The following is a 144,179-nucleotide window of genomic DNA, read 5'->3' as shown; positions in this document are numbered from 1 at the left end:
AACAGTCATAACTGATACACAAACTGCACAACATATACACACTGAAACAGTCATAACTGATGCACAAACTGCACAACATACACACACACTGAAACAGTCATAACTGATGTACAAACTGCACAAGATACACACACTGAAACAGTCATAACTGATACACAAACTGCACAACATATACACACTGAAACAGTCATAACTGATGCACAAACTGCACAACATATACACACAATGAAACAGTCATAACTGATGCACAAACTGCACGACATACAAACACTGAAACAGTCATAACTGATGCACAAACTGCACAACATACACACAATGAAACAGTCATAACTGATGCACAAACTGCACGACATACAAACACTGAAACAGTCATAACTGATGCACAAACTGCACAACATACACACACTGAAACAGTCATAACTGATGCACAAACTGCACAACATACACACACTGAAACAGTCATAACTGATACACAAACTGCACAACATACACACACTGAAACAGTCATAACTGATGCACAAACACCACAACATACACACACTGAAACAGTCATAACTGATACACAAACTGCACAACATATACACACTGAAACAGTCATAACTGATGCACAAACTGCACAACATATACACACACTGAAACAGTCATAACTGATACACAAACTGCACAACATTTACACACTGCAACAGTCATAACTGATGCACAAACTGCACAACATATACACACACTGAAACAGTCATAACTGATGCACAAACTGCACAACATACACACACTGAAACAGTCATAACTGATGCACAGACTGCACAACATACACACACTGAAACAGTCATAACTGATGCACAAACTGCACAACATACACACACTGAAACAGTCATAACTGATGCACAAACTGCACAACATACACACACTGAAACAGTCATAACTGATGCACAAACTGCACAACACACACACACACACTGAAACAGTCATAACTGATGCAGAAACTGCACAACATACACACACACTGAAACAGTCATAACTGATGCACAAACTGCACAACATACATACACTGAAACAGTCATAACTGATGCACAAACTGCACAACGTACATACACACACTGAAACAGTCATAACTGATGCACAAACTGCACAACGTACATACACACACTGAAACAGTCATAACTGATGCACAAACTGCACAACATACACACACTGAAACAGTCATAACTGATGCACAAACTGCACAACATACACACACTGAAACAGTCATAACTGATGCACAAACTGCACAACATACACACACTGAAACAGTCATAACTGATGCACAAACTGCACAACATATACACACTGAAACAGTCATAACTGATGCACAAACTGCACAACATACACACACTGAAACAGTCATAACTGATGCACAAACTGCACAACATACACACACTGAAACAGTCATAACTGATGCACACACTGCTCAACATACAAACACTGAAACAGTCATAACTGATGCACAAACTGCACAACATACACACACTGAAACAGTCGTAACTGATACACAAACTGCACAACATATACACACTGAAACAGTCATAACTGATGCACAAACTGCACAACATATACACACTGAAACAGTCATAACTGATGCACAAACTGCACAACATACACACACTGAAACAGTCATAACTGATGCACAAACTGCACAACATATACACACTGAAACAGTCATAACTGATGCACAAACTGCACAACATATACACACTGAAACAGTCATAACTGATGCACAAACTGCACAACATACACACACACTGAAACAGTCATAACTGATGTACAAACTGCACAAGATACACACACTGAAACAGTCATAACTGATACACAAACTGCACAACATATACACACTGAAACAGTCATAACTGATGCACAAACTGCACAACATATACACACACTGAAACAGTCATAACTGATGCACAAACTGCACAACATACACACAATGAAACAGTCATAACTGATGCACAAACTGCACGACATACAAACACTGAAACAGTCATAACTGATGCACAAACTGCACAACATACACACACTGAAACAGTCATAACTGATGCACAAACTGCACAACATACACACACTGAAACAGTCATAACTGATACACAAACTGCACAACATACACACACTGAAACAGTCATAACTGATGCACAAACACCACAACATACACACACTGAAACAGTCATAACTGATACACAAACTGCACAACATACACATACTGAAACAGTCATAACTGATGCACAAACTGCACAACATATACACACACTGAAACAGTCATAACTGATGCACAAACTGCACAACATACACACAGAAACACTCATAACTGATGCACAAACTGCACAACATACACACACAGAAACAGTCATAACTGATGCACAAACTGCACAACATATACACACACTGAAACAGTCATAACTGATGTACAAACTGCACAAGATACACACACTGAAACAGTCATAACTGATACACAAACTGCACAACATATACACACTGAAACAGTCATAACTGATGCACAAACTGCACAACATACACACACACTGAAACAGTCATAACTGATGTACAAACTGCACAAGATACACACACTGAAACAGTCATAACTGATACACAAACTGCACAACATATACACACTGAAACAGTCATAACTGATGCACAAACTGCACAACATATACACACAATGAAACAGTCATAACTGATGCACAAACTGCACGACATACAAACACTGAAACAGTCATAACTGATGCACAAACTGCACAACATACACACAATGAAACAGTCATAACTGATGCACAAACTGCACGACATACAAACACTGAAACAGTCATAACTGATGCACAAACTGCACAACATACACACACTGAAACAGTCATAACTGATGCACAAACTGCACAACATACACACACTGAAACAGTCATAACTGATACACAAACTGCACAACATACACACACTGAAACAGTCATAACTGATGCACAAACACCACAACATACACACACTGAAACAGTCATAACTGATACACAAACTGCACAACATATACACACTGAAACAGTCATAACTGATGCACAAACTGCACAACATATACACACACTGAAACAGTCATAACTGATACACAAACTGCACAACATTTACACACTGCAACAGTCATAACTGATGCACAAACTGCACAACATATACACACACTGAAACAGTCATAACTGATGCACAAACTGCACAACATACACACACTGAAACAGTCATAACTGATGCACAGACTGCACAACATACACACACTGAAACAGTCATAACTGATGCACAAACTGCACAACATACACACACTGAAACAGTCATAACTGATGCACAAACTGCACAACATACACACACTGAAACAGTCATAACTGATGCACAAACTGCACAACACACACACACACACTGAAACAGTCATAACTGATGCAGAAACTGCACAACATACACACACACTGAAACAGTCATAACTGATGCACAAACTGCACAACATACATACACTGAAACAGTCATAACTGATGCACAAACTGCACAACGTACATACACACACTGAAACAGTCATAACTGATGCACAAACTGCACAACGTACATACACACACTGAAACAGTCATAACTGATGCACAAACTGCACAACATACACACACTGAAACAGTCATAACTGATGCACAAACTGCACAACATACACACACTGAAACAGTCATAACTGATGCACAAACTGCACAACATACACACACTGAAACAGTCATAACTGATGCACAAACTGCACAACATATACACACTGAAACAGTCATAACTGATGCACAAACTGCACAACATACACACACTGAAACAGTCATAACTGATGCACAAACTGCACAACATACACACACTGAAACAGTCATAACTGATGCACACACTGCTCAACATACAAACACTGAAACAGTCATAACTGATGCACAAACTGCACAACATACACACACTGAAACAGTCGTAACTGATACACAAACTGCACAACATATACACACTGAAACAGTCATAACTGATGCACAAACTGCACAACATATACACACTGAAACAGTCATAACTGATGCACAAACTGCACAACATACACACACTGAAACAGTCATAACTGATGCACAAACTGCACAACATATACACACTGAAACAGTCATAACTGATGCACAAACTGCACAACATATACACACTGAAACAGTCATAACTGATGCACAAACTGCACAACATACACACACACTGAAACAGTCATAACTGATGTACAAACTGCACAAGATACACACACTGAAACAGTCATAACTGATACACAAACTGCACAACATATACACACTGAAACAGTCATAACTGATGCACAAACTGCACAACATATACACACACTGAAACAGTCATAACTGATACACAAACTGCACAACATTTACACACTGAAACAGTCATAACTGATGCACAAACTGCACAACATATACACACACTGAAACAGTCATAACTGATGCACAAACTGCACAACATACACACACTGAAACAGTCATAACTGATGCACAGACTGCACAACATACACACACTGAAACAGTCATAACTGATGCACAAACTGCACAACATACACACACTGAAACAGTCATAACTGATGCACAAACTGCACAACATACACACACTGAAACAGTCATAACTGATGCACAAACTGCACAACACACACACACACACTGAAACAGTCATAACTGATGCACAAACTGCACAACATACACACACTGAAACAGTCATAACTGATGCACACACTGCACAACATACACACACTGAAACAGTCATAACTGATGCACACACTGCTCAACATACAAACACTGAAACAGTCATAACTGATGCACAAACTGCACAACATACACACACTGAAACAGTCGTAACTGATACACAAACTGCACAACATATACACACTGAAACAGTCATAACTGATGCACAAACTGCACAACATATACACACTGAAACAGTCATAACTGATGCACAAACTGCACAACATATACACACTGAAACAGTCATAACTGATGCACAAACTGCAGAACATACACACACTGAAACAGTCATAACTGATGCACAAACTGCACAACATATACACACTGAAACAGTCATAACTGATGCACAAACTGCACAACATATACACACTGAAACAGTCATAACTGATGTACAAACTGCACAACATATACACACTGAAACAGTCATAACTGATGCACAAACTGCTCAACATACAAACACTGAAACAGTCATAACTGATGTACAAACTGCACAACATATACACACTGAAACAGTCATAACTGATGCACAAACTGCACAACATACACATACTGAAACAGTCATAACTGATGCACAAACTGCACAACATATACACACACTGAAACAGTCATAACTGATGCACAAACTGCACAACATACACACAGAAACAGTCATAACTGATGCACAAACTGCACAACATACACACACAGAAACAGTCATAACTGATGCACAAACTGCACAACATATACACACACTGAAACAGTCATAACTGATGTACAAACTGCACAAGATACACACACTGAAACAGTCATAACTGATGTACAAACTGCACAAGATACACACACTGAAACAGTCATAACTGATACACAAACTGCACAACATATACACACTGAAACAGTCATAACTGATGCACAAACTGCACAACATATACACACAATGAAACAGTCATAACTGATGCACAAACTGCACGACATACAAACACTGAAACAGTCATAACTGATGCACAAACTGCACAACATACACACAATGAAACAGTCATAACTGATGCACAAACTGCACGACATACAAACACTGAAACAGTCATAACTGATGCACAAACTGCACAACATACACACACTGAAACAGTCATAACTGATGCACAAACTGCACAACATACACACACTGAAACAGTCATAACTGATGCACAAACTGCACAACATACATACACTGAAACAGTCATAACTGATGCACAAACTGCACAACGTACATACACACACTGAAACAGTCATAACTGATACACAAACTGCACAACATATACACACTGAAACAGTCATAACTGATGCACAAACTGCACAACATATACACACACTGAAACAGTCATAACTGATACACAAACTGCACAACATTTACACACTGAAACAGTCATAACTGATGCACAAACTGCACAACATATACACACACTGAAACAGTCATAACTGATGCACAAACTGCACAACATACACACACTGAAACAGTCATAACTGATGCACAGACTGCACAACATACACACACTGAAACAGTCATAACTGATGCACAAACTGCACAACATACACACACTGAAACAGTCATAACTGATGCACAAACTGCACAACATACACACACTGAAACAGTCATAACTGATGCACAAACTGCACAACACACACACACACACTGAAACAGTCATAACTGATGCAGAAACTGCACAACATACACACACACTGAAACAGTCATAACTGATGCACAAACTGCACAACATACATACACTGAAACAGTCATAACTGATGCACAAACTGCACAACGTACATACACACACTGAAACAGTCATAACTGATGCACAAACTGCACAACATACATACACTGAAACAGTCATAACTGATGCACAAACTGCACAACGTACATACACACACTGAAACAGTCATAACTGATGCACAAACTGCACAACGTACATACACACACTGAAACAGTCATAACTGATGCACAAACTGCACAACATATACACACTGAAACAGTCATAACTGATGCACAAACTGCACAACATATACACACTGAAACAGTCATAACTGATGCACAAACTGCACAACATACACACACACTGAAACAGTCATAACTGATGTACAAACTGCACAAGATACACACACTGAAACAGTCATAACTGATACACAAACTGCACAACATATACACACTGAAACAGTCATAACTGATGCACAAACTGCACAACATATACACACAATGAAACAGTCATAACTGATGCACAAACTGCACGACATACAAACACTGAAACAGTCATAACTGATGCACAAACTGCACAACATACACACAATGAAACAGTCATAACTGATGCACAAACTGCACGACATACAAACACTGAAACAGTCATAACTGATGCACAAACTGCACAACATATACACCCTGAAACAGTCATAACTGATGCACAAACTGCACAACATACACACACTGAAACAGTCATAACTGATGCACAAACTGCACAACATACACACACTGAAACAGTCATAACTGATGCACACACTGCTCAACATACAAACACTGAAACAGTCATAACTGATGCACAAACTGCACAACATACACACACTGAAACAGTCGTAACTGATACACAAACTGCACAACATATACACACTGAAACAGTCATAACTGATGCACAAACTGCACAACATATACACACTGAAACAGTCATAACTGATGCACAAACTGCACAACATACACACACTGAAACAGTCATAACTGATGCACAAACTGCACAACATATACACACTGAAACAGTCATAACTGATGCACAAACTGCACAACATATACACACTGAAACAGTCATAACTGATGCACAAACTGCACAACATACACACACACTGAAACAGTCATAACTGATGTACAAACTGCACAAGATACACACACTGAAACAGTCATAACTGATACACAAACTGCACAACATATACACACTGAAACAGTCATAACTGATGCACAAACTGCACAACATATACACACACTGAAACAGTCATAACTGATACACAAACTGCACAACATTTACACACTGAAACAGTCATAACTGATGCACAAACTGCACAACATATACACACACTGAAACAGTCATAACTGATGCACAAACTGCACAACATACACACACTGAAACAGTCATAACTGATGCACAGACTGCACAACATACACACACTGAAACAGTCATAACTGATGCACAAACTGCACAACATACACACACTGAAACAGTCATAACTGATGCACAAACTGCACAACATACACACACTGAAACAGTCATAACTGATGCACAAACTGCACAACACACACACACACACTGAAACAGTCATAACTGATGCACAAACTGCACAACATACACACACTGAAACAGTCATAACTGATGCACACACTGCACAACATACACACACTGAAACAGTCATAACTGATGCACACACTGCTCAACATACAAACACTGAAACAGTCATAACTGATGCACAAACTGCACAACATACACACACTGAAACAGTCGTAACTGATACACAAACTGCACAACATATACACACTGAAACAGTCATAACTGATGCACAAACTGCACAACATATACACACTGAAACAGTCATAACTGATGCACAAACTGCACAACATATACACACTGAAACAGTCATAACTGATGCACAAACTGCAGAACATACACACACTGAAACAGTCATAACTGATGCACAAACTGCACAACATATACACACTGAAACAGTCATAACTGATGCACAAACTGCACAACATATACACACTGAAACAGTCATAACTGATGTACAAACTGCACAACATATACACACTGAAACAGTCATAACTGATGCACAAACTGCTCAACATACAAACACTGAAACAGTCATAACTGATGTACAAACTGCACAACATATACACACTGAAACAGTCATAACTGATGCACAAACTGCACAACATACACATACTGAAACAGTCATAACTGATGCACAAACTGCACAACATATACACACACTGAAACAGTCATAACTGATGCACAAACTGCACAACATACACACAGAAACAGTCATAACTGATGCACAAACTGCACAACATACACACACAGAAACAGTCATAACTGATGCACAAACTGCACAACATATACACACACTGAAACAGTCATAACTGATGTACAAACTGCACAAGATACACACACTGAAACAGTCATAACTGATGTACAAACTGCACAAGATACACACACTGAAACAGTCATAACTGATACACAAACTGCACAACATATACACACTGAAACAGTCATAACTGATGCACAAACTGCACAACATATACACACAATGAAACAGTCATAACTGATGCACAAACTGCACGACATACAAACACTGAAACAGTCATAACTGATGCACAAACTGCACAACATACACACAATGAAACAGTCATAACTGATGCACAAACTGCACGACATACAAACACTGAAACAGTCATAACTGATGCACAAACTGCACAACATACACACACTGAAACAGTCATAACTGATGCACAAACTGCACAACATACACACACTGAAACAGTCATAACTGATGCACAAACTGCACAACATACATACACTGAAACAGTCATAACTGATGCACAAACTGCACAACGTACATACACACACTGAAACAGTCATAACTGATACACAAACTGCACAACATATACACACTGAAACAGTCATAACTGATGCACAAACTGCACAACATATACACACACTGAAACAGTCATAACTGATACACAAACTGCACAACATTTACACACTGAAACAGTCATAACTGATGCACAAACTGCACAACATATACACACACTGAAACAGTCATAACTGATGCACAAACTGCACAACATACACACACTGAAACAGTCATAACTGATGCACAGACTGCACAACATACACACACTGAAACAGTCATAACTGATGCACAAACTGCACAACATACACACACTGAAACAGTCATAACTGATGCACAAACTGCACAACATACACACACTGAAACAGTCATAACTGATGCACAAACTGCACAACACACACACACACACTGAAACAGTCATAACTGATGCAGAAACTGCACAACATACACACACACTGAAACAGTCATAACTGATGCACAAACTGCACAACATACATACACTGAAACAGTCATAACTGATGCACAAACTGCACAACGTACATACACACACTGAAACAGTCATAACTGATGCACAAACTGCACAACATACATACACTGAAACAGTCATAACTGATGCACAAACTGCACAACGTACATACACACACTGAAACAGTCATAACTGATGCACAAACTGCACAACGTACATACACACACTGAAACAGTCATAACTGATGCACAAACTGCACAACATATACACACTGAAACAGTCATAACTGATGCACAAACTGCACAACATATACACACTGAAACAGTCATAACTGATGCACAAACTGCACAACATACACACACACTGAAACAGTCATAACTGATGTACAAACTGCACAAGATACACACACTGAAACAGTCATAACTGATACACAAACTGCACAACATATACACACTGAAACAGTCATAACTGATGCACAAACTGCACAACATATACACACAATGAAACAGTCATAACTGATGCACAAACTGCACGACATACAAACACTGAAACAGTCATAACTGATGCACAAACTGCACAACATACACACAATGAAACAGTCATAACTGATGCACAAACTGCACGACATACAAACACTGAAACAGTCATAACTGATGCACAAACTGCACAACATATACACCCTGAAACAGTCATAACTGATGCACAAACTGCACAACATACACACACTGAAACAGTCATAACTGATACACAAACTGCACAACATACACACACTGAAACAGTCATAACTGATGCACAAACACCACAACATACACACACTGAAACAGTCATAACTGATACACAAACTGCACAACATATACACACTGAAACAGTCATAACTGATGCACAAACTGCACAACATATACACACACTGAAACAGTCATAACTGATACACAAACTGCACAACATTTACACACTGAAACAGTCATAACTGATGCACAAACTGCACAATATATACACACACTGAAACAGTCATAACTGATGCACAAACTGCACAACATACACACACTGAAACAGTCATAACTGATGCACAGACTGCACAACATACACACACTGAAACAGTCATAACTGATGCACAAACTGCACAACATACACACACTGAAACAGTCATAACTGATGCACAAACTGCACAACATACACACACTGAAACAGTCTTAACTGATGCACAAACTGCACAACACACACACACACACTGAAACAGTCATAACTGATGCACAAACTGCACAACATACACACACTGAAACAGTCATAACTGATGCACAAACTGCACAACATACACACACTGAAACAGTCATAACTGATGCACACACTGCTCAACATACAAACACTGAAACAGTCATAACTGATGCACAAACTGCACAACATACACACACTGAAACAGTCGTAACTGATACACAAACTGCACAACATATACACACTGAAACAGTCATAACTGATGCACAAACTGCACAACATATACACACTGAAACAGTCATAACTGATGCACAAACTGCACAACATATACACACTGAAACAGTCATAACTGATGCACAAACTGCAGAACATACACACACTGAAACAGTCATAACTGATGCACAAACTGCACAACATATACACACTGAAACAGTCATAACTGATGCACAAACTGCACAACATATACACACTGAAACAGTCATAACTGATGTACAAACTGCACAACATATACACACTGAAACAGTCATAACTGATGCACAAACTGCTCAACATACAAACACTGAAACAGTCATAACTGATGTACAAACTGCACAACATATACACACTGAAACAGTCATAACTGATGCACAAACTGCACAACATACACATACTGAAACAGTCATAACTGATGCACAAACTGCACAACATACACACACTGAAACAGTCATAACTGATGCACAAACTGCACAACATATACACACACTGAAACAGTCATAACTGATGCACAAACTGCACAACATACACACAGAAACAGTCATAACTGATGCACAAACTGCACAACATACACACACAGAAACAGTCATAACTGATGCACAAACTGCACAACATATACACACACTGAAACAGTCATAACTGATGTACAAACTGCACAAGATACACACACTGAAACAGTCATAACTGATACACAAACTGCACAACATATACACACTGAAACAGTCATAACTGATGCACAAACTGCACAACATACACACACACTGAAACAGTCATAACTGATGTACAAACTGCACAAGATACACACACTGAAACAGTCATAACTGATACACAAACTGCACAACATATACACACTGAAACAGTCATAACTGATGCACAAACTGCACAACATATACACACAATGAAACAGTCATAACTGATGCACAAACTGCACGACATACAAACACTGAAACAGTCATAACTGATGCAAAAACTGCACAACATACACACAATGAAACAGTCATAACTGATGCACAAACTGCACGACATACAAACACTGAAACAGTCATAACTGATGCACAAACTGCACAACATACACACACTGAAACAGTCATAACTGATGCACAAACTGCACAACATACACACACTGAAACAGTCATAACTGATACACAAACTGCACAACATACACACACTGAAACAGTCATAACTGATGCACAAACACCACAACATACACACACTGAAACAGTCATAACTGATACACAAACTGCACAACATATACACACTGAAACAGTCATAACTGATGCACAAACTGCACAACATATACACACACTGAAACAGTCATAACTGATACACAAACTGCACAACATTTACACACTGAAACAGTCATAACTGATGCACAAACTGCACAACATATACACACACTGAAACAGTCATAACTGATGCACAAACTGCACAACATACACACACTGAAACAGTCATAACTGATGCACAGACTGCACAACATACACACACTGAAACAGTCATAACTGATGCACAAACTGCACAACATATATACACACACTGAAACAGTCATAACTGATGCACAAACTGCACAACATACACACACTGAAACAGTCATAACTGATGCACAAACTGCACAACACACACACACACACACTGAAACAGTCATAACTGATGCAGAAACTGCACAACATACACACACACTGAAACAGTCATAACTGATGCACAAACTGCACAACATACATACACTGAAACAGTCATAACTGATGCACAAACTGCACAACGTACATACACACTGAAACAGTCATAACTGATGCACAAACTGCACAACGTACATACACACACTGAAACAGTCATAACTGATGCACAAACTGCACAACGTACATACACACTGAAACAGTCATAACTGATGCACAAACTGCACAACATACATACACACTGAAACAGTCATAACTGATGCACAAACTGCACAACATATACACACTGAAACAGTCATAACTGATGCACAAACTGCACAACATACAAACACTGAAACAGTCATAACTGATGCACAAACTGCACAACATATACACACTGAAATAGTCATAACTGATGCACAAACTGCACAACATATACACACTGAAACAGTCATAACTGATGTACAAACTGCACAACATATACACACTGAAACAGTCATAACTGATGCACAAACTGCACAACATACACACACTGAAACAGTCATAACTGATACACAAACTGCACAACATACACACACTGAAACAGTCATAACTGATGCACAAACTGCACAACATACAAACACTGAAACAGTCATAACTGATGCACAAACTGCACAACATATACACACTGAAACAGTCATAACTGATGCACAAACTGCACAACATACACACACTGAAACAGTCATAACTGATGCACAAACTGCACAACATATACACACACTGAAACAGTCATAACTGATGCACAAACTGCACAACATACATACACACTGAAACAGTCATAACTGATGCACAAACTGCACAACATACACACACTGAAACAGTCATAACTGATACACAAACTGCACAACATACACACACTGAAACAGTCATAACTGATGCACAAACTGCACAACATACACACACTGAAACAGTCATAACTGATGCACAAACTGCACAACATATATACACACACTGAAACAGTCATAACTGATGCACAAACTGCACAACATATACACACTGAAACAGTCATAACTGATGCACAAACTGCGCAACATATACACACTGAAACAGTCATAACTGATGTACAAACTGCACAACATACACACACTGAAACAGTCATAACTGATGCACAAACTGCACAACATACACACACACTGAAACAGTCATAACTGATGCACAAACTGCACAACATACACACACACTGAAACAGTCATAACTGATGCACAAACTGCACAACGTACATACACACACTGAAACAGTCATAACTGATGCACAAACTGCACAACGTACATACACACTGAAACAGTCATAACTGATGCACAAACTGCACAACATATACACACTGAAACAGTCATAACTGATGCACAAACTGCACAACATACAAACACTGAAACAATCATAACTGATGCACAAACTGCACAACATACACACAGACTGAAACAGTCATAACTGATGCACAAACTGCACAACATATACACACACTGATACAGTCATAACTGATGCACAAACTGCACAACATACACACACTGAAACAGTCATAACTGATGCACAAACTGCACAACATACACACACTGAAACAGTCATAACTGATGCACAAACTGCACAACATATACACACTGAAACAGTCATAACTGATGTACAAACTGCACAACATATACACACACTGAAACAGTCATAACTGATGCACAAACTGCACAACATACAAACACTGAAACAGTCATACCTGATGCACAAACTGCACAACATACACACTGAAACAGTCATAACTGATACACAAACTGCACAACATATACACACTGAAACAGTCATAACTGATGTACAAACTGCACAACATACAAACACTGAAACAGTCATAACTGATGTACAAACTGCACAACATACATACACACTGAAACAGTCATAACTGATGCACAAACTGCACAACATACACACACTGAAACAGTCATAACTGATACACAAACTGCACAACATATACACACTGAAACAGTCATAATTGATGCAGAAACTGCACAACATACACACACTGAAACAGTCGTAACTGATGCACAAACTGCACGACATACAAACACTGAAACAGTCATAACTGATGCACAAACTGCACAACATTTACTCACTGAAACAGTCATAACTGATGCACAAACTGCACAACATATACACACTGAAACAGTCATAACTGATGCACAAACTGCACAACATACAAACACTGAAACAGTCATAACTGATGCACAAACTGCACAACATATACACACTGAAACAGTCATAACTGATGCACAAACTGCACAACATACAAACACTGAAACAGTCATAACTGATGCACAAACTGCACAACATACACACACTGAAACAGTCATAACTGATACACAAACTGCACAACATACACACACACTGAAACAGTCATAACTGATGCACAAACTGCACAACATATACACACTGAAACAGTCATAACTGATACACAAACTGCACAACATACATACACTGAAACAGTCATAACTGATGCACAAACTGCACAACATACACACACTGAAACAGTCATAACTGATGCACAAACTGCACAACATATACACACTGAAACAGTCATAACTGATGCACAAACTGCACAACATACACACACTGAAACAGTCATAACTGATGCACAAACTGCACAACATACACACACTGAAACAGTCATAACTGATGCACACACTGCTCAACATACAAACACTGAAACAGTCATAACTGATGCACAAACTGCACAACTTACACACACTGAAACAGTCGTAACTGATACACAAACTGCACAACATATATACACACTGAAACAGTCATAACTGATGCACAAACTGCACAACATATACACACTGAAACAGTCATAACTGATGCACAAACTGCACAACATATACACACTGAAACAGTCATAACTGATGCACAAACTGCACAACATACACACACTGAAACAGTCATAACTGATGCACAAACTGCACAACATACACACACTGAAACAGTCATAACTGATACACAAACTGCACAACATATACACACTGAAACAGTCATAACTGATGCACAAACTGCACAACATATACACACTGAAACAGTCATAACTGATGTACAAACTGCACAACATATACACACTGAAACAGTCATAACTGATGCACAAACTGCTCAACATACAAACACTGAAACAGTCATAACTGATGTACAAACTGCACAACATATACACACTGAAACAGTCATAACTGATGCACAAACTGCACAACATACACACACTGAAACAGTCATAACTGATGCACAAACTGCACAACATATACACACACTGAAACAGTCATAACTGATGAACAAACTGCACAACATACACACAGAAACAGTCATAACTGATGCACAAACTGCACAACATACACACACAGAAACAGTCATAACTGATGCACAAACTGCACAACATATACACACACTGAAACAGTCATAACTGATGTACAAACTGCACAAGATACACACACTGAAACAGTCATAACTGATACACAAACTGCACAACATATACACACTGAAACAGTCATAACTGATGCACAAACTGCACAACATACACACACACTGAAACAGTCATAACTGATGTACAAACTGCACAAGATACACACACTGAAACAGTCATAACTGATACACAAACTGCACAAAATATACACACTGAAACAGTCATAACTGATGCACAAACTGCACAACATATACACACAATGAAACAGTCATAACTGATGCACAAACTGCACGACATACAAACACTGAAACAGTCATAACTGATGCACAAACTGCACAACATATACACACTGAAACAGTCATAACTGATGCACAAACTGCACAACATACAAACACTGAAACAGTCATAACTGATGCACAAACTGCACAACATACACACACTGAAACAGTCATAACTGATACACAAACTGCACAACATACACACACACTGAAACAGTCATAACTGATGCACAAACTGCACAACATATACACACTGAAACAGTCATAACTGATACACAAACTGCACAACATACATACACTGAAACAGTCATAACTGATGCACAAACTGCACAACATACACACACTGAAACAGTCATAACTGATGCACAAACTGCACAACATATACACACTGAAACAGTCATAACTGATGCACAAACTGCACAACATACACACACTGAAACAGTCATAACTGATGCACAAACTGCACAACATACACACACTGAAACAGTCATAACTGATGCACACACTGCTCAACATACAAACACTGAAACAGTCATAACTGATGCACAAACTGCACAACTTACACACACTGAAACAGTCGTAACTGATACACAAACTGCACAACATATATACACACTGAAACAGTCATAACTGATGCACAAACTGCACAACATATACACACTGAAACAGTCATAACTGATGCACAAACTGCACAACATATACACACTGAAACAGTCATAACTGATGCACAAACTGCACAACATACACACACTGAAACAGTCATAACTGATGCACAAACTGCACAACATACACACACTGAAACAGTCATAACTGATACACAAACTGCACAACATATACACACTGAAACAGTCATAACTGATGCACAAACTGCACAACATATACACACTGAAACAGTCATAACTGATGTACAAACTGCACAACATATACACACTGAAACAGTCATAACTGATGCACAAACTGCTCAACATACAAACACTGAAACAGTCATAACTGATGTACAAACTGCACAACATATACACACTGAAACAGTCATAACTGATGCACAAACTGCACAACATACACACACTGAAACAGTCATAACTGATGCACAAACTGCACAACATATACACACACTGAAACAGTCATAACTGATGAACAAACTGCACAACATACACACAGAAACAGTCATAACTGATGCACAAACTGCACAACATACACACACAGAAACAGTCATAACTGATGCACAAACTGCACAACATATACACACACTGAAACAGTCATAACTGATGTACAAACTGCACAAGATACACACACTGAAACAGTCATAACTGATACACAAACTGCACAACATATACACACTGAAACAGTCATAACTGATGCACAAACTGCACAACATACACACACACTGAAACAGTCATAACTGATGTACAAACTGCACAAGATACACACACTGAAACAGTCATAACTGATACACAAACTGCACAAAATATACACACTGAAACAGTCATAACTGATGCACAAACTGCACAACATATACACACAATGAAACAGTCATAACTGATGCACAAACTGCACGACATACAAACACTGAAACAGTCATAACTGATGCACAAACTGCACAACATACACACAATGAAACAGTCATAACTGATGCACAAACTGCACGACATACAAACACTGAAACAGTCATAACTGATGCACAAACTGCACAACATACACACACTGAAACAGTCATAACTGATGCACAAACTGCACAACATACACACACTGAAACAGTCATAACTGATACACAAACTGCACAACATATACACACTGAAACAGTCATAACTGATGCACAAACACCACAACATACACACACTGAAACAGTCATAACTGATACACAAACTGCACAACATATACACACTGAAACAGTCATAACTGATGCACAAACTGCACAACATATACACACACTGAAACAGTCATAACTGATACACAATCTGCACAACATTTACACACTGAAACAGTCATAACTGATGCACAAACTGCACAACATATACACACACTGAAACAGTCATAACTGATGCACAAACTGCACAACATACACACACTGAAACAGTCATAACTGATGCACAGACTGCACAACATACACACACTGAAACAGTCATAACTGATGCACAAACTGCACAACATACACACACTGAAACAGTCATAACTGATGCACAAACTGCACAACATACACACACTGAAACAGTCATAACTGATGCACAAACTGCACAACACACACACACACACACACACACTGAAACAGTCATAACTGATGCAGAAACTGCACAACATACACACACACTGAAACAGTCATAACTGATGCACAAACTTCACAACATACATACACTGAAACAGTCATAACTGATGCACAAACTGCACAACGTACATACACACTGAAACAGTCATAACTGATGCACAAACTGCACAACGTACATACACACACTGAAACAGTCATAACTGATGCACAAACTGCACAACGTACATACACACTGAAACAGTCATAACTGATGCACAAACTGCACAACATATACACACTGAAACAGTCATAACTGATGCACAAACTGCACAACATATACACACTGAAACAGTCATAACTGATGCACAAACTGCACAACATACACACACTGAAACAGTCATAACTGATGCACAAACTGCACAACATACACACACTGAAACAGTCATAACTGATGCACACACTGCTCAACATACAAACACTGAAACAGTCATAACTGATGCACAAACTGCACAACTTACACACACTGAAACAGTCGTAACTGATACACAAACTGCACAACATATACACACACTGAAACAGTCATAACTGATGTACAAACTGCACAACATATACACACTGAAACAGTCATAACTGATGCACAAACTGCACAACATATACACACAATGAAACAGTCATAACTGATGCACAAACTGCACGACATACAAACACTGAAACAGTCATAACTGATGCACAAACTGCACAACATACACACAATGAAACAGTCATAACTGATGCACAAACTGCACGACATACAAACACTGAAACAGTCATAACTGATGCACAAACTGCACAACATACACACACTGAAACAGTCATAACTGATGCACAAACTGCACAACATACACACACTGAAACAGTCATAACTGATACACAAACTGCACAACATATACACACTGAAACAGTCATAACTGATGCACAAACACCACAACATACACACACTGAAACAGTCATAACTGATGCACAAACTGCACAACATATACACACACTGAAACAGTCATAACTGATACACAAACTGCACAACATTTACACACTGAAACAGTCATAACTGATGCACAAACTGCACAACATATACACACTGAAACAGTCATAACTGATGCACAAACTGCACAACATACAAACACTGAAACAGTCATAACTGATGCACAAACTGCACAACATACACACACTGAAACAGTCATAACTGATACACAAACTGCACAACATACACACACACTGAAACAGTCATAACTGATGCACAAACTGCACAACATATACACACTGAAACAGTCATAACTGATACACAAACTGCACAACATACATACACTGAAACAGTCATAACTGATGCACAAACTGCACAACATACACACACTGAAACAGTCATAACTGATGCACAAACTGCACAACATATACACACTGAAACAGTCATAACTGATGCACAAACTGCACAACATACACACACTGAAACAGTCATAACTGATGCACAAACTGCACAACATACACACACTGAAACAGTCATAACTGATGCACACACTGCTCAACATACAAACACTGAAACAGTCATAACTGATGCACAAACTGCACAACTTACACACACTGAAACAGTCGTAACTGATACACAAACTGCACAACATATATACACACTGAAACAGTCATAACTGATGCACAAACTGCACAACATATACACACTGAAACAGTCATAACTGATGCACAAACTGCACAACATATACACACTGAAACAGTCATAACTGATGCACAAACTGCACAACATACACACACTGAAACAGTCATAACTGATGCACAAACTGCACAACATACACACACTGAAACAGTCATAACTGATACACAAACTGCACAACATATACACACTGAAACAGTCATAACTGATGCACAAACTGCACAACATATACACACTGAAACAGTCATAACTGATGTACAAACTGCACAACATATACACACTGAAACAGTCATAACTGATGCACAAACTGCTCAACATACAAACACTGAAACAGTCATAACTGATGTACAAACTGCACAACATATACACACTGAAACAGTCATAACTGATGCACAAACTGCACAACATACACACACTGAAACAGTCATAACTGATGCACAAACTGCACAACATATACACACACTGAAACAGTCATAACTGATGAACAAACTGCACAACATACACACAGAAACAGTCATAACTGATGCACAAACTGCACAACATACACACACAGAAACAGTCATAACTGATGCACAAACTGCACAACATATACACACACTGAAACAGTCATAACTGATGTACAAACTGCACAAGATACACACACTGAAACAGTCATAACTGATACACAAACTGCACAACATATACACACTGAAACAGTCATAACTGATGCACAAACTGCACAACATACACACACACTGAAACAGTCATAACTGATGTACAAACTGCACAAGATACACACACTGAAACAGTCATAACTGATACACAAACTGCACAAAATATACACACTGAAACAGTCATAACTGATGCACAAACTGCACAACATATACACACAATGAAACAGTCATAACTGATGCACAAACTGCACGACATACAAACACTGAAACAGTCATAACTGATGCACAAACTGCACAACATATACACACTGAAACAGTCATAACTGATGCACAAACTGCACAACATACAAACACTGAAACAGTCATAACTGATGCACAAACTGCACAACATACACACACTGAAACAGTCATAACTGATACACAAACTGCACAACATACACACACACTGAAACAGTCATAACTGATGCACAAACTGCACAACATATACACACTGAAACAGTCATAACTGATACACAAACTGCACAACATACATACACTGAAACAGTCATAACTGATGCACAAACTGCACAACATACACACACTGAAACAGTCATAACTGATGCACAAACTGCACAACATATACACACTGAAACAGTCATAACTGATGCACAAACTGCACAACATACACACACTGAAACAGTCATAACTGATGCACAAACTGCACAACATACACACACTGAAACAGTCATAACTGATGCACACACTGCTCAACATACAAACACTGAAACAGTCATAACTGATGCACAAACTGCACAACTTACACACACTGAAACAGTCGTAACTGATACACAAACTGCACAACATATATACACACTGAAACAGTCATAACTGATGCACAAACTGCACAACATATACACACTGAAACAGTCATAACTGATGCACAAACTGCACAACATATACACACTGAAACAGTCATAACTGATGCACAAACTGCACAACATACACACACTGAAACAGTCATAACTGATGCACAAACTGCACAACATACACACACTGAAACAGTCATAACTGATACACAAACTGCACAACATATACACACTGAAACAGTCATAACTGATGCACAAACTGCACAACATATACACACTGAAACAGTCATAACTGATGTACAAACTGCACAACATATACACACTGAAACAGTCATAACTGATGCACAAACTGCTCAACATACAAACACTGAAACAGTCATAACTGATGTACAAACTGCACAACATATACACACTGAAACAGTCATAACTGATGCACAAACTGCACAACATACACACACTGAAACAGTCATAACTGATGCACAAACTGCACAACATATACACACACTGAAACAGTCATAACTGATGAACAAACTGCACAACATACACACAGAAACAGTCATAACTGATGCACAAACTGCACAACATACACACACAGAAACAGTCATAACTGATGCACAAACTGCACAACATATACACACACTGAAACAGTCATAACTGATGTACAAACTGCACAAGATACACACACTGAAACAGTCATAACTGATACACAAACTGCACAACATATACACACTGAAACAGTCATAACTGATGCACAAACTGCACAACATACACACACACTGAAACAGTCATAACTGATGTACAAACTGCACAAGATACACACACTGAAACAGTCATAACTGATACACAAACTGCACAAAATATACACACTGAAACAGTCATAACTGATGCACAAACTGCACAACATATACACACAATGAAACAGTCATAACTGATGCACAAACTGCACGACATACAAACACTGAAACAGTCATAACTGATGCACAAACTGCACAACATACACACAATGAAACAGTCATAACTGATGCACAAACTGCACGACATACAAACACTGAAACAGTCATAACTGATGCACAAACTGCACAACATACACACACTGAAACAGTCATAACTGATGCACAAACTGCACAACATACACACACTGAAACAGTCATAACTGATACACAAACTGCACAACATATACACACTGAAACAGTCATAACTGATGCACAAACACCACAACATACACACACTGAAACAGTCATAACTGATACACAAACTGCACAACATATACACACTGAAACAGTCATAACTGATGCACAAACTGCACAACATATACACACACTGAAACAGTCATAACTGATACACAATCTGCACAACATTTACACACTGAAACAGTCATAACTGATGCACAAACTGCACAACATATACACACACTGAAACAGTCATAACTGATGCACAAACTGCACAACATACACACACTGAAACAGTCATAACTGATGCACAGACTGCACAACATACACACACTGAAACAGTCATAACTGATGCACAAACTGCACAACATACACACACTGAAACAGTCATAACTGATGCACAAACTGCACAACATACACACACTGAAACAGTCATAACTGATGCACAAACTGCACAACACACACACACACACACACACTGAAACAGTCATAACTGATGCAGAAACTGCACAACATACACACACACTGAAACAGTCATAACTGATGCACAAACTTCACAACATACATACACTGAAACAGTCATAACTGATGCACAAACTGCACAACGTACATACACACTGAAACAGTCATAACTGATGCACAAACTGCACAACGTACATACACACACTGAAACAGTCATAACTGATGCACAAACTGCACAACGTACATACACACTGAAACAGTCATAACTGATGCACAAACTGCACAACATATACACACTGAAACAGTCATAACTGATGCACAAACTGCACAACATATACACACTGAAACAGTCATAACTGATGCACAAACTGCACAACATACACACACTGAAACAGTCATAACTGATGCACAAACTGCACAACATACACACACTGAAACAGTCATAACTGATGCACACACTGCTCAACATACAAACACTGAAACAGTCATAACTGATGCACAAACTGCACAACTTACACACACTGAAACAGTCGTAACTGATACACAAACTGCACAACATATACACACACTGAAACAGTCATAACTGATGTACAAACTGCACAACATATACACACTGAAACAGTCATAACTGATGCACAAACTGCACAACATATACACACAATGAAAAAGTCATAACTGATGCACAAACTGCACGACATACAAACACTGAAACAGTCATAACTGATGCACAAACTGCACAACATACACACAATGAAACAGTCATAACTGATGCACAAACTGCACGACATACAAACACTGAAACAGTCATAACTGATGCACAAACTGCACAACATACACACACTGAAACAGTCATAACTGATGCACAAACTGCACAACATACACACACTGAAACAGTCATAACTGATACACAAACTGCACAACATATACACACTGAAACAGTCATAACTGATGCACAAACACCACAACATACACACACTGAAACAGTCATAACTGATACACAAACTGCACAACATATACACACTGAAACAGTCATAACTGATGCACAAACTGCACAACATATACACACACTGAAACAGTCATAACTGATACACAAACTGCACAACATTTACACACTGAAACAGTCATAACTGATGCACAAACTGCACAACATATACACACACTGAAACAGTCATAACTGATGCACAAACTGCACAACATATACACACACTGAAACAGTCATAACTGATGCACAGACTGCACAACATACACACACTGAAACAGTCATAACTGATGCACAATCTGCACAACATACACACACTGAAACAGTCATAACTGATGCACAAACTGCACAACATACACACACTGAAACAGTCATAACTGATGCACAAACTGCACAACACACACACACACACACACTGAAACAGTCATAACTGATGCAGAAACTGCACAACATACACACACACTGAAACAGTCATAACTGATGCACAAACTGCACAACATACATACACTGAAACAGTCATAACTGATGCACAAACTGCACAACGTACATACACACTGAAACAGTCATAACTGATGCACAAACTGCACAACGTACATACACACACTGAAACAGTCATAACTGATGCACAAACTGCACAACGTACATACACACTGAAACAGTCATAACTGATGCACAAACTGCACAACATATACACACTGAAACAGTCATAACTGATGCACAAACTGCACAACATATACACACTGAAACAGTCATAACTGATGCACAAACTGCACAACATACAAACACTGAAACAGTCATAACTGATGCACAAACTGCACAACATATACACACTGAAACAGTCATAACTGATGCACAAACTGCACAACATATACACACTGAAACAGTCATAACTGATGTACAAACTGCACAACATATACACACTGAAACAATCATAACTGATGCACAAACTGCACAACATATACACACTGAAACAGTCATAACTGATGCACAAACTGCACAACATATACACACTGAAACAGTCATAACTGATGCACAAACTGCACAACATATACACACTGAAACAGTCATAACTGATGCACAAACTGCACAACATACACACACTGAAACAGTCATAACTGATACACAAACTGCACAACATACACACACTGAAACAGTCATAACTGATGCACAAACTGCACAACATACAAACACTGAAACAGTCATAACTGATGCACAAACTGCACAACATATACACACTGAAACAGTCATAACTGATGCACAAACTGCACAACATATACACACACTGAAACAGTCATAACTGATGCACAAACTGCACAACATACACACACTGAAACAGTCATAACTGATGCACAGACTGCACAACATACACACACTGAAACAGTCATAACTGATGCACAAACTGCACAACATACACACACTGAAACAGTCATAACTGATGCACAAACTGCACAACATACACACACTGAAACAGTCATAACTGATGCACAAACTGCACAACACACACACACACACTGAAACAGTCATAACTGATGCAGAAACTGCACAACATACACACACACTGAAACAGTCATAACTGATGCACAAACTGCACAACATACATACACTGAAACAGTCATAACTGATGCACAAACTGCACAACGTACATACACACACTGAAACAGTCATAACTGATGCACAAACTGCACAACGTACATACACACACTGAAACAGTCATAACTGATGCACAAACTGCACAACATACACACACTGAAACAGTCATAACTGATGCACAAACTGCACAACATACACACACTGAAACAGTCATAACTGATGCACAAACTGCACAACATACACACACTGAAACAGTCATAACTGATGCACAAACTGCACAACATATACACACTGAAACAGTCATAACTGATGCACAAACTGCACAACATACACATACTGAAACAGTCATAACTGATGCACAAACTGCACAACATACACACACTGAAACAGTCATAACTGATGCACACACTGCTCAACATACAAACACTGAAACAGTCATAACTGATGCACAAACTGCACAACATACACACACTGAAACAGTCGTAACTGATGCACAAACTGCACAACATATACACACTGAAACAGTCATAACTGATGCACAAACTGCACAACATATACACACAATGAAACAGTCATAACTGATGCACAAACTGCACAACATACACACACTGAAACAGTCATAACTGATGCACAATCTGCACAACATACACACACTGAAACAGTCATAACTGATGCACAAACTGCACAACATACACACACTGAAACAGTCATAACTGATGCACAAACTGCACAACACACACACACACACACACTGAAACAGTCATAACTGATGCAGAAACTGCACAACATACACACACACTGAAACAGTCATAACTGATGCACAAACTGCACAACATACATACACTGAAACAGTCATAACTGATGCACAAACTGCACAACGTACATACACACTGAAACAGTCATAACTGATGCACAAACTGCACAACGTACATACACACACTGAAACAGTCATAACTGATGCACAAACTGCACAACGTACATACACACTGAAACAGTCATAACTGATGCACAAACTGCACAACATATACACACTGAAACAGTCATAACTGATGCACAAACTGCACAACATATACACACTGAAACAGTCATAACTGATGCACAAACTGCACAACATACAAACACTGAAACAGTCATAACTGATGCACAAACTGCACAACATATACACACTGAAACAGTCATAACTGATGCACAAACTGCACAACATATACACACTGAAACAGTCATAACTGATGTACAAACTGCACAACATATACACACTGAAACAATCATAACTGATGCACAAACTGCACAACATATACACACTGAAACAGTCATAACTGATGCACAAACTGCACAACATATACACACTGAAACAGTCATAACTGATGCACAAACTGCACAACATATACACACTGAAACAGTCATAACTGATGCACAAACTGCACAACATACACACACTGAAACAGTCATAACTGATACACAAACTGCACAACATACACACACTGAAACAGTCATAACTGATGCACAAACTGCACAACATACAAACACTGAAACAGTCATAACTGATGCACAAACTGCACAACATATACACACTGAAACAGTCATAACTGATGCACAAACTGCACAACATATACACACACTGAAACAGTCATAACTGATGCACAAACTGCACAACATACACACACTGAAACAGTCATAACTGATGCACAGACTGCACAACATACACACACTGAAACAGTCATAACTGATGCACAAACTGCACAACATACACACACTGAAACAGTCATAACTGATGCACAAACTGCACAACATACACACACTGAAACAGTCATAACTGATGCACAAACTGCACAACACACACACACACACTGAAACAGTCATAACTGATGCAGAAACTGCACAACATACACACACACTGAAACAGTCATAACTGATGCACAAACTGCACAACATACATACACTGAAACAGTCATAACTGATGCACAAACTGCACAACGTACATACACACACTGAAACAGTCATAACTGATGCACAAACTGCACAACGTACATACACACACTGAAACAGTCATAACTGATGCACAAACTGCACAACATACACACACTGAAACAGTCATAACTGATGCACAAACTGCACAACATACACACACTGAAACAGTCATAACTGATGCACAAACTGCACAACATACACACACTGAAACAGTCATAACTGATGCACAAACTGCACAACATATACACACTGAAACAGTCATAACTGATGCACAAACTGCACAACATACACATACTGAAACAGTCATAACTGATGCACAAACTGCACAACATACACACACTGAAACAGTCATAACTGATGCACACACTGCTCAACATACAAACACTGAAACAGTCATAACTGATGCACAAACTGCACAACATACACACACTGAAACAGTCGTAACTGATGCACAAACTGCACAACATATACACACTGAAACAGTCATAACTGATGCACAAACTGCACAACATACACACACTGAAACAGTCATAACTGATGCACAAACTGCACAACATATACACACTGAAACAGTCATAACTGATGCACAAACTGCACAACATATACACACTGAAACAGTCATAACTGATGCACAAACTGCACAACATACACACACACTGAAACAGTCATAACTGATGTACAAACTGCACAAGATACACACACTGAAACAGTCATAACTGATACACAAACTGCACAACATATACACACTGAAACAGTCATAACTGATGCACAAACTGCACAACATATACACACAATGAAACAGTCATAACTGATGCACAAACTGCACGACATACAAACACTGAAACAGTCATAACTGATGCACAAACTGCACAACATACACACAATGAAACAGTCATAACTGATGCACAAACTGCACGACATACAAACACTGAAACAGTCATAACTGATGCACAAACTGCACAACATATACACCCTGAAACAGTCATAACTGATGCACAAACTGCACAACATACACACACTGAAACAGTCATAACTGATACACAAACTGCACAACATACACACACTGAAACAGTCATAACTGATGCACAAACACCACAACATACACACACTGAAACAGTCATAACTGATACACAAACTGCACAACATATACACACTGAAACAGTCATAACTGATGCACAAACTGCACAACATATACACACACTGAAACAGTCATAACTGATACACAAACTGCACAACATTTACACACTGAAACAGTCATAACTGATGCACAAACTGCACAACATATACACACACTGAAACAGTCATAACTGATGCACAAACTGCACAACATACACACACTGAAACAGTCATAACTGATGCACAGACTGCACAACATACACACACTGAAACAGTCATAACTGATGCACAAACTGCACAACATACACACACTGAAACAGTCATAACTGATGCACAAACTGCACAACATACACACACTGAAACAGTCTTAACTGATGCACAAACTGCACAACACACACACACACACTGAAACAGTCATAACTGATGCACAAACTGCACAACATATACACACTGAAACAGTCATAACTGATGCACAAACTGCACAACATACACACACTGAAACAGTCATAACTGATGCACACACTGCTCAACATACAAACACTGAAACAGTCATAACTGATGCACAAACTGCACAACATACACACACTGAAACAGTCGTAACTGATACACAAACTGCACAACATATACACACTGAAACAGTCATAACTGATGCACAAACTGCACAGCATATACACACTGAAACAGTCATAACTGATGCACAAACTGCACAACATATACACACTGAAACAGTCATAACTGATGCACAAACTGCAGAACATACACACACTGAAACAGTCATAACTGATGCACAAACTGCACAACATATACACACTGAAACAGTCATAACTGATGCACAAACTGCACAACATATACACACTGAAACAGTCATAACTGATGTACAAACTGCACAACATATACACACTGAAACAGTCATAACTGATGCACAAACTGCTCAACATACAAACACTGAAACAGTCATAACTGATGTACAAACTGCACAACATATACACACTGAAACAGTCATAACTGATGCACAAACTGCACAACATACACATACTGAAACAGTTATAACTGATGCACAAACTGCACAACATACACACACTGAAACAGTCATAACTGATGCACAAACTGCACAACATATACACACACTGAAACAGTCATAACTGATGCACAAACTGCACAACATACACACAGAAACAGTCATAACTGATGCACAAACTGCACAACATACACACACAGAAACAGTCATAACTGATGCACAAACTGCACAACATATACACACACTGAAACAGTCATAACTGATGTACAAACTGCACAAGATACACACACTGAAACAGTCATAACTGATACACAAACTGCACAACATATACACACTGAAACAGTCATAACTGATGCACAAACTGCACAACATACACACACACTGAAACAGTCATAACTGATGTACAAACTGCACAAGATACACACACTGAAACAGTCATAACTGATACACAAACTGCACAACATATACACACTGAAACAGTCATAACTGATGCACAAACTGCACAACATATACACACAATGAAACAGTCATAACTGATGCACAAACTGCACGACATACAAACACTGAAACAGTCATAACTGATGCACAAACTGCACAACATACACACAATGAAACAGTCATAACTGATGCACAAACTGCACGACATACAAACACTGAAACAGTCATAACTGATGCACAAACTGCACAACATACACACACTGAAACAGTCATAACTGATGCACAAACTGCACAACATACACACACTGAAACAGTCATAACTGATACACAAACTGCACAACATACACACACTGAAACAGTCATAACTGATGCACAAACACCACAACATACACACACTGAAACAGTCATAACTGATACACAAACTGCACAACATATACACACTGAAACAGTCATAACTGATGCACAAACTGCACAACATATACACACACTGAAACAGTCATAACTGATACACAAACTGCACAACATTTACACACTGAAACAGTCATAACTGATGCACAAACTGCACAACATATACACACACTGAAACAGTCATAACTGATGCACAAACTGCACAACATACACACACTGAAACAGTCATAACTGATACACAAACTGCACAACATTTACACACTGAAACAGTCATAACTGATGCACAAACTGCACAACATATACACACACTGAAACAGTCATAACTGATGCACAAACTGCACAACATACACACACTGAAACAGTCATAACTGATGCACAGACTGCACAACATACACACACTGAAACAGTCATAACTGATGCACAAACTGCACAACATACACACACTGAAACAGTCATAACTGATGCACAAACTGCACAACATACACACACTGAAACAGTCTTAACTGATGCACAAACTGCACAACACACACACACACACTGAAACAGTCATAACTGATGCACAAACTGCACAACATACACACACTGAAACAGTCATAACTGATGCACAAACTGCACAACATACACACACTGAAACAGTCATAACTGATGCACACACTGCTCAACATACAAACACTGAAACAGTCATAACTGATGCACAAACTGCACAACATACACACACTGAAACAGTCGTAACTGATACACAAACTGCACAACATATACACACTGAAACAGTCATAACTGATGCACAAACTGCACAGCATATACACACTGAAACAGTCATAACTGATGCACAAACTGCACAACATATACACACTGAAACAGTCATAACTGATGCACAAACTGCAGAACATACACACACTGAAACAGTCATAACTGATGCACAAACTGCACAACATATACACACTGAAACAGTCATAACTGATGCACAAACTGCACAACATATACACACTGAAACAGTCATAACTGATGTACAAACTGCACAACATATACACACTGAAACAGTCATAACTGATGCACAAACTGCTCAACATACAAACACTGAAACAGTCATAACTGATGTACAAACTGCACAACATATACACACTGAAACAGTCATAACTGATGCACAAACTGCACAACATACACATACTGAAACAGTTATAACTGATGCACAAACTGCACAACATACACACACTGAAACAGTCATAACTGATGCACAAACTGCACAACATATACACACACTGAAACAGTCATAACTGATGCACAAACTGCACAACATACACACAGAAACAGTCATAACTGATGCACAAACTGCACAACATACACACACAGAAACAGTCATAACTGATGCACAAACTGCACAACATATACACACACTGAAACAGTCATAACTGATGTACAAACTGCACAAGATACACACACTGAAACAGTCATAACTGATACACAAACTGCACAACATATACACACTGAAACAGTCATAACTGATGCACAAACTGCACAACATACACACACACTGAAACAGTCATAACTGATGTACAAACTGCACAAGATACACACACTGAAACAGTCATAACTGATACACAAACTGCACAACATATACACACTGAAACAGTCATAACTGATGCACAAACTGCACAACATATACACACAATGAAACAGTCATAACTGATGCACAAACTGCACGACATACAAACACTGAAACAGTCATAACTGATGCACAAACTGCACAACATACACACAATGAAACAGTCATAACTGATGCACAAACTGCACGACATACAAACACTGAAACAGTCATAACTGATGCACAAACTGCACAACATACACACACTGAAACAGTCATAACTGATGCACAAACTGCACAACATACACACACTGAAACAGTCATAACTGATACACAAACTGCACAACATACACACACTGAAACAGTCATAACTGATGCACAAACACCACAACATACACACACTGAAACAGTCATAACTGATACACAAACTGCACAACATATACACACTGAAACAGTCATAACTGATGCACAAACTGCACAACATATACACACACTGAAACAGTCATAACTGATACACAAACTGCACAACATTTACACACTGAAACAGTCATAACTGATGCACAAACTGCACAACATATACACACACTGAAACAGTCATAACTGATGCACAAACTGCACAACATACACACACTGAAACAGTCATAACTGATGCACAGACTGCACAACATACACACACTGAAACAGTCATAACTGATGCACAAACTGCACAACATATATACACACACTGAAACAGTCATAACTGATGCACAAACTGCACAACATACACACACTGAAACAGTCATAACTGATGCACAAACTGCACAACACACACACACACACACTGAAACAGTCATAACTGATGCAGAAACTGCACAACATACACACACACTGAAACAGTCATAACTGATGCACAAACTGCACAACATACATACACTGAAACAGTCATAACTGATGCACAAACTGCACAACGTACATACACACTGAAACAGTCATAACTGATGCACAAACTGCACAACGTACATACACACACTGAAACAGTCATAACTGATGCACAAACTGCACAACGTACATACACACTGAAACAGTCATAACTGATGCACAAACTGCACAACATACATACACACTGAAACAGTCATAACTGATGCACAAACTGCACAACATATACACACTGAAACAGTCATAACTGATGCACAAACTGCACAACATACAAACACTGAAACAGTCATAACTGATGCACAAACTGCACAACATATACACACTGAAATAGTCATAACTGATGCACAAACTGCACAACATATACACACTGAAACAGTCATAACTGATGTACAAACTGCACAACATATACACACTGAAACAATCATAACTGATGCACAAACTGCACAACATATACACACTGAAACAGTCATAACTGATGCACAAACTGCACAACATATACACACTGAAACAGTCATAACTGATGCACAAACTGCACAACATACACACACTGAAACAGTCATAACTGATACACAAACTGCACAACATACACACACTGAAACAGTCATAACTGATGCACAAACTGCACAACATACAAACACTGAAACAGTCATAACTGATGCACAAACTGCACAACATATACACACTGAAACAGTCATAACTGATGCACAAACTGCACAACATACACACACTGAAACAGTCATAACTGATGCACAAACTGCACAACATATACACACACTGAAACAGTCATAACTGATGCACAAACTGCACAACATACATACACACTGAAACAGTCATAACTGATGCACAAACTGCACAACATACACACACTGAAACAGTCATAACTGATACACAAACTGCACAACATACACACACTGAAACAGTCATAACTGATGCACAAACTGCACAACATACACACACTGAAACAGTCATAACTGATGCACAAACTGCACAACATATATACACACACTGAAACAGTCATAACTGATGCACAAACTGCACAACATATACACACTGAAACAGTCATAACTGATGCACAAACTGCACAACATATACACACTGAAACAGTCATAACTGATGTACAAACTGCACAACATACACACACTGAAACAGTCATAACTGATGCACAAACTGCACAACATACACACACACTGAAACAGTCATAACTGATGCACAAACTGCACAACATACACACACACTGAAACAGTCATAACTGATGCACAAACTGCACAACGTACATACACACACTGAAACAGTCATAACTGATGCACAAACTGCACAACGTACATACACACTGAAACAGTCATAACTGATGCACAAACTGCACAACATATACACACTGAAACAGTCATAACTGATGCACAAACTGCACAACATACAAACACTGAAACAATCATAACTGATGCACAAACTGCACAACATACACACAGACTGAAACAGTCATAACTGATGCACAAACTGCACAACATATACACACACTGATACAGTCATAACTGATGCACAAACTGCACAACATACACCCACTGAAACAGTCATAACTGATGCACAAACTGCACAACATACACACACTGAAACAGTCATAACTGATGCACAAACTGCACAACATATACACACTGAAACAGTCATAACTGATGTACAAACTGCACAACATGTACACACACTGAAACAGTCATAACTGATGCACAAACTGCACAACATACAAACACTGAAACAGTCATACCTGATGCACAAACTGCACAACATACACACTGAAACAGTCATAACTGATACACAAACTGCACAACATATACACACTGAAACAGTCATAACTGATGTACAAACTGCACAACATACAAACACTGAAACAGTCATAACTGATGTACAAACTGCACAACATACATACACACTGAAACAGTCATAACTGATGCACAAACTGCACAACATACACACACTGAAACAGTCATAACTGATACACAAACTGCACAACATATACACACTGAAACAGTCATAATTGATGCACAAACTGCACAACATACACACACTGAAACAGTCGTAACTGATGCACAAACTGCACGACATACAAACACTGAAACAGTCATAACTGATGCACAAACTGCACAACATTTACACACTGAAACAGTCATAACTGATGCACAAACTGCACAACATATACACACTGAAACAGTCATAACTGATGCACAAACTGCACAACATACAAACACTGAAACAGTCATAACTGATGCACAAACTGCACAACATATACACACTGAAACAGTCATAACTGATGCACAAACTGCACAACATACAAACACTGAAACAGTCATAACTGATGCACAAACTGCACAACATACACACACTGAAACAGTCATAACTGATACACAAACTGCACAACATACACACACACTGAAACAGTCATAACTGATGCACAAACTGCACAACATATACACACTGAAACAGTCATAACTGATACACAAACTGCACAACATACATACACTGAAACAGTCATAACTGATGCACAAACTGCACAACATACACACACTGAAACAGTCATAACTGATGCACAAACTGCACAACATATACACACTGAAACAGTCATAACTGATGCACAAACTGCACAACATACACACACTGAAACAGTCATAACTGATGCACAAACTGCACAACATACACACACTGAAACAGTCATAACTGATGCACACACTGCTCAACATACAAACACTGAAACAGTCATAACTGATGCACAAACTGCACAACTTACACACACTGAAACAGTCGTAACTGATACACAAACTGCACAACATATATACACACTGAATCAGTCATAACTGATGCACAAACTGCACAACATATACACACTGAAACAGTCATAACTGATGCACAAACTGCACAACATATACACACTGAAACAGTCATAACTGATGCACAAACTGCACAACATACACACACTGAAACAGTCATAACTGATGCACAAACTGCACAACATATACACACTGAAACAGTCATAACTGATGCACAAACTGCTCAACATACAAACACTGAAACAGTCATAACTGATGTACAAACTGCACAACATATACACACTGAAACAGTCATAACTGATGCACAAACTGCACAACATACACACACTGAAACAGTCATAACTGATGCACAAACTGCACAACATATACACACACTGAAACAGTCATAACTGATGAACAAACTGCACAACATACACACAGAAACAGTCATAACTGATGCACAAACTGCACAACATACACACACAGAAACAGTCATAACTGATGCACAAACTGCACAACATATACACACACTGAAACAGTCATAACTGATGTACAAACTGCACAAGATACACACACTGAAACAGTCATAACTGATACACAAACTGCACAACATATACACACTGAAACAGTCATAACTGATGCACAAACTGCACAACATACACACACACTGAAACAGTCATAACTGATGTACAAACTGCACAAGATACACACACTGAAACAGTCATAACTGATACACAAACTGCACAAAATATACACACTGAAACAGTCATAACTGATGCACAAACTGCACAACATATACACACAATGAAACAGTCATAACTGATGCACAAACTGCACGACATACAAACACTGAAACAGTCATAACTGATGCACAAACTGCACAACATACACACAATGAAACAGTCATAACTGATGCACAAACTGCACGACATACAAACACTGAAACAGTCATAACTGATGCACAAACTGCACAACATACACACACTGAAACAGTCATAACTGATGCACAAACTGCACAACATACACACACTGAAACAGTCATAATTGATACACAAACTGCACAACATATACACACTGAAACAGTCATAACTGATGCACAAACACCACAACATACACACACTGAAACAGTCATAACTGATACACAAACTGCACAACATATACACACTGAAACAGTCATAACTGATGCACAAACTGCACAACATATACACACACTGAAACAGTCATAACTGATACACAATCTGCACAACATTTACACACTGAAACAGTCATAACTGATGCACAAACTGCACAACATATACACACACTGAAACAGTCATAACTGATGCACAAACTGCACAACATACACACACTGAAACAGTCATAACTGATGCACAGACTGCACAACATACACACACTGAAACAGTCATAACTGATGCACAAACTGCACAACATACACACACTGAAACAGTCATAACTGATGCACAAACTGCACAACATACACACACTGAAACAGTCATAACTGATGCACAAACTGCACAACACACACACACACACACACACTGAAACAGTCATAACTGATGCAGAAACTGCACAACATACACACACACTGAAACAGTCATAACTGATGCACAAACTTCACAACATACATACACTGAAACAGTCATAACTGATGCACAAACTGCACAACGTACATACACACTGAAACAGTCATAACTGATGCACAAACTGCACAACGTACATACACACACTGAAACAGTCATAACTGATGCACAAACTGCACAACGTACATACACACTGAAACAGTCATAACTGATGCACAAACTGCACAACATATACACACTGAAACAGTCATAACTGATGCACAAACTGCACAACATATACACACTGAAACAGTCATAACTGATGCACAAACTGCACAACATACACACACTGAAACAGTCATAACTGATGCACAAACTGCACAACATACACACACTGAAACAGTCATAACTGATGCACACACTGCTCAACATACAAACACTGAAACAGTCATAACTGATGCACAAACTGCACAACTTACACACACTGAAACAGTCGTAACTGATACACAAACTGCACAACATATACACACACTGAAACAGTCATAACTGATGTACAAACTGCACAACATATACACACTGAAACAGTCATAACTGATGCACAAACTGCACAACATATACACACAATGAAACAGTCATAACTGATGCACAAACTGCACGACATACAAACACTGAAACAGTCATAACTGATGCACAAACTGCACAACATACACACAATGAAACAGTCATAACTGATGCACAAACTGCACGACATACAAACACTGAAACAGTCATAACTGATGCACAAACTGCACAACATACACACACTGAAACAGTCATAACTGATGCACAAACTGCACAACATACACACACTGAAACAGTCATAACTGATACACAAACTGCACAACATATACACACTGAAACAGTCATAACTGATGCACAAACACCACAACATACACACACTGAAACAGTCATAACTGATACACAAACTGCACAACATATACACACTGAAACAGTCATAACTGATGCACAAACTGCACAACATATACACACACTGAAACAGTCATAACTGATACACAAACTGCACAACATTTACACACTGAAACAGTCATAACTGATGCACAAACTGCACAACATATACACACACTGAAACAGTCATAACTGATGCACAAACTGCACAACATATACACACACTGAAACAGTCATAACTGATGCACAGACTGCACAACATACACACACTGAAACAGTCATAACTGATGCACAAACTGCACAACATACACACACTGAAACAGTCATAACTGATGCACAAACTGCACAACATACACACACTGAAACAGTCATAACTGATGCACAAACTGCACAACACACACACACACACACACTGAAACAGTCATAACTGATGCAGAAACTGCACAACATACACACACACTGAAACAGTCATAACTGATGCACAAACTGCACAACATACATACACTGAAACAGTCATAACTGATGCACAAACTGCACAACGTACATACACACTGAAACAGTCATAACTGATGCACAAACTGCACAACGTACATACACACACTGAAACAGTCATAACTGATGCACAAACTGCACAACGTACATACACACTGAAACAGTCATAACTGATGCACAAACTGCACAACATATACACACTGAAACAGTCATAACTGATGCACAAACTGCACAACATATACACACTGAAACAGTCATAACTGATGCACAAACTGCACAACATACAAACACTGAAACAGTCATAACTGATGCACAAACTGCACAACATATACACACTGAAACAGTCATAACTGATGCACAAACTGCACAACATATACACACTGAAACAGTCATAACTGATGTACAAACTGCACAACATATACACACTGAAACAATCATAACTGATGCACAAACTGCACAACATATACACACTGAAACAGTCATAACTGATGCACAAACTGCACAACATATACACACTGAAACAGTCATAACTGATGCACAAACTGCACAACATATACACACTGAAACAGTCATAACTGATGCACAAACTGCACAACATACACACACTGAAACAGTCATAACTGATACACAAACTGCACAACATACACACACTGAAACAGTCATAACTGATGCACAAACTGCACAACATACAAACACTGAAACAGTCATAACTGATGCACAAACTGCACAACATATACACACTGAAACAGTCATAACTGATGCACAAACTGCACAACATACACACACTGAAACAGTCATAACTGATGCACAAACTGCACAACATACACACACTGAAACAGTCATAACTGATGCACAAACTGCACAACATACATACACACTGAAACAGTCATAACTGATGCACAAACTGCAAAACATATACACACTGAAACAGTCATAACTGATACACAAACTGCACAACATACACACACTGAAACAGTCATAACTGATGCACAAACTGCACAACATACACACACTGAAACAGTCATAACTGATGTACAAACTGCACAACATACACACACTGAAACAGTCATAACTGATGCACAAACTGCACAACATATATACACACTGAAACAGTCATAACTGATGCACAAACTGCACAACATATACACACTGAAACAGTCATAACTGATGCACAAACTGCACAACATATACACACTGAAACAGTCATAACTGATGCACAAACTGCACAACATACACACACTGAAACAGTCATAACTGATGTACAAACTGCACAACATACACACACTGAAACAGTCATAACTGATGCACAAACTGCACAACATACACACACACTGAAACAGTCATAACTGATGCACAAACTGCACAACATACACACACACTGAAACAGTCATAACTGATGCACAAACTGCACAACGTACATACACATACTGAAACAGTCATAACTGATGCACAAACTGCACAACGTACATACACACTGAAACAGTCATAACTGATGCACAAACTGCACAACATATACACACTGAAACAGTCATAACTGATGCACAAACTGCACAACATACAAACACTGAAACAATCATAACTGATGCACAAACTGCACAACATACACACACACTGAAACAGTCATAACTGATGTACAAACTGCACAACATATACACACACTGAAACAGTCATAACTGATGCACAAACTGCACAACATACACACACACTGAAACAGTCATAACTGATGCACAAACTGCACAACATACACACACACTGAAACAGTCATAACTGATGCACAAACTGCACAACGTACATACACACACTGAAACAGTCATAACTGATGCACAAACTGCACAACGTACATACACACTGAAACAGTCATAACTGATGCACAAACTGCACAACATATACACACTGAAACAGTCATAACTGATGCACAAACTGCACAACATACAAACACTGAAACAATCATAACTGATGCACAAACTGCACAACATACACACACACTGAAACAGTCATAACTGATGCACAAACTGCACAACATATACACACACTGATACAGTCATAACTGATGCACAAACTGCACAACATACACACACTGAAACAGTCATAACTGATGCACAAACTGCACAACATACACACACTGAAACAGTCATAACTGATGCACAAACTGCACAACATACACACACTGAAACAGTCATAACTGATGCACAAACTGCACAACATATACACACTGAAACAGTCATAACTGATGCACAAACTGCACAACATACATACACACTGAAACAGTCATAACTGATGCACAAACTGCACAACATACACACACTGAAACAGTCATAACTGATGCACAAACTGCACATCATACACAACATAAACATTCACATACACACATGAAAATGTATTCTGTCACTGAAGCGCTAACACAGACACACATAAACACCCACACCAACACATACACGTGACGCAGTACTCTCCACTTTACCCCACACAAACTCTTACACACTGTGTCCCACACCGCCACATACAGTGTCCAGGCAGGACACACACAGCAGCAGTCAGGAATGACGTCAGCAGCACTCATCAGGTGTATGACAGCTCTCATCTATTTATATGCTTGTTTCCTGTAGTTCTGACCTCAATACTGCCTGTAGTGACGTCCATTCATCCCACACACCTCTACAGAGTTCTGCAAGCATTCTGGCTGGGTTTGTATACAATGTTGCAGAGTCCTGCAGGCATACTGGCTGGGCTTGTAGACTATGTTACAGAGTCCTGCAGGCATACTGGCTGGGCTTGTAGACTATGTTACAGAGTTCTGCAGGCATACTGGCTGGGTTTGTAGACTATGTTACAGAGTTCTACAGGCATACTGGCTGGGTTTGTAGACTATGTTACAGAGTTCTGCAGGTATACTGGGTTTGTATACAATGTTGCAGAGTCCTGCAGGCATACTGGCTGGGCTTGTAGACTATGTTACAGAGTCCTGCAGGCATACTGGCTGGGCTTGTAGACTATGTTACAGAGTTCTGCAGGCATACTGGCTGGGTTTGTAGACTATGTTACAGAGTTCTGCAGGTATACTGGCTGGTTTTGTACACTATGTTACAGAGTTCTACAGGCATACTGGCTGTGTTTGTACACTATGTTACAGAATCCTGAAATCATACTGGCTAGGTTTGTACACTATGTTTGTCATAATCTTCATCTTCTGAGGAGTAAGAAATATCGGACCAATACGCAGCGTGGTAAGTGTCCATATTTATATTTTTATAAACCGTGAACACTAAACAAAACAAGAAAACGAACGACAGTCCTGTAAGGTACTACGACTATACAAAGAAACAACCACCCACAAACACAAGAGAAAATAAACCCAATTAAATATGGCCTCCAATTAGAAGCAACGACAACCAGCTGCTTCTAATTGGAGGTCGTTCCCAAAACTAACATAGAAATAGACAAACTAGAAAACCCACATAGAAATAGAAAACATAGAACATAAACCAAAAACCCCGAAACACACAAAACAAACACACCCCTGCCACATCCTGACCACCTACAATAACAAAATGACCCCTTACTGGTCAGGACGTGACAGTACCCCCCCCCCCCCCCCCCAAAGGTGCAGACCCCGAATGCACCTGAAACAAAAAATTACCAAAACAATAAACCCAAACTAAAGGGAGGGAAGGGAGGGTGGCCACCGTCACCGACGGTTCCTGTGCTACACCCCCCCTTCCTAAACCTACCCCCACGGAGGTGGCTCTGGCTCTGGGCTTAATCCCCACTCTAACCTGTCCACCCCCGCTGAAGGCTTAGGGCTGTAGCGCGTCTCTGGAGACCTCGGGCTGAGGTGCGTCTCTGGAGACCTCGGGCTGAGGTGCGACTCTGGCTGCGCCGGACTGGCGGGCCGACTCTGGCTGCGCCGGACTGGCGGGCCGACTCTGGCTGCGCCGGACTGGCGGGCCGACTCTGGCTGCGCCGGACTGGCGGGCCGACTCTGGCTGCGCCGGACTGGCGGGCCGACTCTGGCTGCGCCGGACTGGCGGGCCGTCTCTGTCGGTTCCGGACTGTGGGCCGTCTCTGTCGGTTTCCGGACTGTGGGCCGTCTCTGTTGGTTCCGGACTGAAGCACTGGACGGGGCACTGTCGCCGGAAGCTCTAGATGGGGACTGCGCACTAAAGGCCTGGTGCGTGGGGCTGGCTTTGGAGGCGCCAGACTAGGGACGTGCACCACAGGGCTAGTGCGAGGAGCAGGAACAGGACGTACTGGACTGGGCAGGCGCCCTAAAGGCCTGGTGCGTGGGGCTGGCTGTGGAGGCGCCAGACTGGTGACACGCACCTCAAGGCTAGTGCGAAGAGCAGGAACAGGACATACTGGACTGGGCAGGCGCACTAGAGGCCTGATGCGTGGTGCTGGCTTTGGAGGTGCCAGACTAGGGACACGCACCTCAAGGCTAGTGTGAGGAGCAGCAACTGGATACACGGGGTCTTGACTACGCACTGGAGGTCTAGAGCGCACAACCTGCACAACCCGTTCTGGCTGGATTGTTACCGTAGCCCAGCACGGGTGGAGTGCTGGCACAGGGCGAACTGGGCTGTACTGAGGCATGATGGCTGCCGTGCGTATTTCCGCATAGCTCGGTGCCTTCATGAACCGTTGCTCCCCATAATAAGCACGGGGAGTTGGCTCAGGTCTACAACCTGACTTAGCCATACTACCCGTGTGCCCCCCCAAAAAATATTTTTGGGGCTGCCTCTCGTACTTGCCCATCCTTGCGTATAACGCCTCGTAATGGCGCCGCTCCGCCTTAGCTGCCTCCAGCTCCTCCTTAGGGCGCCGGTACTCCCCCACCTGGTACCATGGTCCTGCCCCATCCAGGATCTCCTCCCAGGTCCATGACTCTTTATAGCTCCTCTGCTGCTCCTTCCTCCGCTGCTTGGTCCTGGTTTGGTGGGTGGTTCTGTCATTATCTTCGTCTTCTGAGGAGTAAGAAATATCGGACCAATACGCAGCGTGGTAAGTGTCCATACTTATACTTTTATTTTTTAAACGTGAACACTAAACAAAACAAGAAAACGAACGACAGTCCTGTAAGGCTACACAGCTATACAAAGAAACAACCACAAGAGAAAATAAACCCACTTAAATATGGCCTCCAATTAGAAGCAACGACAACCAGCTGCTTCTAATTGGAGCACATTCTTCTTGTTACCAGTCCTCTCTCTCTCTGTCAGCTTCTTTTAAAATGTATATTTTTCATACTGCAGTTGGGAGATGGCACCTCCATTGTAAACTTTGACAGTGCTTCTCCTCCCTTCTTGACGGTCTTGGATGTCAAAGATTTTAGAAATGGACAGATTTGATAACAACTGTGAGAGGAGGGAAGAGGAGGGAAACTTGTCTCCCACGGACTGTGAGGAGGATAAGGTGAGGGATGACGCTGTGGAGGTGGAGGGAGGGAACAAGGAAGGACTCTGTGGAGATGGAGGGAGGGAACAAGGAAGGAATCTCTCCCTCTCTCCCCCCTTTTCTCTCTCTCTCTCCCCCCTTTCTCTCTCTCTCTCCCCTTTCTCTCTCTCTCTCTCCATCAATCAAGGTCAGATGTAATGTTAATGTGAGAACATGCTCAGAAGAGTGTAGGGCTGAGAAGGGGACGTCGAGGAGGGTTTTAATTATTCACATCTGCTGTGAACCTGATGTCATGTTGACAAATGACCAATGTCACCATTCCCATAAAGGAGCAAATAATAAATACAAATAAATACGGGATATTCATACATGTATTCATAACATCAGATTGCTGTTACACTCCTTGTTCCATTCACTGATAGCGTCACCCCTCTGTTACAGTCTGCCTCTACAATAACAAGAACCCAGCCAGAACCAAGGAGCATCGGGATTATCAGGAATTATCTCCATTCGCAACACTCCTTTTTCCCAGCCCTGGAAGCCAAAACATCTCCACTTCTCTTCCTCCTGTAATGGGATGATACTGTGGAGGTGAAGGGAGGGAACGAGGGATGACACCGTAGAGATGGATGATGGGAACGAGGGATGATGCTGTGGAGGTGGAGTGAGGGAACGAGGGAGGAAGAGAGTCATAGAACAGCACTCTGCTGGTCTGCTGGTCTTTCTCTCTGTCAGGGAAATAGAGCACACACACTTCTCTCTCCCCGTCTCCCCCCCTCTCTCCCAACTATCTCCCCTCCCCTCTCTCTCTTCTTCTCGCGCTCTCCCCCCCATCTCTCACCTGTCTCTCTCCCCCCTGCCCTCTCTCTCTTTTCTTCTCCCGCTCTCTCTCCCCCCTCTCACTCCCCCTCTCTCTCCCTCCTCCCCTCTCTCTCTTCTTCTCGTGCTCTCTCTCCCCCCTCTCTCTCCCCTCTCTCTCTTTTCTTCTCCCGCTCTCTCTCCCCCCTCACTCCCCCTCTCTCTCCCTCCTCCCCTCTCTCTCTTCTTCTCGTGCTCTCTCTCCCCCCTCTCTCTCCCCTCTCTCTCTCTCTGTCCCCCTTTCCCCCCCACTCTCTCTCTCTCTTCCCCTCTCTCTCTCTCTCCCCCTCTCTCTCTCCACTCTCTCTCTCTCTCCCCCCTCTCCCCATCTCTCTCTCATGCATACCTTACAGTAATGATGGTTCCAGTCACTCACAGTGATCACTTGAGTAAATTGCTGACAATCATTTGCGTTTCCCTCCTCACCAATAAACTGCATTTTCATGCACATTTGTGTATGATGCCTACATTTTTTCTCCTATTCCGAAGGCCTAGCAGAGCTTACAGTTGTATTATCAATGACTATTTATCAAGGGGTTATTTAGTAATATTATTACATATTACAGACTGTCTGTCTGTGTAGGTGTGCATGTGTGTGTGCATAATAATAATAATAATAATTTGGTGGGTTATTACATTTGTCCAATTTCACACATGTACAAGTATGTATTAATACGCACATTGTGCAAATTGGGAATGTGTTTTATGCATATCCAGTGGCGTGTATTCATGGATGCCAAGGGAAGCCAGGCTTCCCCCAAAAAAATGTATGTAGAAAAAAATAGACGAAATAATGTATCTTTCTTCTCTCTGTGTTTCGTACATTTCCTTCAATTTGCAAGAGGCTGAACGTATCTCACCGCAGAAAGCATCTGAGCAAAATAAAAAGTGCCCCTCTGTCCATGGACGCGCTGAGGGAGAAGCACGAGAGGCACCCCCAAGACATTTTTTGGGGGGGGGCACACGGGTAGTTTGGCTAGGCCTAGGAAGAGCCGGAAGCCAGCTACCCGTGGTTATATGGTGGAGCGTATGGGGTGGAGAGCGCCATGTTTCTTTGAGGAGCGCACTATCTCACCCATACGCACGCACAGTCCGGTGCGCGTTATTCCAGCCCCTCGCAGGTGCCGTGCTAGAGCGGGCATCCAGCCTGGTAGGAGGATGCCTGCGCAGCGCATCTGGTCGCCGGTACGCCTCCGAGGACCAGGCTACCCAACTGCCGCTCTACGCACGGCTACCATCAGGCCCCTGCACAGCCCAGTCTGCCCTGTACAAGCACCCCGCTCGTACAGGGCTACTAGTTCCATCCAGCCAAGACGGGTTGTGCAGGAGGTAAGATCAAGACCGACTGTGCGCCTCCATAGCCCTGGGTTTTCAGCTCCTGTCTCTTGTGCGGACCCGGAAGTGCGTCAACCCAGTCCGACTCGTCCTGTTCCCGCTCCCCGCACTAGCCTTCAAGTACGTAAACCCAGCCTCGCCAGTCAACAGTCGTCAGAGCTGCCCGCCAGTCAACAGTCGTCAGAGCTGCCCGCCAGTCAACAGTCGTCAGAGCTGCCCGCCAGTCAACAGTCGTCAAAGCTGCCCGCCAGTCAACAGTCGTCAGAGCTGCCCGCCAGTCAACAGTCGTCAGAGCTGCCCGCCAGTCAACAGTCGTCAGAGCTGCCCGCCAGTCAACATTCGTCAGAGCTGCCCGCCAGTCAACAGTCGTCAGAGCTGCCCGAGTGGCCAGACCGCTCTGAACTGCCGGAGCGGCCAGACCGCCCTGAACTGCCGGAGCGGCCAGACCGCCCTGAACTGCCGGAGCGGCCAGACCGCCCTGAACTGCCGGAGCGGCCAGACCGCCCAGACTGTCCCGTGCTGCCAGACCGCCCCGACCTTCCAGAGCTGCCAGACCGCCCCGACTGTCCCGAGCTGCCAGACCGCCCCGACTGTCCCGAGCTGCCAGACCGCCCAGACTGTCCCGAGCTGCCAGACCGCCCAGACTGTCCCGAGCTGCCAGACCGCCCAGACTGTCCCGAGCTGCCAGACTGCCCAGACTGTCCCGAGCTGCCAGACCGCCCAGACTGTCCCGAGCTGCCAGACCGCCCAGACTGTCCCGAGCTGCCAGACCGCCCCGACTGTCCCGAGCTGCCAGACCGCCCAGACTGTCCCGAGCTGCCAGACCGCCCAGACTGTCCCGAGCTGCCAGACCGCCCAGACTGTCCCGAGTTGCCAGACTGCCCAGACTGTCCCGAGCTGCCAGACCGCCCAGACTGTCCCGAGCTGCCAGACCGCCCAGACTGTCCCGAGCTGCCAGACCGCCCGGACTGTCCCGAGCTGCCAGACCGCCCGGACTGTCCCGAGCTGCCAGACCGCCCAGACCGTCCCGAGCTGCCAGACTGCCCAGAGCTGCCAGACTGCCCCGACAGCCTGGAGCGGCCAGAGCCGGAGCCACCTCCAGAGATAGGTGGGTTGGGGAGGGGGGGTGTAGCACAGTGCCGTCGTTGACGGCAGCCACCCTCCCTTCCCTCCCTTTAGTAGGGGGGAATTTTTCTTTTTTGGTGTTGCTTGGGGTTATTTTTGTTAAGGTGCTTCCGGGGTTAGCACCTTTAAGGGGGGGGGGGTACTGTCACGTCCTGGCCAGTATAAGGTTAATTGGTATTGTAGTTTGGTCAGGACGTGGCAGAGGGTATTCGTTTTATGTGGTTCGGGGTGGTGTGTTTGTTGAAGGGGCATTTGATTTAAGTATTCCGGGGTTTTTGGGCACTGTTTGGTTTTCATGTATTCTATGTTTAGTCTAGTGTGTGTGTTTCTATGTTTGGTTAATTGGGGTTGGGACTCTCAGTTGAAGGCAGGTGTTGTCTATTTGCCTTTGATTGAGAGTCCCATATATTAGGGTGTGTTTGTGTTTGTCATTTGTGGGAGATTGTTCTGTGTTAGCCTTATGCTTTGCCAGACTGTTTTTGTCGATCGTATTCCTGTTTGTTATTTTGGTGTTCATTTGGTACTTATTAAAACGTCGAGATGAGCATTCACATACCTGCTGCGTTTTGGTCCTCTTTAACCGACGACAAGCGTGACACACTGTGTCTTCTTGTAGTCTCTGCCTTTAGGCCTATATATCACAGTGTCAAGGCATATGAACTGACAGGTTATAGAGCAAACCACACAATTATCACAACACACAGGTTGTAATATGGCATGTTTTGGGGGGCTTGGTTTCCCCAGTTATTTTCCCCACGCACTGCTACTGTTGGTGCTGACATCTTCAGGACAGGAATACCGGTTTACTTAACGGAGGAATAAACACATGTTCATCATTGGTGTTTTAACCAGAACGGGGGAAAATGCACTTTTTATTTATTTTCGCACATGCGCAGTCATACATCTCTCATAGGGCATGACTGTACCAGTGTAAGAACACAACTCAACAACATATTAGTCCACATGCCAACAGCGACTTTGCATATCCCAACTTTCTCTGACACACCCTCTGAGACTGGGGTCACGGCCAAGGTCTGCCATTATCTGGAGAAATTAGGGTGAAGTGCCTTTCTCAAGGGCACATCGACAGATTTTTCACCTTCTCAGCTCGGGATTCGAACTAGAGACCTTTCTACCTGGATGCATGTTTTGACATGTGTGCATGTGTGTGTGTAAATACTGTAACTGAGCCACATGCAAAACCTACATAGTTTCTCTCAACTCTACATTAATATGTACTCATCTCTCCTCAACCAAAAGATTACAGGAGACAGGATGGAATAATCCTTTGATAGAATCCTTTCCAAAACCCGGCATCTCATCAGTCAGAATCTTAAACCAAAAAGATCATTTCATGGATGCCCTGCTTTCAGAATTACAGGCTGCTTTCCAAAATGTCAAGCTGCCTCTCTGATTTTCCTTGGTCACGTAGAGGTGTACAGACTGTTCCTGTCACCCCCACTGCAAATAATATTTGTTTATTTCTTTCAGAATTATGTAACAAATGTATTAATAAGCATTTCGGAGTTATCTTAGACAAGCTGTCTTGTTGTCTAGTGCATTAGGCATAGAACTCTCTACCTGTTACACACTGTCATAGTCTTTGTCTTCAGATGAGGAGTAAGAAATATCGGACCAATACGCAGCGTGGTAAGTGTCCATATTTATATTTTTATAAACCGTGAACACTAAACAAAACAAGACAACGAACGACAGTCCTGTAAGGTACTACGACTATACAAAGAAACAACCACCCACAAACACAAGAGAAAATAAACCCACTTAAATATGGCCTCCAATTAGAAGCAACGACAACCAGCTGCTTCTAATTGGAGGTCGTTCCCAAAACTAACATAGAAATAGAACAACTAGAAATACGAACATAGAAATACAAAACATAGAACAATACCCAAAAACCCCGACAACACAAAACAAACACACCCCTGCCACGTCCTGACCAAACTACAATAACAAATAACCTCTTTTACTGGTCAGGACATGACACACACAATGTGCATGACCTCAGATCAGAGGAAATTATGATTATGGCTGATACAAAATGTAAAACGGAACAGAACAGAAGGATTCTCGCCAAAGGTGTGTTTGCATTGTGAGAAGACAAAAAAAGTAATTTAATCATGAATAAGACAGAAAGGAAAACAAGGGGGTATTGCAGACGTATCTATTTACGCCCCCACCACGACGCTGGCCTGAGTGGCAATTGCCTGGAAATTGTTATTTTATTTGAAAGGTCTGCCGGAACAATCCTCTGGGTGTAATGGTTTATTGTTCCGATGCCCTGCTTTCAGAATTACAGGCCACTTTCCAAAAGGTCAAGCTGCCTCTCTGATTTTCCTTGGTCACGTAGAGGTGTACAGACTGTTCCTGTCGCCCCCACTGCAAATAATAATTGATTATTTCTTTCAGAATTATGTAAAAAAATGTATTAATAAGCATTTCTGAGTTATCTTAGACAAGCTGTCTTGGTTGTAGGTTGGTAAAAGACAACTGAGACTAAATTATAGTTTTATTGATTCTCACAAACTTTTAGCTTTTCATATGTTTCTAGTTTCAAGTTTGAATATCACGTGCACAAGTACAGTGAAATGCCTGTCTTGCAAGCTCCAAACACAACGATGCAGTATTCAATATCAATGTAACACTACAAATAACATAAGGTAGAACAAAAACACACAAGAAATGAAAATAAGAAGAACACGAGAAAGTAAGAAGTTATATACAGGGTCAGTTCCAATACCATATTTATAATGTGCAGGGATACTGGAGGGATAGAGGTAGATATGTAAATATGAGTGTGTGTGCTCGTGTGTAGAGTCACTATAAATGTGTGTGCATGTGAGCAAATGATTGTGTGTGTGTGTGTGTGTGTGTGTGTGTGTGTGTGTGTGTGTGTGTGTGTGTGTGTGTGTGTGTGTGTGTGTGTGTGTGTGTGTGTGTGTGTGTGTGTGTGTGTGTGTGTGTGTCCAACAAGCTGTTCTCACCATCCCCAGTAGAGCTATACTAGGCTTATACTTTTCCATTTGGAGAGTGAGAAGGCAGTGTTTCCAGCATGAATGTGAATGTGCATGATGCAGCAATACTCTGATGGCTCTGTATATCCAGAGGGAATTGCCATGTGTTCACAGAGATGCAGATAATATTTTACAGAGCAAACCACAGCTGTTTTTTTTTGTGGTCAGGATAAAGTCATGGCCCGAATCATGGTACAGTATATGGATATCAGCTGCTATTGGTTTTAACCCAATGGAATTGCTACATTGTGGCGAGGGGCAAAGATCCTCCACTAGCCAAGTGACTGACAGTGATTTACACCACATGGTAATCCCTATCCTGTCAATTCCCAGGAGCACAGTTCCCAGACTGCCTTACTCCCACCATCACTTCTCTTCTACCATCCCTATCGACCTGCTTGCCTCTATAAAAGTCCACTAACGTCACTAAAAAAAGACAGAGGTCTTCAGGAAAACATATTTTCAATGGTGTGGTAAAACTGAAAGCTCCATTTCATATCCAGTAAAAATAAAGGTAAGGTTTATTGTTGCTCGCTCACTCAATCTTTATTTTTCATGAGAGGGTTTACGGCTTTTCAGACTTGATGCAGCGGTACCGCTTGTCGTGAGGAAGCAGAGAAACAATCTATGGAGTCTTCCTTTCACACAGCCTGATATAGAGGTCCTGGATGGCAGGGAGCTCGGCCCCAGTGATGCACTGGGCTGTCCGCACCACCCTCTATAGCGCCATGTGATCGAGGGCGGTGCTGTTGCCATAACAAGCAGTGATGTAGCCAGTCAAGATGCTCTCGATGGTGCAGCTGTAGAACTTTTCAGCCTCCTGAGAGGGAAGAGGCTCTGTCGCACCTTCTTCACAACTGTGCGTGTGTGGACCATTTCAAGTCCTTGGTGATTTGGACACCGAGGAACTTGAAGCTACAGCCCCGTCGATGTGAATGGGGACGTGCTCGCCCACCTGTTGCCACAAGAAACGGGCAACCAGTGAAGAACAAACACCATTGTAAATACAACCCATATTTATGTTTATTTGTTTTCCCTTTAGTACTTTAACCATTTGCACATCATTACAACACTGTATATAGACATAATGTGACATTTGAAATGTCTTTATTCTTTTGGAACGTCTGTGAGTGTAATGTTTACTGTTCATTTGTATTGTATATTTCACTTTTGTTTATTATCTACTTCACTTGCTTTGGCAATGTTAACATGTGTTTCCCATGCCAATAAAGCCCTTACATTGAAATTGAATTGAATTGAGACAGAAGCAGAAAGCAAGAGAGAGGGAGAGTGAGAGTGAGACAGAGACAGAGACAGAGACAGAGCGAGCGAGAGATTAGAAGGTGAGTGGAGGAGATGTAGACAGAGAAAGCAGAAAGTGAGGTTTGAGGAACAGACAGAAGGAGAGAAAAAGATAAAGGGAGAGATAAAAGTGTAAGAGATAAATAAAGGTTGATTAAAGCCGACTCATAACTCCCTCTTTGCTCTCTCTCTCTCCTCTCTTGCTCTCCCTTTTCATTTTTCCTCACTCTCTCTCTCACCTTCCTCTCGTTTTCATCCTCCTTGGCTCCCTCTCCTCTCAACTTTCTCTCCCTCCCTCCCTCCTCTCTCTCCCTTCCTCCCTCCAGTCCTCTAAAGCTGCAGTGTCTACGGATCCTCAGTGTTTTCCAGCTGAATTCATGAATGTGTTTTGGTTTTGTCTGCAGCCCTTGAGCTCTGCACTTCGTCTATAGAGTCTTAGTCATCAGCTGTCTAAGTGCATTAAGCATTAAACTCTCTACCTGTTACTCACCATTTGCATGACCTCAGCTCAGAGGAAATGATGATTATGGCTGATACAAAATGTAAAATGGAACAGAACAGAAGGATTCTCGCCAAAGGTGTGTTTGCATTGTGAGAAGACAAAAAAAGTAATTTCATCATGAATAAGACAGAAAGGAAAACAATGGTGGTATTGCAGACGTATCTATTTACGCCCCCACCACGACGCTGGCCTGAGTGGCAATTTCCTGGAAATTGCTATTTTATTTGAAAGGTCTGCCGGAACAATCCTCTGGGTGTAATGGTTTATTGTTCCGATGGCCAGATTGAAATAAAGTGGATTTGATTTGTGTGCCTTTTTTAGACTGGGACATCCATTATGGTTAATGTAGGAAGAGGGACGAGGTGGCAAACTGGGACATCCATTATGGTTAATGTAGGAAGAGGGACGAGGTGGAAAACTGGGACATCCATTATGGTTAATGTAGGAAGAGGGACGAGGTGGAAAACTGGGACATCCATTATGGTTAATGTAGGAAGAGGGATGAGGTGGAAAACTGGGACATCCATTATGGTTAATGTAGGAAGAGGGACGAGGTGGAAAACTGGGACATCCATTATGGTTAATGTATGAAGAGGGATGAGGTGGAAAACTGGGACATCCATTATGGTTAATGTAGGAAGAGGGATGAGGTGGAAAACTGGGACATCCATTATGGTTAATGTATGAAGAGGGATGAGGTGGAAAACTGGGACATCCATTATGGTTAATGTAGGAAGAGGGACGAGGTGGAAAACTGGGACATCCATTATGGTTAATGTAGGAAGAGGGACGAGGTGGAAAACTGGGACATCCATTATACTTAATGTAGGAAGAGGGACGAGGTGGAAAACTGGGACATCCATTATACTTAATGTAGGAAGAGGGATGAGGTGGAAAACTGGGACATCCATTATGGTTAATGTAGGAAGAGGGACGAGGTGGAAAACTGGGACATCCATTATGGTTAAAGTAGGAAGAGGGATGAGGTGGAAAACTGGGACATCCATTATGGTTAATGTAGGAAGAGGGACGAGGTGGCAAACTGGGACATCCATTATGGTTCATGTAGGAAGAGGGATGAGGTGGAAAACTGGGACATCCATTATGGTTAATGTAGGAAGAGGGATGAGGTGGAAAACTGGGACATCCATTATGGTTAAAGTAGGAAGAGGGATGAGGTGGAAAACTGGGACATCCATTATGGTTAAAGTAGGAAGAGGGATGAGGTGGCAAACTGGGACATCCATTATGGTTAAAGTAGGAAGAGGGATGAGGTGGAAAACTGGGACATCCATTATGGTTAATGTAGGAAGAGGGATGAGGTGGCAAACTGGGACATCCATTATGGTTAATGTAGGAAGAGGGACGAGGTGGAAAACTGGGACATCCATTATGGTTAAAGTAGGAAGAGGGATGAGGTGGAAAACTGGGACATCCATTATGGTTAAAGTAGGAAGAGGGATGAGGTGGAAAACTGGGACATCCATTATACTTAATGTAGGAAGAGGGATGAGGTGGAAAACTGGGACATCCATTATGTTTAAAGTAGGAAGAGGGATGAGGTGGAAAACTGGGACATCCATTATGGTTAAAGTAGGAAGAGGGATGAGGTGGAAAACTGGGACATCCATTATGGTTAAAGTAGGAAGAGGGATGAGGTGGAAAACTGGGACATCCATTATGGTTAATGTATGAAGAGGGATGAGGTGGAAAACTGGGACATCCATTATGGTTAAAGTAGGAAGAGGGATGAGGTGGAAAACTGGGACATCCATTATGGTTAATGTAGGAAGAGGGATGAGGTGGCAAACTGGGACATCCATTATGGTTAATGTAGGAAGAGGGACGAGGTGGAAAACTGGGACATCCATTATGGTTAAAGTAGGAAGAGGGATGAGGTGGAAAACTGGGACATCCATTATGGTTAAAGTAGGAAGAGGGATGAGGTGGAAAACTGGGACATCCATTATACTTAATGTAGGAAGAGGGATGAGGTGGAAAACTGGGACATCCATTATGGTTAAAGTAGGAAGAGGGATGAGGTGGAAAACTGGGACATCCATTATGGTTAAAGTAGGAAGAGGGATGAGGTGGAAAACTGGGACAGGAAAGTGGTCATTTCCTGTTTAGTGAATAATTCCATTTGAGGAAAAGGTGGATAAACCAGTTAGTTAGTTCATTCGTTCGTTCATTTGTTACTTAGTTTGTTACTTAGTTAGCTAGTTATAACTGATTTATATCAACTTTATTCCAACTACAAACACGGTGTATATGGTATGTATGTATACCTTCAAGTCCACATGGACTAGTGCAGTACACAGAGAAAATGGTTTGATTTGGACCAGGCCTTTAGAATCATTATCTCATGTGCAGCCAGTAGTTCCAGAGGAGGGCAGAAACAACCATCATTACATTTCACTTCACAACTTCCTGCTACTTACAACTTAACACTGACAGCACTCATTAAAGATTTTGTTAGCTTAAAACTTTGTTTCACCTCTCCTTACTCCCCCTCTCCTCTTTCTTCCATTCTCTCTTCCTTATCCACCTCCAGGACTGCAACTAAAGCAGAATAACTAACGACGGAGAATGATAGATGAGAGGCGGAGTGAGAAAATGAAAGAGGGAGAGATAGTCAATTCAATGCATCGCCGAAAGGCCTGTTTCTCTCCTCTCTCCTTTCTTTCTTACTTCCCTTTTCTGTCGCTCGCTCTATCTTTTCGAGGAACTGAAAAATTCAGAGAATAAGTAAATGGGGTTAAGATTAAAATTGAAAATGATTGATGGAGAGAGAGAGAGAGAAAGACAGACAGATACAGAGAGAAAGAGAGACAGACAAATACAGAGAGAGAAAGAGAAAGAGAGAGACAGACAGATAGAAAGAGAAAGAGAGAGACAGACAGATACAGGGAGAGAAAGAGGGAGACAGATAGATACAGAGAGAGACAGACAGATACAAAGAAAGAAAGAGAGACAGACAGATAAAGAGAGAGAAAGAGAAAGAGAGAGACAGACAGACAGATACAGAGAGAAAGAGAGACAGACAGATACAGAGAGAGAGAGAGAAAGACAGACAGATACAGAGAGAGCGATAGAGACAGACAGACAGACAGACAGACAGACAGACAGACAGACAGACAGACAGACAGACAGACAGACAGACAGACAGACAGACAGACAGACAGACAGACAGACAGACAGACAGACAGATACAGAGAGAAAGAGAGACAGACAGATACAGAGAGAGAGAGAGAAAGACAGACAGATACAGAGAGAGCGATAGAGACAGACAGACAGACAGACAGACAGACAGACAGACAGACAGACAGACAGACAGACAGACAGACAGACAGACAGACAGACAGACAGACAGACAGACAGACAGACAGACGAGACAGACAGATACAGAGAGAAAAAGAGAGACAGACAGATACAGAGAGAGAGACAGACAGATACAGAGAGAGAGAAAGAAAGACAGACAGATACAGAGAGAGAGAGAGACAGACAGACAGATACAGAGAGCGAAAGAGAGACAGAGAGACAGACTGATACACAGAGAGAGAGAGCGAAAGACAGACAGATACAGAGAGAGAAAGAGAGAGACAAACAGATACAGAGAGAGAAAGAGAGAGACAGATACAGAGAGAGAAAGAGAGAGACAAACAGATACAGAGAGAGAAAGAGAGAGACAAACAGATACAGAGAGAGAAAGAGAGAGACAAACAGATACAGAGAGAGAAAGAGACAGACAGATACAGAGAGAGAAAGAGAGAGACAAACAGATACAGAGAGAGAAAGAGAGAGACAAACAGATACAGAGAGAGAAAGAGAGAGACAAACAGATACAGAGAGCGAAAGAGACAGACAGATACAGAGAGAGAAAGAGAGAGACAAACAGATACAGAGAGCGAAAGAGACAGACAGATACAGAGAGAGAAAGAGAGACAGACAGACAGATACACAGAGAGAGAGAGCGAAAGACAGACAGATACAGAGAGAGAAAGAGAGAGACAGACAGATACAGAGAGAGACAGATACAGAGAGAGAAAGAGAGACAGACAGATACAGAGAGAGAAAGAGAGACAGACAGATACAGAGAGAGAAAGAGACAGACAGATACAGAGAGAGAGAGAGAGAAAGACAGACACAGAGAGAGAGATAGAGACAGACAGACAGACAGACAGACAGACAGACAGACAGACAGACAGACAGACAGACAGACAGACAGACAGACAGACAGACAGACAGACAGACAGACAGACAGACGACGACAGACAGAGGCGCGTACAGAGAGAGAAAGAGACATAAATATAAATCGAATAGCTCGAACCGGCATCCCCATTCAAGTCAATGTGACATTCTGGTGCACTGGACATAGAATCAGGAATTCTATTTCTATCTCTTGATCATGTAGTACAGTCTTCGTGGCCTCTGCAAATACATTCCTCTGCTGCCACCTGCTGTTTCTATGTATAGACAGCAACAGCATAATATATCCGTATATACAGCCTCCTTGGCCTTAGAAAAGACAGAGTAGGGTATCAGCTGACCCTACTCCAATCCTAACCTTAACCATAGTGGGGAAAATGCAAAACTGACCCAAGATCAGTGTCTAGGGGAAACTTCACCCCAGAGCTGTAAAGACACTCCTCTGTCTTCATGTATCACTAGTTTGACTGTGACCATGCAGGCCAGACGGGCTCCCCCTTCTGTTGCAGTTCAGCTTGTGCTACTCAGTGTCTGATAGGTTACGTTCCAATAACATCTCCCTTCTCCTGAAGTGTACACTTGTTCACTAGTTCCCACAAATCCCCCACACCACCACCACACACAAAAAATGATACAACTATCATTTTTCATACCCTTTTTACATGCATTTCGTAATTTGACCACTGAGAGGCACCATTGTAACATGAACGGTATGCGTAATCGTATGCCATGCGGAATGGTGCTAGAGGGGTCATGTTACAAATAAATCGTTATTTACCTGAATTTAATGACAATAAATCATTGTGTTGTCAACATGATACAATTGTGTCCTTTCCGACACAACAAAACAACCTCCCAACTCTTTTTGGTGAGGTCGCCATTTTGGACACTTGAGACACCCAGCGAGCACACTGATTGGTCGATTACATGCGGAGTCCTCGTACCTGGATCCCCATCCCGTGCTAAACGGCAGCATTTCCACAGCATGCGCTTGATTAGGCTACTCAGTGAGAAAGGACCCCTTCTTAGACCACTCTTCAAGAGCTGCGCTCTGGTAATGACAGACCCAGGCAAAACTTGTTGATTTCTAGCGAGGGAGGTGCTATTACGCACCAAACGAGTGTCATATCCAATTATCTGGAAACCCGGCATGTGTTGTAATTGAATCCTTATTTCCCAACCGGTTGTTATGGATGGAGGTCGAGAGAGGGGTTAGTTAGTGCCTGTTGCTCTTTCCTGGTGCAGCATGTTGCACTGGTGGTCTCTCGCTTTATCAGTCCTCAGGGTGGGCAGTTGGAGGCATTGAGGACGCTGCGCTGCCAACAAGAATAATTCACTCGTTTTTGGAGAGACGATACGACTAGCAGATATCTTGGCTCCACCAAGCAATACGTTCGCCTGGGTCGATAATTTAGGCTATTTTTAGGAGTTTGCCTTTATTACATGTGAAGTTCAATGCTGGAATGTAATTTTTAAAACGGAGCGTTTTCTTGTGTTTGGAGCGTTTTTGTGTGTGAAGAACCTGCAGAGCAACTTTTGGAACAAATTACGCATAAGAAGAGGATGGTGTTTTACATGTAGAGTGAAAGTTTCGCTCTGCGCTCTGTTGGGTCATTATTGTATTACATTTTTGTATTTTTTTCTGTTTTGCTAACTATATTCAAGAACAAAACAGGTTTAAAGCCCTGGACTGCAGGAGAAATGGCCAGCGAACTGAAACCACGGCTTTGTATCATGACAAAGAGTGAGAACGGGTATGGGTTTCACTTGCACGGTGAGAAGGGGAAGAACGGCCAGTACATTCGCAAAGTTGAGCCCGCGTCGTCAGCAGAAGCTTCGGGGCTGCGCCCGGGGGACCGTGTCATTGAGGTGAACGGGGGAAATGTGGAGAAAGATACGCACCATCAAGTGAGTATAGCACATCACGAACTGTCCAACTCCATCCGATTTTTTCTGTCAGTGGACTACATCGACATGTTTAATATGCGCCAGCAGCATACCACTGCTGGCTTGCTTCTGAAGCCAAGCAGTGTTGGTCCTGGTCAGTCCCTGGATGGGAGACCAGATGCTGCTGGAAGTGGTGTTGGAGGGTCAGTAGGAGGCACTCTTTCCTCTGGTCTAAAAAAAATGCCCCAGGGCAGTCATTGGGGACATTGCCCAGTGTAGGGTGCTGTCTTTCGGATGGGACATTAAACAGGTGTCCTGACTCTCTGTGGTCACTAAAGATCCCATGACACTTAGTGTAAGAGTAGGTGTGTTAACCCTGGTGTCCTGGCTAAATTCCCAATCTAACCCTCATACCATCACGGCCACCTAATCATCCCCAGTTTACAATTGGCTCATTCATCCCCCCTCCTCTCCCCTGAAACTATTCCTCAGGTCGTTGCTGTAAATGAGAATGTGTTCTCGGTCAACTTACCTGGTAAAATAAGGGGTAAATAAGTATGTTATGAGCCTAGTGTTTCAGTAATGATATTGTCATGGTAGTGACAGACAGACAGAGGAGGACACGGAGAGGTCAGCCACTGTATCATCCACTGGCGTTCAAAACGTTGAAGGAGCACTTGACATTTGATTTGATACTTGTATTTATTCCCTGCACACTTAATATGGTTTTATAAGCATATTATACCTGTATAAAATAATCATAGTATACAACAATGGACAATACCAAAATACACCATTATTTTATCTCCCCTAAAACACTCAGCATTACCCCATGGAGTGGCATAATATAAATCATACCAAAACCCCTAACAACTTTTCCAGGTTAAAATATCCACTTTTTTACAACTAGGCATTGTAAGACACAGTGCATGGTTACATGGCACACTAACCAAGTTGTTTAGTCTAGAATGTTCTATGGTCTGTGAGAATAAGCAGACAGTCTAGACAGCCTTTCAGAAGTTGCTGGAAGACATCACACATCTCCCTATCATCAGCTGCTGAGACTGCCTGGTCACACACACACCCACTCTCACACACACTCACACTGCTGTGTTGATAGTGATCTGAGTTCTTAGTGAATGGCTGTGTTGTATCTCCGATGGGCAATGGCAGCCTGAAGATGAGGCAAGCACACCTAAAGCAGACATAGCGTGCATGAGATTGAAGTGGAGCCAATCTATTCCAGTGAGGTAGGATGTCTGAAATGGCTGTCATCATGTTAGTTTCATGTCAGCGTGTGTGACCTCTGACATTGTGACCCAGGATGAGACATATAGTAAGCCCTGCTCTGTAAATGTGTAACACGTTGGTCCGGTGAGCCACACTCGCATGATGAGGAACCTAGCCTGAGACCTTGTCTGAGACCTTTAGAAGACCTAATACTTATAGACTTTAGCTCAGTGGGCTGACACAGTCTTGTGGCGCCCATGCAGGAGACCTGGGATCAAAACCCGGTTAGTCACGTGTAGTCCAATGGGTATGCAATCAATCTGGACCTCATAACCAACTGTTCTATAAATCACCAGAGTTCCAGACGTCCTCGTTGTGTTTACATCCCAAACCCTTCCTCCCTAGTCCCTCACCCCATGCCACTCAGCAGTAAGTCATCACTGGCGGAGACAGACGTCTACTGGGACGTCTGGGACAAGGGAGACCCACTTTAGACACTTCAACAAAGAGGCTGACATGATGAAGGGTCCAGATGCTGTAGAGAGTGTTGGTGTTTCTGTCTCCAATCAACCCCTATTCCCTGTAGTTCACTACTTCATTATCATGTCAATTATCATGTTATTACTCTCATTCTCTTTCTCTCCCTATCTTACGCTTTCATCCTCTCCTCTGTTCCATTCCATTCAAAGGGCTTTATTGGCATGGGAAACATATGTTTATATTGCCAAAGCAAGTCAACTAGATAATAAACAACAGAGTAATATATACAATAAAAACATGAACAGTAACACTCACAAGTTTCAAAGGAATTTCAAATGTCATATTATGGCTATGTACAGTGTTATAATGATGTGCGATAATGATCTCCCTCTCCCCACAGGTGGTGCAGAGGATCAAGGCGGTGGAGCATGAGACCAGGCTGCTGGTGGTAGACCGGGAGACGGACGAGTACCTCCGCAGCCTGCGCCTCGTCTGCACCGAGGAGATGGCTGTCCGTCTGGGGGGACTCACCTCTGTGTCCCCCTCCTCGCCCCCAGCCTCACCGCCCCCCTCCTCGCCCCCGGCCTCCTCGCCCGCAGCCAAGAGAGAGAACGGCTCTGTGTCCAAGCTGCCCGCCACCCTGACCAGAGAGGTACCCAAGCCCACGCGAAGGTCTCCGTCGCGGGCCGCCAAGAAGGTGCGTACCCCCTCGGGTTGAGACTCAATGGATGTTTACTCTGTAGGGGTGTTGTGGTGGTGGGTTAGTGCTGGGCTGGAACGAAAGCTTCCACACGCACAAAGACACACCAGAGACCACCAGCTGACATAGATAAATGCTTTTTACACTGGAGTAGGGCTGTGTTCTTGACTTAGTGCAGGGCTGGAACAAAATCCTGCACTCATATCTGCACATCAGATATGGACTGAAGGCTCCTGGATCAGGGGATGGTATTTCGGGGATTATGGCTAAAGTTAGGGGATGTTCGAGAGAACATACAGTACTTACTTAGGCCTTTGAATTCCTTATGGAATTACTCGCTTCCAATCTCTTCCAAACTCTTCTGTCCTGCACCATTCCTTCAAGGTGTTGCTACGTCAACCCCACTTTCTTCATGTCTTGTTCTGTGTCACCCCTCCAGGTGTTCTTGGGTCTTCCTCTCTTGCTTTCACCCTGTGGTTTCCAGGTAAGATCGAGTTCAACGTTAGCTCAAGGGTAGCTAAACCCAAACTGCTATCTGCTATCTACACAGTACCATGCTGTCACAGTGTGCTGGTATTTGAATGTGGGTCAGCATTCTCTCGCTGTAGCAGCCAGAGAAGCCGATGTATAACATCTGATTGCCTATAGTCACAGATCTAGGGTCAGTTTATCTTCCCCAAATCATAACCTCCGCTATTGGGGGGAGACATACAAATTGACCTTAGATCTGTGTCTAAGGGTGACTCCATCCTATTCCCGCTGAGATCTGATTACCTGGGTCTTGTTTTTCGAGCTGGCTGACTGAGCTCCAACCTGATGTGATGGCCTAGATTAGATTAGACCTGTCCTCTATTTGAGGGGAGCCCTGTCCAAGCCCTGTGGTGTGTGTGTGTGTGTGTGTGTGTGTGTGTGTGTGTGTGTGTGTGTGTGTGTGTGTGTGTGTGTGTGTGTGTGTGTGTGTGTGTGTGTGTGTGTCAGATGGCAGGATTGGTTCCAGACTCCTTGTAGTTGTAGTGGTCAGAAAGGCACTCAAAGGTCAAGGGTCATTACATCACAGTGGTTAGGATTCTGACCTAATGGCCAATGCAGCAATTCTCCCTGTGCTTGCCAAGTACCTAAGTGACATCCTGTGGCTGTAGAAACTACTATCCACACAGTATTACAGTAGACCTCAGAGTAAAGTGCTGTGCTAGGATCAGTTTAGCGTTTTAGATCATAATAAATGAATAATAATAAATAAGATGGATGGACAGTGGGACCTGATCCTAGATCAGCACTCCTACTCTGTAAGGCTTTATGAATAGGGACCCTTGGGTGAACATGTTCTGGTGAATGGTTGTATGTGCAGATGAAATATGATAGCCCTGGCTTATAGCCCTGGGTTGCAAACAGTTTCTTTTCTCAAATCTAGTTCAAGTATTGCATGTTGATTTGGAAAACATTTCCGTTGGGTCCCTGTCTTCCTGACAATCTACTCTGCTTTTGTTTTCATCTGCAAGTTGAGGCTTCTCTGCTTCTGTTTCATGCATTCAACAGAACATGTGTTTTCACTTACGCTCGTCTTGCCAATTGGTGCACGATGCAGAACTCTTATTTCTACATAAGCACTGACAAGGCCAATCTGTGTGTGTGTGGGGGGGGGGGGGGGGGGGGGAGGTGCGTGTGCTGTGGTGTGTGTGTGTGCGTGTGGTGTATGTGTGCATGCGTGCAGTGTGTGTGTGTGTGTGTGTGTGTGTGTGTTTAGCCTTTGCTCAGCTGCGATCGCTTTGTGAGCCGTGGAGAGAAATCCCAGCAGCCTGAGAGGCCAGAAGGCCTAACTAAGCTCAGGAAATGTATCTCTCTCTCGCTCCTCCCCCCCACACCCCTTCCTCGCTCTCTCAATCTCTCTCTGACCAAGCTTGCCTGAAGAGAACATAAAATACGCAGAGACGCCAGAAACAAATCCTTTCCAAGTGGAGAGAAGGAAAGGAGAGGAGAGGAAAGGAAAGGAGAGGAATGGACCGAGTTTGGGAAACCCTGCACAACAGCCAGTCAGTGGGCCAGTGTAGGGTAGTGTGGATGTCTGGAGGACACACACACACATACTCTCATGTACGCACGGCACGCACACACACACTCATGTATGCACGGCACGCACACACACACTCATGTATCCACAGCACGCACACTCACATGTATGCACGGCACACACACACACACACACACACACACTCATGTATGCACGGCACGCACACACACACACTCATGTATGCACGGCACACACACTCTCACGTATGACTAGGGTCCTGCAGCTGGACATGCCTATGGTAATGTGTAACAAGCTGTGGGTGGACGAGGAGGGGATATTTCCTGTTTCATCACAAAGGGATCAAAGTGTGTTTGTGTGTGATGTGTGCATGCATGCGTGTGTGTCCACTCTAATCCACAGAGCTAAAAGAATATATTTATTTGTTGATATAGTATAGCTGGTGGCCAGGACTCATTCTAAAATAACAAGGGGACAGTATCCGGTCTGCAGCCTTTAGCTGACCCCAATGCCTGTACTCTGTCAGTGTCCCAACTGAGAGTCCATGTTTTATAAGAGATGTATTTCAGTCTAGATATGCAATATAAAACATGGACCATGCATCTGTAACTTCCATTGCAGACGCCAGAGGCTGACGTAGAGAGTGAGTGACTGGAACGTCCCTCCTAGCTGTCAGTACCAGCCGTCTGTCTCACACCCTGTCTCCCACACACGTCTGTTTTCCCGCCTTGGCCTCCGCTGTGGTCCATAAAACAGACGTAGAAACGTCTGACCAGCTGGATGGATGGGGAACAGGGAGGGAGGGGCTCTGTAGCAGGGCAGCTGCTCAGTCTTTCACAGGATGGCTACTTAACCACAAAGCAGTTGTGATCAGTTTTAGATGTGACTGTTTAGTCTACTCAGTTATCTAGAACACTAACGAACCCCTCTTTTCCTCTCCTCTTTACTGTGTATGCAGTGAGCCCAGTTTGCTACAGGAAGTGTTGTCAGGGCAGCCAGACTCCGAGGGTTACCTTGAATTCCAGGACTTCCTGGGGGGAGGAGTCGAGGGAGGAGCTGAGGGATTAGGCTCCAGTCTGCAGCCCAGTCTGTTCTGGGGCTGGGAAGTATTGCAGGCAGCACCTCTACAGAGCTCCACAGACCCCCTGTCACCAACCGTAATCACTAACACATTCACCTAATGTGTGTGTGTGTGTGTGTGTGTGTGTGTGTGTGTGTGTGTGTGTGTGTGTGTGTGTGTGTGTGTGTGTGTGTGTGTGTGTGTGTGTGTGTGTGTGTGTGTGTGTGTGTGTGTGTGTGTGTGTGTTCATGCGTGCACACGGGTGTATGTCTGCATATGTGCATGTGTGCATTACAGCCTGTGTAAGTGGATGTATGCATGCTTGTCTGTATGTCCACGTGCCACCTTTTGCATCGGTGCATCTGTGTGTGTAGAAGTTATACGATTCTTACTGGGGTTTTCTCTCCCTTCATCTTCTGGTTTCCTTTTCCCTGCATTCCTCTACTGTTTACACTCCTGTAGATTTGAGAGACAGCTAAGAGTCCAGAAGAAGAGATTGACTCAGAACCAACTGATTTCAGGCTGTACTGACTGTGTGACTGTAGCTGTACTGACTGAATGACTGTAGCTGTACTGACTGTGTGACTGTAGCTGTACTGACTGTGTGACTGTAGCTGTACTGACTGAGTGACTGTAGCTCTACTGACTGTGTGACTGTAGCTGTACTGACTGTGTGACTGTAGCTGTACTGACTGAGTGATTGTAGCTCTACTGACTGAGTGACTGTAGCTGTACTGACTGAGTGACTGTAGCTGTACTGACTGAGTGATTGTAGCTGTACTGACTGAGTGACTGTAGCTGTACTGACTGAGTGACTGTAGCTGTACTGACTGAGTGACTGTAGCTGTACTGACTGAGTGACTGTAGCTGTACTGACTGAGTGATTGTAGCTCTACTGACTGAGTGACTGTAGCTGTACTGACTGAGTGACTGTAGCTCTACTGACTGAGTGACTGTAGCTGTACTGACTGAGTGACTGTAGCTGTACTGAATGAGTGACTGTAGCTGTACTGACTGAGTGACTGTAGCTGTACTGACTGAGTGATTGTAGCTGTACTGACTGAGTGACTGTAGCTGTACTGACTGAGTGACTGTAGCTGTACTGACTGAGTGATTGTAGCTGTACTGACTGTGTGACTGTAGCTGTACTGACTATGTGACTGTATTGACTGTGTGACTGTAGCTGTACTGACTGTGTGACTGTATTGACTGTGTGACTGTACTGACTGTGTGACTGTAGCTGTACTGGCTGTGTGACTGTATTGACTGTGTTACTGTAGCTGTACTGACTGTGTGACTGTATTGACTGTGTTACTGTAGCTGTACTGACTGTGTGACTGTACTGACTGTGTGACTGTAGCTGTACTGACTGTGTGACTGTATTGACTGTGTGACTGTATTGACTGTGTGACTATAGCTGTACTGACTGTGTGACTGTATTGACTGTGTGACTGTAGCTGTACTGACTGTGTGACTGTACTGACTGTGTGACTGTAGCTGTACTGACTGTGTGACTAGAGCTGTACTGACTGTGTGACTGTATTGACTGTGTGACTGTAGCTGTACTGACTGTGTGACTGTATTGACTGTGTGACTGTAGCTGTACTGACTGTGTGACTATAGCTGTACTGACTGTGTGACTGTAGCTGTACTGACTGTGTGACTGTATTGACTGTGTGACTGTAGCTGTACTGACTAAGTGACTGTAGCTGTACTGACTGTGTGACTGTATTGACTGTGTGACTGTAGCTGTACTGACTGTGTGACTGTAGCTGTACTGACTGTGTGACTGTATTTACTGTGTGACTGTAGCTGTACTGACTGTGTGACTGTAGCTGTATTGACTGTGTGACTATAGCTGTACTGACTGTGTGACTGTAGCTGTACTGACTGTGACTGTATTTACTGTGTGACTGTAGCTGTACTGACTGTGTGACTGTAGCTGTATTGACTGTGTGACTGTAGCTGTACTGACTGTGTGACTGTAGCTGTACTGACTAAGTGACTGTAGCTGTCCTGACTGTGTGACTGTAGCTGTACTGACTGAGTGACTGTAGCTGTACTGACTGAGTGATTGTAGCTCTACTGACTGAGTGACTGTAGCTGTACTGACTGAGTGACTGTAGCTGTACTGACTGAGTGATTGTAGCTGTACTGACTGAGTGACTGTAGCTGTACTGACTGAGTGACTGTAGCTGTACTGACTGAGTGACTGTAGCTGTACTGACTGAGTGACTGTAGCTGTACTGACTGAGTGACTGTAGCTGTACTGACTGAGTGATTGTAGCTCTACTGACTGAGTGACTGTAGCTGTACTGACTGAGTGACTGTAGCTCTACTGACTGAGTGACTGTAGCTGTACTGACTGAGTGACTGTAGCTGTACTGACTGAGTGACTGTAGCTGTACTGACTGAGTGACTGTAGCTGTACTGACTGAGTGACTGTAGCTGTACTGACTGAGTGACTGTAGCTGTACTGACTGAGTGACTGTAGCTGTACTGACTGAGTGACTGTATCTGTACTGACTGAGTGATTGTAGCTGTACTGACTGAGTGACTGTAGCTGTACTGACTGAGTGACTGTAGCTGTACTGACTGAGTGACTGTAGCTGTACTGACTGAGTGACTGTAGCTGTACTGACTGAGTGACTGTAGCTGTACTGACTGAGTGACTGTATCTGTACTGACTGAGTGATTGTAGCTGTACTGACTGTGTGACTGTAGCTGTACTGACTATGTGACTGTATTGACTGTGTGACTGTAGCTGTACTGACTGTGTGACTGTATTGACTGTGTGACTGTACTGACTGTGTGACTGTAGCTGTACTGGCTGTGTGACTGTATTGACTGTGTTACTGTAGCTGTACTGACTGTGTGACTGTATTGACTGTGTTACTGTAGCTGTACTGACTGTGTGACTGTACTGACTGTGTGACTGTAGCTGTACTGACTGTGTGACTGTATTGACTGTGTGACTGTATTGACTGTGTGACTATAGCTGTACTGACTGTGTGACTGTATTGACTGTGTGACTGTAGCTGTACTGACTGTGTGACTGTACTGACTGTGTGACTGTAGCTGTACTGACTGTGTGACTAGAGCTGTACTGACTGTGTGACTGTATTGACTGTGTGACTGTAGCTGTACTGACTGTGTGACTGTATTGACTGTGTGACTGTAGCTGTACTGACTGTGTGACTATAGCTGTACTGACTGTGTGACTGTAGCTGTACTGACTGTGTGACTGTATTGACTGTGTGACTGTAGCTGTACTGACTAAGTGACTGTAGCTGTACTGACTGTGTGACTGTATTGACTGTGTGACTGTAGCTGTACTGACTGTGTGACTGTAGCTGTACTGACTGTGTGACTGTATTTACTGTGTGACTGTAGCTGTACTGACTGTGTGACTGTAGCTGTATTGACTGTGTGACTGTAGCTGTACTGACTGTGTGACTGTAGCTGTACTGACTGTGACTGTATTTACTGTGTGACTGTAGCTGTACTGACTGTGTGACTGTAGCTGTGTTGACTGTGTGACTGTAGCTGTACTGACTGTGTGACTGTAGCTGTACTGACTAAGTGACTGTAGCTGTCCTGACTGTGTGACTGTAGCTGTACTGACTGAGTGACTGTAGCTGTACTGACAGAGTGACTGTAGCTGTACTGACTGTGTGACTGTAGCTGTACTGACTGTGTGACTGTAGCTGTACTGACTAAGTGACTGTAGCTGTTCTGACTGTGTGACTGTAGCTGTACTGACTGTAGCTGTACTGACTGAGTGACTGTAGCTGTACTGACTGAGTGACTGTAGCTGTACTGACTGAGTGAATGTAGCTGTACTGACTGAGTGACTGTAGCTGTACTGACTGAGTGACTGTAGCTGTACTGACTGAGTGACTGTAGCTGTACTGACTGAGTGAATGTAGCTGTACTGACTGATTGACTGTAGCTGTACTGACTGAGTGAATGTAGCTGTACTGACTGAGTGAATGTAGCTGTACTGACTGAGTGAATGTAGCTGTACTGACTGTGTGACTGTAGCTGTACTGACTGAGTGAATGTAGCTGTACTGACTGATTGACTGTAGCTGTACTGACTGAGTGAATGTAGCTGTACTGACTGAGTGAATGTAGCTGTACTGACTGAGTGACTGTAGCTGTACTGACTGTAGCACCAGGAATGCAACCCCCTTATGCACAATGTACACACATTAAAAAAATGATTTACCCTGTACAGTGTATGGTTGACTTGATATTGTATAAAGAGAAGGCGAAATTGGGCAGAAAGAGAGCGCTAGAGAGGAGAGAGATTGAGAGAGACAGACAGAGATAGAGAGAGAGTGGTGAGAAAGAGAGAGCTAGAGAAGAGAGATTGAGAGAGAGAGAGTGGTGAGAAAGGGAGAGATAGAGAGGAGAGAGATTGAGAGAGAGATATAGAGAGAGTGGTGAGAAAGAGAGAAATAGAAAGAGAGAGCTAGAGAGGAGAGAGATTGAGAGAGAGAGACAGAGAGATAGAGAGAGTGGTGAGAAAGAGAGAGCTAGAGAAGAGAGAGATTGAGAGAGAGAGAGTGGTGAGAAAGGGAGAGATAGAGAGGAGAGAGATTGAGAGAGAGATATAGAGAGAGTGGTGAGAAAGAGAGAAATAGAAAGAGAGAGCTAGAGAAGAGAGATTGAGAGAGAGAGACAGAGAGATAGAGAGAGTGGTGAGAAAGAGAGAGCTAGAGAAGAGAGAGATTGAGAGAGAGAGAGAGTGGTGAGAAAGGGAGAGATAGAGAGGAGAGAGATTGAGAGAGATATAGAGAGAGTGGTGAGAAAGAGAGAAATAGAAAGAGAGAGCTAGAGAGGAGAGAGATTGAGAGAGAGAGACAGAGAGATAGAGAGAGTGGTGAGAAAGAGAGAGCTAGAGAAGAGAGAGATTGAGAGAGAGAGAGTGGTGAGAAAGGGAGAGATAGAGAGGAGAGAGATTGAGAGAGAGATATAGAGAGAGTGGTGAGAAAGAGAGAAATAGAAAGAGAGAGCTAGAGAAGAGAGATTGAGAGAGAGAGACAGAGAGATAGAGAGAGTGGTGAGAAAGAGAGAGCTAGAGAAGAGAGAGATTGAGAGAGAGAGAGTGGTGAGAAAGGGAGAGATAGAGAGGAGAGAGATTGAGAGAGAGAGAGAGAGAGAGTGGTGAGAAAGAGAGATAGAAAGAGAGAGCTAGAGAGGAGAGCGATAGAGAGATAGAGAGAGAGTGGTGAGAAAGAGAGAGCTAGAGAGGAGAGCAATAGAGAGAGATAGAGAGTGGTGAGAAAGAGAGAGCTAGAGAGGAGAGCAATAGAGAGAAGAGAGAGACAGACATATGGTTGTAATGTTATGTACATATGTAAATAGTGGTGGATATAAAACTCAAAACAGGAAGGAGAACGTTTTCTCATTTTCATCCATAAGCACAGCATTACCTATACAGTAATGTGAGTCGTGTCCAGCTTTCTAAAAAGTCTTATTTAACGACTCTAATAGAATCCTAATAGAATCCTACTGAGGACAATGACTAAAGCTGCAGAGGGAGTGTGACTGTTATATAACACATATTATAAACTGGGAGGTTCGACCCCTGAATGCTGATTGGCTGACAGCCGTGGTACATCAGACCGTGTACCCCTGGTATAACAAAACATTTGTTTTTACTACTCAAATGACGTTGGTAACCAGTTTATAATAGCAATAAGGCACCTTGGGGGTTTGTGGTATATTATGGCCATTATACCATGTCTAAGGTCTGTATCCAGGCACTCCGGATTGCGTTGTGCGTAAGAACAACCCTTTAGCTGTGGTATATTGGCCATATATCACACCTCCTCTGGCCTTATTGCTTAATTAACAGGGGGCGTGGGTATATCTGAAGGCTGTTCTCCACACAAACACACGCACTCACACACACACACAAAGAGAGAGAAAGAGAGACACACACGTACGCACGCACACACTGACAGGGTTCTAGATATTACAGTATTACAGCTCTGTCTAACCCAGCCAAGACTATTTCCTCCGGGTGTATATATATAGACTGATGTAAAGAGACTCACTCCAGGACCTAACAGCAGCTAACAGCTTCCTGAGACATAATCAAAGAAACAGAGCAACCCCCCCCCCCCCCCCCCCCCGATAGAGGAGATGAGAGAAGAGAGGAGACGAGATTGTGTCATTATCGAATGAAAGAGTTTCGCCCTTTGTTTGCCTCTCTCTCTCTCTCTCTCTCTCTCTCTCTCTCTCTCTCTCTCTCTCTCTCTCTCTCTCTCTCAATTCAATTTCAATATAAGGGCTTTATTGGCATGGGAATCATATGTTTAGATTTGCCAAAGCAAATGGGGGCTCCTGAGTGGCACAACGGTCTAAGTCACTGCATCTCAGTGCAAGAGGTGTCACTACAGTCCCTGGTTCGAATCCAGGCTGTATCACATCCAGCTGTGATTGGGAATCCCATAGGGCGGCAAATTTGTTCTTAACTTACTTTTTTTTTTTAAAGCAAGTGGAATAGATAATAAACAAAAGTGCAATAAACAGTAAACAAATCTATTCACACACTTGCCAATCAGACCTTACCATTGGATGAATGAGTGGGTTTTAACTTGCCGGTGAAGGAAATGAAAACGGAACCATGTGGTCATGAGGATGTATCCCTTACCTCTTAGTCAGCAGCTATCACCTTAACACTTACTCAGTCACACAAACACACCCCCCTCTCTCACCTTCTCCAGAAGAGGCGGGGCTTAGTCTTGTATTGTCACCAGCACCCGTGATAAAGGGTCAGGTGTCACTTTCTCACAGCATCACACAGAGCAACCTCAGCCACACACACACACACACACACACACACACACACACACACAGAGCAACCTCAGCCAGACCTACACACACACACACACACACACACACACACACACAGAGCAACCTCAACCAGACCTACACACACACACACACACACACACACACACACACACACACAGAGCAACCTCAACCAGACCTACACACACACACACACACACACACACACACACACACACACACAGAGCAACCTCAGCCAGACCTACACACACACACACACACACACACACACAGAGCAACCTCAGCCAGACCTACACACACACACACACAGAGCAACCTCAGCCAGACCTACACACACACACACACACACACACACACACACACACACAGAGCAACCTCAGCCAGACCTACACACACACACACACACACACACACACACAGAGCAACCTCAGCCAGACCTACACACACACACACACACACACACACACACACACACACACACACACACACACACACACACACACACAGAGCAACCTCAGCCACACACACACACAGAGCAACCTCAGCCAGACCTACTCACACACACACACACACACACACACACACACACACACACACACACACACACACACACACACACACACACACACACACACACACACACACACACACACACACACACACACAACACACACACAGAGCAACCTCACACACACACACACACACACACACACACACACACACACAGAGCAACCTCAGCCAGACCTACACACACACACACACACACACACACACACACACACACACACACACACACACACACACACGAGCAACCTCAGCCAGACCTACACACACTCACACACACACACACAGCCAAACCACTACAGAGACTACTCTTCTCATGCGTCAGAGGTGCCGGGGGTTGAGAATAGGTGTGTGACATCATTAGGACTGTGCTTGTGTGCGTGCTCATGAAATTATATCACCTTACTGTGTTGGCATCAAGTAAAACTATTATGTCACTTGGTTGTGTGGGGTTTGGCACCACTCATTATGACGTCGGTAGAGTGTGTAGGTGTTGGGGGGGGAAACAGGTCAAAAACACCTTGTTGACCTCCATGTCTGTGTAGCACACACACACACGCACACACACACACAGAGAGAGACAGCGACACACACACTAGTGATATGCAGGTTGACTCATAACCTGCAGGCCCCGATGTTATATCAGCGGGGCGGACGGGTTTCGGGTCATTAAATATTGTTATGTGTGATGATTCTGAGACACAATACAAATTCGATAGTCACAAGACGGACTTCAAATAGGCCTGTGACATGTCAAGAGAACTGTAGCCTAGTGTATAGATGGGTTAACTGGACGCTGATTAAGAATTAAGCATTTCTTGCAGTAAAATTATACACCAAATTTAGGCACAATTTGGACTTGGGAACAGGAGTGGAGAAATATGATTTCTTTCTTTCAGCCTCTTGAGAGAATGCGAATGCGCAGTTAGATACCGTCTGTAGAGGTGCAATCTTTATCAGCATCATAAAATCTGATAGTATTTCGGCCACATAAAATATGCATCCAATCAGAACTGAAATCTGATCAGAAACACATTGGGTCGCTTTCACAGCTTTCTACTTCCTTACAACCGTCAAACTGATGGCATTTGGACATCTTTTCACAGAAAATCTTTCACGTTTTTTTTGTGTCATTGCATTTTCTCCCCAGTCCCTAAAGGTCTTTGCTTCGCGAATGAAGATGGTAGAGAGAATTTACCGACATCAACTATATTGAAGCATTCATTCTATCAATCTATTACATTATTCTGTTGAGCAAGTGTTTATTTAGTCTTCTGGGGAAACATATAATGACAAGAGAGAAGCATATAGCACATTTTCTATGTTTGTGGTCGGGTGCTGGCCTCAGACTTTCACATATAGTTGGCCGGTTGAGGATGGGTTATTAGCAATTGCAGGAGGGTGCGGGTGAACAAACAGCTGATCCATGCACTGCTAACACGCGAACACAGTAATGTTCAGAAGCAGCTCCTAACGTCTTCAAAGCAAATACAATTTTTTTGTCACTTGAAATGCTTACTTATGAGCCCTTAACCAACAATGCTGAGTAAAAATGTATTTAAGAAAAACAAGTTGCTAAATAAACTAAAGGTAAATAGTAACACAATGAAATAACGAGGCAATATACAGGGGGTATCGGTACCGAGTCAATGTGCGTGGGTACAGGTTAGTCCAGGTAATTGAGGTAATATCTAGGTAGCGGTAAAGTGACTATGCATACATACAACCTCTTCACCCACACATGCACACACATACACCCTTTCCCACCCTCTCTTAATATATATATATATATATATATATATATATATATATATATATATATATATACACACACAGTTGAAGTCGGAAGTTTACATACACCTTAGCCAAATACATTAACTCAGTTTTTCACAATTCCTGACATTTAATCCTAGTAAAAATTCCCTGTCTTAGGTCAGTTAGGATCACCACTTTACTTTAAGAATGTGAAATGTCATAATAGTAGAGAGAAGGATGTATTTCAGCTTTTATTTCTTTCATCACATTCCCAGTGGGTCAGAAGTTTACATACACTCAATTAGTATTCGGTAGCATTGCCTTGAAATTGTTTAACTTGGGTCAAACGTTTCGGGTAGCCTTCCACAAGCTTCCCACAATAAGTTGGGTGAATTTTGGCCCATTACTCCTGACAGAGCTGGTGTAACTGAGTCAGGTTTGTAGGCCTCCTTGCTCGCACACGCTTTTTCAGTTCTGCCCACATATTTTCTATGGGATTGAGGTCAGGGCTTTGTGATGGCCACTCCAATACCTTGACTTTGTTGTCCTTAAGCCATTTTGCCACAACTTTGGAAGTACGCTTGGGGTCATTGTCCATTTGGAAGCCCCATCTGCGACCAAGCTTTAACTTCCTGACTGATGTCGCTTCAATATATCCACATACTTTTCCTTCCTCATGATGCCATTTTGTGAAGTGCACCAGACCCTCCTGCAGCAAAGCAATCCCACAACATGATGCTGCCACCCCCGTGCTTCACGGTTGAGATGGTGTTCTTCGGCTTGCAAGTCTCCCCCTTTTTCCTCCAAACATAACGATGGTCATTATGGCCAAACAGTTATATTTTTGTTTCATCAGACCAGAGGACATTTCTCCAAAAAGTACGATATTTTTCCCCATGTGCAGTTGCAAACCGTAGTCTGGCTTTTTTATGGTGGTTTTGGAGCAGTGGCTTCTTCCTTGCTGAGCGGCCTTTCAGGTTATGTCAATATTAGACTCATTTTACTGTGGATATAGATACTTTTGTACCTGTTTCCTCCAGCATCTTCACAAGGTCCTTTGCTGTTGTTCTGGGATTGATTCGCACTTTTCCCACCAAAGTACGTTCATCTCTAGGAGACAGAACGCGTCTCCTTCCTAAGCGGTATGACGGCTGTGTGGTCCCATGGTGTTTATACTTGCGTACTATTGTTTGTACAGACGAACGTGGTACCTTCAGGCGTTTGGAAATTGCTCCCAAGGATGAACCAGACTTGTGGAGGTCTACAATTATTTTTCTGAGGTCTTGGCTGATTTCTTTTGATTTTCCCATGATGTCAAGCAAAGAGGCACTAGTTTGAAGGTAGGCCTTGAAATACATCCACAGGTACACCTCCAATTGGCTCAAATGATGTCAATTAGCCTATCAGAAGCTTCTAAAGCCATGACATCATTATCTGAAGTTTTACAAGCTGTTTAAAGGCACAGTCAACTTAGTGTATGTAAACTTCTGACCCACTGGAATTGTGATTAAGTGAAATAATCTGTCTGTAAACAATTGTTGGAAAAATGACTTGTGTCATGCACAAAGTAGATGTCCTAACCGACTTGCCAAAACAATAGTTTGTTAACAAGAAGTTTGTGGAGTGGTTGAAAAACGAGTTTTAATGACTCCAACCTAAGTGTATGTAAACTTCCGACTTCAACTGTATATATACTTAATACTTAACCCATGGTGGAACCTGGGAAGGAAGACATGGGGGAACCTAGTGAGGAAGACATGGTGGAACCTAGTGAGGAAGACATGGTGGAACCTAGTGAGGAAGACATGGTGGAACATAGTGAGGAAGACATGGTGGACCTGGTGACGAAGACATGGGGGAACCTAGTGACGAAGACATGGGGGAACCTAGTGACGAAGACATGGTGGAACCTAGTGACGAAGACATGGGGGAACCTAGTGACGAAGACATGGTGGAACCTAGTGACGAAGACATGGGGGAACCTAGTGACGAAGACATGGTGGAACCTAGTGACGAAGACATGGTGGAACCTAGTGACGAAGACATGGGGGAACCTAGTGACGAAGACATGGTGGAACCTAGTGACGAAGACATGGTGGAACCTAGTGAGGAAGACATGGTGGAACCTGGTGAGGAAGACATGGTGGAACCTAGTGACGAAGACATGGTGGAACCTAGTGAGGAAGGCATGGTGGAACCTAGTGAGGAAGGCATGGTGGAACCTAGTGAGGAAGGCATGGTGGAACCTAGTGAGGAAGGCATGGTGGAACCTAGTGAGGAAGGCATGGTGGAACCTAGTGAGGAAGGCATGGTGGAACCTAGTGAGGAAGGCATGGTGGAACATAGTGAGGAACCCATGGTGGAACCTAGTGAGGAAGGCATGGTGGAACCTAGTGAGGAAGACATGGTGGAACCTAGTGAGGAAGACATGGTGGAACCTAGTGAGGAAGACATGGTGGAACCTAGTGAGGAAGACATGGTGGAACCTAGTGAGGAAGACATGGTGGAACCTAGTGAGGAAGGCATGGTGGAACCTAGTGAGGAAGGCATGGTGGAACCTAGTGAGGAAGGCATGGTGGAACCTAGTGAGGAAGACATGGTGGAACCTAGTGAGGAAGACATGGTGAAACCTAGTGAAGTGGACACACTGACAAACTGCCCTGCCTTCAAAGTCCCTATGTCTGCTGCTCTTAGTCCAGTGATGATTATGAGGCCAGCCAGGGACATGTTGCTATTGATGTGGCGTTGATGTGGCTATTCTTCCCACAGTGGTTGAGGCCAGGGATTTACTGTCTGAACTGTGAGTTGAGTTTATATTTCTCCTTCTGCTGGTTTTGATTCCATATTGACCCAGAAACCCCTAGCCACAGCTGGGCATAGCGTTCTCTGTCAGAACACACACTGTGAGGGATTTGTTCTTGTTCTGTCAGACTATGTAATGGTGATTTTCTCTCTGAACTGTGAGTTGTTGTGAAAATTGGGCATCTTTTTGTGCAACCCCTAATGCCTTTTGAAAACTCTCCCTCCGTCTCTGTTCCCCCCTCCTCTCTCCCCTGTCAGACTCTGTACTGGTGTCTAAGTCTTGATGTAGTTGACAGAACAGAGTAAGTTGTTTACTGTCAAATCCTCTGAGCTTTTGGTAAATCCACTTGTTTCTGTGGGATTGAGGTCGTTGCTTATGTCTCCAGTGATTTCATTCCCCCACCGGGCACAGACCTCAGTTCAACATCTAGTTTTTAGTTCAATTTGGTTGAGTAGTCAACTGACGTGAATTCAACGTGAAAGCAACAAAACAATTCACCGTGTCATTGGATTTAGGTTAAAAGTTGGGTGAAGAAAATACAACATTCACTTATGTTGATGACTTTTTGCAAATCCAATCAGTTGATTCAACTTCATCACATTGAGAATTTTTTATTGTTGAAATTATGTGATTCAAGCAGTCTTTGCCAAGTGGACAGTTACCATATATGTCCTACTTCCATTTTCCCAGTGTCTGTAAAGTAACATTATCTTAGTGCAACCACCTGTGTGTGTTTGTGTGCTGTACTCGTGCCCTATGTGAGTTGTATACTGGTACGTTCATATGCAATTGGTTGAATAGGTGCTAGTATCTCTCCAGGTGTCGCCATCCACTGTGTCAGAACACACTAACACACTCTCCAGTCTGAAGCGTGTCTGGACCAGGCCAGGGTTAAACTAGTGATTGACCTACTCCCTCATAAGCTTGGAGGTTCTTCTTGCAGCGTAGAGACCCAGACACACACACACACACACAACCCTCCTCCTGCATTACAACATCATGCTGAGGCTTTATGAAGGAAGGCCTAACTGGAAACATCTGCTCTTTTCTACCTCTCACATCTGTATATATAAACAACCCAGGGGGGTGGTCCTTGTGTGTGTGTGTGTGTGTGTGTGTGGCGCGTGTGTGTGCGCGTGCGTGCGTGTATCAGGTGATGGTGAGGTCAAACAGACACTGATCTGAATCTAAACACTAACAGAGAGACTAAACACCACAAACAGAGAATAAACAACGAATAGCTACAAACTGCAGCTAGCTGTCAGTCCTTACTAGGGATGGGCACGGTTATTCCTATATCCGAACGGACTTCAGGGTTCAATTACCTGGGAGAGTATAAAAAATATATATATTAAAAAGATAGGCCTATTTTAATGAAAAGGCTTTGTCTAAAATGTAATTCAATTATCTGTGACATTGCTACATACAAGGACAGACATTTTAATAAAACAACGGTTATATGACAGTTTTTCACACGTGTAGCCTGTTATTGTCGTCAATCAAAGCAGCACCACAGTGAGGCTCCAAGTGAAGTGGGAGATTTATAATAACGCTAAATGGAATTACAATTACAGAATGAAGTTGGCTAAATGAGATGTAGTAGGCTACAGTGATCAACCAACAGGTAAGCTGTTGTTTAATATGAATGGAGTTGTTGTAGACGAGGTCGCGGGGAGAGCAGCAGAAAACATCAATTAGCCTTGCTAGCTAGCTAACTGGCTTGTGTACTTAGCTAGTTTCTTTATATTGATTTGATGCAGTCAAGAAACACACGATCTCTCTCTTTATGTCAGACACACCAGCCCCTGCTCCTCTAGCACCCCTCTCCCATCTGTCTGCTGAAACAACAAGCACAGTTGTCTCTCCTGAGTCGCGCAAGCAAGTCCCCACTCATGTATTTCAACTATCCAGATTTACGAAGGAAAACAAATCTGGATATTATAAGAATAGTGAAATCATTTCCAAGTCCCATCCCTATTTCTCACTGCATGATACCATATCACTGCATGGTACCATATCACTGCATGGTACCATATCACTGCATGGTACCATATCACTGCATGGTACCATATCACTGCATGATACCTCAGTAGGAAATGATGGAGCTTAAGATGGGAATCTGATCCATATTCATGTGTCCTCCTCTGCAGGGCTGCTGGTGCAGCAGTGGAAGAGAATCTGTGTGGGAATAAATGGATGTAGAGAACATGGTGTGGGGTTAGGGTCAAGGTCAGAGGTTAGGGTTGAATAACACAGATACAAGGCAGGGAGGGAGGGAGGGAGGGAGGGAGGGAGGGAGGGAGGGAGGGAGGGAGGGAGGGAGGGAATAATGATAGAGAGCTGGAGTAGAGTGAAAGAGTGTTGTGTTGAAGGAGAGAAAAAAAGACTGAAGCAGTAAGAGGAAGGTGAGAGAAAGAGGGAGAACGAGAGAGAAAGAGAGAGGCTGTGAGAGAGAGAAGAGATAAGAGAGAGAGAGTTGTGTGTTAGAGGATGTGTTCTTGGGTGCTAGCCTTTAAGCAGATAGAGTATCCATGACTAATGGAGCCAGTGGACAACTGCTTTGTAAATACAGTTGTAGAGTACAATGATGACACACACACTTCTGTCTTTTATCTGTTGAAGCTCAACAGGTTGTTCTGGATCATATGAACTTCATAAATCCCTTCTTTCACCTCTTCTCTTTCTTTTCTCCTATTCCCACATTTCTCATCTCTCCATCTGCAAAGGGATTTTGTAAATGTTGTTTTTGTCTTGCCTCATTGTTTTGATGTAATTCTGTGGGTAGTTTTCTGCCAGTTTTTCTCTGTGTGAGAACTTGTGAAAAGTATCATCTGGCTCTTTGCTGTCTCACATTGTGTCTCAGTCTGTCTCACATCAGTTCTCAGTAATGGGATAAAGATGACTGGGGTCGGCTCCACTCGAGAGGGACACAGTACAGGAGTCTTCTGTATTCTGGAGCCACTCAGCTGACAAGAGAGCTGAAAGCACAAAGCAGCTTGGTTAAAACACTCTCCTGGGCCCATATTCACTAAGTGTCTCAGAGTATGAGTGCTGATCTGAAATCAGTTTTTTTTTGCTTTTAGATCCTAATATATGTATTTACACGGAGAGGTGGGACATGATCCTAGATCAGCACTCTGAGACTCTTTGTGAATACAGGCCATGGTCTGACCACTGAGACTGATCTCATGTCTCACCTTTACCTAATCGCTCAGTGACAAAAGAAGGCTATAGATATATAGTCATGTCCCATATGGAATACTGTAGTGTTTCCTCATCTGTACTGTGGTAATGGTGAGTCATGGAAAAGCAATGTGTCCTATTTATTCTGAAACATGAACCCCAGTAACCCAGTGTTTATCAGTCCCAGTGCTATATACCTTCTCTCCCATCTCTTCTGTTCTTCCCTTCCTCCATCTCCACTCCAGTCTCCCCTCCACCCCCCTCTTCCCCAGTCCCTGCTGAAAGCCAGCTGTGTTATGTCCAGATGTGGGCGTCTGGAGGGGCCAAGGGGGGAAGGCGGGCCTGGGGCTAGGGCTGAGGAATGCCTGGAGTTGGAGCTGTCATATGGGGTATGGGGGGAGGGGTTTAGGGGGAGTGTGTGTGTGAATACAGACGTGTCTTCCCTCTGTTATCTCTCCAGGCATGACTGCATGTCCGGCACCGGGGTCATTCCCCCTGTTAACCCAACAGACACACACACAAACATACACTGTTGAAATGTTGAATGTTTAGGTTTTGTGTGGCCTTTGGCACACATCAGGGGAGATGGTTGCTCAATACCCCCTACCGCTCTATGCTCTGGGCTGCCCTGGTGAATCAGGAATGGATCCCACAGCACAGACACACACAGCTATGTGGTTTAGAGGTCTGTTTGCTAACCACACACAGGCTCTCTCTCACACACACACACACACACACACACACAATAGTGATGTAACAATAAAGCTCCAGAATACTGCGTAGGTTCTTCTAACCAGGAAAGGATCGATACACTGCTGCCCACTCACTCATCATTACCTAACTATGGGAACCGCAGAGAGAGAGATGGATGGAAGAATAGAGGGCGTGAGAGAGCGAGTCAGAGAGAGAGAGAGACAATAATTATTGTATTTGACTGTTTCTGATGTACTGTGCTCTTAGGTGTCGTGAAAGGCACTTAAAATAGATTGTGCTATTATTGTTATTATGAGACAGAGAGAGACAGAGAGACAGACAGACAGACAGACAGACAGACAGACAGACAGACAGACAGACAGACAGACAGACAGACAGACAGACAGACAGACAGACAGACAGACAGACAGACAGACAGACAGACAGACAGACAGACAGACAGACAGACAGACAGACAGACAGACAGACAGACAGACAGACAGACAGACAGAGAATCTATTGTTCAGGTGTAGTTGACAGGTCTTTGTAATGAGATCCATACAGCTGTACTACTTGCTCCATCAAGCACCTCTCCTCTTAAACCCTACAAGCATGCCCTCCAACATACCGTAAACCCAGTGTCCTGGCTAAATGTCCTGTCTGGTCCTCATACTGTCATGGACACCTAATCATCCCCAGCTTCCAATTGGCTCATTAATCCCTCCTCCTCTCCCCTGTAACTATTCCCCAGGTCCGTGCTGTAAATGAGAATAATTTCCCAGTCAACTTACCTGATCTTTTTTTTTAATACAACTAAAATAAGGGTTAAATACAAACATCCACCACACACACTCTTCTCCACACTTTCAACCTCTTAATTTCACCATCTCCCAACCTCCATCTCTGTTAAACCCCCATTACCAATGAAATCCTCCTCGCTGCCTCACAGCTGCTTACAGTACATACAAACAGGGAGAGACATTGATCCTATATCTCATCAGCTCTGATCTTGGATCAGTTTCTCTGGATCCCATTGTCTCACAGATGGAGCTTCGGGATCAGTGTGATTCCAGCCATCCCTTTCTGGATTTAACCTTTTACTGCAGTGGGCTACATCAAAGTCACACAGAGTGTTTCTTGGTAGTCTTAAACAAATCTACTTTGAAACCAAAGTATACACCATGGTTATGGGCTTAAGGAAAGAAGACACCTGTACCATGTCAGATATAGTTTGCATCCCGATATTACACTTTATATACGTCACAGAAGACTGAAATATAATTAAACCGTTTCACATAAACACCGGATTTTCAGCTGTAAAACAAAAAGTGTATCAATTATACTTTTTCAAAATATTAATTAAGTTATGAAAAATATGAATAACATTCCACCCATGGGGCCACTAGAGGGCGATTTGGTCATGTGACTGCAGGAAAGGGCTACGGGAATGTGGAGATCAGACAGGAATTACGCTTTAGGTATGGACTGGGATAGATGAAAATAATGCTTTGTATCCCTATGGATGAGTGGAAATGCTATGGATCCAGCCATCCCTCTGTGGGTTCCAGGGAATGTGAAGTGGGCTGGATCAGATTGGAATCAGGCTTTGAATTCCTGTGTCGGGGTGTGGACTGGACTGGGATAAATTGGAATGATGTTTTGTACATGGACTGTGATAAATGGGATGGGAATAATGCTCTGTATCCCTATGGATGAGTGGGAATGCTTTGGAATGCTACAGACACTCAGCTGCTTCCCAAACTCAGGGATTAACTCATGGGTTTGTGAGGCGTTCAGGTGACATGCATGAATTACATGGGCCCCAATGCAATGTGGATGGGAGGACATTGTGGACGCAGAGAGGAATTCAACCTAATTGATTCAACATGCTTTTTGAGACATCTTGTTGGGAAGCACTGCCTGAAATTCATGGTGTCATATTATTGTGAAAGAAAGAATGCTTTGATTAAAATCGAACCATGCCGGTTGGATTGTCGGATTTTAATTGAAAAGGTAAATTGTGATTTGGATTAACACATTAGTGGTGTAGATGGTATCTATCCTCCTCGCTATCTCTACCTCTCTATATACTTTCTCTCTTTCACCCACGCTTTCTTTTTTCTCCCACTCTATCTTTCTCTCGCTGTCTCTTTCACACACACACAATCTCTCCCTCTCAGTTACCATCAGTGTACATGCTGTTGGGCCTCATGTTTCTTGGCAGGCGGTGTTGGTGCTCTCGCCTCTTACACACACACACAAACCAGGGTTTCTGTCCCCAACAGTCATAGGACCGAGGTTGTCATCTGGGGGCCTCCCGGGGTGTGCTTGTGTCTCTTCGAGGTCACGTGTCACCCCCCCCCCCCCGTCACCCAACACCCCTCAGAGGGCCCAGTCTGCCCCCCACCCACTCTAACACACACACACACCCCTGAGCTGCTCCAAACTGATAACATGGGTGTGGAGCTGCCTGTGTGACACACATCATAACACTAGAACAGAGAGAGAGAGAGAGAGAGAGTAGAGGGAACGAAAGAGGCAGGGGAGAGAAAGTAGGTAGTTGAGAGAGAATTAGAGAGAGGAGTTCAAATGGAGAGACATTGAAAATGAATGAGAGATAAAGCGAAAGAGTGAGACATTGAGGCCAAGAGAAAAATATGGAAAATTAGAGATATTGAAACGGAGGGAAATAGATGGAAAATGAGAGAGGGCTTTTGAGACCGAGACAAAAATACAGAAAATTTGAGATATTGAGACTGAGAGAAACAGACAGAAAGAGAGAGATGTTGAGACAGAGAGAAACAGACAGAAAGAAAGATACTGAGACAGAGTGAAACAGACAGACAGAAAGAGAGATACTGAGACAGAGAGAAACAGACAGAAAGAGAGAAGCAGACAGAAAGAGAGAGATACCGAGACAGAGAGAAATAGACAGAAAGAGAGAAGCAGACAGAAAGAGAGAGATACCGAGACAGAGAGAAACAGACAGAAAGAGAGAAACAGACAGAAAGAGAGAGATACCGAGACAGAGAGAAACAGACAGAAAGAGAGAAACAGACAGAAAGAGAGAGATACCGAGACAGAGAGAAACAGACAGACAGAGAGAAACAGACAGAAAGAGAGAGATATTGAGACAGAGAAACAGACAGAAAGAGAGAGATACCGAGACAGAGAGAAACAGACAGAAAGAGAGAGATACTGAGACAGAGAAACAGACAGAAAGAGAGAAACAGACAGAAAGAGAGAGATACCGAGACAGAGAGAAACAGACAGACAGAGAGAAACAGACAGAAAGAGAGAGATATTGAGACAGAGAAACAGACAGAAAGAGAGAGATACCGAGACAGAGAGAAACAGACAGAAAGAGAGAGATACTGAGACAGAGAAACAGACAGAAAGAGAGAGATACTGAGACAGAGAGAAGCAGACAGAACGAGAGAGATATTGAGACAGAGAGAAACAGACAGAAAGAGAGAGATACTGAGACAGAGAGAAGCAGACAGAACGAGAGAGATATTGAGAGAGAGAAACAGACAGAAAGACAAATGGGTGGAAAGAAATAAGGTCTTAGCCAGCTGTTTGGATTCCTCGCTCTGTTGGAAAACTAACAGAAAAGCAAAAACAGAACATTAGTCAACCCAATATGGCTGTTTTCAGTTACATGATATTCATATCAAGGTCATCTCCATGCAGTCTGATGCTGAGGGAGATATAATAGTTTACACGTCTGGCAATGGTTTAGCTTGATTTACGAACAGAAATGCATGCAGTCTTTTAGCCTCAACTGTAATCCACAATGAACTTGAAAACCCAGCCAGCATGCTTCTCTTAGAAAAGGTGTGTGTTCAGCCTCACACACTCTCTGTCTGTCTGTCTGTCTGTCTGTCTGTCTGTCTGTCTGTCTGTCTGTCTGTCTGTCTGTCTGTCTGTCTGTCTGTCTGTCTGTCTGTCTGTCTGTCTGTCTGTCTGTCTGTCTGTCTGTCTGTCTGTCTGTCTGTCTGTCTGTCTGTCTGTCTGTCTGTCTGTCTGTCTGTCTGTCTATCTGTCTGTCTGAAGAATGACAGGAAGATGACAACGTGTAAGTCACTGATTACGTAGTGAGGCAACACCTTGTCTCTCTGTCCATAGGCGGTTGTTTTGTCAGTTTGTCAGTTTGTCAGTTACTGCCTTTGGATTTCTTGGAAATAAGGACCTCCAAACAAACCTCTTGTATTCAAGATGGCCGCTGTCTCAGATATCTATGGTAACAGTGATGACTGGTTGAGTCAGACATAGAATGCACAGAAATTGACCGATTTTCAGAAACCGTTTGGATCCGTTTTGCCTTTTTGATCATAATGAATAAGATTATAGGAACAGGGGGGACCTGATCCTAGATTATCACTCCTGAGACGCTTTTTGAATACAAGCTCTGACATTGTTATTCCACAGGAAACTGAATGAACCCACCATTATGGTTAGCAATGGAAATTCCATCCCAGCATGCCAAGATTAGCTACTTAGCTTTGTTTTAAATGGTCAAATCTATTCAATACTATATCTATGGCTGTGTCTGAAAGGTTACTAGGGGCTCGATTCAATATGTAGCGCAGAAGATCAGCGTTATAGCGCGATTCACATTGAATAGCAATGTTTCTGCGTTAGCAGAGATTGCATTCGAGATAAAATGCTGCATATGTCGGCTCAATCGGAAATTACCTTAAAACTTCAACTGTGCTACAATGCAGATGTTCTGCGCTATGGATTGAATCAAGCCCTAGCTGTCTCCAATTGGCTTTAAGAGACATTGAGGAAACAAATAAATGGGGCACAGGGTCATTATTCACCAAACGGAAGAAAACAGAATGAAACGGTGATGAACTACATGTACTTTGTCCAATGAGAAACGCTAATGTTTATTTTCTGTCACAAAAAGTTTTTAAACATTTTCAGTTGCTGGTCCTTATGAAGGCAACCCTGGTGTTATCTCCCTGGTGTTAGCTGCTTTCTGCTCCTTTCCTCAGGCTGCTGTTCATTATCCTTTAGTTCTGTGTTGTAAAGAAGCACTGTATAAACAACGTTTGATGGACTGATGCACTGTGGGACTCGTGGATCCTCCTGGTTGTGATTGGTCACGGTGCAGACTTCCTGTCTGTCTGTCCGTCTGTCTGTCCGTCTGTCTGAGGGGTTTTAGAGGGCTGTGATCAGCATGGATTAGAGATGCTAGGATAACTCACACCAGATGAGCTGCATTTGCACCTGAGGAGAGAGAGGGAACTGGGGAGTGAGGGAGTGTGGAGGAAAGAGTGAATGGAAGAGAGAGGGAGTGGAGTGGTGGTGAAGAGAGAAAATGAAGAAGAGGGAGAATAACAGGGAAAGATAACTGAGGAGAGAGAGGGAATGAGGGAGAGAGAGAATGCAGCAACATGGTCCAGTATTTCAGTGAGGTGGATCATATCTGCATGACTAACAGAGGATCTCTCTCTCTCATTGAGATATTTAAATGAACATGTCCTAATGGAGTTGAACGTGACTCCTACCCTGAACCTAGTTGCTCCCAGTTGACCATAGAGGGGTGTCCCTGACTCCCTGCCCTGCTGTCCTAGAAAGCCACCAAGCTAGAAAGAACATGTTAATTAGCTAGCGTGTGATGCTGGACTGGGTTTCTATAGTCGTGTGTTCTGCTGTGCTTCAGCAGCCCTGTCTCCCAGATCACTGGGGATTGGAGCCTGAACAGGTGACATGCTTTGACAAGAATAAGATGTGCTGCCAACACAATATTGTCTGGCGGTCGCCGGTTGACCTATCTGACCCTGTCTTGTTTTTGTGAACGTGATTGTTTTGCACAGAAATAAGATACAGTGTACTTGGAACCAGAGCCGTGTGTGTGTGGTGTGTGTGGTGTGTGTGGTGTGTGTGGTGTGTGTGGTGTGTGTGGTGTGTGTGGTGTGTGTGTGTGTGGCGATAGTGGGCAATGTCATATCAGTTGTATTAGTCTCATTTAAATCATTCCTCTACTGCTGAACATTACACTCAGCTAGTTCCTCTGACTCAGGCTGTTCACATGTTAACTACTGTAAAGTCAAAACCATGTGACAGTTTGGCTGAAGGTGTTTGGAGAATACATTATACATTAAACCCTTATTAGGACCTTCACAGAATGATAAGGTTCAGGAGAATATATCACTGTGGTGGTATAAATAATGTAGTAACAACATAACCCATGACCATATCTGGAATCTAATAAGACAACCACTCATTCCCTCTCTTCTTCTTATCTATTACTACATGTTCTATTACTACATGTTATAATGCTACATGTTCTATTGCTGCATGTTCTATTACTACATGTTCTATTGCTACATGTTCTATTGCTACATGTTCTATTGCTACATGTTCTATTACTACATGTTCTATTACTACATGTTCTATTACTACATGTTCTATTACTACATGTTCTATTGCTACATGTTATATTACTACATGTTCTATTACTACATGTTATATTACTACATGTTCTATTGCTGCATGTTCTATTACTACATGTTCTATTGCTACATGTTCTGACGCTGCATGTTATATTACTACATGTTCTATTGCTACATGTTCTAACGCTGCATGTTATATTACTACATGTTCTATTGCTACATGTTCTAACGCTGCATGTTATATTACTACATGTTATATTGCTACATGTTCTATTACTACATGTTCTATTGCTACATGTTCTATTGCTACATCTTCTATTACTACATGTTCTATTGCTACATCTTCTAACGCTGCATGTTATATTGCTACATGTTCTATTACTACATGTTCTATTGCTACATCTTCTATTACTACATGTTCTATTGCTACATGTTCTATTACTACATGTTCTATTGCTGCATGTTATATTGCTACATGTTCTAATGCTACATGTTCTAATGCTACATGTTCTATTGCTACATGTTCTATTGCTACATGTTCTATTGCTACATGTTCTATTACTACATGTTCTATTGCTACATGTTCTATTACTACATGTTCTATTGCTACATGTTCTATTACTACATGTTATATTGCTACATGTTCTATTGCTGCATGTTCTATTACTACATGTTCTATTGCTACATGTTCTATTGCTACATGTTCTATTGCTACATGTTCTATTGCTACATGTTCTATTACTACATGTTCTATTACTACATGTTCTATTACTACATGTTCTATTACTACATGTTCTATTACTGCATGTTCTATTGCTACATGTTCTATTACTATATGTTCTATTGCTGCATGTTCTATTGCTGCATGTTCTATTGCTACATGTTCTATTGCTGCATGTTCTATTACTACATGTTCTATTACTACATGTTCTAGTACTATATGTTCTAGTACTACATGTTCTATTACTATATGTTCTATTGCTGCATGTTCTATTGCTACATGTTCTATTGCTACATGTTCTATTGCTGTCAGGGCTTTCAGAAGGATCGGACTAATACGCAGCGTGATCGTAGTTCCACATCTTTTATTTAATCGTGAAACTAATTGCTATATACAATAAACTTGGAAATACAAAACAATAAAGCCGTGACGCAGAGCAGGCATACACTACTCACAAAATTATAATCACCCACAAAACACAAGTGAGACAAAAGCAACTTAAATATGACCTCCAATTAGAGACAACGACAACTGGCTGCCTCTAATTGGAGGTCATGCCAAACAAAAACCAACCTAGAAATACAAAACTAGAAACTAAACATAGAAATACAAAAACGGACAAACACCCCCTGTCACGCCCTGACCTATTCTATCATAGAAAATAACAACTTACTATGGTTAGGACGTGACAATTGCTGAATGTTCTATTGCTGAATGTTCTATTGCTACATGTTCTATTGCTACATGTTCTATTGCTACATGTTCTATTGCTACATGTTCTATTGCTACATGTTCTATTGCTGCATGTTATATTACTACATGTTCTAATGCTACATGTTATATTACTACATGTTATATTGCTACATGTTCTATTACTACATGTTCTATTGCTACATGTTCTATTACTACATGTTCTATTACTACATGTTCTATTGCTACATGTTCTATTGCTACATGTTCTGACGCTGCATGTTATATTACTACATGTTATATTGCTACATGTTCTATTACTACATGTTCTATTGCTACATGTTCTATTGCTGCATGTTATATTACTACATGTTCTATTGCTACATGTTCTAACGCTGCATGTTATATTACTACATGTTATATTGCTACATGTTCTATTACTACATGTTCTATTGCTACATGTTCTATTGCTACATCTTCTATTACTACATGTTCTATTGCTACATCTTCTAACGCTGCATGTTATATTGCTACATGTTCTATTACTACATGTTCTATTGCTACATCTTCTATTACTACATGTTCTATTGCTACATGTTCTATTGCTGCATGTTATATTGCTACATGTTCTATTACTACATGTTCTATTGCTACATCTTCTATTACTACATGTTATATTACTACATGTTCTATTGCTACATGTTCTATTGCTACATGTTCTATTGCTGCATGTTATATTGCTACATGTTATATTTCTACATGTTCTATTGCTACATCTTCTATTACTACATGTTCTATTACTACATGTTCTATTGCTACATGTTCTATTACTACATGTTCTATTGCTACATCTTCTATTGCTGCATGTTCTATTACTATATGTTCTATTGCTGCATGTTCTATTACTATATGTTCTATTACTACATGTTCTATTACTACATGTTCTATTACTACATGTTCTATTGCTACATGTTCTATTACTACATGTTCTATTGCTACATGTTCTATTACTACATGTTCTATTGCTACATCTTCTATTACTACATGTTCTATTGCTACATGTTCTATTACTACATGTTCTATTGCTGCATGTTATATTGCTACATGTTCTAATGCTACATGTTCTATTACTACATGTTCTATTGCTACATGTTCTATTGCTGCATGTTATATTGCTACATGTTCTATTACTACATGTTCTATTGCTACATGTTCTATTGCTACATCTTCTATTACTACATGTTCTATTGCTACATGTTCTATTGCTACATGTTCTATTGCTACATGTTCTATTGCTACATGTTCTATTACTACATGTTCTATTGCTACATGTTCTATTGCTACATGTTCTATTGCTACATGTTCTATTGCTACATGTTCTATTGCTACATGTTCTATTGCTACATGTTCTATTGCTACATGTTCTATTGCTACATCTTCTATTGCTACATGTTCTATTGCTACATCTTCTATTGCTACATGTTCTATTGCTACATGTTCTATTGCTACATGTTTATTACTACATGTTCTATTACTACATGTTATATTACTACATGTTCTATTGCTGCATGTTCTATTACTACATGTTCTATTGCTACATGTTCTGACGCTGCATGTTATATTACTACATGTTCTATTGCTACATGTTCTAACGCTGCATGTTATATTACTACATGTTCTATTGCTACATGTTCTAACGCTGCATGTTATATTACTACATGTTATATTGCTACATGTTCTATTACTACATGTTCTATTGCTACATGTTCTATTGCTACATCTTCTATTACTACATGTTCTATTGCTACATCTTCTAACGCTGCATGTTATATTGCTACATGTTCTATTACTACATGTTCTATTGCTACATCTTCTATTACTACATGTTCTATTGCTACATGTTCTATTACTACATGTTCTATTGCTGCATGTTATATTGCTACATGTTCTAATGCTACATGTTCTATTACTACATGTTCTATTGCTACATGTTCTATTGCTACATGTTCTATTGCTACATGTTCTATTACTACATGTTCTATTGCTACATGTTCTATTACTACATGTTCTATTGCTACATGTTCTATTGCTACATGTTATATTGCTACATGTTCTATTGCTACATGTTCTATTGCTACATGTTCTATTACTACATGTTATATTGCTACATGTTCTATTGCTACATGTTATATTGCTACATGTTCTATTGCTACATGTTCTATTGCTACATGTTCTATTACTACATGTTCTATTACTACATGTTATATTACTACATGTTCTATTGCTGCATGTTCTATTACTACATGTTCTATTACTACATGTTCTATTGCTACATGTTCTATTGCTACATGTTCTATTGCTACATGTTCTATTACTACATGTTATATTGCTACATGTTCTATTGCTACATGTTCTATTACTACATGTTCTATTACTACATGTTCTATTGCTACATGTTCTATTGCTACATGTTCTATTGCTACATGTTCTATTGCTACATGTTCTATTGCTACATGTTCTATTGCTACATGTTCTATTGCTGCATGTTCTATTGCTGCATGTTCTATTGCTACATGTTCTATTGCTACATGTTCTATTACTACATGTTCTATTGCTACATGTTCTATTGCTACATGTTCTATTGCTACATCTTCTATTGCTACATGTTCTATTGCTACATGTTCTATTGCTACATGTTCTATTACTACATGTTCTATTACTACATGTTATATTACTACATGTTCTATTGCTGCATGTTCTATTACTACATGTTATATTACTACATGTTCTATTGCTACATGTTCTATTGCTACATGTTCTATTACTACATGTTCTATTGCTACATCTTCTATTGCTACATGTTCTATTGCTACATGTTCTATTGCTGCATGTTCTATTGCTGCATGTTCTATTGCTACATGTTCTATTGCTACATGCTTCTATTGCTACATGTTCTATTGCTACATGTTCTATTGCTACATGTTCTATTGCTACATGTTCTATTGCTACATGTTCTATTGCTACATGTTCTATTACTACATGTTCTATTACTACATGTTCTATTGCTACATGTTCTATTACTACATGTTCTATTGCTACATGTTCTATTGCTACATGTTCTATTGCTACATGTTCTATTGCTACATGTTCTATTGCTGTACTATTGCTGCATGTTTATTCTGGTGTTGCTTATGTGGATATCATTGATTCTCATCTCAGAATGTCAGCTTGGGTTCCAAAGAGTTCCAACTGTAGTCTTTTCACCCTCAGTCAATCATGCTTGGGGTCAATTGAATTCATGTGATTGAGGAAATACATTGAAATTCCAGTTCAAGAATGGAAATATCCTCATCAAAAATAAATGGCACTTGGAATTTAAATTATTTTCCTAATGAATTGGCTGGATTTAAATAGTACTGAACCCAACCCTGAGTGCTGGGGCTACAGGTGATTAAAAGGTTGTGTGTGTGTGTGTGTGTGTGTGTGTGTGTGTGTGTGTGTGTGTGTGTGTGTGTGTGTGTGTGTGTGTGTGTGTGAATGAATGTACATGCTTTTGTGCTTTTAAATGTAAGTGTGTACACACATAAGTGTGTGCCTGCGTGCGCACATATTTCTAAGTCAGAGTTCAGAATGAGGTTCATCCAAGGCCAGTGCTCCATACAGAATACATCAGAGAACAGAGTACTACAGAATACATCAGAGAACAGAGTACTACAGAATACATCAGAGAACAGAGTACTACAGACGCTGGTTCCAAAGAAAGCACACTGCTGAACACGTCACAATAAAACACACTGTGTGAGGAGCTTCAGACAAATACACACAGATACATACGCAGATACACCACACACACACACACACACACACACACACTCACACAAAGCCTCACAAGGACACACACAGAAACACAATACAGATGAATTATATGTGAAGGTGGCTGCAGTGTGAAAATAATGGGTTGGATCCAATCCCAGGCTTTACAGTACAGCTGACAGCTGCTGATCTCGCACTCCAACTGAAGGAGGAACAGTTTGACTCTGTCCATTATGGTTAGGGACAGGAGTTTTTCCTGACAATGCGATTACAATTTGATCTACAAGATGTGCAGGCTTTTGTTTTATCCCAGCCCGAACACACTGGTTAAAGAAACGATAAGAGGAGTAAAAAATGGCTTGCTGATTAGTTGGCTTGATGTATCAGGTGTGCTACTACTGGGCTGGAACAAAAACCTGCACACCCAGTAGCTCTCCAGTGTAACTCCTCCAGCCCTGCTCTGTCATCTCCACCAAGTGAGCCTGTTCCTGTTCCTCTGATTGTGTTTGTGAACAGAGCCCCCAGGACCAGCTAGCTACTCTGTGGGGCCTCTTCTCCAGGTTCATCTCTCTGGAGGTGATGGTTTTGTTATGGAAAGTTTGGAAATCGCTTCCTTTTAAGTGGTTGTCGAATAGAAAGTCTCTTTTCTGGATTTTGATAATTAGCGGGTATCGGCCTAATTCTGCTCTGCATACATTATTTGGTGTGTTACGTTGTACACTGAGGATATTTTTGCAGAATTCTTCATGGAGTCTCAATTTGGTGTTTGTCCTATTTTTAGGCCGAGGTATGTATCGTTTTCTGTGTGTTCTAGGGCAATGCTGTCTAGATGGAATTTGTATTTGTGGTCCTGGAAACTGGACCTTTTCTGGAACACCATTATGTTTTCTCTATCTGATGATAAACCAGAGGAGGAGGCCATGAAAACAGATCCCAGCATGTTTGTCCCAGCCTGCAGAACACACACACAATTACACTCAACTCACACACACACACCGCTGCCTCAGTAACACACACACACACACACACCATTGCCTCAGTAACACAGGGGATTATTATGTAATACAGCCAGTGGGAAAAACAATTAGCTGCCTGACCTCTGTCTCTCCTTTCCTTTCTTCTTCTTCTCCTCCTTTCTCTCTCTCTCTCGCTCTCTTTCATGATCTCTTTCTCACTCTCTTTCTCTTTCTCCCACCCCTCAGATTGAGCAATGGGAGAACTGTGTGTGACAGACACACACACACACACACACATTCTCTATTTGAGGGCAGAACATCTATGCACAGAATCTCAGAGATACAGCAATTGCTCTATTTTAAACTGGCCTTACCAAACTATCCTCATTATGATGAGGCCCATGACTATAGTTACACATAATGTAATGTTAATGCATAGCCTCACAGATATGAATAGACTTTGTGTTGTGGTTCTCCTGTAATTACTTTTAACACCTAATGAGATTGTGTCTGATTTTGAAAACTCCTAACTGTTGACCTGTTGATGACCTCTTATCTGACCCTTTACCTGAAGGCCACGCCCCCAAGGTGAGACCCGGCGATGTCAGTTAAACTGGCCGTGTTGGTTACACTACTGTCACCATGACAATACCTTGTACTCATGACATCATCAATGTGCTACTGCTGAGGGCACGTTCACTCTATGATGATTTGTTTGCCATGATGTCACTAGGGGTTCTGTACTATCCTGTGCAGTTAGTGTCTTTACAGAAAATGTTACAACCCTTTCTCCAGTTTTACTAGAGTAGGAATACTTGCCATGGAAAGTGCAATGACAAGCTGACTTTCAGGAATAATCTTAGGAAAACTCATATTACATTTTTGGTCTTTTTTTGGACTCTTATGGCCTAAAGGTGAGTGTGCAAGGCGTCTGTGTGATTTATTTTAGAATGCATGGTTTTGAATTATAATGACCTAACCGAAGCCGGAAGGGCGGGTTGTCCGCTTTGATGCCTCACTCAATTACAACGTGTCTCAATTTTTTTAACTGTCTGAGGTAGCTAAGTGTTGAGGCTTTTCCATACATGGTACATCAGACCAATTCATCCACTAATGGAAACACATCGCTATCAGCAAAGATTGGAGATATGGACTATCCTGCTAGCAAACAGCCCGTCCTTTCCACCCGCCTCGCTCTGCTTGCTCAGCCCACTTGTGGTCTGTTTTCCGCTTTAGTCGAATGTTTCCATATACAGTCTGTGTGTATCACAGGTGGCTACTTAGGGGAGGACGGCTCATAGTAAAACCATGTGTTTGATCTGTCGGATACCATTCCATTAATTCCGTTCCAGCCATTACTATGAGCCCGTCTTCCCCAATGAAGGTGTTTATGGTTTTCAGGACACACTGCACACACTGTAACCTTCAGGGCTCATAAGAAATGTGATCCTCTTCTCCAGAGGATATTGGGTTAGCATTAATCCCCTAATGGAAATCATACAGCTGAATACATCGATGACAACACACACACACATTAGGGATTCCCCTACTAGGTTACAGACAAAGCATCACCACACGCACGCTCGAATGCGCGCGCACACACACACACACACACACACACAGTCTTGTAAAACTAACCTTGTGGGGACACACAATTCAGTCCCATTCAATATCCTATTTTTCCTTACACCTAAACCTAACCTTAACCCGATAACCTAACCTTAACCCTAAAACTAACCCTAGCTCCTAACCGCAAACCTAGTTCTAACCCTAACACTAATTCTAACCTTAAGCCCCTAGAAATAGCATTTGACCTTGTGGGGACCAACAAACTCCCCAGTTGGTCAAATGTGTTTACTATTCTTGTGGGGACTTCTGGTCCTTCTTCTGGTCCCCACAAGAATAGTTAAACACGTCCACACACACACACACACACACACACACACACACACACACACACACACACACACACACACACACACACATGATACACCACATGTCACCACACACACACACACACACACACACACACACACACACACACACACTTATGATACACCACATTCACACACACACACACACACACTTATGATACACCACATTCACACACACAGTAACACACACACATTCACTTCACACACTGGCTGGCACAGTCCTGAGTAGTGGTACTAGACAGAGTCAATGATCCTTGGTAGTGACGGGGTTAACAGTGGTCATGATCCAACTATCCCAGCAGTCTCTTTGTGAATAATTCAACAACAGCACCGATCTAATTCCATCAACCACACACACACACACACACACACACAGCCAGTGGTCACATTTGAGAAAACACACACACACACACACACACACACACACACACACACACACACACACACACACACACACACACACACATTGACACATGCTCCATCATAATCTTACTCACACACACCACATACTGTACACACACACACCGTACAGACACACACCACATACTGTACAGACACACACACACCACATACTGTAGACACACTGTACAGACACACACCACATACTGTACAGACACACACACACACACCACATACTGTACACACACACACACACACACGGTACAGACACACACCACATACTGTACACACACACACCGTACAGACACACACCACATACTGTACACACACACACACACCATACAGATACACACCACATACTGTACAGACACACACCATACAGATACACACCACATACTGTACAGACACACACCATACAGACACACACCACATACTGTACACACACACACCGTACAGACACACACCACATACTGTACACACACACCGTACAGACACACACCACATACTGTACACACACACACCGTACAGACACACACCACATACTGTACAGACACACACACCACATACTGTACACACACACACCGTACAGACACACACCACATACTGTACAAACACACACCACATACTGTACACACACACACTGTACAGACACACACCACATACTGTACAGACACACACACACCACATACTGTACACACACACACCGTACAGACACACACACACCACATACTGTACACACACACACCGTACAGACACACACACACCACATACTGTACACACACACACACCGTACAGACACACACCACATACTGTACAGACACACACACCACATACTGTACACACACACACCGTACAGACACACACCACATACTGTACACACACACCGTACAGACACACACCACATACTGTACACACACACACCACATACTGTACAGACACACACTCAGGGCAGGTTGACGTTTATTGGGATGAGTCTTGTCCTTGAGGCAGGACTGGGGGCACACGCCCTCATACAAACAGAGACAAACACATCACATAAAGGCAGGCAGGCAGGCAGGCAGGCAGGCAGGCAGGCAGGCAGGCAGGCAGGCAGGCAGGCAGGCAGGCAGGCAGGCAGGCAGGCAGGCAGGCAGGCAGGCAGGCAGGCAGGCAGGCAGGCAGGCAGGCAGGCAGGCAGGCAGACAGGCAGACAGGCAGGCAGGCAGGCAGACAGACAGACAGACAGACAGACAGACAGACAGACAGACAGACAGACAGACAGACAGACAGACAGACAGACAGACAGACAGACAGACAGACAGACAGACAGACAGACAGACAGACAGACAGACAGACAGACAGACAGACAGACAGACAGACAGACAGACAGACAGACAGACAGACAGACAGACAGACAGACAGACAGACAGACAGACAGACAGACAGACAGACAGACAGACAGACAGACAGACAGACAGACAGACAGACAGACAGACAGACAGACAGACAGACAGACAGACAGGAAATGGAAGGAATGCATGTCGTGGCACTATGTTCATTGATAGATCATCCACTGACTGTCAACAGGGCACTGCTCTGGGGCTGTGTTACTGAATGTGGTGTCAGTGTGGAGGGGCCAAAGGGACTGGAGACTGGGGAGGCTGGGTGGGTCAGTGTGGAGGGGTAAAGGGACTTGAGACTGGGGGAGGCTGGGTGGGTCCGTGTGGAGGGGTAAAGGGACTGGGGACTGGGGAGGCTGGGTGGGTCCGTGTGGAGGGGTAAAGGGACTGGGGACTGGAGAGGCTGGGTGGGTCCGTGTGGAGGGGTAAAGGGACTGGAGACTGGGGAGGCTGGGTGGGTCCGTGTGGAGGGGTAAAGGGACTGGGGACGGGGCTGGGTGGGTCCGTGTGGAGGGGTAAAGGGACTGGAGACTGGGGAGGCTGGGTGGGTCAGTGTGGAGGGGCCAAAGGGACTGGAGACGGGGGCTGGGTGGTTCAGTGTGGAGGGGTAAAGAGGCTGGGGAGGCTGGGTGGTTCAGTGTGGAATTTATTTGCAAATTATGGTGGAAAATAAGTATTTGGTCAATAACAAAAGTTTATCTCAATACTTTGTTATATATCCTTTGTTGGCAATGACACAGGTCAAATGTTTTCTGTAAGTCTTCACAAGGTTTTCACACACTGTTGCTGGTATTTTGGCCCATTCCTCCATGCAGATCTCCTCTAGAGCAGTGATGTTTTGGGGCTGTCGCTGGGCAACACGGACTTTCAACTCCCTCCAAAGATTTTCTATGGGGTTGAGATCTGGAGACTGGTTAGGCCACTCCAGGACCTTGAAATGCTTCTTACGAAGCCACTCCTTCGTTTCCCGGGTGGTGTGTTTGGGATCATTGTCATGCTGAAAGACCCAGCCACGTTTCATCTTCAATGCCCTTGCTGATGGAAGGAGGTTTTCACTCAAAATCTCACGATACATGGCCCCATTCATTCTTTCCTTTACACGGATCAGTCGTCCTGGTCCCTTTGCAGAAAAACAGCCCCAAAGCATGATGTTTCCCCCCCATGCTTCACAGTAGGTATGGTGTTCTTTGGATGCAACTCAGCATTCTTTGTCCTCCAAACACGACAAGTTGAGTTTTTACCAAAAAGTTATATTTTGGTTTCATCTGACCATATGACATTCTCCCAATCCTCTTCTGGATCATCCAAATGCTCTCTAGCAAACTTCAGACGGGCCTGGACATGTACTGGCTTAAGCAGGGGGACACGTCTGGCACTGCAGGATTTGAGTCCCTGGTGGCGTAGTGTGTTACTGATGGTAGGCTTTGTTACTTTGGTTCCAGCTCTCTGCAGGTCATTCACTAGGTCCCCCCGTGTGGTTCTGGGATTTTTGCTCACCGTTCTTGTGATCATTTTGACCCCACGGGGTGAGATCTTGCGTGGAGCCCCAGATCGAGGGAGATTATCAGTGGTCTTGTATGTCTTCCATTTCCTAATAATTGCTCCCACAGTTGATTTCTTCAAACCAAGCTGCTTACCTTTTGCAGATTCAGTCTTCCCAGCCTGGTGCAGGTCTACAATTTTGTTTCTGGTGTCCTTTGACAGCTCTTTGGTCTTGGCCATAGTGGAGTTTGGAGTGTGACTGTTTGAGCTTGTGGACAGGTGTCTTTTATACTGATAACAAGTTCAAACAGGTGCCATTAATACAGTTAACGAGTGGAGGACAGAGGAGCCTCTTAAAGAATAAGTTACAGGTCTGTGAGAGCCAGAATCTTGCTTGTTTGTAGGTGACCAAATACTTATTTTCCACCATAATTTGCAAATAAATTCATTAAAAATCAGAAAAATGTGATTTTCTGGATATTTTTTCTCATTTTATCTGTCATAGTTGACGTGTACCTATGATGCAAATTACAGGCCTCTCTCATCTTTTTAAGTGGGAGAACTTGCACAATTGGTGGCTGACTAAATACTTTTTTGCCCCACTGTACTTCTTTCTATCCTAATACCAGGACCTAGTTCTATTTTAATACCAGGACCTAGTTCTATTCTAATACCAGGACCTAGTTCTATCCTAATACCAGGGCCTAGTTCTATTCTAATACCAGGGGCTAGTTCTATTCTAATACCAGGGCCTAGTTCTATTCTAATACCAGGACCTAGTTCTATCCTAATACCAGGACCTAGTTATATTCTAATACCAGGGGCTAGTTATATTCTAATACCAGGGACCTAGTTCTATCCTAATACCAGGACCTAGTTATATTCTAATACCAGGACCTAGTTCTATTCTAATACCAGGACCTAGTTATATTCTAATACCAGGACCTAGTTCTATCCTAATACCAGGACCTAGTTATATCCTAATACCAGGACCTAGTCCTATTCTAATACCAGGACCTAGTCCTATTCTAATACCAGGACCTAGGTCTATCCTAATACCAGGACCTAGTTCTATTCTAATACCAGGGGCTAGTTCTATTCTAATACCAGGACCTAGTTCTATCCTAATACCAGGACCTAGTTCTATTCTAATACCAGGGCCTAGTTCTATTCTAATACCAGGACCTAGTTATATTCTAATACCAGGACCTAGTTCTATTCTAATACCAGGACCTAGTTCTATTCTAATACCAGGACCTAGTTATATTCTAATACCAGGACCTAGTTCTATCCTAATACCAGGACCTAGTTATATCCTAATACCAGGACCTAGTCCTATTCTAATACCAGGACCTAGTTATATTCTAATACCAGGTCCTAGGTCTATCCTAATACCAGGACCTAGTTCTATTCTAATACCAGGGGCTAGTTATATCCTAATACCAGGACCTAGTTATATTCTAATACCAGGGCCTCGTTCTATTCTAATACCAGGACCTAGTTCTATTCTAATACCAGGGGCAAGTTATATTCTAATACCAGGACCTAGTTCTATTCTAATAACAGGACCTAGTTCTATTCTAATACCAGGACCTAGTTCTATTCTAATACCAGGACCTAGTTCTATTCTAATACCAGGACCTAGTTATATTCTAATACCAGGACCTAGTTATATTCTAATACCAGGACCTAGTTCTATTCTAATACCAGGACCTAGTTCTATTCTAATACCAGGACCTAGTTCTATTCTAATACCAGGGGCAAGTTATATTCTAATACCAGGAACTAGTTCTATTCTAATACCAGGACCTAGTTCTATCCTAATACCAGGGGCTAGTTATATTCTTATACCAGGACCTAGTTCTATTCTAATACCAGGGGCTAGTTCTATCCTAATACCAGGACCTAGTTCTATCCTAATACCAGGACCTAGTTCTATTCTAATACCAGGGGCTAGTTATATTCTAATACCAGGACCTAGTTCTATTCTAATACCAGGGGCTAGTTATATTCTAATACCAGGACCTAGTTCTATTCTAATACCAGGACCTAGTTCTATCCTAATACCAGGACCTAGTTCTATTCTAATACCAGGGGCTAGTTATATTCTAATACCAGGACCTAGTTCTATTCTAATACCAGGACCTAGTTCTATTCTAATACCAGGACCTAGTTCTATTCTAATACCAGGGCCTAGTTCTATCCTAATACCAGGACCTAGTTCTATTCTAATACCAGGACCTAGGTCTATTCTAATACCAGGACCTAGTTCTATTCTAATACCAGGACCTAGTTCTATCCTAATACCAGGGCCTAGGTCTATTCTAATACCAGGACCTAGTTATATTCTAATACCAGGACCTAGTTCTATTCTAATACCAGGACCTAGTTCTATTCTAATACCAGGACCTAGTTCTATCCTAATACCAGGACCTAGTTCTATCCTAATACCAGGACCTAGTTCTATCCTAATACCAGGACCTAGTTCTATCCTAATACCAGGGCCTAGTTCTATTTTAATACCAGGACCTAGTTCTATCCTAATACAGGACCTAGTTCTATTCTAATACCAGGACCTAGTTATATTCTAATACCAGGACCTAGTTATATTCTAATACCAGGACCTAGTTCTATTCTAATACCAGGACCTAGTTCTATTCTAATACCAGGACCTAGTTCTATCCTAATACCAGGACCTAGTCCTATTCTAATACCAGGACCTAGTTCTATCCTAATACCAGGACCTAGTTATATTCTAATAACAGGACCTAGTTCTATTCTAATACCAGGGCCTAGTTCTATTCTAATACCAGGGGCAAGTTATATTCTAATACCAGGACCTAGTTCTATTCTAATACCAGGGGCTAGTTCTATTCTAATACCAGGACCTAGTTCTATTCTAATACCAGGGGCTAGTTCTATCCTAATACCAGGACCTAGTTCTATCCTAATACCAGGACCTAGTTATATTCTAATACCAGGTCCTAGGTCTATTATAATACCAGTGGCTAGTTCTATCCTAATACCAGGACCTAGTTCAATTCTAATACCAGGACCTAGTTCTATCCTAATACCAGGACCTAGTTATATTCTAATACCAGGTCCTAGGTCTATTCTAATACCAGGGGCTAGTCCTATCCTAATACCAGGACCTAGTTATATTCTAATACCAGGACCTAGTTCTATTCTAATACCAGGACCTAGTTATATTCTAATACCAGGACCTAGTTCTATCCTAATACCAGGACCTAGTTATATCCTAATACCAGGACCTAGTCCTATTCTAATACCAGGACCTAGTCCTATTCTAATACCAGGACCTAGGTCTATCCTAATACCAGGACCTAGTTCTATTCTAATACCAGGGGCTAGTTCTATCCTAATACCAGGACCTAGTTATATTCTAATACCAGGACCTAGTTCTATTCTAATACCAGGACCTAGTTCTATTCTAATACCAGGACCTAGTTATATTCTAATACCAGGACCTAGTTCTATCCTAATACCAGGACCTAGTTATATCCTAATACCAGGACCTAGTCCTATTCTAATACCAGGACCTAGTTATATTCTAATACCAGGTCCTAGGTCTATCCTAATACCAGGACCTAGTTCTATTCTAATACCAGGGGCTAGTTATATCCTAATACCAGGACCTAGTTATATTCTAATACCAGGGCCTCGTTCTATTCTAATACCAGGACCTAGTTCTATTCTAATACCAGGGGCAAGTTATATTCTAATACCAGGACCTAGTTCTATTCTAATAACAGGACCTAGTTCTATTCTAATACCAGGACCTAGTTCTATTCTAATACCAGGACCTAGTTCTATTCTAATACCAGGACCTAGTTATATTCTAATACCAGGACCTAGTTATATTCTAATACCAGGACCTAGTTCTATTCTAATACCAGGACCTAGTTCTATTCTAATACCAGGACCTAGTTCTATTCTAATACCAGGGGCAAGTTATATTCTAATACCAGGAACTAGTTCTATTCTAATACCAGGACCTAGTTCTATCCTAATACCAGGGGCTAGTTATATTCTTATACCAGGACCTAGTTCTATTCTAATACCAGGGGCTAGTTCTATCCTAATACCAGGACCTAGTTCTATCCTAATACCAGGACCTAGTTCTATTCTAATACCAGGGGCTAGTTATATTCTAATACCAGGACCTAGTTCTATTCTAATACCAGGGGCTAGTTATATTCTAATACCAGGACCTAGTTCTATTCTAATACCAGGACCTAGTTCTATTCTAATACCAGGACCTAGTTCTATTCTAATACCAGGACCTAGTTCTATCCTAATACCAGGACCTAGTCCTATTCTAATACCAGGACCTAGTTCTATCCTAATACCAGGACCTAGTTATATTCTAATAACAGGACCTAGTTCTATTCTAATACCAGGGCCTAGTTCTATTCTAATACCAGGGGCAAGTTATATTCTAATACCAGGACCTAGTTCTATTCTAATACCAGGGGCTAGTTCTATTCTAATACCAGGACCTAGTTCTATTCTAATACCAGGGGCTAGTTCTATCCTAATACCAGGACCTAGTTCTATCCTAATACCAGGACCTAGTTATATTCTAATACCAGGTCCTAGGTCTATTCTAATACCAGGGGCTAGTTCTATCCTAATACCAGGACCTAGTTCTATCCTAATACCAGGACCTAGTTATATTCTAATACCAGGTCCTAGGTCTATTCTAATACCAGGACCTAGTTCTATCCTAATACCAGGACCTAGTTATATTCTAATACCAGGTCCTAGGTCTATTCTAATACCAGGGGCTAGTTCTATCCTAATACCAGGACCTAGTTCTATTCTAATACCAGGACCTAGTTCTATTCTAATACCAGGACCTAGTTCTATTCTAATACCAGGGCCTAGTGTCTATCCTAATACCAGGACCTAGTTCTATTCTAATACCAGGACCTAGGTCTATTCTAATACCAGGACCTAGTTCTATTCTAATACCAGGACCTAGTTCTATTCTAATACCAGGACCTAGGTCTATTCTAATACCAGGACCTAGTTCTATTCTAATACCAGGACCTAGTTCTATTCTAATACCAGGGCCTAGTTCTATTCTAATACCAGGGCCTAGTTCTATTCTAATACCAGGACCTAGTTCTATTCTAATACCAGGACCTAGTTCTATCCTAATACCAGGGCCTAGTTCTATTCTAATACCAGGGGCTAGTTCTATTCTAATACCAGGGGCTAGTTCTATTCTAATACCAGGGGCTAGTTCTATTCTAATACCAGGGGCTAGTTCTATCCTAATACCAGGACCTAGTTCTATTCTAATACCAGGACCTAGTTCTATTCTAATACCAGGACCTAGGTCTATTCTAATACCAGGACCTAGTTCTATTCTAATACCAGGGGCTAGTTCTATCCTAATACCAGGACCTAGTTATATTTTAATACCAGGACCTAGTTCTATTCTAATACCAGGACCTCGTTCTATTCTAATACCAGGACCTAGTTATATTTTAATACCAGGACCTAGTTCTATTCTAATACCAGGACCTCGTTCTATTCTAATACCAGGACCTAGTTCTATTCTAATACCAGGACCTAGTTCTATTCTAATACCAGGACCTAGTTCTATCCTAATACCAGGGGCTAGTTCTATCCTAATACCAGGACCTAGTTCTATTCTAATACCAGGACCTAGTTATATCCTAATACCAGGGCCTAGTTCTATTCTAATACCAGGGGCTAGTTCTATTCTAATACCAGGGGCTAGTTCTATTCCAATACCAGGACCTAGTTCTATTCTAATACCAGGACCTAGTTCTATTCTAATACCAGGACCTAGTTCTATTCTAATACCAGGACCTGGTTCTATTCTAATACCAGGACCTAGGTCTATCCTAATACCAGGGCCTAGTTCTATTTTAATACCAGGACCTAGTTCTATCCTAATACCAGGGGTAGTTCTATCCTAATACCAGGACCTAGTTCTATCCTAATACCAGGACCTAGTTATATTCTAATACCAGGACCTAGTTCTATTCTAATACCAGGGGCTAGTTCTATCCTAATACCAGGACCTAGTTCTATCCTAATACCAGGACCTAGGTCTATTCTAATACCAGGGCCTAGGTCTATCCTAATACCAGGGCCTAGTTCTATTCTAATACCAGGACCTAGTTCTATCCTAATACCAGGACCTAGTTATATTCTAATACCAGGGCCTAGTTCTATTCTAATACCAGGACCTAGTTCTATTCTAATACCAGGACCTAGGTCTATTCTAATACCAGGGCCTAGGTCTATCCTAATACCAGGACCTAGTTCTATCCTAATACCAGGACCTAGTTCTATCCTAATACCAGGACCTAGTTCTATTCTAATACCAGGGCCTAGGTCTATTCTAATACCAGGGGCTAGTTCTATCCTAATATCAGGGCCTTGAGTTCTTCCTGGTCAGGTCATGTGGTCAGGTAAAAGTCCTGACCCTACTTACAGTGCATACTGTTTCCTGACAATGTGACTTGACCAGGAAAAGCCCTGCACTCAGCCTGACTATGTTGTATGGATATCATGAAGGTGGAAAACATTCTGTTTGGATTTTCCTTTAGGAATCATTAGGATTTATGCCTGTTACTTTCCAATGGCCGTGTTCAGAACAGAAACGTAGCTCACACATATTGGAATGGGAGTGGAGAATGTTATTCTGTACAGAGTTCCTAAACAGAACACTCGATTTTCCAAAACAAGGATGGAGTTCTCACCCTGAAGTGATTTCCTGATTATAGGCTTGTTTGCCGACAGAAGGGAAAAACAAAAACTCGATTTTGTTCTGTTTCTCATCAAAATATCTAAAAGCCACTGACTCATTAGAGAGAAAATCAAAGAACCCCCCCCCCCCCAAAAAAAAAGTATAATTCTAACATGGATCAATCCAAGTCTTTTCTACAGTGATAGCGTTGGAATAGTCCATTTTCCCTCATAAATAGGGGTGGAGGTTGAAAACTGCCTAACCCCACCTGAAAAATAACAAATCTAGTTGGAAATGAAACTACCACATGTACACTGGCTTTATATCCATCCAGAATTCCAGATATCATCATTAACCTAGATAGGAAATACCTCTTATTCTTGTTCCCAGTTGGCTCCAAAACTCCCACACTGTTGCCAAGTGGAGTTGGAGGAGTGAAGCCTGGAGGGCGGCCATATTTGGCAGTGTTGTGATTTATATTCTCTATCTCTGCTGGCTGTCAGCTCAACTAACCAGTCCCTCCACACCCGTCACAGGTGTGAGAGTGACTATAACTGAAAGATGTTGTAACACCAAGCTCAGTGCAGTACACCACATGTAACAACCACTTCTTTAATGTTTGTATAAGGTATGCTCAAACATCGTCTCATAATGATCATGTCATAACATACATTGTCTCATAATGATCGTGTCATAGCATACATCGTCTCATAATGATTGTGTCATAACATACATCGTCTCATAATGATCGTGTCATAATATATATCGTCTCATAATGATCGTGTCATAACATACATGTCTCATAAGGATCATGTCATAACATACATGTCTCATAATGATCGTGTCATAACATACATGTCTCATAATGATCGTGTCATAACATATATCGTCTCATAATAATCGTGTCATAACATACATTGTCTCATAATGATCGTGTCATAACATATATCGTCTCTAAATGATCATGTCATAACATACATCAAGTCATAACATTGATTATTTTCCTTTGTTTAGTTCTCCTCTGTTTTTTCTCCATTCATTTAATATATGTTATCTTGCCCTTCAGAAACAGGAGAAAACAATCACATGAACGACTGTTGGTGTACTGACATTTGATCATTGCCATCTGGCTTGCAGAAATAGAGAAATCCCATTTAGATATACAGTATTGTCAGAGTTGTTATGACCACTTGGCTTGGACAGATCCTCAGAAGGCTTCTCATAACTTCCAAGTCCCTTCTTGTTAACTGATGCATTGTTTTTCCTCCAAGCCTTAACCAATCACCACTCTTTAATAAGACATCTCCCGTTTCGCTGCACCTCAGCCTAGATTGGCCCTCACAGATGGTGCTGGCTAAGGTAGAGCGAAGGGGGCCTTTGGCACAGAAAGAGGAAAACACACACACGTACAGAGGGACGATGACATGGGCCACCCTCCAGGGGGTGATTAGTGCTGTGTGGACGGGCATCTAGAGGCAGTCAGAGGTTGGCTTGGCAGGGACGGCCGTCTCCCCTTGCTAATGTCTACCAGCAGGGCTGTTCACACTGTTTACCTTACTCTCAGACCTTCCTAACTCACTCACTCACTCACTCTCTCTGTTTCAACTCTCTCGTTTCTTCTTTCTCTTTCATACATACACACAACCTCTCTTTCTCTTTCCTCTCCTCAACTTTTTCTCTTCATCTCTCTCTATACCTCTCTCCCTCTTTCCTCTCTCTTTATTTCCTCTCTTTCTCTCAATCTCGCTTTCCCCCTCCATCCCTCCCTCCTCTATCTCTCTCTATGTGGATCCAGGACAGATCCCAGGGCGCTAATAGCTAAGTGACCTCTCTCTATTAAGCCCCACCCCTTCCTCCTGGCCTTGCGGTCACTTCCTGCTTCTCCTCCAATAAGAATTAATTTGAATGAAATCAGTCTGAATCATTCCATTGTACTCCAGACCAGGCCTGGATGACTTTCTTAGGGCATCCTTCCCAGAACGCTGTTGGGTTAAGCAATTTTATGGAATTCTGTCCATGAAATGGGCCATGATTTATATTTTGGTGTTGAGGAGAGAGAGAGAGAGAGAGAGAGAGAGAGAGAGGAGAGAGAGAGAGATTTAATAAGTATTAAAACAGATTTTCCCTCCCCTATTAGATATCTACCTCTTAATACTTCTAAAAGTGACATCCATTCATCTGCGTACTCCTTCCATCCCACACCCATCCCTCCCTCCTTCTCTCCTTCTATGCCCAGCGAATGGACGACTGTTGTTGTTGTCCCTCCATGTGAGCCAACATAATGCACCACACCCTGTGTGTCTGTCTGCTAAAAATACCTTGGCAGGACTCGATGTATTGTCTGATGACAGGCGATGTATAATGCAGATATTGTGTGATAGTACACACACACCACACACACACACACACACACACACACACACACACAAACACACTGATAACGTGTGTCAGGTATACGTTCTGCATTGGGTGTTTGAGGGATAGGGTCCCATATGGGGGTTAGCCCAGACCCCCTACACCCCCTTTACCACTCCCTAACAACTCTTTATCACCCCACAGTGGAGGTGAGGTTACACCATGTCATTAATAACACTCTGACACCAGTGACACGTATTGTTGGTGAATGAACCTAGATGCTCATTGTGACCTTTTACACAGATACTCAACATTTACTGTGATACCCATGTACAGTGTAGTCTACACTCTTAGAATAAAAGGTGCAATCTAGAACCTAAAAGGGTTCTTCAGCTGTTTATACAGTAGATAGGTAGGGGTCATATCTTCAATCTGTTCTGCTTCTCTGACTCAAGTTAAACAGGATATACAGTAGATAGGTAGGGGTCATATCTTCAATCTGTTCTGCTTCTCTGACTCAAGTTAAACAGGATATACAGTAGATAGGTAGGGGTGGTATCTTCAATCTGTTCTGCTTCTCTGACTCAAGTTAAACAGGATATACAGTAGATAGGTAGGGGTGGTATCTTCAATCTGTTCTGCTTCTCTGACTCAAGTTAAACAGGATATACAGTAGATAGGTAGGGGTGGTATCTTCAATCTGTTCTGCTACTCTGACTCAAGTTAAACAGGATATACAGTAGATAGGTAGGGGTGGTATCTTCAATCTGTTCTGCTTTTCTGACTCAAGTTAAACAGGATATACAGTAGATAGGTAGGGGTGGTATCTTCAATCTGTTCTGCTTCTCTGACTCAAGTTAAACAGGATATACAGTAGATAGGTAGGGGTGGTATCTTCAATCTGTTCTGCTACTCTGACTCAAGTTAAACAGGATATACAGTAGATAGGTAGGGGTGGTATCTTCAATCTGTTCTGCTTCTCTGACTCAAGTTAAACAGGATATACAGTAGATAGGTAGGGGTTGGGATCAAGCAGAAGACACATTTCATTTCCCTGTGATAATGGACAACAAATTAAACACATTAGTGGTGTTTGTTTGGTAGAGAACACAAACAAGCAATAAAGACTATTGGAGGGATCCAAACTTCTTTCTGTACTTCAATTTGACAAGACTTCTTTGAGTACTCAGTAGTGTATATGACTAGACTGTAGATTATATTATGTATCTTTCTCTCTGTTCACTACAGGAGGCTTTGGCCCATGTTAATGCCCATGTCCAGGTGGCGCGGCCACCAGTGGACCCATCGGAGCTGTTCCCCAGGCTGTGCCACCTGGTGCGGGTCGAGACTGGCTACGGCTTCAACCTGCACAGTGAGAAGTCCCGGCCGGGCCAGTACATCCGCTCCCTGGACCCTGGGTCTCCAGCCGACCACGCCGGGCTCAGACCACAGGACAGACTCATAGAGGTGAGGAGAGAGGGGATGGGTGGAGGAGGGGAGAGGAGAGGGGGATGGGTGGAGGAGGGGAGAGGAGAGGGGGATGGGTGGAGGAGGGAAGGATGGGTGTTGAAAGAGGGCAAGTGGTTAGAGACTAAAGAAGGGTGGGGGACTGTGGAGCTCCATGAAGGTGTTTATTTTTCATGAAGGTGAGGAGGATAGGTTTGTGAGGAGGAGGCTGGGAAGAAGGGCTAGTCCAGGAGGAGGATAGAGGTGCAGGGGATTGGTGGGAGAGGGAGGAGGGAGTCTGATGTCTTAATAATCATGGAACTATGGACCAGTAGATGCTTGGTTTGTAAACTTTAGACGTAAACTTTAGACAAGTGGTGAGAGAGAAGGAGACAGACTCCAATCAGCTAGTTTACAATGGTCCTAATGAGACCCTAATGAGGTGGGCTTTGAGAAATGGGGTTGGAACACCCTAATTAAGGGGGTTTATAGAACATGTCAGAGAGAGAGAGGGAGTGGGGTGATTGAACATGTGTCTGAGATAAGGGATACAGAGTGAGACCCCAAGAGGCCTTTTACTCCCCTATGTACATGCAAATGGATGTGTGCTTGCTTGTGAATGTTTGGGTTTGTGCTTATCAGTGTGTGTGTACACAGGTGTGACCTCGTGTGGCAGCAGTCTCAATGCTCATCCTTCATGCGTGTGCAGGGCCACATGTGCCTGGTTTAACCCCTCTAATGATACCACTGCTATAACACGGCCTGGACTCCGGCCTCATCTCTCACATGTTTTAGTTGAGATTAAGGAGGACAGGCTGATAGTGGGGAGAGGTTGTTCATCAGTCTGAAAGCAGGATACAGACGGGAGAGAAACATATGAGGCATGAATGTGTGGGAGAAAGAAGGGATGGGGGGGATAGCAGAGGGTCAGAGATAGAGGGATAGAAGGAGACAGACAGGGGAGAAGCAGACGTGTGGAACATACTGATCCTGCTCACCATACACCCTCTCAATCAGACCCCCAGACACATTCCCATGAGCCCTGACCCCAGAGCAGTACATCAGGGCCTAACAGGGCCAAAACAGGGTAAAACAGGGTCAAATACAGGGCGGACGTAAAATACACCGCATCAGGACGTAAAATACACCGCATCAAAAACACAGGGTCAAATGAAAGTCACACAGAGCCAAACAGAATCTAGCTTAGTTTAACTAAACCTAACCTGGCTCGTAGCATTACCATGACGTTACCATAGCGTTGTGGTGAAAACACAAGGCTGGAAACAGTATAAACAAACCGTAATATGGCAGGCAGAGCAGTTGGATACAGTAGACCCCAACAAAGAGAGACACACACAATCACACACACACGCACAGCTATACCATTCCAGTCCTGCCCATACAGTATGAGTAACACGGACGGCTATACCATTCCAGTCCTGCCCATACAGTATGAGTAACACGGACGGCTATACCATTCCAGTCCTGCCCATACAGTATGAGTAACACGGACGGCTATACCATTCCAGTCCTGCCCATACAGTATGAGTAACACGGACGGCTATACCATTCCAGTCCTGCCCATACAGTATGAGTAACACGGACGGCTATACCATTCCAGTCCTGCCCATACAGTATGAGTAACACGGACGGCTATACCATTCCAGTCCTGCCCATACAGTATGAGTAACACGGACGGCTATACCATTCCAGTCCTGCCATACAGTATGAGTAACACGGACGGCTATACCATTCCAGTCCTGCCATACAGTATGAGTAACACGGACGGCTATTACCATTCCAGTCCTGCCCATACAGTATGAGTAACACGGACGGCTATACCATTCCAGTCCTGCCCATACAGTATGAGTAACACGGACGGCTGCACACACACTGGCACTAGAGGGAGGAGTTGCTTTCAATGCTTTGATGTCCCTCTGTCTGTCCAGCAACAGGAAACAGTGAGAGTGAACTGTAGCTATGGGAGCTAGCTTCCTGTGTCTGTTAGATGACAATAACAGGCCAGGTCACTCCCTGTCCATGTGCTCTAAGGTCCATAAATAGGTTTTATCATGTTTATATAGAGACTAAAGAGTCCCTGCCCTGAACCTGAAGATACACATTGTCACGTCCTGACCAGTATAGGGGTTATTTGTATTTGTAGGTTGGTCAGGACGTGGCAGAGGGTATTTGTTTTATGTGGTTCGGGGGTTATGTGTATTGTAGAAGGGTGTTTTATTTATGTATTACGGGGTTTTGGTGTATGTTCTGGGTTTTGTATTCTAGGTTGGTTTTCTAGTTTGTTTATTTCTGTGTGGTCTGTGTGGCTCCCGATCAGGAACAGCTGTACGTCGTTGTTCCTGATTGGGAGTCATATATTAGTTGCGTGTTTTCGCCTGGGGATTTGTGGGTAGTTGATTTTGCACTGCTTGTTATTATAGCCTGTAAAACTGTTCCTGTCATTTCTTTGTTTATTGTTTTTCCGTGTTCACATGTTAATAAATAATAATGATGAGCACGCAACCCGCTGTGCCTTGGTCCTCTCTACCCAACGACACCCATTACACACATCCAGAAAGAGAGACAGAGAGGCCTAGATCTTCTGCACAGATTCTGTCAGACCTGGACCCTGACAGTAAATCTCAGTAAGACAAAAATAATGGTGTTCCAAAAAAGGTCCAGTTCCTAATAAAGCCCCTTAAATTGAAATGTAATTGACAGAGATACCCTGCCCTGAACCTGAATACACACACGCCCAGGGAGAGAGACAGAGATACCCTGCCCTGAACCTGAATACACACACGCCCAGGGAGAGAGACAGAGATACCCTGCCCTGAACCTGAATACACACGCCCAGGGAGAGAGACAGAGATGCCCTGCCCTGAACCTGAATACACACACGCCCAGGGAGAGAGACAGAGATGCCCTGCCCTGAACCTGAATACACACGCCCAGGGAGCGAGACAGAGATACCCTGCCCTGAACCTGAATACACACGCCCAGGGAGAGAGACAGAGATGCCCTGCCCTGAACCTGAATACACACACGCCCAGGGAGAGAGACAGAGATACCCTGCCCTGAACCTGAATACACACGCCCAGGGAGAGAGACAGAGATGCCCTGCCCTGAACCTGAATACACACACGCCCAGGGAGAGAGACAGAGATACCCTGCCCTGAACCTGAATACACACACGCCCAGGGAGACAGAGACGGATGACTACACAGGACAGTAAATACAATGGGCTCCATTGGGTTAATACAGGGTATAGTTCAATGCAGTACTGTAGGACATTCCACTGACTCCCCTCCCCACTGCTTAGATACTGTAAACACTCAGAGAGCCCATATACTTGAGACAATACAGTACTGTTTGTCTCTACTGTGCTCTTCAATTCATAACAATAGAATCTCATTCTACGTCTATGCATTACCTCCCACAATATGTCTGCAAAGCAGCATTCAGCAACCATCTGTGACATTCCACCACATCATATTCAAAAAGGTATTTGTAGATCAAGAGCCTGTATTGGTGTCCTCTTCTGAACACAACACAGTTAAAAGCCTTGGCCTTCTCCCTTCCTGTATGACTGGGGCTCAACAGCATCAGCTGTGTTTTGACAGGACCAAGTGAAAGGGATTTCTAATGAACACAGTCTGGGTGTACAGTTTCAGCTCAGAGTGGTATAGTCATTGAAACCCTGTCTGTGTTGGCTAGATTAGCGCTAAGTGAAGTTACTCCCTACCCACTGATTCAGGGTCCCTATAATCAGTGGTGGAAAAAGTACCCAATTGTCATACTTGAGTAAAATTAAAGATACCTTGATAGAAAATAACTCATGTAAAAGTGAAAGTCGCCCAGTAAAATACCTGAGTTAAAGTAAAAAACGATTTGGTTTTAAATATACTTAAGTATCAAAAGTAAAAGTATAAATCATTTCACATTCCTTATATTAAGCAAACCAGATGGCACAAGTTTCTTGTTTTTAAATGTACGGATAACCAGGGGTACACTCCAACACTCAGACATCATTTACAAACGAAGCATGTGTGTTTAGTGAGTCCGCCAGATCAGAGGCAGTAGGGATGTTTTCTTGATAAGTGCATGAATTTGACCATTTTCCTTTCCTGCTAAGCATTCAAAATGTAATGACTACTTTTGGGTGTCAGAGAAAATGTATTAAGTAAAAAGTACATCATTTTCTTTAGGAATACAGTGGAGGAAAATTAAAAGTTGGCAAAAATATAAATAGTAAAGTACAGATACCCCAAAAAACTACTTAAGTAGTACTTTAAAGTATTTTTACTTAAGTACACTATATATACAAAAGTATGTGGACACCTCTTCAAATTAGTGGATTTGGCTATTTTAGCCACACCCGTTGCTGACAGGTGTATAAAATCGAGCACACAGCCATGCAATCTCCCTAGACAAACATTGGCAGTAGAATGGCCTTATCAGAGAGCCCAGTGACCTTCAACGTGGCAGCATCATAGGATGCCACCTTTCCAACAAGTCAGTTCGTCAAATTTCTGCCCTGCTAGAGCTGTCCCAGTCAACTGTAAGTGCTGTTATTGTGAAGTGGAAACGTTTAGGAGCAACAACAGCTCAGCCACGAAGTGGTATGTCACATAAGCTCACAGAACGGCACTGAGTGCTGAAGTGTGTGGTGCGTAAAAATGCGTAAAAATAATTTATCATCGGTTGCAACACTCACTACCGAGTTCCAAACTGCCTCTGGAAGCAACATCAGCACAAGAACTGTTCGTCGGGAGCTTCATAAAAATAGGTTTCCATGGCCGAGCAGCCGCACACAAGCCTAAGATCACCATGCGCAATGCTAAGCGTCAGCTGGAATGGTGTAAAGCTCGCCACCATTGGACTCTGGAGCAGTGGAAACGCGTTCTCTGGAGTGATGAATCACGCTTCACCGTCTGGCAGTCTGATGGACGAATCTGGGTATGGCAGATGACAGCAATACACTACCTGCCCCAATGCATAGTGCCAACTGTAAAGTTTGGTGGAGGGGGAATAATGGTCTGGAGCTGTTTTTCATGGTTCGGGCTACAGGCCCCTTATTCTAGACGATTCTGTGCTTCCAACTTTGTGGCAACAGTTTGGGGAAGGCCCTTTCCTGTTTCAGCATGGCAATGCCCCAGTGCACAAAGCGAGGTCCATACAGAAATGGTTTGTCAAGATCAGTGTGGAAGAACTTGACTGGCCTCTACAGAACCCTGACCTCAACCCCATCGAACACCTTTGGGATGAATTGGAGTGCCGACTGCGAGCCAGGCCTAATTGCCCAACATCAGTGTGCAACCTCACTAATGCTTTTGTGGCTGAATGGAAGCAAGTCCCCATAGCAATGTTCCAACATCTAGTGGAAAGCCTTCCCAGAAGAGTGGAGGCTGTTATAGCAGCAAAGGGGGGACCAACTCCATATTAATGCCCATGATTTTGGAATGAGATATTCAATGAGCAGGTGTCCACATACTTTTGGTCATGAAGTGTACTTTACATCACTGCCTATAATAATTTAGGTTAGGATCAGGAGTAGGCTGATCTGGTCCTAGATCTGGGGTTAAGGACTACTTTTACCTTATGCACTTAGAGCAGTTTCCCCTATACAGTCAGTGTCAGTAAACTGTAGTCAGTGAAGCCCTGTCAATCAGTCATTGGTTTTAATGCTGTGTCTCTTCGTTCTAGCTGGATTAGTGCTAAGTGGCTAGGTCACTGTACCTGCTGAAACTGCAGGCAGAGCCCCGGGGTTTTGGCCAAGGTAACCCCAGGCAGGTGTGTGGGCTCAGCGGTTGACTAGAGGATGATTATGTGTGTGTTATTCTCTGTGGCTAATGGAGGATGTCCTGACCAAACAACTGTCTGGCACGGTGCACTGCTTGGTCCATCTGTCAGCAGCTCGTTAGCAAGGTGAAAACCCATTCTCACTCACTCACTCACACACACACACACACACACACACACACACACACACACACACACACACACACACACACACACACACACACACACACACACCATTGGAAACATTCCAGGGTGTACAACCTAAGCAAACACTGACGATTATGATAGTACCTTGAAAACGACTGCTCTGTAAAGCATTCGAACAGCACTGTATTCCAATGAAAAACAGGTTTGGCCCACTAGCACTACACTGACTGTTGTATTGTGTGGGAGTCGCCTAATGAACAAGGGCCCTATTAATTAGCTTGAGTGGGCTGGATTGTTTTGCTGGATTGTGAAGGATTGCTGCTGCTATGAAACATGACACAACACCTGCTCCCCTAGCCCAACACAAAGGGGGCTTGTTCCTCCTCATGCACTAGGGCTGGTAGGATGAGACGATTCTCTACCAATTAGTGTGTGATGACTCCACTGAGCCTTATGTTCTGACACCTACTCTAATGGAGAGAGAGAGACAAAGAGAGGGAGAGACAGAGAGACAAAGAGAGGGAGAGACAGAGAGACAAAGAGAGGGAGAGACAGAGAGAGGGAGAGACAGAGAGACAAAGAGAGGGAGAGACAGAGAGACAAAGAGAGGGAGAGACAAAGAGAGGGAGAGACAGAGAGACAAAGAGAGGGAGAGACAGAGAGACAAAGAGAGGGAGAGACAGAGAGACAAAGAGAGGGAGAGAGGGAGAGACAGAGAGAGGGAGAGACAGAGACGAGGGGGAGAGACAGAGACAGAGAGAGGGAGAGACAGAGACAAAGAGAGGGAGAGACAGAGAGAGGGAGAGACAGAGAGACAAAGAGAGGGAGAGACAGAGAGAGGGAGAGACAGAGAGAGGGAGAGACAGAGAGAGGGAGAGACAGACAGAGGGAGAGACGGAGAGGGACAGAGAGACAGAGAGGAGGCGAGAGACAGAGAGAGGGAGAGACAGAGAGAGGGAGAGACAGAGAGACAGAGAGACAGAGAGGGAGACAGAGAGCGAGAGAGAGAAAGAATAGATAGAGATGGGTTTCTGATAGTGAAGGGGTCATCACCTTAATGGTTATCACTGCTTAACTCTCACTCTCTCGCTTTCTTTCATGCTCTTTTTTTCTCTTTTTCTCTCTTTCACACACACACACACAACACACACTCAACTTCTCTTGGTTTTACACATTTTTTCCTCCCTTTCTCTCTCTCTCTTTCCCTCCTTCTCCTAGTCTCTCCCTAGCCTTAACAGGCACCACTGGACTTATACATTTCCTATGTAACAGTTAGTTATGAGAGAGTAGGCGGGTATCTAGCCGTGTTGTTGCAGTGTATTAGACCAGTCTGGTATCTAGCTGTGCTGTTACAGTGTATTAGACCATTCTGGTATCTAGCCGTGTTGTTACAGTGTATTAGACCAGTCTGGTATCTAGCTGTGCTGTTACAGTGTATTAGACCATTCTGGTATCTAGCCATGCTGTTACAGTGTATTAGACCAGTCTGGTATCTAGCCGTGTTGTTACAGTGTATTAGACCAGTCTGGTATCTAGCCGTGCTGTTACAGTGTATTAGACCAGTCTGGTATCTAGCCGTGCTGTTACAGTGTATTAGACCAGTCTGGTATCTAGCTGTGCTGTTACAGTGTATTAGACCATTCTGGTATCTAGCCATGCTGTTACAGTGTATTAGACCAGTCTGGTATCTAGCCGTGTTGTTACAGTGTATTAGACCAGTCTGGTATCTAGCCGTGCTGTTACAGTGTATTAGACCAGTCTGGTATCTAGCCGTGCTGTTACAGTGTATTAGACCAGTCTGGTATCTAGCCGTGCTGTTACAGTGTATTAGACCAGTCTGGTATCTAGCCGTGCTGTTACAGTGTATTAGACCAGTCTGGTATCTAGCCGTGCTGTTACAGTGTATTAGACCAGTCTGGTATCTAGCCGTGTTGTTACAGTGTATTAGACCAGTCTGGTATCTAGCCGTGCTGTTACAGTGTATTAGACCAGTCTGGTATCTAGCCGTGTTGTTACAGTGTATTAGACCAGTCTGGTATCTAGCCGTGTTGTTACAGTGTATTAGACCAGTCTGGTATCTAGCCGTGCTGTTACAGTGTATTAGACCATTCTGGTATCTAGCCGTGCTGTTACAGTGTATTAGACCATTCTGGTATCTAGCCGTGCTGTTACAGTGTATTAGACCAGTCTGGTATCTAGCCGTGTTGTTACAGTGTATTAGACCAGTCTGGTATCTAGCCGTGCTGTTACAGTGTATTAGACCAGTCTGGTATCTAGCCGTGCTGTTACAGTGTATTAGACCAGTCTGGTATCTAGCCGTGCTGTTACAGTGTATTAGACCAGTCTGGTATCTAGCCGTGTTGTTACAGTGTATTAGACCAGTCTGGTATCTAGCCGTGTTGTTACAGTGTATTAGACCAGTCTGGTATCTAGCCGTGCTGTTACAGTGTATTAGACCAGTCTGGTATCTAGCCGTGCTGTTACAGTGTATTAGACCAGTCTGGTATCTAGCCGTGCTGTTACAGTGTATTAGACCAGTCTGGTATCTAGCCGTGCTGTTACAGTGTATTAGACCAGTCTGGTATCTAGCCGTGCTGTTACAGTGTATTAGACCAGTCTGGTATCTAGCCGTGCTGTTACAGTGTATTAGACCAGTCTGGTATCTAGCCGTGCTGTTACAGTGTATTAGACCAGTCTGGTATCTAGCCGTGCTGTTACAGTGTATTAGACCAGTCTGGTATCTAGCCGTGCTGTTACAGTGTATTAGACCAGTCTGGTATCTAGCCGTGCTGTTACAGTGTATTAGACCAGTCTGGTATCTAGCCGTGCTGTTACAGTGTATTAGACCAGTCTGGTATCTAGCCGTGCTGTTACAGTGTATTAGACCAGTCTGGTATCTAGCCGTGCTGTTACAGTGTATTAGACCAGTCTGGTATCTAGCCGTGCTGTTACAGTGTATTAGACCAGTCTGGTATCTAGCCGTGTTGTTACAGTGTATTAGACCAGTCTGTTCACAACCACCTCCTACTGCCCTCACTTCATAAGCAGCAGCGTTAGTGAATTTTAAAACAAAATCCCCCTCAGGACACTGATACCTGAAACCCACACTATTGGTTCAGCAGAAGCTAGGCATCAATATTTGATGGTGTACCAACGTTAAGGGAGGCAGCACCGTGCAAAGCTACAGTACTAGCTGAATAGAGTTAATGGAATATACAGGAGTCTGTGGAAAGTCACAGGGAGAAACTCTCCGACGGAAACTTACTGATGTGTTAGTGACTGGGGTGTAGGTGTGAGGTCTTCTCACTTTTCATACACTCTCGCTCCCCTCTCTTTCTCTCCTCACACACTCCCCCCTCACTCTTTTCCAGCTGAATTCACAAGTTGCCGAACCAATAAAAGAGGGATTACTATGACCAAAGAGAGAGAAAAAAAGTGTTTGAAAAGGAAACAAATAAACGATGTTCTACTGTTAGAGCCCATTAGCTTACATGCTCGTTCCATCCTTGTTGTAATGGGATATGGAATGTAAAGGTATTGTGTTCTGCTTGTACGTCATTGAGGAAGGAATGCAGAATATTCTCTCTCTCTCTATGCACCATCTTGCAACATTTTGTGTCTGATTCCTCACAGGTTTTGTCCTCACTCTTCATTGAGTCCAGTGGGAAATGATTGTTTTGGTGCATAGCACCCTCTACTGTTTGGATCAAGTAATGGTTCGCATATTCAGTTGATCCTTGTCTGAATAAATAAGTATTTTAGTTTAGGCTATACCATGGTTTTGGACAGTTGTGAATGTGTTCTCTAAAACGCTGAATCAGGTAAAGAGAATGTTGTTGGATTGAGACTGGTGAACTGCTGCACTGGTCCAATGTGGACGTATCAGAAATCAACTGTAAGTCAACCAGTGTAAAGTCTGCACACCAGTAATGACAGACGAGCGACCAACCAACATCACTAGTGTGCTTTTTTAGAACTTGTTTTGGATACTTAGTTGTTCCTGTCTGAACCAGCAGCAGGATCTAGAGTTTTCACTGTTTCTTTCCTACTGTATACATATTCACAACCAGACAGCCTTGAACATCTTTCAGACATTGAAACATTGAGACAGCGACGAGGCCAGATCACAGAATCCCAGACAACAGTATAGATGGAGACATCTAACATCACTCACCCATAACACCCTTTCTTCCCCTCTGTCTCCCTTCTCTCCTTTCAGGTGAATGGAGTGAACGTAGAGGGCATGCGCCATGCGGAGGTTGTGGCCTTCATAAAGACAGGAGGAGATGAGACCAGGCTGCTGGTGGTGGACCCTGACACAGACCATCACTTTAAGAAGATGGGCGTCACCCCGTTGGCCAGCCACGTCAAAGGTAGGCCTACACCCTTGTTTATCTGTAAAACAGAATATTTATTTAAAGTGTACTCTTATAAACCACGCCAAAGGCACAGTACAGCTCAGGACAAGTCTCTAGTCTAATTGGACATCTACATTGTACAGTTGCATATTGAGGAGGCGGGAATGGTGTTGATGATCCTAATCTACAGTGAAATGTTACGGTGTAGTTCATCAAAACCAGCATCAGATTACTGACCTCCAAATCTGAGCCTGTAATTCTGGGTGTTGGGTGAAGGTGCCCGTAGGGTGGATCAGTTTTGCATTTCCCCCACTAATGGTTAAGGTTAGGATTGGGGGGAGGAAAGGGTAGAGAAGCTGATCCTAGATCTGTACATAGAGAGTAATTCTGACCCTTCTTTCCCAGACTATGACGGTCCGTCCATATCCAACGGCTCCCCCAGTCCTCAGATCAACGGCAGCTTCACCAGCCGCTCCATCCAGTCACACCACTCTGACCTGAGCAGTCCAGACAACAGCCTGCAGGTGAGACGTGTGTGTGTGTGTGTGTGTGTGTGTGTGTGTGTGTGTGTGTGTGTGTGTGTGTGTGTGTGTGTGTGTGTGTGTGTGTGTGTGTGTGTGTGTGTGTGTGTGTGTGTGTGTGTGTGTGTGCGTGCACGCGTGCACGCGTGCACGTGTGCGAACAAACATGCAAGAAAGCGTGCAAGGTGTGTGTATATGTGTGTCTGCATGCGTGTGTGGACTATATTGGAGTGTACAGTATATAACCTCTTGTTATTTCATATAACACATACAGTGTATCACATTAACACAGATATTATCAGAATTACACATCAGGGTTCTATTTCAAATCATTAAATTCAGGAAGTAAACTGAGGTCTACCAATTTTACCATTCCCACATTTGACCAATTCCAAATCATTGAGCAAATTAGAAGATTTGGAATTCCCTGAATTGACTGAATTGAAATTGAATTGGCTTCCAGTTGAAGCTCGCATCCGCTACAAGACCATGGTGCTTGCCTACGGAGCTGTGAGGGGAACGGCACCTCCGTACCTTCAGGCTCTGATCCGTCCCTACACCCAAACAAGGGCACTGCGTTCATCCACCTCTGGCCTGCTGGCCTCCCTACCTCTGAGGAAGCACAGTTCCCGCTCAGCCCAGTCAAAACTGTTCGCTGCTCTGGCACCCCAATGGTGGAACAAGCTCCCTCACGACGCCAGGACAGTGGAGTCAATCACCACCTTCCGGAGACACCTGAAACCCCACCTCTTTAAGGAATACCTAGGATAGGATTAAGTAATCCTTCTACCACCCCCCCCTACCCTCCCCCCAAAAAAGATCTAGATGCACTATTGTAAAGTGGTTGTTCCACTGGATATCATAAGGTGAATCCACCAATTTGTAAGTCGCTCTGGATAAGAGCGTCTGCTAAATGACTTAAATGTAAAATGAATTGACCTCAACCCTGCCATGCGTGTGAATGTCAACCCACACTATAACTACCAAGTAGTCTCTGATATTAATCTGTCTGTCTGTCTGTCTGTCTGTCTGTCTGTCTGTCTGTCTGTCTGTCTGTCTGTCTGTCTGTCTGTCTGTCTAGCTGGGAGAGGACGAGGCGGGCCGTCTGATGGACCCGTTTGCTGAGATCGGCCTGCTCCTGAGTCCCACAGCAGCTGAGGCCAAAGAGAAGGCCCATGCCAAGAGGGCCAAGAAGAGAGCCCCTCAGATGGACTGGGACAAAAAACACCAGCTCTTCAGCAACTTCTGAACTTTTCTTCCACCCAATGAGAGAAGCAGAAAGACTGTCGAATTTGACATTTCTGAAAGTTACCTTCAACATCCCTACCCGTTACCGCACCACCACTACCAACCAATCCAACAGAAGAGAATACGCAGATAGAATGTTGTTCTCTGAACGTTGGCAATCCAACACACACTCCCTCCTGCTTCCAAAATGGACGGGATGGAATGATGGACATCTCATCCTTTACCCCTCCTTCAACCCTCCCTTCTTCCACCCTTCTCTATACCCCCATCCCACCCCAGAGAGAGCTTGTCTGCTGGAATGGACTGGAATAAGAGACTCAAGATTACCAGCTTCTTCTGAATCCTCCCATCATCATCGCTCTTTCCCTAAACCATCCAATGTCCCTCCTCTTCTACCACTAACTCCCACCTTCTCTGAGGCCCGCTCTGGAGAGAGGAGGCACTTATTTTTATATTTAGAAAGTGGAAAACCACCATAATAGGTGTTAGCCAGCCCAGCTATATGGAGTATGGGGAATATGGACTATGTGAGATGTTTGTGAACACTGTGACCTGATCTTAAACATTGGGGTTTGTTTTGACCCTGTAAGAGAAGGAACGTATGCCCAAAGATGGATGAAACTCTTCCTCCCATGATCCTCCTGTGATTTTATTGTGTGATCGATGCGCCTCAGACTTCAACGATTCGCTCACCAGGAAAACCACAAACTATAGGCTGAATGGCATTGCTTCTGTATCATCTCTGTTTGTATTTGTATCAAAGCATCTGTTTTCTCATAATGTCATAACATTTCCACTTTGCTCCCTATGTTGGATATGAACTGGTATTCATAGATAGTGTTAACAATGCATAGACAATCAAAAGCCTTACCCCATCCATACCTCCCTCTCAATATGATAGCATTTAAGATACATTGACTAAATGCATGCATACATGCACACACACAAGCCCCCTATGATTCTCTAGCCTATAGGCCTGCTTCACTCATTCTAAGGCAGTTTAAGTTTATTTATGTCTAGTACACCAGGGGGTGCTAATAAGACACACAGCAACATGAAGCCACTACAGTACACTGCTCAGAGATGTATGAGGATTGGGACATGAAAGTACCATAGAAGGAGAAGATAGCCTGGGGATGATATGACCACTTTAAAGATGTATGAGATCTATGTAACACCTTGTAACATTTACGTAAAGCCTGCAGGTATAATGTGTTATTACTAGTTATGAGTATCTATCATGCTTTATTACCTGTTAGGAGCAAATATAATGCTTTATTACTTGCTATGAGCATGTATAATGCTTTATTACTTGTTATGAGCAAATATAATGCTATATTACTTGCTATGAGCATCTATAATGTTTTATTACTTACTACAGTATGAGCATCTATAATGTTTTATTACTTACTACAGTATGAGCATCTATAATGTTTTATTACTTACTACAGTATGAGCATCGATAATGCTGTATTACTTGTTATGAGCAAATATAACGCTTTATTACTTGTTATGAACATCTCCATCTATGAGCCGAACACCTTTATATGCAAAAGTATAGATACAAATAATGTATGAAATACCAAGATGGATATTGTACGGGATTGAAAGTGAGCCCGGCGTATCAAAGAACGCTTACATCACTCAGTGTTGATGTGATGTTGTGGTAATGTTATGCTCATGTTGTGGTAAAGTGATGACAGACTGACATAGTGCTTGTATCAGCTACTCCAGACTGGCCTGTCTTTCCGTTTCACTTCAGAAGGGAAGGACACAGTTATTTTTGTACAACATGCCTGAATGCTGTGGATTGTGGATCGGCTGTGGTATCAGGGGCTTTGGTATGTGAGTATAGCCTGGTCAAGGATCTATTTGTGCGGTATTGCCAACTCCTATGGTCATTATCAAGAGGCGTCACACAACAATAGCCATAGGAGATGGTAAGACAGCACAAACCGATCTCGGACCAGGCTACTCTGAGCTATGGGGCTAGGGGCTCTGATCAGTGGGCCTGCCCAGTGGGGTCTGTGGTGGTGGGGCAGTGGGGTGTGTGGGAGAGGCCTATCCTGGAGGTCAGACTCAGAGATGCTCTAATGAATGAGACCAGGGGAGCCACAGGACTTACAGGAGATTAGTCCTAGCATAGGATAGCATGGGGACAGCTGTCCTGCACACAGACACACACCAGACCAAACCACTGGCACGCCTCATAGGGGGGTGAAGATCAAGTTTATCTTACTGCGTGTGTGTCATCCACTGTTACGGATAGTAATCTCAGGTCCCCCCGGTCGTTCATATTGTGGTAGGATCTACACAAAGAGAACACTCCCCAGACCAAACCACTGCTACATCTCATACGGGGGTGAAGGGAGATAGAAGGGAAAGTTTGTCTCTGTGTCATCCATTGTTACTATTCACCCAGGGTCCGTATAGTGCCGATCTAGGATCAGTTTTGCCTTTTAGATCATAATTAATAAGATTATATGGACAGGAGCGACCTGATACTAGTTCAGCACTCCTACTCTGAGACGCTTTCTGAATACGGGCCCAGGTCCCCCCTGGAGGTTCATATTGTGGTAGGATCTGAAATGCGGGTTCCTGGTTGGGCTAGGTCTGAGGTACAGGCCAGGGTCAGCTGTGCTATGCGGCGCCGACTCCACACTTAGGACGGAGAGAAATGTTTGATCTGTTTTCATATATTGCACAATTAATTTTTTGTTAATACGCATATTGTCATTACTATTACTCATAATAGTACAGAAAAAAAAATGTTTTTATTTCTCTGGTTTCCATTTGTGATCTAGCACCAATGTGTTTGCATAAGGGTTTTTACTATTGGTCCATATGATAAGCTGACCGTTAAACCCTGAGCAGAATGGTATATGACCCATGTATATTTACATTTTAGTCATTTGGCAGACGCTCTTATCGAAAGCGACTTAAGGAGCAATTAGGGGTTAAGTGCCTTGCTCAAAAGTTTGTTGACAGATTTTTCACCTAGTCGGTTTGGAGATTCAAACCAGCGACCTATCGGTTACTGGCCCAATGCTCTTAACCACTAGGCTACCTGCCTCCCTACAGTATATATATGGCAGGTTGTATTTTTTCAATAAAGTGTGACAATCTCCTTCTGGACTATATGACATCAGCTCAGTGTCATCCCTTCTTCTTCTGTAAGTCTGTTGTCTTGTCTCTGATACTAGTGGGGGGGGGGGGGGGGGTCATCTGTTCAATGAGCTAATCTTCCCACAGCTGTGATCCAGGAGTTCTCAGAGTAACTCCTCCTCTTCTCTCTCCGTTTGTCTCTCTCAATCTTCCCCCTTCTATCTATCTCCCTCCCTATTGTCCCGGTCCTCCTTCATGTTCTTTCTCTCGCTCTCTCTGTCCCCCTCGATCCCTAAGGATTATGTGAGTGTTGGCATACAGTTTCACTCTGTTTCCAGAATTCTCTTGTGCCTCCAGCTGCCGTGATTACTCAGACCCGTTAGAGGTCACGCAGAGGTCCAGAGTGTGTGTTTTGGAGGAGTTTGTGTGTGTGTGTGTGTGTGTCTGTCTGTCTGTCTGTCTGTCTGTCTGTCTGTCTGTCTGTCTGTCTGTCTGTCTGTCTGTCTGTCTGTCTGTCTGTCTGTCTGTCTCATTATAGATTGTGTGTCCTTTATTGTCTACTACGGTGCTTCAGCAGCCTGGCATTCAGAGCTTCACAGCCTGTTTGTACTAGACTCAGCAGCCTGGCATTCAGAGCTTCCCAGCCTGTTTGTACTAGACTCAGCAGTCTGGCATTCAGAGCTTCCCAGCCTGTTTGTACTAGACTCAGCAGTCTGGCATTCAGAGCTTCCCAGCCTGTTTGTACTAGACTCAGCAGTCTGGCATTCAGAGCTTCCCAGCCTGTTTGTACTAGACTCAGCAGTCTGGCATTCAGAGCTTCCCAGCCTGTTTGTACTAGACTCAGCAGTCTGGCATTCAGAGCTTCCCAGCCTGTTTGTACTAGACTCAGCAGTCAGGCATTCAGAGCTTCCCAGCCTGTTTGTACTAGACTCAGCAGAGACACTCTGACTGACTGGTGCCTAGTGTCTGTGTATCCTCCTACGCTTTCCCAGAAAGCCAGTCATGCATAGGTCAGAGGTCTGCGACTGGTCAAGTTAACGGTCAGACAGTGAGAACACAGTGATGACATGGTTACATGGGTCGTATTCATTAGGGCACACAGTAGCAGAATGTTTTGAAACTGAAAACAAACATTTCTAATTGAGCAAGTCTCTCCCTGTTCAGGCCATTTTCCTTGTATTTGTGACTTAGCAGACACGCTTATCCAGAGCGACTTACAGAAGCAATTAGAGTTAATTGCCTTGCTGAATGGCACATCAACAGATTTTTAACCTAGTCGTCTCTGGGATTCAAACAAGCAACCTTTTGGTTAATTGCCCAGCGCGCTTAACCGCTAGGCTACCTGCTGCCCCTCCACTTGGTTCCTAGTGAATACAGCCCTGTTGTGGGAGCACAGTGATGACATGTACACATACCTATTGTCATTGTTGAGGCTGTGTCTGAATTGGATGTGGAGGTGGTGAGGTCTTTCCAGAGTCAGGTCAACAAATAGACAAGACGTGGGCTGTGTCTAAGAGATTACTAAGATGTTATGTTGACTTTGTAAATCCTAACCTCAAGAAATAGGCAGCATGTTCAAAACATCCCTATATCAGCAGAACCATCGGAGTTACAGACATTGAAACCACCAGAAACCACTAAAAAGACATTCTCTGGCCACATACAGTTAGGCTTATCTACATTTACCTCAGCTGTTCACTAACAACTGTAAAAAAATAAAAAATAAACTGTACACTAACAACTGTAAAAAAAAAAAAGTACACTAACTGTAAAAAAACAACAGCTGTACAGTAACACTCAGAAAGACAACAATACACATTCAGTCAGCTAGGTGGAGCAACGGCAACACTGCAAACTAGGCTGTGTGTGTGTGTGTGTGTGTGTGTGTGTGTGTGTGTGTACACATGCATGCTTGCCTGTCTGCCAACATGTGTGTTTGCGTACGTACGTGTGTGTGTGTGTGTGGAGCCCGGTACATCCAGTACCATACCTGGTCTTTGTGGTAATGCGATGCCACACAAGGACACATTAAACCCCCCAGAGGCGCTGGTGGAGACCGACTACGTTCTAGATGTGAAGCCAGGCAACATCAAAGGATGGACAAGTTCAAAGCAGGCAGCAATTTATCAGAGCAGTAAAAACGGATAAAGGATCCACAGGTGATCATTTCTATTCAGTCTGTCTATACAGGCATGTTTAGCCTCTTCTATTCAGTCTGTCCCTGTCTATGCAGGCATGTTTAAACTCTCATTGTTGTTGGGTTTTGATGGGTGATTGCTCTCTCTTTCCCTATGTGTCTGTCTTTTTTCTTTCTCTCTCTGCCTCTCTCCCGTCTTGCTCACTCTTTGCCTCTCTCTCTCTCCCCCATTCCTCCATTCATCCCTCCCTTCCTCTCCTGCCCTGCCCAGGTTGGAGTAGGGCCCCAGTAGTGCCAGTAGGGCAGCTGTGCCCAAGAGGAGAAACCGGAGCCGAGCCACGGAAGCACACGGGTAGAGGAGGGGGAGAGTAAGGGGGGAAGAGGAGGCGGGAGTCTCCGTAGCCATGGTGACTGTGTGTTTTTGTTAGTGGCGCGTGAGTCAGCCGAGCGATGAGTCACAGTCAGGAGGAAACACACACGGAGGCACTACAGACACACAGACACACTCACATGCACTCCCACTCACTGTGGAGCCAAATAAGGACAACTACACTAACATGCACACAGAGAGAGTAGAAAGAGAGAGAGGAGAGGAGAGAAGGAGAAAGGAGCATGAATGAAGAGAAGGAGAGGGAATAAGTAAGTCTGACTATGAAAAAGAAAGAGAGAGAAGCACTGAACGATTAAAAATAGAGAGACATGCAGAGAGAAATACAAAAGAAGGGAGTAGAGAGAAGAGAGAGTGGAACCACAAGCAGACAAATGTGGATGGAAGGAGGGGAGGAGAGAGGGAGAGGTTGGAAGAGGGCACGGGCACATACCTCTTCCCAGGGGCACACTTTATGAGGGAGTCAGGGCGGAAATGAACACACCCTGTTAGTGCACACCTTGGCTTAGCTGACTAATCCTACAGTTACAGACTTAAGGCAGTGATTCCCAACTCCAGTCCTCCAGTACCCCCAACAGTACACATTTGTTTGTAGCCTCAGACAAGCACACCTGATCCATCTTGTCAACATATCATCAAGCCCTCAACGAGTTGAATCAGGTGAGTTTGTCCAAGGCTACAACAAAAATGTGTACTGTTGGGGATACTGGAGGACTAGAGTTGGGAAACGCTGCCTTTAGTGATTGTCCTATATGCCTACACATATACAGTTCCCTCCTGAATTATTGGCACCCTATGTAAATATGAACAAGAAAGGCTGTGAAGAAATGTCACTGTTGTTTGTCAGCTTGATCTCACACTCAAAATATAATATGCATCTAACCTTTAATTGAGTTGAAATTGTTTAAAGAAAAAAATCATCAAGAAAAAATAACTTTATTCAAAAACATGCGTGTCACAATTACTGCCACCCTAGAAATTCTTATGAACAAAATCTAATTGATGTATATTCCGATTAAGATTTGACTTTTTAAAGTTTATCTGATTCTATGGGAACTCTTAAGTGGTCATCAATGACTTCCTGTTTCACTGAGGAATAAATATGCGGTGACACATAGGCTAAACTCCCTTAGTCATCCTTCAACATGGGAAAGGCCAGAGAACACACAAATGAAATGATACAAAAGGTTGCTGACCTTCACAAATCAGACAATGCCTATAAAAAGATAGCTACACACCTGAAAATACCCATCTCCACTATTAGGGCAATAATGAAGAAATGTAAAACAACTGGAGCTGTGATGAACCTGCCTGGAAGAGGACACGTGTGTTTTGCCCCCACGCACAGTGAGAAGGATGGTTCATATTTGGAGAATTGCAGAAGTTGGATACATCTTGGGGTCACCAAGTCTCCAAAACTACAATTAGACGCCACCTCCATGCCACCAAGTTATTTGGAAGGGTTGTCAGAAAAAAGCTTCTGCTGTCACCAAACCACAAGCGTAAGCACCTGGAGTTTGTTAAATGTCATTGGAACTTTGATTGGAACCAGATTCTATGGTCTGATGAGACTAAAATAGTGCTTTTTGGCAACAAACACCAGAGGTGGGTTTGGTGTAAAAAGAGCCATGGTCATGCAGAAAATAACCTAATCCCCACTGTGAAGTATGGTGGTGGATCAGTGATGTTGTGGGGCTGTTTTACTTCCAAAGGCCCTGGAAACCTTGTTAGGATACCTGGCATCAAGTACCAGGAGATTTTAGGCCAAAACCTGTCTGCCTCTGCCAGGAGGCTAAAACTGTGTCGTCGCTGGATCTTCCAGCAGGACAACGATGAGGATGTGTTCTCCCACCTTGACTAAGATTATAGATGACTCAGAGCTGTTATCTTGGCAGAGGGTGTGTTCTCCCACCTCATCTAACGTTAGAGGAGACGACTCAGAGCTGTTATCTTGGCAGAGGGAGGGTGTGTTCTCCCATCTCGTCTAACATTATAGATGACTCAGAGCTGTTATCTTGGCAGAGGGAGGGTGTGTTCTCCCACCTCATCTAACATTGTAGGAGACGACTCAGAGCTGTTATCTTGGCAGAGGGAGGGTGTGTTCTCCCATCTCGTCTAACATTATAGGAGACGACTCAGAGCTGTTATCTTGGCAGAGGGAGGGTTCACAGTACTACATATACTAAATGCAGGGGTGGTAATCATTGTGACATTTACGTTTTCGAATAAAATAATGATTTTTTTTAAACTAAATTAAAGGTTTAATGCAAATTATATTTTGAGTTTAAGATCAACCTGATAAACAACAATTACATGTATTTTTTCACAGCCTTTTTTGTTCATATTTACCTATCCTAATCTATATAATAGAGTGGTATCTGCTTTTAGTCCTACACCTACACACCAAGAGATGAACACCATCATCTATATAAAAGACAGGTTTCTGCTTTTATCCTATAGACCCATCAAACTCAACTCTGGACCTCCAAGGCAGTTCCACTCCTTATTTTCATTGTTCCCCTCTAATCAGGGACTGATTTAGACCTGGGACACCAAGTGTGTGCAATTAATTATCAGGTAGAACAGAAAACCAGACGGCTCCAGACCTCATAGTTAAGAGTTGAACGCCCCTGCTGTATAGACAGTGCTTCATCATATAGACAGTCCTACGCCTACACACCTATACAGAGATGTACACCATAATCTATGTAATAGATCTTTTAAACGTTCTACTCTATGAAGGGCTGTGTGGTAAGAGTGGTAGAGTTAAAGAGAGGCATTAGACACTGTCAGTTTTATATCCTTCCTTCTTTTTGGATGTGTTTCTTTTCCCACGGCGTGTTGTTTGAGCAGAGGAGCCTGGAGCACACACACACACACACACACACACACACACACACATATACACACACACACACACACACACACACACACACACACACACACACACACACACACACACACACACACACACACACACACATAAACATCATCATCTCTTGTGTTTATTCTGAAGGGCTTGTGTAGGCTGAGGTTTATACATAGGGCCTATGGAGAGCAGAGCTGGCCTGGCGAGACAGAGTTTAATGTGTGTTTTGGCTGCTGTACCTCAGGAAGAGTGGCTCAGTACATACATCTCAGGGGGAAAGAGAGTGTTTCACACGTCTATGAGAGAGAGTGGAGATTGTGATGGAGGCCACACGGTACTACCATTTAATTCATTTCATTTATTATACACACACACGGTACATTAGACCCTAGGCTTGGGAAGTATACCGTATATACTGTATACAGGGGTATTCTGAAATACAAACAGTATGATTTTTAAAGGGGAGGCAGAGAGAGGAGAGGAGAGGGGGAAGAAGGAGAGAGGAGAGAGGAGAGGAGAGGGGGAGGCAGAGAGAGGAGAGAGAAGAAGGAGAGAGGAGAGAGGAGAGGGGGAGGCAGAGAGAGGAGAGGGGGAAGGAGGATGGAGGGGAAGAGACAAAAGGAGAGAGGGCAGAAGGATTGAGAGAGGGAGAGAAAAGGGGGATGAGGGAGAGTAAAGGGGGATGAGGGAGAGAAAAGGGGAGATGAGGGAGAGAAAAGGGGGGATGAGGGAGAGAAAAGGGGGATGAGGGAGAGAAAAGGGGGATGAGGGAGAGAAAAGGGGGATAAGGGAGAGAAAAGGGGGATAAGGGAGAGAAAAGGGGAGATGAGGGAGAGAAAAGGGGGATGAGGGAGAGAAAAGGGGGATGAGGGAGAGAAAAGGGGGATAAGGGAGAGAAAAGGGGGATGAGGGAGAGAAAAGGGAGATGAGGGAGAGAAAAGGGGGATGAGGGAGAGAAAAGGGGGGATGAGGGAGAGAAAAGGGGGATGAGGGAGAGAAAAGGGGGATAAGGGAGAGAAAAGGGGAGATGAGGGAGAGAAAAGGGAGATGAGGGAGAGAAAAGGGGGATGAGGGAGAGAAAAGGGGGGATGAGGGAGAGAAAAGGGGGATGAGGGAGAGAAAAGGGGGATGAGGGAGAGAAAAGGGGGATGAGGGAGAGAAAAGGGGGATGAGGGAGAGTAAAGGGGGATGAGGGAGAGAAAAGGGAGATGAGGGAGAGAAATGGGGGATGAGGGAGAGAAATGGGGGATGAGGGAGGGTAAAGAGGGGATGAGGGAGAGTAAAGGGAGATGAGGGAGAGAAAAGGGGGATGAGGGAGAGAAATGGGGGATGAGGGAGAGAAATGGGGGATGAGGGAGAGTAAAGAGGGGATGAGGGAGAGTAAAGGGAGATGAGGGAGAGAAAAGGGGGATGAGGGAGAGAAATGGGGGATGAGGGAGAGAAATGGGGGATGAGGGAGAGAAATGGGGGATGAGGGAGAGTAAAGAGGGGATGAGGGATAGTAAAGGGGGATGAGGGAGAGTAAAGGGGAGATGAGGGAGAGAAAAGGGGAGATGAGGGAGAGAAAAGGGGAGATCAGGGAGAGAAAAGGGGAGATGAGGGAGAGAAAAGGGGAGATGAGGGAGAGAAAAGAGGGATGAGGGAGAGAAAAGGGGAGATGAGGGAGAGTAAAGGGGAGATGAGGGAGAGAAAAGGGGAGATGAGGGAGAGAAAAGAGGGATGAGGGAGAGAAAAGGGGAGATGAGGGAGAGTAAAGGGGAGATGAGGGAGAGAAAAGGGGGATGAGGGAGAGTAAAGAGGGGATGAAGGAGAGAAAGGTGGTTATGGCAGGATATATTTAGCCAGTGAAGGGGTAGAGGGCGGTCTCTTCTCAAGGGGTTTTCCAGGGTATATTTAGGCTAGGCCTCCACTAAAAGAGAAAGAAAAGGAATGATGTGCTTACAGTACAGAAGGACTGATGTAACACTGTGCAATAAGGGACACACACGCCCCTCTTTTCATCAGGGACACATGCTTCTGCTAACAAGTTAACAACACAAGACGGATTTTAGACTGTCAAATACCACAAGGCAACTGTGGACCCCATTTTATTTCAATATAAAAACTCCTTGAGACTTTTCAACACATTCACCGACACTCAACTCCCAGACACCACAAATGGAGTGGACAGGGGGTACCGTCAGGAGCCAGTCTACAAGTCTGTTTTCCCCACACAAATGTAGCTAACGTGGTGAAAATTAAAGAGAGTAAGACAGACACAGCTAAAAAGTGATGCTAATAATAATGAGGCCAAAGCTGTGCGGTCTAAGTAGCATTAACGATAATAGCATGCGTACTGGCCGGGGAGCGGTGAGTGGAGAGCGAGCGCCGAGCCGCAGTGACGTCATTGTGGTTCCACAGCACTTCCTGTCTCTGCTCTGCTGCAATGTTTGTGTGTCTTGTCTCCATGGCAACTGCCAACACATAAATACCAGAGAGAGAGAAGAGAAGAAGAGGGAGAGAGAGAGAGGGGGGGAGAGAGAAAGGAGAAAGAGGGGGTAAGAGGTAAAGAAAGAAAGTGTGAGCGAAAGAGGGCGAGGGAGAGAGAAAGAAAGAGAGCGAGCGAGGGAGAGAGAAGGAAAGAGGGTGAAGGGACAGAAAGAAAGTGAGTGAAATAAACGAAAGGAGAGAGAAAATTAGGACAAACTCATTACCCACCAAAGTCAAGTGGACCCAATCTGGCCCTCAATAACTGGCTAACTGGACCCAATCTGGCCCTCAGTGACTGGCTTACTGGACCCAATCTGGCCCTCAGTGACTGGCTAACTGGACCCAATCTGGCCCTCAGTGACTGGCTGAGGGAGGCATGATGGTCCTGACTTTACTACCCTTCACTGAGTCTGGACAGCATTCTGTTGACGTGGTACCAGGAGAACAGAGGCTGTGACCCCAAGTGCCCAGGTCTGGGTCTGTTCTGGCTCTGGTCTGGGTCTGGTTTGGGTCTGGTCTGGGTCTATACAGTGCCTTTGGAAAGTATTCAGACCCCTTGACTTTTTCCACATTTTGTTACATTACAACCTTATTCTAAAAAAATCCTCATCAATCTACACACAATACCCCATAATGACAAAGCAAAAACAGTTTTTTTTAAATTTGTGCTAATTTATTATGAATAAAAAACTGAAATATCACATTTACATAAATATTCAGACCCTTTACTCTGTACTTTTTTGAAACACCTTTCGCAGCAATCACAGCCTTGAGTCTTCCTGGGTATGACACTACAAGCTTGGCACATTTGTATTTGGGGAGTTTCTCCCATTCTTCTCTGCAGATCCTCTCAAGCTCTGTCAGGTTAGATGGGGAGCATTGCTGCACAGCTATTTTCAGGTCTCTCCAGAGATGTTCAATCTGATTCAAGTCTGGGCTCTGGCTGGGCCACTCAAGGACATTCAGAGACTTGTCCCAAGGCCACTGCTGCATTGTCTTGGCTGTGTGCTTAGGGTTGTTGTACTGATGGAAGGTGAAACTTCGCCCCCAGTCAGGTCCTGAGCGCTCTGCAGCAGGTTTTCATCAAGGATCTCTCTGTACCTTGCTCCGTTCATCTTTGCCTCGATCCTGACTAGTCTCCCAGTCCCTGCCGCTGAAAAACATCCCTACACCATGATGCTGCTACCACCATGCTTCACCGTAGGGATGGTGCCAAGTTTCCTCCAGACGTGAAGCATCCAGGCCAAGGAGTTCAATATTGGTTTCATCAGACCAGAGAATCTTGTTTCCCATGGTCTGAGAGTCTATAGGTGCCTTTTGTCAAACTCCAAGCAGGCTGTCATGTGTCTTTTACTGAGGAGTGGCTTCCGTCTGTCCACTCTACCATAAAGGCCTGATTGGTGGAGTGCTGCAGAGATGGTTGTCCTTCTGGAAGCTTCTCCCATCTCCACAGAGGAACTCTAGAGCTCTGTTAGAGTGACCAAGGCCCTTCTCCCCCCAATTACTCAGTTCGGACAGGCGGCCAGCTCTAGGAAGAGTCTTGGTTGTTCCAAACTTCTTCCATTTAAGAATGATGGAGGCCACTGTGTTCTCGGGGACCTTCAATGCTGTAAACATTTTTTGGTACCCTTCCCCAGATCTGTGCCTTGACACAATCCTGTCTCGGAGCTCTACGGATAAATCGTTCGACCTCATGGCTTGGTTTTTGCTCTGACATGCACTGTCAACTGTGGGACGTTATATAGACAGGTGTGTGCCTTTCCAAATCATGTCTAATCAATTGAATTTACCACAGGTGGACACCAATCAAGTTGTAGAAACATCTCAAGGATGGTCAATGTAAACAGGATGCACCTGAGCTCAATTTCGAGTCTCAAAGCAAAGGGCCTGAATACATATGTAAAATTTCTACAAACCTGTTTTCTCTTTGTCATTATGGGGTATTGTGTGTAGATTGATGATGATTTTTTAAGAATAAGGTTGTAACGTAACAAAATGTGGAAAAAGCCAAAGGGTCTGAATACTTTGCGAAGGTACTGTATGGACCGTAGTAATAATATTGATTTGTAGAGCAAAATATAATGGAAAATACACCCATCTTACTCAGAGTATCTTACAACAGTCATGTTTAGGAGGGCGTATAACTATGAACATTGCAGATAGAAAAGTCGTAGAGCTGACTCTACATGACAGAGAAGTATGTCTCTTCTACACCATATATCTCTATCTGAATGTTCCATAACATTTTGCCTCACTGAATGTGACCCAGGTCTGCAATGTAGTAGCCTGGTCCGCCAGTATTCAAAAAGTACCTTAGAGTAGGAGTGACATATCTAGGATCAGTTTAGTCTTCTAGATCATAATGAATAATATTATATGGGCAGGGAAGATCTGATCCTAGATCAGCACTCTTACTTTGAGACGCTTTGTGAATACGGGTCCTGGTCCTAGATCGGTATGGGCTTTAGCCAATTAGTCCTCTGCATGACAACAGTAGTCAGAGGAAGTTGGTGAAAGCATGCATTCAGATCTGGGACCAGTCTAGCAAAACCTTCAAAGAAGTTTGCTGAAACACATACAGATCTGGGTCCCATCCTCACTGAGTCTCAGTGTATTCCCAGTGTAGAGTGAGTGAGAGATGAGGGAGTGGAGTCAGGTAGTAGTTCGGTCCAGTGGAGGGACGTCTCTCTCCACTCTCTCAGAGGAAGACCTATTTCCTCTCTGGAATGCTTGTATAATTAGATCCCTGCTGTCATGACAACCAAACGGGATTTTTTATTTTCTTCGTATCCCGGGGCTGAGTTTAGAGTCACTTATAGTTGTGTGACTCACTGTCTGAGACACACTGACTCTGACACTTCACATGACTACCGCACACACACACACACCAGACAATTACTCTCACATTCATTTTGAAGTCAGATTCGAAAAGATAAGTATTTTAATTTTGGAAAGTACTTGGAAATACACTTGGAAAGTATTGGCATGCATTTGAAAATACTAAAATACACTACACACCCATGCATTTAACCCAGGTATTTGAAAATAGTACTTAAAATAAGTAAGCTATTTATAGGAAATTATTTTAAAATACTTCCAATAGAACAAGTTGATTTGGGCCACATTATTTAAAAATGCTCAAATACACAGAAAATGTGTATTTAACTAACAAATAATCTAATACCCATTTTAACCCAGGTCTGACACACACACACCACACACACACACACACCACACACATAAGAGTCACGTGTTACACATTTCTCTCAATAAACTCTGAGCTGAAGGTACTGTAATGTGTACTGTAACATAATGTCCACATTCATTACACTGAACTACGACCCCTACATGTTGCAAAACAGGCATTCCTTTATGACCCCCCTACCCTTTACACACATACACACCACATACACACCACATACAGTGGGGGAAAAAAGTATTTAGTCAGCCACCAATTGTGCAAGTTCTCCCACTTAAAAAGATGAGAGAGGCCTGTAATTTTCATCATAGGTACACTTCAACGATGACAGACAAAATGAGAAAAAAATTCCAGAAAAGCACATTGTAGGATTTTTTATGAATTTGTTTGCAAATTATGGTGGAAAATAAGTATTTGGTCAATAACAAAAGTCTATCTCAATACTTTGTTATATACCCTTTGTTGGCAATGACACAGGTCAAATGTTTTCTGTAAGTCTTCACAAGGTTTTCACACACTGTTGCTGGTATTTTGGCCCATTCCTCCATGCAGATCTCCTCTAGAGCAGTGATGTTTTAGGGCTGTTGCTGGGCAACACTGACTTTCAACTCCCTCCAAAGATTTTCTATGGGGTTGAGATCTGGAGACTGGCTAGGCCACTCCAGGACCTTGAAATGCTTCTTACGAAGCCACTCCTTTGTTGCCCGGGCGGTGTGTTTGGGATCATTGTCATGCTGAAAGACCCAGCCATGTTTCATCTTCAATGCCCTTGCTGATGGAAGATAGTTTTCACTCAAAATCTCACGATACATGGCCCCATTTATTTTTTCCTTTACACGGATCAGTGGTCCTGGTCCCTTTGCAGAAAAACAGCCACAAAGCATGATGTTTCCACCCCCATGCTTCACAGTAGGTATGGTGTTCTTTGGATGCAACTTAGAATTCTTTGTCCTCCAAACACGACGGGTTGAGTTTTTACCAAAAAGTTCTATTTTGGTTTCATCTGACTATATGACATTCTCCCAATCCTCTTCTAGCAAACTTCAGACGGGCCTGGACATGTACTGGCTTAAGCAGGGGGACAAGTCTGGCACTGCAGGATTTGAGTCCCTGGCGGCGTAGTGTGTTACTGATGGTAGGCTTTGTTACTTTAGTCCCTGCTCTCTGCAGGTCATTCACTAGGTCCCCCCGTGTGGTTCTGGGATTTTTGCTCACCGTTCTTGTGATAATTTTGACCCCACAGGGTGAGATCTTGCGTGGAGCCCCAGATCGAGGGAGATTATCAGTGGTCTTGTATGTCTTCCATTTCCTAATAATTGCTCCCACAGTTGATTTCTTCAAACCAAGCTGCTTACCTATTGCAGATTCAGTCTTCCCAGCCTGGTGCAGGTCTACAATTTTGTTTCTGGTGTCCTTTGACAGCTCTTTGGTCTTGGCCATAGTGGAGTTTGGAGTGTGACTGTTTGAGGTTGTGGACAGGTGTCTTTTATACTGATAAGTTCAAACAGGTGCCATTAATACAGGTAACGAGTGGAGGACAGAGGAGCCTCTTAAAGAAGAAGTTACAGGTCTGTGAGAGCCAGAAATCTTGCTTGTTTGTAGGTGACCAAATACTTATTTTCCACCATAATTTTTCTCATTTTGTCTGTCATAGCTGACGTGTACCTATGATGAAAATTACAGGCCTCTCTCATCTTTTTAAGTGGGAGAACTTGCACAATTGGTGGCTGACTAAATACTTTTTTCCCCCACTGTACACACCACAGACACACACACACTGACACACACATTGAACACACAATCCCATGCATGCACCTTGCACTGTGAACCTGGACCCTCAAGGACACACTCACACTCTACTTGAGCTTTGTTCTAGATTATAGCTCTGCATTCTATATTAGGACTTTTTCTGTCTAGACCATGACATTTCATATGCTACGACAGAGGAGCCTTCTTAGTGCTGAGACACACCACTGATTCAGTATCAGGGAGACATTACACACAAATTCAGCCCATCTGACCCTGACGCACCCACAAGTCTTTTTTCAGACAGGTCTTACACACATACACTCGCATGCATGTGTACACACATGCAAACACACACACACACACACACACACACACACACACACACACACACACACACACACACACACACACACACACACACACACACACACACACACACACACACACACACACACACACACACACTCACACACACAGATATACATTATTACTGACACAGACAATACACGCTTCCCACAATTCAAAAGAAGTTCTATGACAACATAACAAATCCACACAAATCCATGAACACTATAAAATTTGTCAACAGTAATGTCATCCAAAAGAACCCTTTCAAGACAAAAATATCTCTGTTATCATCTGCCTTACGGTAAGAATCATTACATATGCCTTTGTTAGTGTTGCTTAGAAACAACCCATGTGTGTGTATATGTGTGTGTGAGTGTGTGTGAGCGTGTGTGTGTGAGGAATGTGTAATGTACACACTGTGCTTACAGGGGCGTGGTCATCTAAGTAAGGCTCTTTCCTCACACACTACCCACCCTGAGGCTTGTGGCGGTAGGGGAGGAGTGGATGGAGGGAGAAGAGAGAGTAAGGAAAGTCGTAAAGTCTCTAATAGCCTCTCTCAGAGGCTCGTCTTACCCGCGGGTGAGGAGAGGAAGGAGGAGGCAGGGAGGGAGGCTGTGTCAACACTGGACAGGTGCGGACCAAACCACACAGGCCCTCTCCTTCCCTCCCCGTCCCCCCAAGAGTTACCAACCACTGAGCCTCACAGAGCCATGAGGACTCAAAAAATATATATCTAAACGAGCACCTGTTGCTTCACAACAAAAACAGAAAGTGGAAACACATGATAGAATCAAACTTAATTGGACAGCTTAAAAACAACAGAAAGAAGGGCCTCCCGAGTGGCGCAGTGGTCTAAGGCACTGCACTACAGTGCTAGCTGTGCTACTAGAGATTCTGGGTTTGAGTCCAGGCTCTGTCACAGCTGGCTGTGACTGGGAGACTCATGGGTCTGTGCATAGTTGTCTGGGTTAGGGGAGGGCATGGCTGGCAGGAATGTCTTTGTCCCATCATGCACTAGTGACTTCTGTGATGGGCTGAGCACAATGCACTCTGACATGTTTTCCAGGTGTATGGTGTGACTGGCTTCCAGGTTAAGTGAGCAGTGTGGTTGGGTTGTGTTTTGGAGGACGCATGGCTCTCGACCTTCGCCTCTCCCGAGTCTCTATGGGAGTTGCAGTGATGAGACAAGACCGTAACTACCAATTGGGGAGAAGAAGGTGTCATTTTTTTCAATAATAAATAAAAACAACAGAAAGACATAAATATGAGGCTTATTGAATTTGTGGACTTTGGTTCATAGTTTTCCACCTCAAGCATAATCTGTTACTGATGCAGTAACACAAAATAAAGAGCATAAGTCGGTGATATCCATTGCAAAGAAAACAGGTCAACCTAAAACAGTAAAGTATGTTAAGCATGGGCCAAGACATTACACAATGAACACCCCATAAAATGTTATCCTCTCAGCCCCAGGCTAAGTCTTCGTGAAATAGTATTGCCCCTTTATTACCAGCATTACAGCTAATTGCCTCCCTGCCCCCTTTCCTGTGTGTTACAGCGATGTGGGGAAGGGGTGGACCCAAGCTTTGACGTTTACAAAAAGGAATCCCCTCAATGGCTGGGGCTGGGCTGTCCAACTCACTCAACCCGTCTGGCTCCCAGACACACACACACACTCACACACACTGTCTGCTCTGGGAGAGAGACAGAACAGAGAGAGAGAGAGAGAGAGAGAGAGAGAGAGTATAGAGAAGGAGAGACACTGCAACCTTGACGTTCAACTCAGTCTCTGGGAGAGAGAGAGTGAGAGAGTGAGAGAGAGGCAAACAGTCTCCTCTCAGGTATGTAACACTTATATCTTCTATCACATAGGATGTTCTTTTTTTCACCATTGTCCCAGATAATGGTCTTATTGGATAATTGACGACTTTAACTTTGTTTTGTTTTTTAAGTGAGGATGTAGGCCTAGGTGTATGTTCCTAACAGGGGAGGGAACCACTTCACTTTTCACCAGCTGTTTGTACAACAACCTGTGGATCAGGCTTTTTACTTTTTCTAGTGAACGGTGGATATGCTTATCTGGATCTGCTACTCAAGTGTCGTTTGGATAAGCGACATATCGCCCTGATCTAAGAGTAATCTCTGCCGCCAATGTGAACATCCACCCAAAGGTCATGCTGTAAATAGTTTCATTGTCTGTGACAGTCTGTCTAGTCTGTCTAGTCTGTCCATCTATCTATCTGTCTGTCCGTCTATCTGTTAGTCTGTCCGTCTATCCGTATATCTGTTAGTCTGTTTTTCGCTCTCTCTTTTTGTAAGTCTGTCTGCCTATCCGTCCGTCTGTCTGTCTACGTCTGTCAACCAGCCCTGAGTTAGTTGGGGGCTGAGAGACAGAGCACAGCGGATGTCATAAAAAGTTTGTTGGAAAAGCAGGCGAGAGAAGGACGTGGAGCAGACAGAGAGAGAGAGAGAGAGGAGAGCTCTGAACATTCCTGTCATTGTTCAGAAGTCCTGTAAGTCTGCTACAGCAGCCCAGAGAGGAGAGAACCTCCATGAAAGGGAATTATACAGATCATGGTTCTAGTCAAGGGTTTAGCCAGCCAGGATGTCTGTCTCTGGCTATCTGGCTCCCCCTCTCTGGGGCTCTCAGCATGGGTCTCTACTGGAGCTAACTGGGCCTCCAGTCCTAGACCTCCAGGCAGAGGGAGTGGTGGGGGGGTGATCATTTATCCTCTCACACTGTGCTCATTAAGGCTGCAAGTGTCACCGGACATTGGGGAGAGGGGTGGAGGAGCGGAGGGGTGGAAAGGTGGAAGGGCGGATGGTGACGAAGAGGAGAAAAATAGATGGAAGGGAGAGAGAGGAGAGGGAAGTGGAAGAAGGCAAGGAGAAGGAGAAGAGGTGCCGGACAGGAAGGTGGAAGAGGGCAAGGAGAAGGAGAAGAGGTGGAGGAGAAGTAGAAGATGAGGGTCTGGAGCGAGGCCTGGTGTTTGGGGTGTCTAATTTGGGGCGTCTGCGTGTGTATGTATGTGCGTGTGTGTGTGTGTGTGTGTAAGGCAGCGTGGGCGTCCGTGGCAAAGTACAGTGGTGGTGGGGTTTGGCAGGGGATAAGGCCCAGGGTAGGGTTACAGCCGCTGGGCTGAAGGGAGAGAAGGATTGGCCGGGCTGAGCTGGGCTGGGTTCTGGGCTGGTACGGCCATCGAGCTTTTCGTCTGGAAATACTTTTTATTTTCATACTAATGTACCACATGTGATGCGTTCCCTTGGTTGTTGGTTTGACTTCCAGTGAACTTTGAATTGGCTTTGATTCTGTTACCGCTGTTAAACATAACAATGACATTGACATCTTTCTGTGAATGTCATTGAATGTCACAGAATCAGCACTAACTATGCCCTCACACACACACACACACACACACACACACACTTACTAGGAGGAAATGGAGGCAAGCACACACAAAGGAACGGGTGTGGTAGTGTATCAAGGTGTGTAGGTCTATAGAACTAGGTTAAAGCGAGTGTACCACACAGTGATTCCGCTCTCTTGATTGAAGGACTGATTGAAAGGCTTAAGATGATTCATGGTCATTTACGGTAGGCCTCATCCTGTTTGTTACGATGTCATCTTAGCAACACCCCTGAACCCTGCTTATTTACAGTATTGCGCATCATGTAGATCATGGGAATACAGTAGTTTTCCATAGTAACACATAGAAATATAATTAAACTAGACATTATGTTCCAGTCTATATTTATCTGTCTATGTACAGCAGCGGAGGCTGTTGAGGGGAGGACGGAGCATTCACTCCATTCCAGACATTATTATGAGCCGTCCTGCCCTCACCGATGTACAGTTTGCTGTAGTCTGGAAAAACACAGTATTACACTTTGGTGAAAGTAGACCATAGTGGTACGGTTGGTCCAGTTGGTTCTGTATAAGCTAACGGGAGCCAGTTCACACCACCAAGTTGAGTATGATGTCAGGCTGCTACAGTATCGCTTTGGATTCTGTTCTCCTTTTATGAGTCGCTAAGGTCAGAGTGCTGCTAACACACTCACTGTGTTTGCTCTAAAGGACATTGTGAAAAAATGCTGTTTGATTATATGCATACTGTGTGTGCATTGTACTCTGAAGTGTACTCAGCAGCGTGTGTGTGTGTGTGTGTGTGTGTGTGTGTGTGTGAGTGTGTGAGTGATAGGCTGCCTGGATAGGCACACAGGGAGAAGATATGTGTTGAGACAACACACATTGAGATCCAGCTGTCTTCACAGAGTGTTTTCCACTTAGCGTTATGCCCTTGTGTAAACGGCTGTGTAAATGCTACTGCTCAACTCACTCACACACACACACTACCCAAATATCTGAGAACAGAGAGATTGGTGGCAGGAGGAGTCCACGTCTAGACATAGAGAAACACACACACACACACACACACACACACACACACACACACACACACTATACTCTCTTTTCCATATGCACACACATAGGCTACGTACATACGTACGCATGCGCGCACACACACACACACAGGAACAGCTTGTCATTGCTAACATACATCTGCTTCTGAACATCACTCAGTCAGTGATTACATTTTCCTCCAATTCTCCGCTTCGCTCGGGATTCACAAATTACCAAATGATGATTAGTTGAGAATTAGCCAAAAACTCGTTGACTCAGAATGAGAGAGAGGGGGAAAGCAGTGAGAGATATTAGCCGTCTATCCCTTGAATAAGTGTTTGAGGTGAGGCGGCAGGGCGGCGTGCGTCACCAGCCATGCTGTCATTAAGAGGAGAAGAGGGAAGGAATGAGCTCATATACTAACGGCTGGGGGTTAGAATGGGGAAAGGGGAAAAAGAAGGCGCAAATGGAAAAGATGGGGGGAAAAGAGAGAGAGAGAGATCCAGCTAGGAGATGAAAGGACATATGGGTACACAGCGTAACTGGCTGATATGCTGCCAGAGAAGAGTTTCAGTTCTGGTCTTTCTTATAAGGGCACTGACAAAGACCTTGAATGACCTTCAGTCTCCAGCAGACTAAAGCTTTAGTAAATATTATGAACATGAAACTGTCTTGAAGGCAAAGTTATTCATATGTAACTCATACAGTTAGAAGCATAGATGCAATAAAAGACATCAGATACAACTCAATGATAAAAGGCTAGACATACTGTAGCCTAAATTGTGAAGAAAATTGAGTATTTCTCTAAATCAACTTGCAGCATCCCTATGTCCACTGACATGTGAACCAACAACAGTGGCCCTCAATGATGCAAAAACGATAACTCAGCAGGTAATTGAATCAGTCCCCAATTGAAGTCAGTCACACTCCATACTGTAAGCAGGGAGAGCCAGAGCTAGAGAGAGAAGAATGACATACAGAAAGTTCTAGTTGCTCGGTTTCTTCCCAGCAGCCACCCTATCACGTCTAGTCCTGAGCTGTTAATCAAGCTTTGATTGATTAATTGAACCACAGAGAGAAGCAGTGGTGGGACAGAACATTGGTTTGGCAGAGCAACCCAGGTTTTGGTCAGAAAGAGAGAAGCTTGTTAGCATTAGCATGTACTCATAGGGCTGTTATGCACCAGTACAGAGAGAGCGAGAGACGTTTGTTAGCATTAGAAGCGGTCATAGGGCTAGTCTGTCCCATCAAGGGATATTATTAGCATGTGCTGGGCTGGTCTGTCTGTAGGCTACCCAGAGATAAGAGGGATATGTTTGTTAAAGTTAGCATTAGCATGCCAACCTGCAGGCTACACAGAGATGTTTGTCAGCATTAGCTAACAGTGAGCACTCATAGGGCTGCTTTATACACAGTTCATAGCGTGACCCGGTATGGAATATAGAACCTTTATCTCTGTGGAATCTTATCTCCGAGGGACCATTTACTTCAGGTAGTCCAAATACATACAAGTTACATTTAGACATAAATAGTAACTGTATATCAACATTTTGGACACAATCAACTGAGCTGTGTACACATTTTGTAATGAGTGTTTATTGTCTTTGGTTTGTGTTAAAACCGCCAGTCTGTTAGACATCAATGACACACTAAATTAGCTAATTATAGTCTGACACTACTCTTCATTCACAGATCCAGCTTGGTAAAATTATATTAGAAACTTTACAGCTTTCAGTGTTACAGCTACCATTAGCATCTGCCTATACAGACGACAGTTATATAGCATGTTAGCATTAGCGATGCTAACACGGGTGTACCTTGGCTGGCACGGCAGGCCTTGTGTACAGACACCAGACTAACTTATTTAGGGCCTGGAATTACCCCCAAAAGGTGCTCTAATACTGACTCATATGGTGTGATCTAGAGTCACTAGACTAGAATAAAACAGCTCTCTAAAATTGATATCCGTACATTAAGTAATGGTTAAATATAGCACTTTGGTAGTACTGGATGTACCAAACTCTGTCTTTACGTGTCATTCACTGTGGCAGAGGAAGAACCCAGCTCCTGTGAGGTTTTGCTGGGGCAGAGTTAAGAACAAAACCCCAGCTCCTGTGAGGTTTGGTTGAGGCAGAGTTAGGACAAAACCCCAGCTCCTGTGAGGTTTGGTTGGGGCAGAGTTAGGACAAAACCCCAGCTCCTGTGAGGTTCGGTTGGGGCAGAGTTAAGAACAAAACCCCAGCTCCTGTGAGGTTTGGTTGAGGCAGAGTTAGGACAAAACCCCAACTCCAGTGAGGTTTGGTTGGGGCAGAGTTAGGACAAAACCCCAGCTCCTGTGAGGTTTGGTTGAGGCAGAGTTAGGACAAAACCCCAGCTCCTGTGAGGTTTGGTTGGGGCAGAGTTAGGACAAAACCCCAGCTCCTGTGAGGTTTGGTTGAGGCAGAGTTAGGACAAAACCCCAGCTCCTGTGAGGTTTGGTTAGGGCAGAGTTAGGACAAAACCCCAGCTCCTGTGAGGTTTGGTTGGGGCAGAGTTAGGACAAAACCCCAGCTCCTGTGAGGTTTGGTTGAGGCAGAGTTAGG

At 43.0% G+C, this 144,179-nt stretch overlaps 1 protein-coding gene across 2 annotated transcripts; it reads left to right on the top strand.

Moving 5' to 3' along the window:
* The first annotated feature begins 58,232 nt into the window (after window positions 1-58,232).
* LOC106601791 (Na(+)/H(+) exchange regulatory cofactor NHE-RF2) lies at window positions 58,233-124,079 on the top strand. Of its 2 annotated transcripts, XM_045715604.2 has the most exons (7): window positions 58,233-59,222; window positions 61,312-61,608; window positions 62,051-62,095; window positions 108,658-108,876; window positions 119,024-119,177; window positions 119,568-119,686; window positions 120,765-124,079. In XM_045715604.2, the coding sequence occupies exons 1-7, from the start codon at window positions 59,016-59,018 to the stop codon at window positions 120,930-120,932; spliced, it is 1,209 nt and encodes a 402-aa protein (XP_045571560.1). In that variant the 5' UTR covers window positions 58,233-59,015; the 3' UTR covers window positions 120,933-124,079. The 2 variants fall into 2 exon arrangements, with proteins under 2 accessions (XP_045571560.1, XP_045571561.1); XM_045715605.2 differs by lacking the exon at window positions 62,051-62,095 and having other exon boundaries at window positions 58,236-59,222.
* The last annotated feature ends 20,100 nt before the right edge of the window (window positions 124,080-144,179 follow it).

This window comes from Salmo salar, chromosome 03 (genome assembly GCF_965601325.2).
Source record: "Salmo salar chromosome 03, fSalSal1, whole genome shotgun sequence".
NCBI lineage: Eukaryota > Metazoa > Chordata > Actinopteri > Salmoniformes > Salmonidae > Salmo > Salmo salar.
Note: the sequence above shows the minus strand (reverse complement) of the source record. Positions and strands in the feature narration are given on the sequence as shown.

What these genes read in the sequence shown, in the direction of transcription:
- LOC106601791 (XM_045715604.2), top strand. Translation starts at nt 59,016, where the DNA reads ATGGCCAGCGAACTGAAACCACGGCTTTGTATCATGACAAAGAGTGAG. An exon ending in CGTCGCGGGCCGCCAAGAAG is followed by an intron (nt 61,609 to 62,050) that starts GTGCGTACCCCC and finishes TCACCCCTCCAG; the next exon opens with GTGTTCTTGGGTCTTCCTCT. An exon ending in GTCCAGACAACAGCCTGCAG is followed by an intron (nt 119,687 to 120,764) that starts GTGAGACGTGTG and finishes CTGTCTGTCTAG; the next exon opens with CTGGGAGAGGACGAGGCGGG.